The sequence below is a fragment of the Saimiri boliviensis genome, chromosome X, assembly GCF_048565385.1.
Source record: "Saimiri boliviensis isolate mSaiBol1 chromosome X, mSaiBol1.pri, whole genome shotgun sequence".
Taxonomy (NCBI): Eukaryota; Metazoa; Chordata; class Mammalia; order Primates; family Cebidae; genus Saimiri; species Saimiri boliviensis.
The window spans coordinates 46,879,462-47,022,523 of NC_133470.1; the positions used below are offsets into that span (position 1 = coordinate 46,879,462).

Consider the following 143,062-nt stretch of genomic DNA (forward strand, 5'->3'; position numbering starts at 1 on the left):
ATTCCCTAAGCCCATGTTTTTTTCCGTAACCTCAGGATGGTATATAAACTTCCTCAGGTCACTGGGTGATTGGGTCATCACTCTGTGATGCTCCCTGTGTACACATCAATAAAGTTTCTATGTCTTTGCTGCAATTAATCTGCCATTTGTGAGCTGATTTTTTAGCAAACCTTCCAAGGGCGAAGGGGACACTTTCCCTTGGTTCCTACAATTTGACGCTGTGAGCAGGCTCTGCTCTCCTGACCCACAACCAAGTGAATCCAGGTCCTGATGAGCCATCAAAAGGGCTAGGATTTCTTACCTGTCAGGCTCCAGGCTTCCGTTTCTCTGTGGAATCTGGTCAAGTGGAAAGTAATTATTGTTGTTTGTTTCTTTTCCTTCTCCAAAATCTTGATTAATGGGAGGAAAGGATTTGTTCGACTAGTCTTGGTCTAGTGACTCTGGTGTACTTTTCCGTACTTTGTGGTTTGAATATCCATAGTGTTTGATCCCTTTTCTCCCAGAGATAGTCTTTTCCTTTGTTGTCTTTGTGTGTCCCTCTGTTATGAAGAGTGGTATCATTTAAGATTCTCTCTCATCTTGTTTGATGTCCTTGAAACCTTGACTTGTGATCAAGTGGAAGGACTCTCTTGGTCTGTGTCATTCGGGCAGTGTGATTTTTGAGTACCATGGGGTGGCCAGTCTCAAAAAGGCTGCAAAATGGAGACATTTAGTTCCGAATATGTTGAGCTCTCAGGAGAGTTTGTCTTAAGAAGTCCCATTCCTACACAGCTTTTGTCATCTTAACCCTTATTGCCTGGTTAGTGCTGGGAAAGTCCAATCCCAGGCAGGCCTATGCATTGTCACAGATTCAAAGGTTTGTGAGTGGTGCCCTCCCCCACAAATTTTGGGTTGCCAAAGACAAACACCAGCCTCAACAATCTGTGGTAACAAAAGTCCTTTGCTATCTAAACCTATTCCTGGGAGAATTTTTCGGGGAGGGGGTCTTTGGGGTTGCTTCTCTTGTGCCATCTCCAGGAAACATATTTTTTTTTAAACCTGGAACATTACACACAGGCCTTTCCATGAAGAAGCTATTGGATTGAGTCACTATTGGAATAAGTACACCACTGGAAACTCAATGGCCAGAAGGCGAATCTTTTAAATTACATTCCTGAACTTTTTTTTTTTTTTGACCCAGCAATTCCATTACTGGGTATATACCAAAAGGATTATAAATCATTCTACTATAAAGACACATGCACACATATGTTTATTGCGGAACTATTTACAATAGCAAAGACTTGGAACCAACCCAAATGCCCATCAATGATAGACTGGATAAAGAAAATGTGGCACATATATACCATGGAATACTATGCAGCCACAAAAAAGAATGAGTTCATGTCCTTTGCAGGTACATGGATGAAGCTGGAAACCATCATTCTCAGCAAACTAACACGGGAACAGAAAACCAAACAGCATGTTCTCACTCATAAGTGGGAGTTGAACAATGAGAATATATGGACACCAGGAGGGGAACATCACACACTGGGGCTTGTCAGGGTTTGGGGGCAAAGAGAGGGATAGCATTAGGAGAAATACCTAATGAAGATGAAGGGTTGATGTGTGCAGCAAACCACCACGGCACATGTATACCTATGTAACAAACTTGCATGTTCTGCACATGTATCCCAGAACTTAAAAGTATAATTTTTAAAAATTAATAAAAATAAAAAGACTTTTGAGATCTCTCATTCTAAACAATTGATGGGAAGATCAAATTCAAAGGAATACATGCAATAGTTCATGGCCAGCCCTAGAAATTCTCTTGACACAATTAAGAGCAAAAATCTAACCTAAACAAATTTAAAATCTTTGTAAGCTCAAACTGCCTGCTTTGGATTCCCTGCAGGATTAACAATGAATGCACTGCACCTTGTACAGTAGTTCAAATTCCACAGTTTCACAGCTTTGGCCTGGGTTTGATTTCTGCTCAGAAAACCAGTCCCTATTCGTGTAAAAGTTGTGTGACTTTTAATTTTGTGGGTACCCATTTGCGTCTTTGGAGATGGCTAGTGAATCTTTGGTTAAGTCACAGCGTTGGTTAAAGCTTATTGCTTTCACTTGGAAAGGTACCTCTAGGAAAAAAAAAAAGAAAGAAAAACAGAAATGTCAGCTATTTATCCCACCTAAAATCTGTTAACAAGAGATTTTTAAAGTTTTTTTTTTTAAGAGCTCCATAGTCAAAAGTTGACTTAATTAAAACTGATATTTAGGCTGTGTGTGTGTGTGTGTGTGTGTGTGTGTGTGTATACATACTGAAGTACTGAAGTTCAGTACTGTGCAAGGATGAGCAGAGTTTTACAGAGAATAGAAACAAATTGTTTAAGGCTTCTATTGTCTGTAAAAACTTCTCAGTCAACTGAATTCCTGTCTTCTTAAACCTCTGCTAACCATATTTCCTTCCTCTGTCTGCTTCTCCATCTATTCTGTGTGTGTCTCCTTCCCCTTACCACTTTCAATGCTACAGGAGCGTACCTACAAACAATTCTAACTGCCTGGGACTCCTTAAGGAAAACTCAAAAGGCAACATGGTTTCTCTTGTTGGGAGGAAACTTTGATTTTCCTCATGGAACCCCAAGAGTTGTAACTGGACAGATTCAAGTCTGAAGGTCTACTACTCTCTTTTTCACTAAACTCCTTGATAACTTTGGCTATTAGTTACGTACCTGTGTAGATGTGAATGTTATACGTTGTATCTACATATATATATACAGTCATACATATCTTTACATATTATCTATACATAGTACCACGTTAACCTGAATGAGTTCTCATAAATAAGACCAAATATTTTTTCAAGTTTATGTGACTTGAATAAACCTTTTGGTAAATAAAACTAGATTGTTATTGTTGGTTTAATAAAAATAACTATATCTGCTGAGCTAACAACAAATTATACATGTTGTTAACTTTAAGGTTCTTGCTTTTATGATGCTTGCCTAACATATAGTAATATAAAAATGGCTAATAGAAAATTTAACTTGCAATGATGACTAGGTTTTTCTAATGTCTCCTAAAATTGCCTAAACATAGTTATTAAAATTAAATGAATAAAATAGATGTCAATGAGATAAAAGTTTATACATGAACTTTCCACAAGAATGTTTTATAATATGTTTACTTAGGTTTCTCAATGCTTTTTGGTAACCATACCCTTAGAGTTTTGCTAAATTAAATTAAATGATGGGTTAGGGTTCAGACTCCATGGAGACTGTGGAACAAACTGTCCCACCTTCATTTGAGACCAGTCCAGCGAGAAAGTTCCCATAGTTCATAATATCATATAAAAATGTTTTACCACAAAACACTGGCCAGATCTAGGCAAGATTAACTGAGAGTCTGACTGTTCCCGTCACCCTTGCAATATCATGCCACATATTTTCTTTTCTCATCTGAGAAAACCTGCTCCAAAGTAGCATTGTTAACCTTGCTGTTCCTCATGTAGGAGTGGAACTACAGAAAACAGGAGCATTGGTACAACATGAAACCTTGTGAATATGATAAATATAGATGATGGAACATTGGATAAATAAAACCTTATGTATTAAACTATGCTCATTCATGTGCAAACATATGTAAATTTTAATTGAAATACAGCCAGACATCGAAACTTGAAATTAAGAGGGCCTAATAATATACTATGAATATGATGAGAACTGATATCTTTTGGCTATTTGTCCCCTCCAAATCTCATGTTGAAATGTTATCCCCAATGTTGGAGGTGTCCCCTAGCAGGATGGGTTTGGGTCATGGGGGCAGATCCCTCCTGAATGGCTTGGTGCCCTCTGCATGCTAATGAGTTCACAGGAGATCTAGTTATTAAAGAGTCCGAGATCATCCCTCTCTCTTGATGTCTTTCTCCTCACGTGGCACGCCGGTTCCCCTTGCCTTCCACAATGAGTAAAAACTTCCATAGACCTCGCCAGACAGAGATGCTGGTGGCATGCTTTTTGTATAATCTGCAAAACCATGAGCCAAATGAACCTCTTTCCTTTGTAAATTGCCCAGCCCCAGGTATTTCTTTGCAGCAACACAAAATAGACAAAAGCAAAAACTCTGCAATGTATTAGTTTGGATCCCAGCTAACCACTACAGTCGCCCTATGATCTTGGGTCACAAACTTGGGTCATGGTCTCTCGTAGCATTACATTCTTTGTCTTTAACACAGCATAGAGGAAAACTTTCCCAGGAACGAAGCACTGATGTATGTTATAACATAGATGAACCCTGGCACATACTGTATGAGCAAAAGGCACATACTGTATGAGCTTATTTATATGGAATGTCCAGAATGGCAAATCCACATAGTCAGACATAGATTAGTAGCTTCCAAGGACTGAAGGAGGAGAAAATGGGATGGGACTTCATAATGGGTACTGAGTTTCCTTTGGAGGTGATAAAAAAAGGCTCTGGAACTAGACAGGTAGCTGTACAACACTGTCAAGGTGTTAAATTTCACCAAATTGTGCACTTAAAAATAGAAGCCATCATTCTCAGCAAACTAACACAGGAACAGAAAACCAAACACTGCATGTTCTCAAAAGTGGGAGTTGAACAATGAGAACACATGGACACAGGGAGGGGAACAACACACACCGGGGCCTGCCAGAGGGTGGGGGGCAAGGGGAAGAAAAGCTTTAGGACAAATACCTAGTGCATGTGGGGCTTAAAACCTAGATGACTAGTTGATAGGTACAGCAAACCATCATGGCACATATATACCTATGTAACAAACCTGCACATTCTGCACATACATCCCAGAACTTAAAGTAAAAAATTAAAAAAAAATGGTTAAAATGGTGAAATTCATATCAAGTGAATTTATCTCAGAAATCCTGATCTCTCATATTAATTTCACTGTGCATAGGATTGTCCCTCAGAGGACACTGTGCCAAGTTGCAGCCTTCCCAAGTCTTGGCTACCACATTAACACGTGGGGCCCAAGCCCAAGGTCATGAGAGATAGAACTCTTCATTATGACCTAGCGGCTTTCATAGCTGGACAACAAAGCACAAAACGGTGCCTTGAGATTGACTTTTTGGTTGACAGGCAGGCATCCCTGCCCCTCTCCTCTGCCACCTGCCCTGACAGTTGTGTACACACCCCTAGGATCCATCTGCAAGAGAAAATGATTCCCAAGGCCCTTCTGGTAAAAACCACCAGTGACCTCTCCTCAGCACACCCTCTCCTCGAGTATTCCCACAGGGCTTCCCTCTCCCCCTCTCTGCTCCCCTCCACCTACCCCCCAGTGCTGCACGGCCTGAGTCCTTGACACTCAGTCAGGCAGAAGGCATCAGTTTCATGCCAGAAACGGCCGGTCAAGGATGGTTACTGCTGGTCACAGCCAGTTTAGACTGGTCAAAGCTGGTCAAAACCAGACAAGACTGATCAAAGCTGGGCGTAGGCATTCAAAGCCAGTCAAATCTGGTCAATTCTGGTCACAGCCAGTGAAAGCTGGTCATGGCTAGTCAAGACCAGTTAATTGTAGTCATGGCTGATATAATCAGTCACAGTCAATACTGGTCTACACTGGTCAGAACCTGTCATGCCCTGTCACAGCCTGTCAAAGCCAGTCAAGACCAGTTGGTATCAGTCAAGGCTGGCCAAGGGTCAGACTGGGAGTAAGTGTCAGGGTCAGAATCTGGTTTAGGGTTTAGTGTTAGGGTTAGGGTTTAGGGCTAGGTTTAGTGAAGGGCTTGTTATGGGGTTGTATTTAGAGTTAGGGTTGTGGTTATAGTTAGGACTAAGGCTAGGGCTAGTGCTGATTACATGGTAATCAGCAAAAAAAAAAAAATCACAAATAGTTGGTGTTCAGAAAAATAAAATAGCAAATTATAAAGTTAATTATATCCTGGCTTTTGCCTTCTCTTTCAGTCTGTTTTTCGACAAAATTGAGTCATACACACATGGGTTTCCTTAACTTTGCAAGGATGGAGAGAGAATAAATGCCTGATAGATGACAGAGTGCCCATTTCATCATTTATTCATCGGACATTGATTGAATACCCGCTGTGTGTGAATTGATGTGCTAAGTGTTGGCGTTTGTACTTTTTTCTCCCCTTATACTACACACACTCAACAGTTCTGGCCACCAAATGAGGGGATTTTTCACACATTAACAAATTTTCCTGTTATCTGCACATACCGGCTGGATGCCCTACAGTTCAATTCAATTCTCTCACTCACTGGAGTTAGCATAGACCCCACACTTTAAGGGTGCCATCCCACAAGACTGCCTCCCACCCCAGATGCCAATCTTAATCCCCAGGTTTTCACCTGTACTTCTAACTGACTGGATATCATTCAGGGTTCCTGTAACTGTCAGCTTTGATAATTTGCTAGAACTCACAGAACTGAGGGAAACACTTGTTACATCTACCAGTTTATTATATGATGAAGGATACAGATGAACAGCCCTTGAAGAGGTACACAGGGCGAGGTCTGGGAGCGTCCCGGGTGAAGGAGTTTCTAACCCCATGTTGTTGAGGTGTGCCACTCTCCTGGCTCATAGGTGTGTCACCGACCTGGAAGCATTCTGATCTCCATAATTCAGACATCATGGGAGACATCAGGAGGACTATCTCCCAGGCATCACGTGCCTGGTTAACAGGCTGATAAACTTCCTCCCGTGGCTACTCCAGGCCCAACTAGAAGGAGAGAAGAACAAGCCCACCGGTCTGCTGGCTTTTCTGGGCTCCAGGTTATTGTCTCCTGGAATCCAGCGTTCCAGGTCAAAAGGATGCCTCGTTTCCCATGAGAGATCGTTATAAATCAGGCCTGCGAGGGCTGGCAGAGGTCCTCCACATCCTTTTCCGTGACCAGCACAATGGCTGACTTGAATATTCCCTGTGAAGGAAGGGCTAGTCTGTGTTCTATGTTCTATCAGGAGCTCTCTAGGCTTGACAGTGGGGAGTGTCCCTTGAAGGTCAGTGCTGTGCAGGGATAAGCAGAGGAGCCAGGGCTCTGCCTGGCCACCGTTGAGCAAGGGTCACACAGAACAGAGGCCTCTGTTTGGGCTAGGCTTTGCAGAGACGCTGTCAGTGTTCCTGATATGGGAGGAGCCTACTACAGGACCTTCCTTAGGCGGAGGGCAGAATATACATTTACACAAGGAAAACATGTTCTCGTGTGTCTATATTTCCTCATCTAAATATCTGTCTCTACGGGGAGCGCAGGCGGGAGTGTGCATAGCAGTCACCTCTTGCAGGGGTGTGGAGGGTCAGGAGAATACGAGGGAGATATTCCTCATTTTACACCCATTTTTGCCATCTGAATTTTTTTCATCAGGCGCTTGTATTATGGGAGAGAATGACCATGGCATGACTATCAGGCCTAGCAGCCTCTTTCGGTTTCGTCTCTTCCCTGGCCTCTGGCCATGGCCACAGGCTTAGCTGTCTCCCAGCCTTTGGCCATCCTCTCAGTCCTAGGCTCAGCAGCCTCTGCTGTTCCAAACATATTGTTTGCTCCACCCAAGGGCAAAGGCCCATGAGGGGTTCATGAGGCTGCCCTCCACCCGGCATTGACCCTCAGCTGGATTCCACGGGAATGTGAGGCCACTGGGTTTTTGAATTCACATACGAATCTTCTTCAAAATCGCTGCCTTCTTTTCCCCACAGGATCTGGGAATTACGAGAAATGAGTGGAACCAGCCTAGGACAGGAAAGGCATCTTCATGGTGAAACAGGAGGCTGAAGGTGAGTGGGAAGGTCAGTGGAATAGCACATATGACCCTGAGGCTCTGGGTGAAAAGCGTGAGGTTGCCATTGGGTGTGTGTTTCCTGGAGCCACAGTCCCTTAGTCTCTGCACCGTCCAGCTGCTGAAACACTGTGTGTGTTCCTTCTCTGATCCTATGTTCCTTAAACCCATTTACACTCATTGTGGCGTTGTCAAGACAACTATTCAGACGCAAGCAGAGCTCTGTTGCATAAAGGATGCAGGTTCATATGGAAAATTAGATCCATGTCTCCTTCCACCCCCACAGCCACACTCCCCACTCATTTCTGTATTAAACCATTCCAGTCAGAGCAGCCCACTATGTAAATTCCTCCTGCATTCTAATCAGCACTGCCCAAAAAGCGAAGCGGAAGGAGGAAGGACAGCCCTAGGGCATAGGATCACAGAGTAACAGGGCCACGTATGTCCTATGTCCAACCACCCACAACCTCCACACCTCCAGATCATGCAGGCCACATCCCCCCACTGCATCTCAAGGAAGCGCTTGTCCTTCTGAAAAGCTGCAATAGAATATATGCAGCCAAAAGACTCGTTTAAGCATTTACTTCCAATATTTAAAAGGGAAGCTGGAGGGCAGTCGACTGGCTAGGCACAGGTAGCTTTATTACTCCTCACATTTTTCTGTTCTACCACTGCCCCAGTCTCAGAATTTGAAGGTTTCCAGAGGGCCATATCCCAAAGCAGAGGGTGAGCTGCACCCCAGAGAATTGTAGTAGTCATGGTTCTTCAGAGGGACAAAGACAGGACCAACAAGATACGCATATATATATAGATAGAGAGAGAGAGAGAGAGAGAGAGAGAGAGAGAGAGAGAGAAAGCAGGGAGTTTATTAGGGAGAATCGGCTCACACAATTACAGAGATGAAGTCCAATAATAGGCTCTCTGCAATCTGGGGAATAAGAAAAACCGGCAGCATAGCTCAGTCCAAGTCCAAACACTTCAAAACCAGGGAAACTAACACTGAAGTCCCCAGTCTGAGGCTAAAGGCTTGAGATCTCCCGGGAGGCTGCTGGCGCAAGTCCCAGAGTCCAAAAACCATGGATCCTGGAGACTGCTGTCTGAGGAAAGGAGGAAATGACATCCTCCCTCCCAGAGTTGGTGGGGAGAGAGAGAGAGAGAGAGAGAGATAGGACGTCTCCTTCTTCTACTTGATTTGTTCTAACGGCACCAGCAGCTGATTGGATGATAAGCACCCACATTGAGGGGGCTCTTCCCTCCCAGTCCACTGATTCATGTCAGTCGTCTCTGGATACACCCTCACAGGCACACTCAGAGACGACGCATCACCAGGCATTGAGGCATCCCTCAACCCAGTCAAGGTGACACTAATATTAACCATTTCAGGAACTTGGGGTGTGCTCCTGCTTTAGCAAGAAGGAGAGGTGAGTTGACAGTGAGGCTGAGGCTTGGGGTAACAGTCTCTCTCACCTCATGAAAGTGGTGAAACATAACAATAATCTCTAGAACAGCGGTCACTCGTGACACACAAGGATGATACATGGGCAAAGGCTCATTCAGCAAAACTTGCTGAAAGAGTAAATTTTCCATGGAGCCCACCATCCCAACCAAGAACCGAGTGATTATCTGAGATTGCCTCATCCCACAAACAAGAGAACACAGACTCCTCCCACTGATCCTTCCTTGGGAGTGTCTGGGCAATCAGGTTTACTACATGGGAAGCAGCAGCGACAGTACCAGGTCATGTAGGTCACAATTCCAGGAAGATGAGATGAGCTAGTAGTTCCAGAAAGGAATCCCTGGCAATCACCAGTTGAGCTGTTGCCATGCAGACTACAATGTAGTGAGCAGTCCAGGCTTTTCCATAAGGTGCGTTCGCCACCCTTAGTCTGCATAAAGGACTTCGATCAAAAGTTGATGCGTTGCTGGCATGTACCGTGTCTGCGTTCATTTCTCTGACCTTATCCCCATCTTTGTAACTCTAGTATTTCCTTTGGCTGGCCCTACCGGCCTTGTCTGGAAATTTCAGACTCAACGCTATGTTTGAATTTGCTGAACAGAACAGAAGCAATAACAACAGACCAAACTGAAAAGAGGATATTGAAAATTCTTCCAATTCATTCTGTTGCGCTAAAGCGTACATTGCTTTTCAAGCATTTAGCAGCCTCTCTCATGATTTGTAGAAGAAAACATGCAAGAAACAAGCATATGGATATCAGGAGATTTTTATCATGCAATATAAAGGAGTGTGTTACACACATATATGTTAATAGATATACACAAGTGTGTGTCTGTCAAGAAACAGAACTTTACAGCCTCCAGGGGCTTCGTGAGGTCTCTTCACACTGGCTGCTCCTTCTGTCTTCATTTTTATTTTAACCATATTATTAAATATGTATCAGTAATGTAACATATAAATTATATGCACACTTAAAACAGTAACTATAGGGCATACAGTTGTATAAACACTACCTAGTTTAAAGAACAGAATACTTCCTGTAATTTACAAACCACTAGTATGTCCCTTCCTGAACACATCCCATTCAATCAAATCTAAATGTACTCCTTCCTGGCTTTTGTAAAACTCTCTACCTTGCTTTCATTGATACTTTGTACCATCTTAATTTGCTCCCCTAAACACTATAGTTTTGTCTGTTCTTAAACTTTTGAATATACAATTATACTGTTTACTTCTTTTGATTTAAAACTTTTGCTCACTCGAATGAGGGTCATTTATCTTGATGCGAATAGCCATAATTTCTTTATTTTTTATTGCTGTGTATATTTCATTCTATGAATATTCCAGAATATATTAACCACTTCTTATAATGAGGAATATTTGTATTGTTTCAAGCATCAGACTATTTTGAAGCAATGCTATGAACATAGCAAAAAACTTCGTATTAAAGGATCTCCATAGACACTTGAGACTTTAATTCTCAATGTGTCTAATTTTTAAAATGACACTTAGCTTTAGTACTTTATAAATTTTCCTATACATGTATAACCAAAGTAGGAGAGTCTTAACATTTTGACAAAAATATTGAAAGGTCAGAGAACAAGCATAACTTTCCCTATGGTTATTGAGATCGCGTGGTATGGTTTCAATTTGCGTGGTCATTTCCATGGTCCTCCACTAGGTGGAAAGCGAGGACTGCCTGTACTAGGAAAACTCTTTCTACCTTTTTCTTAATCTTTGAAATTCTTTGCCTGCTGCAACACTGTATCATAGTTAGAATCACCTTGTCAATTGCCACACAAAAATGAATGCTTGCTTGGGATTTCGTTTGTGGTCACATCTAATATTTAAAATTATTCAGGGAGAACTGATGCTATTACAACATTAAGTTTCACAGTCAGTGAACATAATATATCTCTCTATGAATTGAAGTTATCATTTATTAGAATCTGTATTAGTTTGCACGGGCTGCTGTAAGAAAGTTCCATACCCTAGGTGGCTTAGACAACAGAAATGTATCCTTTTGCAGTTCTGGAAGCTACGTGTTCAAGATCAAGGTGTCAGCAGGGTGGGTTCCTCCTGAAGGCTGTGAGGGAGAATCTGTCCAGTACCTCTCTCCTAGCTTCTGGTAGTTCCTTGCCTTGTGGCAGCTTAACTCCATTCTTCACGTGTGTGTATGCCTGCCTGTGTCCAAATGTCCCCTTTGGATAACAACACTAGTCCTTGGACTTAGGAGCCCACCCTGGTCTAGTATTACCCAAAGTCATGTGCATATTTCTAGGTATTTGTTACAGCAGCACCCACTTCTCAGTACCAGAATCCATTCATTTGCTATGGCTGCCATAACAAAGTACCACGACCGGTTGTCTTAAACAACCCAAGTATGTTGTCTCACAGTTCTGGGGCTAAACGTCTGAAATCAAGGTGTCAGCAGACTTGGTTCTTTCTAAGGGCCATGAGGGAAGAATCTGTTCGAGACCTCCCTCCTTGGCTTGTAGATGGCTGTCTTCTTCGCATGTCTCTTCTTGGAGCCTTTCCTCCATGTGTGTCTGTCTCTCTGTCCAAATTTCACCTTTTTATGAGGACACTGGTCGTACTGGAGTAGGGTCTGTCTTAATGACCTCATCTTGCTAATTACACCTGCAATGACTCCATCTCCAAATAAGGCCACATTCTGAGGTACTAGGTGTTACAACTTTAACATACGAATGAATGGTGGTGGGGAGGGCCACAATCCAACTTACAACAGGAGTATCTCTTTAAAAAAAAGTCTTAAAAAAAAAAACTTATAGGTTTTTTTCCATTTTAGGCCTTTACTGTGTAAGATTTATCCTATGTGCTTTATCCATTATCAATTTATTGCTTCTCCACTTGGACTGCATCCTTCCATATATTCTGTTTGATAAACAACATGATTCCATTAAGCATTTCTCCTTTCAAGTGAACACGATGAAAGGGACCTTTCTCAGTAGAGGCCCCTGGAGGAACACTGAAGGGGAAAGAGGCATTCCTTCCATTTCCAACGGAGGCAGGGTGAGTGTAGGTGAGACCATCAGGTGGAGCTATGCCACAACCACTGGCCCATAACTCAGGGTCCGTCTGTGACCATGCAGGCTCCATCTGGCAATGATCTGTCCACAGTTGTCTTAACACAGGAACTGGAGCCCCAGAGGCTTCCTACGCACAGGAGCAACAGCACAATGCCTCCCACCACTCCCACACCCCAAGGCCTCTCACCTGTGTGTGTGTGGGCGTGAAGGCCTCTCTCCTGGTCCAGAGCTCTGATTCCATATTCAAGCCCCAGCACATGGCACACTTGTGGCCTAGAATATACACACTGAGCTGTAAGACCTCTGCAAACCTTCTGCACATCCTATGTGCAATAGAGTGTACCTGCTGCCCGGAGGGGTCCCACCCTCTCTGCCCACCCACCTATACCCAAGCCACCCAGTTGCTGATCAGCACCTCCCTGCCAGCACCCCAGGAGGCTGCCTTCTACTTGTCTGGCAGAAGCCTGGACCAGCCTGGCTAACCAGACAACTTCTCTACCATCCGGTGGACTGAACTACAACTTAGGCCATGAGGGATCCTTCCAAGTGTTTCCTTCCTTGGATACTTTCCCCTAGTCCTGTGGTGTCATATCAAGGTTCCATAAATTTCATAGTTACTCTTGATCATAGTTGAATAATTATTTGTATTAAACTTACCCTGTTTAACCTGCTATGTAGTTTCTATCTTTTGATTAGACTCATGCTGATTTCTGATAATATTATTAGTGGTAATATTTTAATTTGCTGATTCTCTATCACTCTTTTGCCTATGCATTGGTTTGTAAATTTTAAATCTTATGTATGTGTGTGTGTGTTTGTATGTGTGTGTGTGTGTGTGTGTATGTATGTGTATGCACATACATATATCATCTAGTAGTGATTCTTTTGTCTAACAACTTACGTATAAGTTATTTTGGGGTTTCTAGTCCATAATCAAATCACCTATAAACAATGACAGATTTGCTTCTTCATTTGTAATCCTTGTGCTTTTATTATTCTTGCCTTACTGAGTAAATTAAGATCTTCAATCGAATCATCAAGGGAAACTATTTCTCAATCTCAAAAAGAAAGCTTCTACTATTTCAAAATTTAGTAGGATACTTATTATAAAGTTATTATTTAAAGATATCCTTTATCCAGTTAAGAAACTTTTTCTCTTCATAGATAACTGAAAAGTTTTATTATGAATGCAGCTTGAGTTTATCGGACACTTTTTCACTACATGTACTGAAATAATTATATCTATGCTTCGGATTAATATATTGAAGGACACTAATTTATTTCTAAATGATAGACCACCTTGGTCTTGATATGTTATTTTGTTCATACATTGCTGAATTTAGTTCGCTAATATTTTCCTGAGGATTTTCCATCTATTTTCATGAGTGTGATTGATCTCTTATTGCCATTTATTTTTGTGTCCATCATCACATTCACTATGAAAATTTTACTACATGATATAAATTGGAAAATGTTCTTCTTTTCATATATTCCTTAGAAGACTTTGTGTAGGATTATAATTTCTTATTTAATGTTTGATGAGCCTTGAGTATTTCATTTTTGGTTTTAATTCTTTGGGGAAATTGTTTTAAATGACCCATTTGTTTCTTTTAATGACTGTCGCTCTATTCTTGATTTTCGTATTGTCTTGAGCCAAGTTTGTCATATTTTCAAGCATTTGTTAATTTATTTAAACTTTCAAAAATATTGCCATAATGTATTACATATTTTCCCATCATCTTTATCCGTGAGACACATTATGCATATACAAAATGTGAATAATATATAATTATGCATATAAAATATGCATATACAGTCCTATATTTCAAACAATGTGTGCTTTTTCTTTCAAATTTAGGTCCACGAGGAAGGAATGTTTTTATGATGGGAGGGAGAGGCCCAGTTTTTTCAAGAATAACTACGAAAAAGACAATTTCCCATGGTCTGCAGTGCTACAATTAGCATTAATCAAGTGTTTCATATATAAATGAGTCTGACTTCACACTTTGTCCTTTCTCAAATGAGGCTTCATTTGCTTAGACGTTGAATTTTATATAAACTTGAGAACTGGTTTATCAATTTCCACACACCAAAGAATAGAGAATTTGTTATGAGATTGTTTTTACTATATAGATAAATTTTAGGAGACTAGGCATCTTTAAAATATAGAGCTATTTAATTGTAGCCTATTAACATGAACTATCTCTCCATTTATTTGTCCCATTTTTTACTCTCTATAACATTCAATTGTTTTCCAGTGATATACGATTTTATTTTTATTCGTATGCAAATGTTTTATTGTTTTAAGTGGCACAAGAAAGGTCTGAGGTCCAGAACCTGGTGGACAGTGGGGTGAGTAGTGGTGAGACAGCTGTGTGAGGGAGAGATTATTGGATAAGGAAATACTGGATCTGCGAATGGAAAGATAAAACCTGTGCAGGTGGACTGATATCAGGCAGATGGCAGACTAGGTAGTCACCCCTTTGTATCCTCTCACAACAAAAATTCGGCACCCATCCATTGGACAAGTCTCTTTGTGGGAACCTTGGGATTCAGGTAGAAGGTGCTACTCCTCAGTGGAGTCCAAGACCTAGGAAGGTCATTTGGCAAGTGCAGACCTGCACCCAGGTGGAAGATCTCATGATTGTGATCCCAACTTCAGATCCAAAAACAATCTTGTTTCCCAAAGAGCTTGGCTACAGCCCCATGTGGCCTTGAGCCTGGTACCAAACCCATCTAACAAGGAGTCCAGAAGAAATCATGCACAGTAGTGCCCTGGCAGACAAACCCATCTTCCCCCAACTTCGATCTTGACAGTGGACCTGAAAGTTACCCTGTAGCTTAATTCTAGCCCTCCTCAGATGTGGTACTAGCTTAGTACGCTGTCACAGGGATCCAGAGAGACACTTTCCCACCTGTGCCACCAGTTTGGCTTACCAGCCTCTGTCCCACAGCAGATTCTGAAGGGGTCCTGTGGGGCTCCAGCCCCTCTCTGCCACAGCCTGGGAGTTATCCTGTTCATGCTGAAAACTGCTGGGAAACTAGCCCATCTGTGCCACTGTGAAAAGCTTACAAGCCTTTACCCCACAGCAAAGCCTGAAGACCCTGAATCTCAGCTATAGCTCACAATCCTAGCTGCAAAGGGATCTGCTGGGAGTCTCACCCACTAGTGCCACTGGGTCAGGCTTGCCAGCATTGGTCCCATGGAAGATTCTAAAGTAGCCCCGAAGCTTGGTTCCAGCCCCTCCCAGCTATAGTTCAGAAGCACTTCTGTCCAACTATAGCACCCCCAGAAGACATACTTGTCTGATTCTCTATGGCAGGCTTGCCACCTTCTGTCTCACGGCAGATCCTCAAATTACCGTGGGTCTCACTCCCAGAATCTCTCATCTCTGGACTAAGAGAAGTTCTGCCCACCTGAAGACCCAAAGGGAGGCTTCTCACACAGTGCCTCTGTAGGCAGATGGCCTGACCTTGGTCCCATTTTGTGGATCTTAAAATGGCCCTATTAATTGGGTCCAGCCTTTCTCATCTGCAGCCTGACAGCAAGCCTGCTCACCCAGGATATCACCAGGAGACACACCTATCCATGACCATGAAGACAGGCCTATAGATCTCAGTTTTGGCTGTGGATCCTGCTACAACCTGTGTCTCAGTTTCAGCCCATCTTAGCCACATTAGGGCATTATGGTTAGTCCAGGGAGCCATTCAGTGATCCAACAGAAACCTCTCAGAGACCTGGAGAAAGCCTCACCAGTCAACACATTTGGAAGTCGGCCCAACATTTGCCAACCCTGAAGCCAACATTTATCCCAGCACCAGCTCCATAGATCAAAGTCTTAGAAACAGTTCAGTCCACTTAAGGGCCAGATAAAACCCACACCCACTATAGCCCCTGGCAGGAGACCTACCAACTGTGATGTCCACTGTGAACCCAGCATTAGCCATGAGACTTGGATTCTACCCAACTCAATGCAATCCTGGAGGCAATTCCATCAGCCCAGAGGCCTAATAGAAGAAGATTTTAAGTTGCCAAAACCAGTCTGTAAAGATTGAAGGAGGAGTTTGAGCCTTCAAATGTGCAGATACTAACACAAGGGCATACGGCAACAAAGAATACGGCAAACTTGACGCCACCAAAGGAAATTTATGAAGTTCCAATAAGCAACCCCAAATTAATAAATATATGCAAATTGTCTGAAAAATAATTCAAAATAATTATCCTAATGAACCTCAATGAGATGTGTGAAAACACAGATAGACAACTAAATGGAATTGGGAAAACAATGCATGAACAAAATGAGAAGTGTAATAAATAAAAACCATAAAAAGAATAATAAAACAAATTCTGGAGCTGAAGCACACAATGACAGGACTGAGAAATGCAATAGAGTTTCAGCAGCAGACTCTATCATACAGAAGAAAGAACTAGTGAACTTTTGAGATCAGAAACGAGTTATTTACTTGTAAGATACAATAGTAGTATAGGCATTGGGTATACATTCCCATTTCAAAAGGGAGAAATTGGTCAAAAGAAAGAGGCAATAGGCCTCACACAAGTCTGAAACCCAGCAGGACGGTCATTAAATCTTACAGCTCCAGAACAATCTCCCTTCACTGTGTCCCACAACTAGGGCACACTGGTATCAGGGGTAGACTCCTGAGACTATGGGCAGCTCCACTCCTATAGCTTTGCAGGATGTAGCCTTCATGGCTGCTCTCACCAGTAGGAGTTGTGTGTCCAAACCCACATTTCCCCTTGACACTACCCTCTGTGGGGGCCCTGCCTTTGCAGCAGGCTTCTACCTTGGCAACCAGGCTTTCTCATAATCCTCTGTAATCTGGGTGGGAGCTGCCAAACTTCCTTCACTGTGGCACTCTGTTCACCTGCAGACTTACCACAACATGGAAGCTACCAAAGCTTATGGCTTAATGCCCTCTGGAGCAGTGGCCTGAGGTGTACCTGCAGCCCTTTGAGTCACAACTCAATCCAGAGAAGCTGGGATGTGGGAAACAGTGTCCTGAGGCTAAGCAATTCAGCAGTTCCCTGTGCCTCGCCCCTGAAACCATTCTTTCTCCTAGGCCTCTGTGCCTGTGATGGGAGGGGTTGTCTCAAAGATTTCTGAAGTGTCTTCGAGACTTTTTTCCCATTGTCTTGGATATTAGCACTTGGGTCCCTTTTAGTCATGCTAATCTCTTTAGCAAATGGTTGCTCCACAGCTGGCTCCGATTCTTTCTCTATCACTGGGCCAGAATGCAAAGTTTCCAAACTTTTATTACATTCTGCTTACCTTTTAAATATGAGTTCCAAGTTTAAGTCCGTTCTCTGTTCTCACATCTGAGCATAGGCTGTTAAAAGCAGCCAGGTCGGCTAGGTACGGTGTCACATGCCTGTAATCCCAGCACTTTTGGAGACTGAGGCAGGTGGATCATGAGGTCAGGAGATTGAGACCATCCTGGCTAACACAGTGAAACCCCATCACTACTAAAAATACAAAAAATTAGCCAGGTGTTGTGTAGTCCCAGCTACTTGGGAAGCTACTTGGGTAGCTGTAGTCCCAACTACTTGGGAAGCTGAGGCAGGAGAATCACTTGAACCCAGGAGGCAGAGGTTGCAGTGAGCGAAGATTGTGCCACTGCACTCCAGCCTGAGCAACAGAGCAAGACTCTCTCTCTCAAAAAAAAAAAAAAGCGGCCAGATCACATCTTGAATTCTTTGCTGCTTAGAAATTTATTCTACCAGATATTCTTCATCACTCTGAAGTTCAAACTTCCACAAATTCCTACAGCATGGACACAGTGTAGCCAAGTTCTTTGCTAGGACATGACAGGGTGACCTTTGCTCCAGTTCCCAATACCTTCCTCATTTCCATCTGAGAGCTCATCAGCCTGGACTTAACTGTCCATATTTCTATCAGCATTTTAGTCACAACCACTTAAGCCTCTAAGAAGTTCCAAACTTTCCCTCATCTTCTTGCCTTCTTCTGAGACCTTCAAATTCTTCCACCCTCTGCCTGTTACCCAAGTCCAAAGCTGCTTCCACATTTTCAAATATCAATGCCCCCACTCCTCAGTTCCAATTTTCTCTTAGTCCTTTTTGCATTGCTATAAGAAAATACCTGAGACTGGGTAATTTATCAAAACAATTGGTTTATCTTGGTTCATGGTTCTGCCGGTGATACAGGAAACATGTTGCTGGCATCTGCTTCTAGTGAGGGTTTCAAGAAACTTCCAATCATGGTGGAAGGTGAAGAAGGACATGTGCCACATGGCAATAGCAGGAGTGGGAGGTGTAGGTGCCACACTTTTAAACAATCAGATCCCATGGGAACCACCAGAGTGAGAACTCAGTCATCATCGGGAGAATGGTGTTAAGCCATTTGTGAGGGATATGCACCCGTGATCCAAACACCTTCCACCAGGCCTCTCCTCCAACACTGGGGATGACATTTCAACATGAGATTTGGTGGGAACAAACATCCAAACCATATCAACAGTCAAGCTAGTTAACTCATCCACCACCTCATGTAGTTACCTGTGTGTGTGTGTGTGTGTGTGTGTGTGTGTGTGTGTGTGTGTGTGGTGAGAACACTTAAGATCTACCCTTTCAGCAGATGTCAAGTATGCAATACATTATCAACTATAGTCACCATTCTGTACATTAGAAATCTAAAAATTATTAATCTTATAACCAAAAGTTTGTACCTGTTGACCAGTATCTCTCCATTTTTTCCACCCCTCCAACGCCTGGCAACTACCATTCTACTCTCTGTTTTCATGAGTTTGACTATTTTAGATTCCCTATATAAGTGAGATCATACTGTATTTCCTTTATCTGTGTGACTTATTTCACTCAGCATAATACCTGCGAGGTTCATTCATGTCTTCTCAGGTTAAAGAATTTACTTATTTTAATGGCTAAATAATATTCCTGTGTGTGGCGTGTGTGTGTGTGTGTGTGTGTGTGTGTACTGTTGACCACCCATATCCATGTGTTTCACTTCCATTTATTCAACCAACTAGGTATTTTAAATATATGAAAAAATTATATAGGCTCTGTGCAAATATTATGCTGCTTTATATGGGAGACTTGAGCATCTATGGGTTTGGGTATTCATAGGTGTTCTTGGAACCAATCCTCCACAGATACCAAGGAACTACTATATATACATGTTTTCATGTCCTGGCTACTGTGAATAAGGCTGCAATAAACAAAAGGGTACAGACATCATTTCAAGATACTGATTTCATTTCATCACATATCCAGAAGTAGGATTGCTGGGTCATCTGGTAGTTCTGTTTTTAATTTTTTGAAACATTCATACTATTTTCCATAATAGCTGTATCAATTTACATTTCCACCAATATTGCACAAGGGTTCACTTTTCTCCATATCCTCAACAACATTTATTATGTATTGTCTTTTCAATAATCATCTTAAGAGGTGAGAGGTGATATCTCATCATGGTTTTGATTTGCATTTCCCTGATTATTAATGATGTTGAGTATTTTTCATGTACCTATTAGCCATGTCCCTGTTTGTATGTCTTCTTTGGGAAAATGTTTATTCAGATACTTTGTTAGTCCATTTTCATGTTGCTGATAAGGATATCCCCAAGACTGGGCAATTTACAAAAGAAAGAGGTTTAATTGACTTACAGTTCTACTTGGCTGGGGAGGCCACATAATTGTAGCAGAAGGTGAAAGGTACGTCTCACATGGTGGTAGATAAGAGGGCTTGTGCAAAAAAACTCCCCTTTTTAAAAACCATCAGATCTCATGACACTTATTCACTATCACGAGAACAACACAGGAGGGACCTGCTCCCATGATTCAATTAACTCCCACCGGGTCCCTCCAACAACACATGGGAATTCAAGATGAGGTTTTGGTGGCGACACAGCTAAACTATATCACTCCACCCCTGACTCCTCCCAAATCTCATGTCCTCACTGTTCAAAACCAATTATGCCTTCCCAACAGTCTCCCAAAATCTTAACTCATTTCAGCATTAACTCAAAAGTCCACAGACCAAAGTCTCATCTGAGACAAGGCAAATCCTTTTTGCCTATGATCCTGTAAAATCAAAAGCAAGTTAGTTACTTCCTAGATACAATGGGGATACGGGCATTGGATAAATACAGCCATTCCAAATGGGAGACATTGGCCAAAACAAAAGGGCTACAGGCCCCATGCAAGTCCAAAACCCAGCAGGGCAGTCAAATCTTAAAGCTCCAAAATTACATTTTTTGACTTCATGTCTTGCATGTGGGTCATGCTGATGCAGATGTGGGTTCCCATGGTCTTGGGCAGCTCCACCCCTGTGGCTTTGCAGGGTACAGCCTGCCTGCCCGCTGCTTTCATGGGCTGGTGTTGAGTGTCTGTGGCTTTTCTAGGCACATGTTGTAAGCTGTCAGTGGATCTACCATTCTGGGGGCTGAAAAATGGTGGCCCTCTTCTCACAGCTCCACTAGGCAGTGCCCCAGTAGGGACTCTGTCTGGGGGCTCCAACCCCACATTTCTCTTCTCCACTGCCATAGTAGAGGTTCTCCATGAGGGCCCTGACCCTGCAGCAAACTTCTGCCTGGGAATCCAGGCGTTACCATACATCTTCTGAAATCTAGGTGGAGGTTCCCAAATAATTACTGACTTCTGTTAACTTGCAGGCTCAACACCACATAGAAGCTGCCAAGGCTTTGGGCTTGCACCCTCTGAAGCCATGTTCCAAGCTCTATGCTGCTCCCTTTCAGCCATTTCTGGAGCAGCTGGGACACAGGGCACCAAGTCCCTAGGTTGCACACAGTCCAAGGACCCTGGGCCCAGCTCACTAAATCACTTTTTCCTCCTAGGCCTCCAAGCATGTGATGGAAGGGGCTGCCATGAAGACCTCTGACATGGCTTGGAGATATTTTCCCCATTGTCTTGGGGATTAATATTCAGCTCCTTGTTATGCAAATTTCTGCAGTGGGCTTGAATTTCTCCTAGAAAATGGGCTTTTCTTTTCTATCACATTGTCAGGGTGCAAATTTTTTGAACTTCATGCTCTGCTTTCCTTATAAAACTGAATGTCTTCAACAGCACCCAAGTCATCTCTTGAATGTTTCACTGCTTAGAAATTTCTTCCACCAGATACCCCAAATCATCTCTCTCAAGTTCAAAGTTCCACAAATCTCTAGGGCTCTTTGCTGAAACATAACAAGCATCACCTTTGCTCCAGTTCCCAACAAGTTCTTCATCTCCACCTGAGACCACCTCAGCTTGGATTTCATTGTCCATATCATTAACAGCATTTTGGTCAAAGCCACTTAGCAAGTATCTAGGGAGTTCCAAACTTTCCCACATTTTCCTGTCTTCTTCTGAGCCCTACAAACTGTTCCAACCTCTTCATGTTACCCAATTCCAAAGTTGCTTCCACATTTTTGGACATCTTTTCAACAGTGCCCCACTATACTGGTACCAATTTACTGTATTATTCCATTTTCATGCTGCTGATAAAGACATACCTGAGACTGGGCAATTTACAAAACAAAAAAGTTTAATCAACTTACAGCTCCACATGGCTGGGGAGGCCTCACAATCATGGCAGAAGGTGAAAGGCATGTCTCACATGGTGGCACACAAGAGAAGAGGGCCTGTGCAGAGAAACTCTCCTCTTTAAAAAGCATTAGATCTCATGAGAAATATTCACTGTAAGGAGAACAGCATTGGAAAGACCTGTCCCAACGATTTAATTACCTCCCACCAGGTCACTCCCACAACACATGGGAACTCAAGATTTGGGTGGGGACACAGCCAAACCAAATCAGGTACTTTGCCCATTTTTATTTGGATTATTTGTTCCATTTTGGTATTGGGTTGTATGAATTCTTTATGTATTTTGTAAATTAACTTATTAGATATGTTATTGACAGATATTTTCTCACATTCTGTAGGCTTTTCATTTTGTTGCTTGGTTCCTTTGCTATGCAGTTTCATTTTGCTTTTGTGGCCTGTGCTTTTGGTGTCACATTCAAAAAGTCATTGTCAAGACCAATGTCAAGGAGCTCTACCCCCATGTTTTCTTTAAAAAGTTTTATGGTTTCAAATCCTACGTTTAAGTCTTTAATTCATTTCAAGTTAATTTTTGTAAGTGGTGTAAAATAGGAGACCAATTTCATTCTTTTACATGTGGATATGCAGTTTTCCCAACACCATTTACTGAAGAGACTGTCCTTTCCCCAATGTATATTCTTGGCACCCTTGTCAAATATTAGTTGATTACATATATGTGGGTTTATTTCCGAGTTCTCAATTCTGTTCCAATTATCTATGTGTCTGTTTTTATGGCAGGACCATACATTTTGAATGCTATAGATTTGAAATAAAGTTTAAAATCAGTATCATACCTCCAGCTTTTTCTTCTTTCTCAAAATTTCTTTGGCTATTTATTTTTTAGATCTATACAAATTTTAGGGTTTTTTAAAAAAATTTTGATTAAAAAATGCCATTGGAATTGTGATAGAGATTGCCTTGAATCTGTATATTGCTTTGGGTAGTATAAATTTTTATTTTAATGTTTTTGTCACATCACTCTTACAAGAGTAATTTCATTTGTAATGAATTTAACAATATTCTTCCAATCCATGAATGCAAGGTGTCTTTCCATTTATTTATGTCTTTTTCAATTTCCGTCATAAATGTTTTATAGTATACAGACATTTTACCTCCTTGGTTATATTTATTCCTAAGTATTTTATTCTTTTCAATGCTATTGGGTCAAAACATGGGCTTGTTTCCTCTATTTCCCTTTTGGATAGTTTTATTGTTACTGTATAGTATTGCCACTGATTTTTGTATGTTGATTTTGTATCTTGCAACTTTACTAAATTATTTTATTATTGCTAAGGGTTTTTGCTGGAGTGTTTAGGGTTTTCTACATATAAGATTATGTACTCTGCAAACAGAGGCAATTTTACTTCTTCCTTCCTGATTCAGATGCTTTTTCTTTTTCTTGCCTACTTCCTCTGGCTAGGACTTCCAGTATTATGTTGAATAGAAATGGTAAGAATAAGCACCCTTGTCTTATTCCTCATCTTAGGGAAAGCTTTCAGCTTTTCACCGTTTAATATGATGTTAGCAGTGGGCATGTTACATATGGCTTTTGTTATGTTGAAGTACATTCCTTCTATATTCAGTTTGTTGAAAGTTCTTATGAAAGAATGTTAAATTTTTTCAAATGCTTTTGCTGCATCTATGAGGTAATCATATGATTTTTATCCTTCATTATGTTAATATGGTGTAACACATTTATTGATTTGTGTATGGTGAATCAACTGTACATCTTGTCATAAATCCAACTTAGTCATTGTGTCTGATCCTTTTAATGTAATGTTGAATTCAGTTTGCTAGCATTTTGTTGAGAGTGTTTGCGTCTATGTTCATCAGGGTATTGGCCTGTAATTTTCTTTTTTGTAATGTCTTTATCTAGCTTTGATATGAGGTTAATGCCAGCCTTTTAAAATGAGTTTGGAAGTGTTCCTTTCTATTCAGTTTTTTTTTTCTTGGAAAAGTTTGAAGGGAATTGACATTAATTAAAAAAAAAAATACATTTGGTAGAATTTACCAGTGGAGCCATCTGTTCCTGAGCTTTTCCTTGTTGGGAGGTTTTTGATTACCAATTTAATCTCCTTACTCATTATTGGTCTGTGCAGATTTTCTCTTTTCTTCATCATTCAGTCTTGGTAGGTGGTATGTTTCTAGGAATTTATCCATTTTTATAGGCTTTCCAATTGGTTGGCATATGATAGTTCTTTCAGATTCTCATGATCCTCCATCAGTTATAATATCTCCTCTTTCATGTATTATTTCATTCATTTGAGTCCTCTATCTTTTTTCCTTAGTTCAACTAAAGGTTTGCCATTTTATAAAATCTTTGGCTTGGCATGGTGGCTCACACCCATAATGCTAACACTTTGGAAGGCCAAGGCAGGAAGATAACTTGAAGCCAGGAGTTCAAGGTCAGCTTGGGCAACATGATGAAAGTCTGACTCAAAAAAGGAAAAAAAAAAAAAATACAGAAACCATTTTAAAAAATAAAAATGTTTTCCAAAAATCAACTCTTAATTTCTTTCATCTTGTCTATTGTTTTTTAGTGCCTACATTATTTATATTTGCTCTAATTAGCATTATTTTATTCCCTTTGCAGATGTTGCAGTTAGTTTGTTCTTTTTTATAGTTCTTTGAGGTATAACATTAATTTATTCATTGGAGATCTGTTTTTCTGACTCTAAGGGTTTATAGCTACAAAATTCCCTCTTAGAACTGCTATTGTTTTATCCCATAAGTTTTTGTTTGTTGTGTTTCTATTTTCAATTGTCTTAAGATATTGTTTGATTTTTCCCTTAGAATTCTTCTTTGGCCCATTGGCTGTTCAAAAGTATTTGTTTAACTTTCATGTATTTGAGATTTTTCCAAATTCCTCCTGTTATCGATTTATAGTTTTATATCATTGTGTTCAGAAAAATTACCTAATATGAGTTTAATCTTCTTGAATTTATTATGAGTTGTTTGGTGGCCTGCTGTATGATGTATTCCAAGAACGTTTCATGTTTGCTTTAGAAAAATGTATATTTTGCTCCTGTTAGATGAAATGTTGTGTATATGTCTCTTGTTCAATCAATCTATAGTGTTATTCAAATCACAGTTTCCTTCTTGATTTTTTGTCTGAATTGCCTAATCATTTTGGAGAGGGCAGTATTAAAGTCCCCTGCTATGATTATATTTCTATTTACTTCTCATTTCAATTATGCCAATATTTGCTTTATAAATTGAGATTCTCAAATGTTAGATGCATAAGTATTTTAAATTTTTATATCATTTGATGAATTGTCCCCTTTATTATTATATAATTATCTTCTTTGTTTCTCATGATACTTTCTGAATAAAAAGGCTATTTTTCTGGCATAATTATAGCCACCTCTGATCTCTTTTAGGTACCAATTACATACAGTATGTGTTTCTATCCCTTTCCAATCAGGCTATGTGTGTCTCTAAAGCTAAATTTAGTGTCTTATACATAGCATATTTTTGTATCCTGTTTTTTATTCATTCAGCCTTCAGTGTCTTTTGATTGAATAACTTAATCCATTGACATTTAAATAGCTATTATATGTAAACAACTTACTATTGACATTTTATTCATTGTTTTCTGACTGTTTTGTAGGTGCTTTGTTACTTTCTTCCTCTCTTCATTTGCGATTTGATGACTTTGTGGTAGTATGCTTTGATTTTTTTCTCTTTATCTTTTTTGGTATCCACTACAGGTTTGTTTTTTTTTTTTTTTTTAATGTGATTACTATCAGGTTTATATTAAATATCTTATAAAATTCCATTTTAAGCTGCTAACATCTTAATTTATATCACATATAAAAACTATTTTTACTTCTCTATCACATTTTAGGTTATTGATGTTACAATGTATATCTTTTCTATATTGTATACCCAATAACAAATGTATTAAAGTGGTAAAATATCAATACCACTAGGCTGTGATGAGATACATGTGCATATGGCAATACATAAGGTAAACAGAAAGCAATGGAAATTAATATACTCAAATATTGTAAATAAAAATAGAGGTCTCTTAACTGTTCATGTAGCCTACAGGAAGACAACACAAAAGAACCAAAAAATTAGAAAAAAAGGAATTAAATAGAAAAAAATAATAACATGGAACACTTAAGCCATAACATATTAATAACTATATTAAACATAGTCAAGTGCACCAAATACAATACAAAGATTGGTAAAGTAGATTTTTTTAAATGCACCTCTGTGTTGTGTACAGCAGACTGATTTCAAGTGTAACAAATTCGGAAGATTGAAAGGAGAAGGAAGAAAATATATGTCATACAAATATTAATCAAAAAAGTAGGTGTGGCTTTACCAATGTCAGACAAAGTAAATTTTAGGGTAAAGAAATGACTGCAATTGGAGGTACAATTGGAGATACCATATGATATGGTTTGGCTCTGTGTCTCCACCCAAATCTCGCCTGGAATTGTAATAATCCCCATGAGTCATGGGACAGACCCAGAGGGAGGTAACTGAATCATGGAGGCAGGTGTTTCCATGCTTTTCTCCTGACAGTGAATAAGTCTTATGAGATCTTACAGTTTTATAAATGGGAGTTCCCCTGCAAACACTTGCTCTTGCCTGCTACCATATAAGATGTGACTGCTCCTCATTTGCCTTCTGCCATAATTGTGAGGCCTCCCCAACCATGTGGAACTGTGAGTCAATTAAACCTCTTTCCCTTATAAATTACTCAGTTTCCGGTCTGTCTTTATTACCAGAATGAGAATAGACTGATACAGTAAATTGGTACTGGAAAGTGGGGTGCTGCTTGTAAAGATATCCAAAAATGTGGAAGCGACTTTGGAAGTCGGTAACAGGCAGAGGTTGGAATAGTTTGGAGGACTCAGAAGAAGATAGGAAAATGTGGGAAAGTTTGGAACTTCCTAGAGACTTGGAGGGCTCAGAAGACAGGAAGATGTGACAAAGTCTGAAACTTCCTAGAGACTTGAATGACTTTGACCAAAATGATGGTAGTGATATGAACAATAAGGTCCAGGCTGCGGTGGTCTCAAGTGGAGATGGGGAACTTATTCGGAACTGGAGTAAAGGTCAGTCTTGCTATGCAAAGAGACTGGCGGCATTTTGCCCCTGCCCTAGAGATCTGTGGAACTTTGAACTTGAAAGAGATGATTTAGGGTATCTGGGGGAAGAAATTTCTAAGCAGCAAAGCATTCAAGAGGAAGCAGAGCTTTTTAGAAAATTTGCAGCCTAACAATGCAAAAGAGAAACCTGTTTTCTGGGGAAGAAATTCAAACCACCTGCAGAGATTAGCATATGTAACGAGGAGCCAAATGCGAATCACCAAGACAACGGGGAAAATGTCTCCAGGGCATGTCAGAGACCCTCGTGGAAGCTCCTCTCATCACAGGGCTGAGGCCTAGAAGGGAAAAATGTTTTCATGAGTCAGGCCCAGGACCTCCCTGCTCTATGCAGCCTCTGAACATGGTGCCCTGCATCCCAGCTGTGTCAGCTCCAGCCATGGCTAAAAGGGGCCAATGTACAGCTCAGACCATTGCTTCAGAGAATGCAAGCCCCAAGCCTTGGCAGCTTACATGTGGTGTTGGGACTGTAGGTGCACAGAAGTCAAGAATTGAGGTTTGGGAACCTCCACCTACATTTCAGAGGATGTATGGAAACACCTGAAGGTCCAGACAGAAGCATGCTGTAGGGGCAGGGACCTCATGGAGAACCTCTGCTAGGGCAGTGTGGAAGGGGTCACAGCCCCCACACATAGTCTCTACTGGGACATAGTCTCTATTGGGGCACTGCCTAGTGGAGCTATGAGAAGAGGGTAGCCCTCCTCCAGACCCCAGAATGGTAGATCCACCAACAGCTTATCCAGGCGTCCCCAAACTTTTTACACAGGGGGCCAGTTCACTGTCCCTCAGACCGTTGGAGGGCCGCCACATACTGTGCTCCTCTCACTAACCACCAATGAAAGAGGTGCCCCTTCCTGAAGTGCAGCGGAGGAGGGGGGGCGACGGATAAATGGCCTCAGGGGGCCGCATGCGGCCCTCAGGCCGTAGTTTGGGAACACCTGGCTTATACCATGCACCTGGAAAAGCCACAGACACTCAATAGCAGCCTGTTAAAGCAGCCAGAAGGGGAGCTATATCCTGAGAAGCCACAGGGGTTCAGCTGCCCAAGGCTGTGGCAGCCCACCTCTTGCATCGGCATGACCTGGATGGGAGACATGGAATCAAAGGAGATCCTTTTGGAACTTTAAGGTTTAATGACTGCCCTATTGGATTTCTAACTTGCATGGGGCCTGTAGCCACTTCATTTTGGTGAATTTCTCCTATTCGGAACAGGTGAATTTACCCAAAGCCTGTATCCCATTTTATCTAAGAAGTATCTATCTTGCTTTTGATTTTACAGGCTCATATGTGGAAGGGACTTGCCTTGTCTCAGATGAAACTTTGGACTGTGGACTTTTGAGTTAATGCTGAAATGCATTAAGACTTTGGAGGGAATGTTGGGAAGGCATGATTGGTTTTGAAATGTGAGGACACGAGATTTGGGAGGGGCCAGGGATTAAATGATATGGTTTGGCTCTCTGTCCCCATTCAAATCTCACCTTGAATTGTAATAATCCCCATGGCATGGGAGGGACCCAGTAGGAGGTAACTGAATCATGGGGATGAGTTTTTTCCATGCTGTTCTCATGATAGTGAATATGTCTCATGAGATCTGATGATTTTATAAAGGGGAGTTCCCCTGCAAACACTTGCTCTTGCTTGCCACCCTGTAAGATGTGACTTTGCTCCTCATTTACCTTCCCGTGATTGTAAGGCCTCCCCAGCCATATGGAACTATGAGTCAATTAAACCTCTTCCCTTTATAAATTACTCAGTCTCAGGTATGTCTTTATTAGCAATGTAAGCAAGGACTAATACACTGTATAACAATAAAAAGATCAATCCACCAGGAAGACATAGTGATCATAAATGTGTATGTGTGAAATAACCGAGTTTAAAAGCATGTAAAGAAAAAAAAGAACTGAAAGGAGATATGGACAAATATGTAGTTATACTTGGGACTTCAGTACTCTACTGTCAAAAATTTATTAAAGTACTAGGTAAAAAATCAAAAATTATACAGAGGAATTGAACAGCACCATTACTATGGTTTGAATGTTTCCCAAAAAAGTTCATATGTTGAAAACTCGATTGCCACTGTGGTGGTGCTAAGAGGTTGGGTGTTTGGGAAGTGATTAGGTCATGAGGGCTCTGCCCTCATAAATGGAATAACACTGTTATTGTGAGAGTGGATGTGTTATTGTGGGTCTCTGGCCCCTTTTTCCTCTGTCTCATGTGCTCACTTGCCATGTGATATCTTCCACGATGGGATGACCCTCACAGATGCTAGCATCATGCTCTTGGACTTCCCAGCTTCCAGAACTGTGAGCCAAATAAGCTTCTGTTTTTTATATATTACTCAGTCTGTGGTATTCTATTATAGCAGCAGAAAATGGACTAAGACATAAAATTGGCACTGAGTAGTGGCTTGTTGCTGTAACATACCTGAAAATATGAAAGTGGCTTTGAAGCTGGGTAATGGATAGTGTGCGACCCGCAGAGACCCTTCCCAAAGCAAATGAGAGCGAGGAGTTGTTAAGCCGAGTCCAGGTTTATTGGGATCTGCGGGCAACCCAGGCGGGAGGGGAGCTGAGCTGCACCCAGCAGCTGCCGGAGAGGGTTTTTATAGGGAGGGGGCCCGCGTAGGTGGGGTGTCGTGGAGTGATTGGTGGAGGTTGGACATGGGCGGAGTGGGAATATCGTGGTGTGCAAGGGTTGGGTTAGCTTTGGCGGGCTAAAGTGAGGAGATGATCGGTAGAGGCTAAACAAAGAAGAGGGAAGAGCCCTGTGGCTAGGTTTTGGCGGGCTGACACGGGAAAGCGATTGGCTAGTCCTGTTGCTGGGCAGACCAACCTCCAGAGGCGGCCTGCTGGATGTGGGCCCCGGATATGGGGATGGGCTACTTTTACCTAAAAGATAGAGGCTGGAAGAATTTGGATAATCAGGCTAATAAAAGCCTGCATTTCAATGAACAGTGCATTAAGGATGATTCTGGTAGGGGTGCAGGGGAAGAGAGCTGTAGGGAAAGTCTGAATCTTCTTGGTGATTACTTAAGTGATTGTGATCAGCATATTGGTAGAAATATGGACAATTAAGGCCATTCTGATGAAGCCTCAGATGGAAATGAGAAATAAGATACTGCACACTGGAGTAATGACCATCCTTATTATAAAGTAGCAAAGACTTTGGTTGAATTGTGTCTATGTCCTAGGACTTTATGAAATGCAAATTTTAAAAGTGATAAACTAGACTATCTGGTAGAAGAGATAGCTAAGGAGCAAAGCATTTGGTTACTTCTGACCACAAACATTGAGATGTGAGGGCAAAGAAATGAGTTAAAGATGGAATTTATAATTAAAAGGAAAGCAGAGTATAAATATTTGGAAAGCTTATATCCTGGCCATGTAGAGTAAAAAAGCATATTTGGGAGAGAATACTAAGGTGTAGCCAAGTAACCATTTGTAAAGAGAATAATATATATAGAAGAAAGGTAGGTGCTATTCATCAAGACAATAGAAGAATGACCACAAAAGCATTTCAGAGATCTTTGAGGCTGCCCCTCCCATCCCAGGCCAAGAGCTCTAAAAGAGCAGATTGATTTCAGGGAATGGGCTTAGGTCACCCTTCTCAGGCTTATTGCCCAGAACCACCTTGAGATTCTGTTCACCACATTCTGTGCAGTCATCCCTGACCACTCCAACTGGGCTCAAGTGGTCCCAGCTATGGCTCAACCTGCCACTCCAGAAGGTACAGGCCATAAATCTTGGTGGCATCTACTTGGGGTTGACTCTACAGACACACAGGAGAATGCAAGAGCTGTGGAGGTATGTCTTCTTTCACCTAGATTTTAAAGGATGCTACAGATCACCTGGAACCCCAGGAAGAAACTTGCTGCATGGTTGGAACTCCTGCAGAGAGGCCGGACTAGTCCAATGACTAGTGGAGCTGTGAAAGCGGGGCCACCACTGAAACCACAGAACTGTAGGGTCACCAGCATGCAACTCCAGCCTGGGAGAGCTCAAGCATGGGCTGAGCCCAGTACAGACCTGACAGGCAGAGCTGCCTAAGGCTTTGGACCCCCTACCCCCAGGTATCTAGAAAGTAAAACATGGAATCAAAGGAGATTATTCTCCAGCTTTAAGGCTCAATGTTGTTTTCCCTGTTGGGTTTTGACCTTATTTGGAACATTATGCCTCTTTTCTTGCCTATTTATCCCTTTTTATTTATTTTTATTTTAAAAAATTTGTGTGGGTACGTAGCAGGTATATAGATTTATGGGCTACATGAGCTATTTTGATACAGGCATGCGATGTGAAATAAGTACATCATGAAGAATGGGGTATTCATCTTCTCAAGCATTTATCCATTGAGTTACAAACAATCCAGTTACACTTTTCAAGTTATTTTAAAATGTACAGTTAAGTTCTTATTGATTATAGTCACCTTGTTGTGCTATCGAATAGTAGGCCTTATTTATTCTTGCCGTTTTTCTGAACTCATTAATCATCCTCATCTTCCTGGCAGCTTCCCACTACCCCTCCAAGCCTGTGGTAACCATACTTCTACTCTCTTATCTCCATGAGTTAAATTGTTTTGATCTTTGGATCCCACAAACAAGTGACAACATGTAATGTTTGTCTTTCTGTTCCTGGCTTATTTTACTCGACATAATGATCTCCACTTCCATACTTTTTCTTGCAAATAATTGAATCTCATTCTTTTTATAGCTTAATAGTATTTCATTGTGAAAAAAATAGTATTTCATTGTATATATGTACCACATTTTCTGTATCCATTCGCCTCTTGATGGACACAGGTTGCTTCCAGATCTTAGCTATTGTAAACAGTGTTGCAACAAACATAGGAGTGCAGATATCTCTTTGATATAATGATTTCCTTTCTTTTGGGTATACACCCAGCAGTAGGATCGCTGAATCATATGGTAGCTCAATTTTTAGTTTCTTGAATAACCTCCAAACTGTTCTTCATAGTGGTTGTACTAATTTATATTCCCACCAACAGTGAACCAACATTCCCTTTTCTTCACATCCTTGACAGCATTTGTATGGCTTGTCTTTTGGACAAAAGCCATTTTAACTGGAGTGAGATGGTATTTCATGGTAGTTTTGATTTACATTTCTCTGACCAATGATGTTGAGCACCTTTTCATATGCCTGTTTACTATTTGTATGCCTTCTTTTGAGGACCATCTATTCAAATCTTTTGCCTATCTTTTGATCAGATAATTAGATTATTTCCTATTGAATTGTTTGAGCTCCTTATATATTCTGCTTACTAATCCCTTGTCAGATGTATAGTTTGCAAATATTTTCTTCCATTCTATGGGTTGTCTCTTCACTTTGTTGATCGTATCCTTTGCTGTGCAGAAGCTTTTTAACTTGATATGATCACATTAGTCTATTTTTGCTTTGTTTTCCTGTGCTTGTGGGGTATGGCTCAAGACATTTTCACTAAGACCATTGTCGTGGAGATTTTTCCTAATGTTTTCTTGTAGTAATTTCAAGGTTTGAGGTCTTAGATTTTAGTCTTTAATCCATTTTTATTTGATTTTTGTATATGGCGGGAGGGGTCTAGTTTCATCCTTGTGCATATGGATATCCAGTTTTCCCAGCCCTGTTAATTGAAGAGGCTATCTCCCACAGTGCATATTTTTGGCATCTTTGTTGAAAATGACTTCACTGTAGGTATGTGGATTTGTCTTCCTTTTTAAATGGAATGTTTATCCTCTGCCTGTCCCACCATTGTAATTTGGAAGTAGATAACTTGTTTTGATTTCACAGGTTCACAGCTGGAGGAATTTGCATCAGAACGAATTGTGCTTTGAGTCTCACCCATATCTGGTTTAGATGAAACTTTGGGTTTTGGACTTTTGAGTTGGTGCTAGAATGAGTTAAGACTTTTTGGACTATTGGAATGAAACAGATGTATTTTGCATGTGAGAAGGACATGAATATTAGGTGCCAGATGTAGAATGCTATGGTTTGAATGCATCCCCCAAGGGTTCATGTGTTTTGGAAACTTGGTTGTCATTGTAGTAATGTTAAGAGGTACGGCCTTTGGTAGGTGACTGAGTTATGAGGGCTCTGCCTTCATGAATGAACTAATGACATTACTGTGGGAATGAATTAGTTATGGGAGTAGTTTAGTTATCACAGTTCAGCTCCATTTTCTTCTCTTTCTGGCATTTTCCCATCCCATGTGTTGTCTTCTGCTGTAAGATGAGCCTCACCTCAAATGCTGGTGCCATAGCTTCCAGAACTGTAACCCAAATAGAGTTTTGTTTTTTTATAAATTACCTATTCAGAAAACTAGGTAATTTATTTTTCTAAGACAATAGTTATTATCTTAGAAAATAGACTAAGACAATAACCAAGGGTGTCTAACTGATATTTTTTAAATATTGATATAAAAGTCTTAATGTAACTACTCATTATATGAAAAGCATAAGTCCTTATGACTGAGATTGTCCAAGAGACACAGAGACAGAATTATAATAATTGGTATCCATGGGGTATATTAACAAATAATTTTCTTAACAGATGCTGATATAGTTTGATAAAACTCTTTAGCAAAGGATTCTTCTTAAAAATTATAAAATGTATGAATGGGGAAAACAATCTTCTCAACAAAGTTTCTGATATTGTACTTAATTGTGAAACAAATAACCAAAAAATGTACTCAATGATAAAATACTGGAGGCAGTTTCAGAAAAGCAAAAGAGTTAACAGAGTCTTTGCGATCTAATAGTGTGAAAGTTCTGATCATTATAATACAGCGTGAAGCAGAAATAAGAGTTATATAACCCCTAGAAAAATGGACATATTAGTTAGATATGATATGATTATATTCCTAGCAAAAGCAGCTTAAACACTATTAAAATAAGTAGATTGGCTAGATAAAAGATAAGCTAATAAAAATGTATTACTTTGCTATGTTATCAGTTGGAAAATACCAAAGAAATTCTTTCAAAGTTTGGATGTGACACTCCACCTTAAGCCAAATTTAGTTAATTCTTTTTCCCTCTGAAATAGGGAAATTATCAAAGAAATGTAAAACTCCACTTCAGCTCTGGAAACCAGTGCAGGGTGTTACCACTGGATAGAGCAAATTTCTTCAGAACAATCCACTTAGGAAAACAAGTGTAAGGAACCCTGCACCAGCGTGGAAGGCTTCTGGGTGAAACTGAGGAAAGGCATGAGAGAATGGGTGGAGCTAAGTGTCGAGTCTACTTCAGCTCTGATATGTACATTAGGGTAAGAAATTGCCACCTCAGGAGCCAGTGCAGCTTCTCATTGCCTTGAAAGCTGGAGCATGAACTCTAATAATTAAAGGAGAGGGCAGCTCTAAGTATCTCTAGGCTGCCCCCTCTACAGTGAGGAAGCAGCTGGGAAGAGTGAAAACACAGTAAACCCATACTTACTCCTCTCATTCTCTGGTATTGAAATATTTAAATAGGGACTCCAATAAATCAAAATCCATCTTAATTCCCCATACTGAACCATATTTTGTAAGGATGAGCAAAAAGAGAAAATGATTGGTAATTTGGCAGGACCAACATGGGAACTAATGGGAAGAAAAGCAAACATTTCTTTGTGAGAGATCTTAACTTGAGAAATAGTTGGAAATTTAAAATAAACTGTTATTTGTTTTTTAACACAAGCTTTGAGGGGCTGTTGCATCTATGAAGAGGGCAGGAAATACTGATTTTAAATAAAAACATAATTACAAAATTTAAAATGCAATGGAAGCAATGAAGAGCAGATAATCTCTTAATCTTAAAATTTCATCTCAAGTACTTCAGAATTCACTTAGAAATCAGAAAAAAAAGAAGAAAGAAATGAGATTAGAAAAACAGTAAGGGACATGGAAAGTACACCGGAGGGAAACAATTATGTGCAGTACTAACTCTGAAAAGGAGAGCAGAACAGAGGGTAAGCAACTGAAAAAAAAAAAATTAAAGGAAAATTTCCCTGAACCAGACATCTGTCTTTAGATTGAAAGCTTTCAGCAATTGTAGAAAAATACACTAAAAATCTCTAAACATACACGTATTCTGATATGAGTATTTTTTTCTTTTGAGACAGGGTCCCACTCTCTTATCCAGGCTGGAGGACAGTGGCAGGATCATAGCTCACTGCAGCTTCAACCTCCTAGGCTCGGGTGATCAGGCGATCCTCCCACCTCAGCCTCTCAAGTAGCAGGGACTACAAGGCACATGCTAGCCACTACACCTGGCTGAGTTTTTAAATTTTTGTAGAGATGAGGTTTTACTATGTTGCCCATGCTGGTCTTCAACTCCCAGGCTCAAGCTTTCTGCCTGCCTCAGCCTCCCAAAGTATTGGGATTACAGGCATGGTGAGATTATGCCACTGTGCCTAGCCTGATATGTTCTTTTAAAAAAATATATAAAGAATAAAGACAAATTTTTAATGCGCGCAAGCAGAAATTACAATATATCTAAAATGAAAAAAAAATCAGATGGCAGCAGATTGCTTCACCAAACTGAATGCCAGAAGACCATGGAACAAGGTCTAAAGAATTTAGAGAGAAAATGATTGTTATCTAATAGCTCTACAGTTAGCCAAACTATTTTTCAGGCGCTAAAGTATTCATTTTATCTTTTTATTGCTTAGTGATTTTTTCAAGTCATAATGTATTTATTCTATTGAGGTAATAACACTTATGAGAGCTACACGCTTAACAAGTTTTAAGTGTACAATACATTATTGTTGACTATAGGCACAAAGTTGTAAAGCAGATCTCTAAAGTTTATTCATTTCATTTCACTGAAACTCTATGCCTATTGGTTAACAACTCCCCATTACCTCCTCCCTATAGCTTTGTATACTTCATGTTAGTGAAATCACGCAGTACTAGTCTGTTTGTAACTGGCTCATTTCACTTAGCATAAGTCTTCAAGGTCAGCCCATGTTGTTGCGTATTACAGAATTTCCTTTTTGCATAAAGTTGAATAGTATTCATATATATATATATGAATAAATATATATAATGTTCTCTATCCATTATTCTGCCAATGGACATTTAGGTTTTTTCCACATCTTAGCTATTATAAATGAATAGTGCTTCAATGAATATGTAAATGATAATAGCTCTTTGAGATCCGAATTTTATTTTTTTATATATATCCAGAAGTGGGATTGCTGGGTCACATGGTAGTATTATTTTTAATTTTTGAGAACTATCCATACTGTTTTTTATAGCGGCTGTATTGGCAAAACCAAACCAAAAATAAACAAGTGGGACTACCTCAAACTAAAGAGCTTCTGCAGAACAAAATAGACAATCAACAGATTAAAAAAGGAAACTATAGAATGGAGAAAATATTTTGCAAACCATATATCTGATAAGGTGTTAATCTCCAAAATATATATGAAATTCATATAACTCAATAACAAAAAATGAATTACACAATTTGAAAAATGAGTTAAGTACTTGAATAGACATTTCTCCAAAGAAGACATACAAATGACCAGTTAGTATATGAAAAATTGCTCTATATCACTAATCATCAGAGAAATGCAAATCAAGACTACAAGATATCATCTCATACCTTTAAGGATGGCTATCATCAAGAAAATGAAAAACAACTAATTGAGATTTATAGAAGACTTATCAACAACAGCAGTATTAACATTCTTTACAAGTGCTCAATGGAACTTTCACCAAGATGAATCATGAAACAAATCTGAATATATATTTTTAAAATTTAATTATGCTGAGTCTGTTCTCTGACCATAATGGACTCAAACTAGAAGCAAGTAACAGAAATACAATAGTAAATCCCCAAACATTTGGAAATTGAAAAACACATCTGTAAATCTGTAAATACTCTGTGGATTATATGGTGGAATATTATATAGTACTGTGTTATTTCACATTTTTTCTCAAGTCTGCTTTCAGTAATGTCATGTTAGTGAGAGTAGCAGTGGCCCATCTAGAGGGGCCACTGCCAAGATGCCAGATGTAGCTGGGAGGGGGGCCTGGGCCTCCTACTCCACAGAGCAGAAAGGGGCTCCATCCTCCCCAGGTGCTGCTGCAGCTGCCCTGCCCCAGCTCCAGACTCAGGTGTCTCTGTGCTCTTTGGGGCTGAGGAAGGCATCCCTGCACAGTTGAGGGAACACTGGCACGCCAGCCTCTGGCTGTCTCAGCCCCTTCTGGTCTTTGGGTGTTGAGGAGCATGGGAAGGAAGCTGATGAGGGGCTAATGGCAGCTCAGTGCTGGCCTGCAGGTGTCCCTTGGCATTAACAGCCTAGATGCCATGAACAGCTGCAGCAGGTGCCAGAAGGCAGACAGGTTCCTGGGCAGAAGGAGGCAGATCCCCATTGAGGACCAGCCTTCAGGCTGGGGAAGGCCTGAAGCCTGGGACGGGGCTGCCAGTCCTGTGAACTGAAGGGGAAGCTCATGGTGCTTTTTCCTGGGCTCATCCATGGCTGCCTATGAACCAGTGAGCACATGCTTCCTCCCCTCTGAAGACCATAAAAAACTCAGACTCAGCTAGAGCAGCAGATGTCAGGAGGACCAGTTGCAGAGAGGAGCTACCCTCTCCAGGGCTTCCTCTCTGCTGAGAGCTGCAGACATCAGGATGACCTGCTTGCAGAAAGAAGCCACCCTCTCCAGGGCCTCCTCTCTGCTGAGAGCTGAGCACTCAACAGGATGGCAGCCATTCATTCCAGGCCTCTTCTCTGCTGACAGCTGCAGTGATGACAGATGATCTGTCTGCAGAGAGGAGCTATCCATTCCAGGACCTCCTCTCTGCTGAGAGATGAACACTCAATGGGACAACCTGCCTACAGAGAGGAGCTACCCACTGTGGGTCTCTTCTGAGCTGTTCTAACACTCAATGAAGCTCCTCTTCATCTTGCCCACCATCCACTTGTTGGCATACCTCATTCTTCCTGGACATAGAGGGTAAGAACTTGGGCAAAGGTGCCACCAGCCACAGAGGTTTCTGGCCAGAAAAGTGACACCCCAAAGATACCATTACATTAGTAACTTGAAATTAGCTGTGATGGGAGTATTTACAACACATAAATTGACAAATACTACAGTCAGGCCTTTTCTTTCTTTCTTTCTTTCTTTTTTCTTCTTTTTTTTTAATAACTAAGCACAACACAGGCTTAGAGTTTAAGCTGCTCCAACAGTGTTTACCTTGGGCTCTTTCATTCACTCACTATTGGGAAAAGCAAACCATTGCCTTTTTAGCTGTTGTTCTCAAATTGGCCTGCTGCGTTTTCCACTGAATATCTACTGGTTATTTTGCTGTTCTCCTGTCTTAGATCAATCAGATTGTATGCCATTACTTTCTCCTTTTACTCACACAGATGCCTGTGTGTTTCTGTGGCTATTGGTGGTTTGTCTCCATCTACTTGGATTTTAAGATCTGTGAGAATAATCTGTCATGATGTTTTGTTATAAACATTGTTGATGGGTTTTTGGTTTTGTTATCTAGCTGCTCTGCCTGTTTTTGTGTGGAGATTAATAGAGACTAGCAAACTATGTTCCTGCCACCACCATCTTCTCGGATTCCCTATCTATTATCTAGATTTCAGTCTTGTTAAATTTACCATATTTGCTACATCGATTTTTCAAGTATTTAAAAGTAAATAGCCACAGACATACTTTGTTTCCTCTGAAATATTTTAGCATGTATGTCTTAAATAAAAAGACATTTTTCTCAACAAAAATCATCATATCACTACCACACCTGAAAAAACTAACAATAATTTTCCAATTTCATCATCTCACACTCAGCCCATACCTAGATTCCTCTTTTGTCCTGACAATAGCTTTTAGAAGTGGGATTTTTTTCAAACCAGTTTCCTTATGTTGCAAGAGTCCTTCAAGTATCTCTTAATCAAGGATGATCTTCATGATAAACTTTTTTTCTTTTATTTTTAGATTATGATATTTTTTCTATGGAATTAAAGAGTAGTACATTTTGTTTTAGAGAGTAGTGCATTTAAGGAAATTGATGTCCAGAAAAGATAAGACCATCAAAAAATTCTCCTGTCTTCCATAACTATTCCACCCTTCAGAGTATATGCCATTGTAATTTGTGTTAAATATTTCAAAAGTAAGTAGAGAAAATAATGTATTAATAAAATTCCTTATACCTATCATTTAGCTTCAACAATCATTGACTAACTACCCTTATAGTTTTCATCAATTCTTCTACACTCCATTTAAGTGACCAATTTAAACATTTTGGATTATATCTTTTCAAATGTCCTAGGCAGATGTCACATGATATTGATGACATTATCCTAGGGAAACACATGAGAATGTACCCAGTGATACCTTGTGCCTGTCACTAGAAATACAGTGGAGAGTAAAAACAAAGTTAAAGGTCATATCTTTTACCAACATTGCACTCAGATAGGATTGTGCCTACCAACTTTCAAAAGACATTGTGGGGACAACCACGAACATTTGCTTCTAGGCCTGGGATGAATTCTTAAAATCTTGTTAATCTTGTTGGATGTTATAACAAGAGTTTAGGATTTCTAAGAAAATACCTTTAAGTTGTGGATATGCATTCTGAGTGTCTGAATGTGAAATATTAGCAGCCCTGGACTTATCTTATAAAGGGCTAAGTCCACCGAGGGTCCATTCCCTCTATTTCCAGGTGACTCTGGCCTTTTCCTCACTTCTCTCTCACTCTCAGAAAATTTTAATTCTGGTTTTTGCCTTCACTGGGCAGTACAACTCAAAGAAGATAGAAAAGTTTTTGGATACTTATCTGGTAGGGTAGATACCATGATCCTGAAGGTGGTTTTCCCAGGGTGAGGCTTATCTATTGCACTCCAAATGTGCTGACCCCTGAGATTTCTCCAAATATGGGACACTTGACTGCATAATTTGCGGTAGTGGGGGACTGCATTCGTGCTTTCCCCTGGTCTTTAAAAAATCCCCCAAAAATGGCCGAGCACGGTGGCTCAAGCCTGTAATCCCAGCACTTTGGGAGGCCGAGGTGGGTGGATCACGAGGTCAAGAGATCGAGACCATCCTGGTCAACATGGTGAAACCCCGTCTCTACTAAAAATACAAAAAATTAGCTGGGCATGGTGGCGCGTGCCTGTAATCCCAGCTACTCAGGAGGCTGAGGCAGGAGAATTGCCTGAGCCCAGGAGGCGGAGGTTGCGGTGAGCCGAGATCGCGCCATTGCACTCCAGCCTGGGTAACAAGAGCGAAACTCCGTCTCAAAAAAAAAAAAAAAAAAAAAAAAAAAAAAAAAAAAAAAAAAAATCCCCCAAAAAAGAAGTATTTCTGAAGATGGTGGAAAAGCTGCAGGATGGTCATGTGTCTCATGGTGCCTGAGTCAGCGTGAGGTTTGGGGACAGGGTACAGAGACAGCCTTTATGATTCAAACTACAGGAAATTATCCAATTTTGTTTTTACTTTACAGCTTAATTATCTGAAGTGTAAAATAAGCCACATAATGGTTCAGAATTCAATTAGCTAGATGAGATAGAAAGCAAATTATTTCTCTAAAATCCTGTCTCCCATTTGCCTTTTCCACAGGCAGGTGGGCAATGACTGTTATTAGATAATTTGAGTTTTTTCCAGAGATATTTTGTATATACTCAAGCGTTAGAAAACAACATAGAGGGGTTTACACTTGCTTCTTGTTTTTGTGCTATATCATGGAGATGCACGTGCCAAGAGTCCATAGCATAGCTGGGGCAAAAGAGTTCTTCCAAGCTCCTTCTCAGTTTCAAATGCTGTGGTCAGCCAAAACCAGGTAAATAGGAATTCTGACACCTTTTCCAAGATTAGGCCTGCTGCCTGGGCAAAAATTAGGTAGAGAGACCACAGGACAGCAATCACAGGAACCACCCTAACCATCTCAGGAAAACAAAACGCCTCAGGGTAGTAGTGTTCAAAGTTATTATTGGCACCGCAGAGGTCATATAATCTAGTTAGTGACTTCAAAAATCCAAAGCCTGAGCTCATAACTCTGGAGACTGTGGGTTCTGTAAGCTTGGCCCTGGGCAGATGTAGCGATGAGGACACCTAGTTCCTCCCTTAGAGGTAATTGTGGATCCTGCCTAAAAAGCAAGCATTTTAAGGCCTCAGTATTATTTATAGATGAAAAGTAGAATTTTCCTTATATTTCCATGCTTTAAAATGTTTCTTCTCTAAGTTACTGATAGTTTCCATACTTAAAAAATCCCATCCTAGAGGCAAAGTCATAAGGTCTGTATCCTGCAGGCAGAACCCTGGCTTACAGAAATAGCTGGGTGCTTGACACCCAGAGGTCATTGGGGGAGCTGGCAGCAGCGTACAGGAATAGTTAGGATATTTTTCCTCAAGTTTGTCTTCCCTGGCTTTGTGCTGATGATCATGGAGTCAGAGAGGCAACATGAGGAATGCTTCTCAATCCAAATAATTGAAACTAGGAAACCTGTGAGAAAACTGAGAGAAGACTGTAGCAAAAGTCCTCCAAAGGGCAGTGTGCTTTCCTTCACTGGAGGGCTTGCAAGCTGCCATCTGACATGCAGGTGGCATTTTTCCTTTTGTCTAATGAAGCCAGTCCCGTAGTCACAGATTGGTCATGTTTTCCCCCCGTACCCACTAGGGAATTTTAATAGGGTGAGGCTACAGAAAGATCTCTGTTGGTTTCTAATTACACGCATAGAAAATTTCAAAAACCCTCTCTTGGTTTATAAGGCCCTGTAGGGTCTCCCTTCACTCTACCTTACATATTACTACTCTCCTCTAGCTCACTGTATATCCTCCTTGTCCTCTGAAACATGTACTTCCCACATCCCTAGCTCAGGGTGTTTGCATTAGCTGTTCCCTATGCCTGGAAAGGTCCCCATACCCTCCCTCCTTGGAAGCTATAGAGTTTGCTCATCTCCCTTATTTGTGGCCTAGGAAGCTCTTTCTGTACTTAAACACCTTCCACTTCTATCTCCCTATGCCTTGTGTTGTTTTATTTACTTTTTACCACACAGTTACCATCTCCTAACATGATGTCAAATATTGCAATCTGTTTCTCTGTTTACTGTTTTAATTCTGTCACCCATAACAGAAGCCCACAAGATTCTGCACATGTTTTGTGACACAGCAGACACTCAATAATGCATATTCAATGAAAGCAGGATAGACACCGTGCCAGCACTCACTCCATCTCCACCTGCTTTTGAGATCTGGCTGTTTCCAACTCAATCTCTCTTTTCCCTCACAGCAGAAAATCTGGATATGAAGATGGAGAAGTTGCTTAACTGAGTTATAGTAACAGTTTTTTAAATGTGAGTTTAGGGACTAAGCTAGCTGGCTTAGCTCAGAGAGAAAGGCCTGGGCTTTGATGACTCTGCATCTTCATCTGTGGAGTCTGGAGGTACCTGTTACATTTGGAGAGGGAGTGGAGAGTTGAGTGCTTTGCTTACTCCATAGCTCTCTTTCTCTTCTCCGGGCCAGTGAAACAAAAGGCCAGTGAAGAGGTAAGAGAGACTTGTGCCCTCTGGGAGTCTAAACAGAAGGAAGTAGATTCATGTAAATGAGGCAAGAAGAACACAATAAAGTCCCATTATATGTCTGAACCCTAAATTCCCCTGCTGTCCCTAAACTCTGGATTCCAGATACTTAGGTTTTTCAATATGCTCCCAAAGCCCACTTGGGTATGCTGCCATATATTTAACTTCAACTTCTACCTCTCATCCTCCTCCCACTTCAATGACAACAAAACACTAACAGAGCACACTCCCACCTCGAGGGCTTAAAAAAACTTTTATTTTAGGTTCAGTGTTACATGTGCAAGTTTATTACACAGGTAAACTCATGTCAAAGGGGTTTGTTGTATGAATTATTTCATCAACCAGGTATTAAGCCCAGAACTGAATAACTATCTTTTCTGCTCCTCTCCTTCCTCTCATCCTCCACTCTCAAGTAGACTCCAATGTCTGTTGTTCCCTCCTTTGTGTTCATGAGTTCTCATTTAGCTCACACTTGTAAGTGAGAACGTGTGTATTTGGTTTTCTGTTCCTGGTTAGTTTGCTAAAAATAATGGCCTCCAGCTCCATCCATGTTTCTGCAAAAGACATGATCTTGTTCTTTTCTATGGCTGCATAGTATTCCACAGTGTATATGTAGCATATCTTCTTTATCCTATCTGTCATTGATGGGCATTTAGGTTGATTCCATGTTTTGTTATCATGAATAATGCTGCAATGAGCATACATTATGTCTTTATGGTAGAATGATTTATATTCCTCTGGGTATATACCCAATAGTGATATTGCTGGGTCAAATGATCTGTTTTTAGCTCCTTGAGGAATAGCCATACTGCTTTCTACAATGGTTGAAATTTACACTCCCACCGATAGTGTATAAATGTTCCCTTTTCTCCACAACCTTGCCAGCATCTGTTATTTTTTGACTTTTAATTAATAGCCATTCTGACTGGTGTGAGATGGTATCTTATTGTGGTTTTGATTTGCATTTCTCACATGATCAGTGATATTGAGCTTTTTTCTCCCCAATATTCTTGCCTACTTTTGGAAGTGTCTGTTCATGTTCTTTGCCCACTTTTTAACAGGGTTGTCTTTCTCTTAGAAATTTAAGTTCCTTACAGGTACTGGATATTATACCTTTGTCAGAAGCAGTTTGCAATTTTTTTTTCCCATTCTGTAGGTTGTCTGTTCAAAATCTCTTAAGATGAATTAGATCTCGCTTGCCAATTTTTGCTTTTGTTGTGTTTGTTTTTGTTGTCTTTCTCATGGAACTTTTGCCCAGTATGGTATTGCCTTGGTTGCTTTCCAGGGTTTTTATGGTTTTGGGGTATGCATTTAAGTCTTTAATACATCTTGAAGTAATTTTTTAAATATAGTGTAATGAAGGTGTCCAGCTTCAGTTTTCTGCATATGGCTAGCCAGTCATCATGGCACTATTTATCAAATAAGGAAACTTTTCCTCATTGCTTGTTTGTGTCAGTTTTGTTAAAGATCAGATGGATGTAGGTGTGTAGCCTTATTTCTGGGCTCTCTATTCTGTTTCATTGGTCTATGTGCCAGTTTTTTTTGTTTGTTTGTTTTTGTTTTTCCAGCACCATGCTGTTTTGGTCACTGTAGCCCTGTAGGATAGTTTGTTTGTTTGATCTAGGGATGGAGTCTAGCTCTGTTACACAGGCTGGAGTGCAGTGGTGCAATCTTGGTTCACTGCAACCTCCACCTCCCTGGTTCAAGCAATTTTAATGCCTCCGCCTCCTGTGTAGCTGGGATTATAGGCAAGCACCACACTCCCACATAATTTTTGAATTTTTAGTAGAGACAGGGTTTTACCCTATTGGCCAGGCTGTTCTCGAACTCCTGACTTCAGGTTATGTGCCCAGCTCAGCTGCCCAAAGTGCTGGGATTATAAGCATGAGCCACAGCACCTGGTCCCCTGTAGTATAGTCTGAAGTTGGGTAACACAATGCTTCCAGCTTTGTTCTTTTTGCTTAAGATTGCCTTGGCTATTCGGGCTTTGTTTCGGTTCTATATGAATTTTAAAATAGTTTTTTCTAGTTCTGTGAAGAATGTCATTGGTAGTTTTATAGGAATACCATTTACTCTATAAATTGCTTTGGGCAGTAAGGCCATTTTAATAATAATGATTCTTCCTACCTATGAGCATGGGAGGCTTTTCCATTTGTTTGTCTCCTCTGATTTCTTTAAGAAGTGTTTTGTAATTCTCACTGTAGAGATCTTTCACCTCCCTTGTTAGCTGTATTTCTATTTTATTCTTTGTATGACTATTATGAATGGGATTGCCTTCCTGATTTGGCTCTCAGCTTGGTTGCTGTTGGTGTATAGTAATGCTAGTTATTTTTGTACGTTGATTTTGTATCCTGAAACTTCGCTGAAGTTGTTTATCAGCTGAAGGAGCTTTTGGGCTGAGACTATAAATTTGTCTAGATATAGGGTCATGTAGTCTGCAAACAAGGATGGTTTGACTTCCTCTCTTCCTTTTTGGATGCCCTTTATTTCTTTCTCTTGCCTGATTGCTCTGGCTAGGACTTCCACTACTATGTTGTATATGAGAGAGTGCATCCTTGTCTTATGCCAGTTTTCAACGGGAGTGCTTCCAGCATTTGCCCATTCAGTATGATGTTGCCTGTGGGTTTGTCATAGATGGATCTTATTATTTTGAAGTATGTCCCTTCAATATCTAGTCTATTGAGAGTTTTTAACATGAAGAGGTGTTGAATTCTACTGAAAGCCTTTTCTGTACCTATTTAGTAATCATGTGGTTTTTGGCTTTGGTTTTGTTTATTGATGAATCACATTTATTGATTCACGTATGTCTGGAACACCTTGCATCCCAGGGATGAAGCCTATTTGATTATGGTGGATGAGCTTTTTGATGTGCTGCTGGATTCTGTTTGAGAGTAATTTGTTGAAGATTTTTGCATTGATGTTAATCAGGATATTGGCCTGAAGTTTTTGTTGTTGTTGTCTCTTTGCCAGGTTTTGATATCAGGATGATGCTGGCCTCATAGAATGAGTTCAGGAGGAGTCACTCCTCTTCAATTTTTGAGTTTCAGTAGAATTGGCACCAGCTTTTCTTTCTACACCTGATACAATTTGGCTGTCAATCTGTTGTGTCCTGGGCTTTATTTGTTGATAGTCAATTTATTACTGATTCAGTTTCAGAGCTCATTATTGGTCTCTTCAGGGAATCAATTTCTTTCTGGCCCAGTCTTGAAAGCGTTTATGTTTCCAGGAATTTATCTGTCTCTTCTAGGTTTTCTAGTTTGTGTGCACAGAGGTGTTTGTAGTAGTTTCTGATGGCTATTTTAATTTCTGTGGGGTCAGTGGTAATATTCCCTTCATCATTTCTAATTGTGTTTATTTGGATCTTCTCTGTTTTCTTCCCTGTTAGTCTTCAAGGACGTTTTATTATGTTTCCCCTGTCTGTAGTGCTCTTCACCCATGATAGTCTAGATATCCTCTCATTGCCGCTAGTAACCTGGCTCTCAGCTCAAACCTCGCCTGCTTATAGAGATCTTAACTTACCTTTCCAAATACAGCATAGTACCTGGCCCTCCGCATCTGATCACTTCCCATTCCCTTTTTCTTGCTTGATTTTTTTTTTCTATATAGCCCTTATCTTCACCTGACTAGATATATTTACATCTTTATTATCATATGTCTCCTACATAATTTAAGGTTTTTGTAAAACCAGGTTTATTCTGCACCATATTCACACTACCATTTGTAAATGCCAGAGCCTTTGAGCACTTATAGGTACATGGGCACACAAAAGAGAAAGGGCTAGATTCAGAGTGACCTTCACTAGGTGAAGAAGAAGAGATGGAAGAAACTTAGGCCTCTCCTGGGTCTGTACAAGACCTTTTATGTGACATCAGAGAAATCCCTTCCCCAAAATTGGAGTTATGGAGGCAGAGTAGGGTGTGGTCCCTAAGGTTTGAGAATGTCACTTTTTTTTATGTTTGTTTGTTTTGTTTTTTATTCCAGTGAATGCAGTACAGCTGAGCCCAGAGGTGGTCTTGAGGAAAAATCAAGGTATCTCACAGCCATGCTCTCCCTCTTTCTGTGCTTCTGCCCTCGCCATACGATGAAAGCTAAGTTCTCTGTAGTAGACAGAGGGATCTTGTTGAAACATAAATTAAGTCACATCTGTTTTACAGTAAAAACCTCTCCCTACCTCCCACCTCACTCACAGTAAACGCAGATGTCCTGTCACTGAGCTGCAACCAAGATGTTTAGCCCCTCTCCATTTATTTCCTTTTTTACCACTTTTCTTGGCTGAGACAACCCAGTCATGTTGCTAGCTTCCTCACTATTCCCAGACATTGGCTAGACACATTCCAAAGCCTTTGAATTTGCCATTAACTGAAACACTTTACTACTGATAGTAATAATTTTCATAAATTATGACATACTTACTTGTATGGTAATGAAGTTAGTATCTCCCCCAACCAGTCTGTCGCTTCCCTAACAGAAAATAACACTCCCCATTTTTTTTCTGTTTTTAACCAACCTAAGCCCAAAGTCTGACATGTAATATAGGAATTGAATAAGTGTTTATGGACTAAAGGAACTGAATCAATTACTAGCAAAATGAACAATTATTATTTTTTAACCCCTACTCTCTGAGAAAAATAGCAAGAGAAAACCAAGGTAAGAAATAGAGGAAAGACATAGGGATCCAGCCAGGCCAAAATCAGGTAGGAACTTAAGTACTGGTAGTAGTATCTAGTTCAACTAACTCTCTCTTTATCCATTCAACCATCCAGTCACCCTAGCAGCCATATATTGACCCAGTATTCCATCCCTTCCTCTCTCTGTCCATCCAATCCCTCCTCTCTTCCATTCCTCCACTCTATGCAACTAACCATTCATCCATACAACTGTCTACCGACTCACTCATTCATCTAATCAACAATTAACCCAACCATCTATCCATTCATTCATCCATGCATTCATTTCATCATCCATCCTTTGTTTACCCACTATCAATACAGTCATCTATACAACTCTTTATCTGTCCATTTATTCGTCCAAAAATTCATGCCATCATCCATCCAACCATTGATTTATTCATCCATACATCCTTTGACTCATTCATTTCTTCATCTATCCAGCTGTATGATCATCCATCCATTCATTCAAGCATGTGTTTATCATCTCTCCGTGTAGTCATCCAGCCATTTACTCATCCAACTATACATCCATAAATACATCCAACATCCCTTTACCACTGATGAGAGGAAAGAAGAATCATCCAAAGATAGAGACAAAAAACATGAGCACCCTAGACTTTTGTTAGAAGACCACGTTTGTATTTGTGTGTGTATTGTGTTATGTGTAAAATAATCATAGAACAAATTGCTCCTTTCTGATAGATACTTAAAGAGTTCCTTTTTTGCCAGCTTGTGGAAGACAGAAATAGCAGGTACACACAGCCTGCTCTGGAACCTGAGGATCCGGTTTTCATACAAATATGTTGCAATTATGCCAGACCCCTTGCTATGTGCCAAGGCCAACAGGATGAATAGATGCAGGTTTGTCCTATAGGGGCCCAATCTGTGTGACAGGAACTCTGGAGGTTGGAACCAGGATTCTTTTAATTAGCTTAGCATCTTCCACTTCATAATTTGGACAACCCCAATTATTCCTGTGAGTTCTCACAGGGCCTCCTTGGTTCCTCTTTCCATAGAGACACAGAGAATCTTTCTGATGCAATGCAAGGGTTAGGAAAGTGAGGCTCAGAGGTAAGAGGCCCTCCCTGCCTTGCGTACTTCCACAGAGAAGCTAATGATAAACCAACAGGTAAAGTAGGAGGACTTGTGGAGTCAACTGAGCCAGCTGTTCTATGGAAACATCCACTCTGAGTTCAGCAAAGCGCTCTTCTTTCACAGCACAATGAAGGGAAGCTGAAGGGAGAAATTGAGGGATGGAATGATGACCCCAAAATCCTTGTGGCTGGCCATCCAAAAAGCGGTTTGAGGAAGAGAACAGAAAGGTGAAGGAGGTCCTGAGTCCTGGAGGCAGCTTTCAAGCAATACCAGCAACTGCAGCATAAGCAGCAGGGGTGGGCAGGAGCTATCTCCATAAGAGGCTGCCTATGGGGAAACAGAGAACAGTTGAGCCCAGCTCTCACCTGGGAAAGCTGTCCCTGGGATCCTCACACATACAAATTCTCTTTATCCCCCTCTACATGAAATCCTTCCTCTCCTCTTCTTCCTCTTTCTGCTCTTTCTGCTCCTTTTCCTCTGCCTCCAAATGTTCCCCTTCTCTACCTCTAATCCTTCTTCATGCTCCTTTCTTCCTTCTCCTTCTATTCTCTCTCTACACTGTCCTTCAACTCCTCACTTTCCTTTTCCTTTCTTTCCCTTCCTCCTATTCTTTTCCTTCCCTCCTCCTTCCCCTCCCCTTTCCTCCTTCTCCTCTCTTCCTTTTCTCTCTTCTTCTCATCCCCTTCTCCTCTCTTCTTTCTCCCTTTTTCTCTCTCTTCTTTATCTAACCCTTCATCTCCCTGCTCCTTCTCCTCAATCTTACATTACATCCAGAATTATGGCAGAGACAAAGAAGCTGAATATTGAGTTCCTCTCACAAACTTATGTCATCTCAGAAGAAGGGTCCAGCAATGAAGAAGTAGGGAGGATGATGAAGGAGGAGGGAGGAAGATAGAAGAAAATGGAGATAGTAGGGGTTTTAAACTCTAAATGGAGGGTTCCTGTGAAGCGAGAGGCAAGCAAGTATGGGGTTGCTATACAGGAGCTGAGGAGCCCATGAAAACCTTTCCAAACATTTTGTCTAGAAGGGGCATTTCCTACAAGGGGCATACACAACTAGTACACAGGCACTGAGATGGAGCCACTGCGGCAGTGAAATTGCAGGGAGGTACTGGCTGAAGGGTATATGTGTTAGAGCAGTGGTCCCTAACCTTTTTGGCACCAGGAACCAATGAAACTGATCTACCTCAGATCATTAGGCATTATTTAGATTCTCATAAGGAATGTGCGACTTACATCCCTTGCATGCACAGTTCACAATAGGGTTCATGCTGCTATGAGAATCTACTGCCACCACTGATCTGACATGAGGCAGAGCTCAGGTGGTAATTCTGGTTCGCCTACTAGTCACTTCCTGCTGTGCAGCCCCGTTCCTAACAGGGCACTGACTGGTATTGGTCTGTGGATCAGGCATTGGAAACCCCTATGTTAGAGTTTAAGGAGACCCACACACCCTAGAATCCAAGGTCCCTGTTCCACAACTCTCTCACCTGTAGGTAGAACACCTTCCACAGAACATACAGGAGTCCCCTTCAGGACCCTAGGAGACCAACTTAGAACAGGCCTCAGGAAGGGCCACATACCTACTTAGGAAGGAAGGAAAATAACTTTATTTAAATGTAGTCAGAAAATGCACCCCAGAGGAAGTTAATAAACTTTAAGATTTAATGTACACTTAGGACTTTTTTCATGCTCATGAAGATTCATGAGTGAATAATCTTTTACCTGCATGTTTGTACACATGTCCATTTATGTCCTCTGGAATAAATTGTTGAAGGGACATGGTTGATTCAATGGTCCTGCATATTTAACCTTTGATACAACTACCAGGAGTTTATGAGAGTGACCCTTTTACCACATCTACACTAGTTAAACATTTTTGCATATAGGTGCCATCATCAGCTCTTTTTTACAGGTGAACAAATGCTCCCAGAGGTTTAGCAACAATCACTACTCAGCTAGTTAATGGCAGAGCCATAATTTTTACCATAGAAATGTTTGTCCCCAGAGCCAGTGACCTTAATTGAAATTTGACTATCATCATTCCTTACTACCCTGAATATCTGGATCTACTATTATTTAAATACTTCATCTTTTTTTTCCATGATCTACCAACCAGGTTTGGGATTAACAGAGCAAAAACAAAACTAAACTAAAAGGCTACATAGGTTTTAGCCTCTGTGCAAGAGTTTTTCTGTACTGATGGTAATTTTCCTTGTTAAAATGACAAAAACAAGAAAACCAAGCCATCTTCCTGATCAATTAGGTGGGGTGTCCTTTTTATAATTTGGCTTAATGAATCAGGTTTTATAGAAGAGGTTCTGCTGCTGTTTTTCCTGTGATGTGGAAAAGTTCCTCAAGGTCCTTCTGTCTTGTCTGGACTCTTTGTCCTGCTGCCTCATCACTAGATCTTTGCCACTGACCCCTGCCACTGTCCTTCATGATATTCCTCCTCAGGAAACTTTGGTTCTAGTCTGGTGACTGCCTCAGCCATTAGCACTCAGACCTCAGTGGAGGAAATCCTGCTGTCTTACCTCTACCTCTTTACTCCAGGCATGGATTTGGGGCTTTCCCTGATTTCTCATTGCACAATGTATTAGTCTGCTTCCAATACTTCTGATAAAGATATATGCTAGACTGGGTAATTTCTATAGAAAAAGAGGTTTAATGGACTCACAGTTCCACGTGGCTTGGGAGGCCTCAAAAATCATCACAGAAGGCGAAAGGCACGTCTTACATGGCAACAGGCAAGAGACAAAATGAGAGCCAAGTGAAAAGGAAACCCCTTATAAAACCATCAGATCTCATGAGACTTATTCACTGCCATGAGAACACTATGGGGGAAACTGCCCCCATAATTTAACTGTCTCCCACCTGGTCCCTCTCACAACATGTGGGAATTATGAGAGCTACAATTCAAGATGACATTTGCGTGGAGACACAGCCAAACCATATCACACGGCAAAAACCAAGCTGTAATATTTAACGAGATTTTATTGAAACTTCTTGAACTGTAGGAGAGAAGTGTAACACAAACACTAGGTCTTACAACCATGCATAGACCTCAGATCCATTCTGAAATCCCTTACTATGCTAGTTTCCTGCCTGGCTCCCGGCCCGCCTCCAAATGGTGAGCAGTAGTTTACCACCCCCACCACCAGAATTTTCTATAAGCATTTCCAGCTCAGAATCATAACCAAACTTACTACCAGCCCAAAAGAGAGTGTTGGAAAACTTCTCCTTTATTTCAGTCTAAGAAGGGGAAGTTCTACAGTGCCCTCATTTTAGGCCTTAGAACTTACCTTCATCAAGAATCTTTTATAGGGAACTATTCTTCTTTTTCAGAGGAAGCCTAATTCAGATACATAGGAGGTGATTTGATAAGACAGTTGCGAATTACTCTGAACATTTATTTTCCTATGCTATGGTTATTACACTCTTACATAACGTGAAACAAAGTTGTGTCACATTTTTCTTTTGGGCCAGGTGATAAGCATATTTTCTTTCATTCATCTTCAGAGAAAATCAGAAGGCACATTAGTATTTACATTTTCTATACCCTTACTTCCCCAAAATAAGAAAAGAATCCTAGCATCTCTCCTGTCTTAGCCATTGGAGTGGAAGCAGTGTAACAGTAGTTATACGTCTGGGCTCTAGAGGGAAACTGCCTGGATACAAATCCTGCTTCCACTATTTGTATGCTAAGTGATTGTCAGCGTGTCACTGAACATCTCTATCAGTGTCTTAATCCATAAAACTGAGTATAATACCTATGCCTAAAGTAATAGGTACCATGTATTGTTGACTAAAAGGAATTATGTGATTAAAATATTTAAGAAAGTGTTTGTTTCATGGTAAATGTTCAGTAATATTAGCTATCTGTGAGTCACTTATTACCATGTCTCAAATCTGTCATATTTCAGATTGTCAGGATTGCAGCAGCATCTCCATACCTCTTAGGATGTATATGACAAGTGGACACTAGTTTATTCAGTCCTTACCCTTGTGATCTGCACAATAACCTCATAGGTAAGAGCTTCTTATATGAATATGTCCAAATGTTGAAGTCTAGGATAAATCTCCAGTATGTAAAAGGCATCCAATGGGTGTTCATGGTGGACAGGCATACAAGATTGAGATCCCCAGTAAATACATCCTCTAAGTTTGAACTATCAAACCAAGGAGGATATTTGCAAAGAGTCTTTAAAACTTCAGAATAAAAGAAGTTATCATAGTTACAGAAAAAAAAATCAGTCATAAGATAAATATTTGGCCAGCCATGGAAACAATCATAGTCAATGCCCATTCCACTCCTATTTGCAAGGCTTTAACTATTACTAAATATTGAATTATTTTATACTGATGCCATTAAACAGGTAAATGACAGGCAAATTTCAGGTTGGCTCTCCCTCATTCTTGGAACCTGTGAACTCACCATTAGACTGTTTTTACTCTGAATTATCTGTTGGAACCAGTAATCAGCCACTCATTAGGCACTTGCATTATCACCCTCCCCACCACCCCACGCGTCAATATGCCTCCTCTCTTGAAGAACTTTCCTTGACTGATTTGATTGGAATTATAACCCAGTGCTCAGTAATGCACCCTGAGGGGATGTTTGCTGTGGTTCTTCCTGGATTTCTCTGCTTCTAAGAAAGAGGTACAGTAAAAAACAAAACAAAACAAAAAAAACCACAACTTTTTTTAAAATGGGTCAATTTAATATTATATAGACAATATATACACATAAACATGTAAGCATGTATACATAAAGTTACAGAAAGACACAAATATGTTATAGCATTGATTTTAAAATTTCAGCTGTGAGACTGTGAGACTCACTAGTTTAAAAGGACAGTAGAACTTAAACTGTGCTTTGTAAATGGAAAAGGGTGAAGTTTACCAGTCCCACATGACCACGGCCATGAGTTTTAGAGAAAACAGGGTAGCAAATTTACATTTCAAAGCAAACACAGAGAGATAATTAAAGTTTTTAAAAGGAGTTTCTGTGTGTTAGAGGAAGACAAAAAATAGATGTCAAGGTAAGAAAATATCTTAGGAATTTACCATAGGATTTTTCCCAACTTTTATTTTAGGTTGTGGGGGGTTGGGAAGCTAAATGTGCATGTTTGTTACATGGGTATATTGCACAAAGAGACCAAATAATTCAGCTTCTGTGTATTGCCCCATCTGGATTTGAGGACTAGAAGTGCTATAGTTATGCCCTAGTGCCATGAAGCCCAACAGCACAACAGAAAAGCATCATGGCAAAAATCACAACTCAATGACTTTTTAATTTGTGTATGATGTATATCAATATCTACATTGGGCATATAAGCAGTTTTCTCAGAACTATAAAACATCAGAGTTGAAATGTTCATTTGTTTTACAGATTAAAACTCTGAGGCCTGGTCAACTGTGCCCCATAAGAATTCATTGACACTGTGTTTTAAATGTGCTAGGGGTTTGAAGAACACAGAGATGATTCACACAAGGTCCATGCCACGAGGAGCTTAACAATATAGAGGCATCACATAAATATACCATTTCAATGCTGACCTACATTGCCTATCAGCTGTGTGCCTGACTACCTTTGTTATTTCCCAAAGATCTGAGAGGTATATATTACAATTCCTCTTACACAGTTGAAATAGGCTGAGATGAGTTAAGTAATGTAGGTAGTTAAATAGAACTTGGATTCACAGCCAGGCCTGTTGGACTCCAAAGGTAGGTTTTTCCATTTCCCTTGGAAATATTGCTTATATTACAATTGTTGAGATGTAGATGTCATTTCTAATGACAGAGCCACCTTCCCCCAACATAGCAGGATACTTGGGAAATCCAGAAATTCACAAAGTGGTACTATCCCTTTAAAGACTAACTTAAGAGTTCCAAAGATCTATAGTGAAACCAACCAGTGGGAAGTCAAACTACCTGACATTTTTATATATCAGAAAGGATTAGGTAGCTTACACTATGACAGCAGCATTAGAGGCCCTCTCTGAGAATAATGGAGGATTTACATAATTTGAAAAGCTTGGGAGCTGGTATTGTCCCTTCTGTCATTGCCCGTTAAATGGAGTCAATGACTAAGAGACAGCAGTTCTTCTAGAACAACTGTTGGCCAGGAAAGGGAGGTGAAAGCCCTGCCTGAGAGCCCTGCCCCACTCACAGATGAGGAGAGCTTTATTTCCAGAGTTATCCTCTGGGAGAAGCGTCAGGAAAATACAGGGAGGCTCCCAGCAATCTTCCCTGGAAGTTGTTTCCTGGTCCAAGTTTATCAACTTAGACCGTGCATATTTTAATAATTTATTGGCAAACAGAGCCAACAGAGGGAAGTAAGTTAAATTGGAAAATGGTATAAGAGAAAATCTGGCTTAAAACAATTGCATGGGACTAGAGACTGGGCAAACTAGAGTGGACAACTCATTCCTATCACTGCTAGTTCTGTGACCTTTAATAAGTAACTTATCCTCTAAGACCCATATGCTTTTATGATTGTTTCTTTCACTAAGATATTTGATCTTTGAGAGGGCCTTGAGTGATTAGTCTTTGCAAATCAAGCTTTCAGGATACTTCCTGAAATCTAATAGACATCAGTGGATGCTTAATTAAATAATTAAATTTTATAACAACCCTGACTGTAATAGTCCTCTTTCTATTTTCCAATTGGAGTAGTACAGTAGATCCTATCTATATAGGTAACAGCATATGACATCTTTGTGTATCAGGCACTGTACAACATCTTGGGGACACCTGCTTTGGCCTAGAATTCTCACACATTTTTCTTCATCAACCTACAAAGACACCAGCAAAATTATCTACATACCTCATGATTTAAGCAGCATTTTTTTATACTTCAGTCCTTCTTGTATTAACTCAAGGGTCTTTGTCATAGGAAGACAGCTCATTTCATTGTATGCATATTTTTATGTATATAAGAGGATTACTTTTCATAAAAATAATTACAATGAAAACAAAAATAGCAAAATTTGGAAAGCTGATATTAACAAGAAATACAGATCTTACATATTATTGTGTCTTACGTGTGCTGTTTCATTTTGGCATTGTCTCCTCAATGTATGCATTGTTATTCCCTTGCATAGATGTGGGAGAGCCAGAATTTGATCCTAGGACTTATTTTATTCTAAAGCTCCAGAGTCCTACAATATGGGAACTTCGCAACTTAATGCTCTAGCAATTCCCGCTATTTACTCTTTCCTTTCTCTCAGTTACAGCTCTTTACAGTTTTTATCCTACCTTTTAACAATTGCAGGTCCTCTCCATTCCTGAGACTTCTCTCCATATTAAGTGATCTAATTCTGTGCATGCTTAACACTGACTCTTGTTTTCATCCCATGTGTGTAATTCTGCACATAGATTTTCTAACTGGTGGAAAAGGCAGTCTACCATAGGCTCCAAGGGTCTTTGCATGTTCAGACGACAATGCCCAACTGTCCCTCAATATAGAGCAATTTCTGTAGCTAGTTATGTAGGCAATTAAATAGGCTAAGGTGACCTAAGCTTAACTATTTGTGTGACTGCTCACTCCCTGGGAGAGGGAACTGACTTGTTTGCTACAAAAGGGACAGAGACGTTGCTCTTTGGTTTACCAGCTGTGCCACAACACACTGTGTGTGCAGTCACCATCTGGGCCTTATGGGACTCGAGGGAAGGGAAATTAGTCCTCTCATACTTATGTTCCTGCTGCCTGCTGGACTGTGAGTAATAAACTGTTTTGTTCTAATTTCTTAAGTCTCATCATCTACTTCAGAACTCATCTGCTTTTGGCAAGCCAACTTGCTTACATGCTTAGTTATCTTCTTTGTCATCTTGCTATTCCCTGCCATTCTCTACAGGGTTAATTTTCTTCCCTGAAACTAACCCTCGTTAACAGCAACAACAACAACAAAAAAAAAACTTTGTTTTTTAAGTATTTTTGAGATGAAGAGATAACTGTTATTTACAACTTCCTGCCATTTAACAAGAATTGTGGCTTTTTGAGGAAGGTTTTTGGTGCAAAGCTGGTAATTTATGGGAAGAATGTCATAAATCTGAGAAAGAAGCCAGATTGTCCTACTTATGAAACAATATGAGGATTGATGGCTAGTGGCAGGAGGTTGGAGGGGCAACTGGAGTTACAGCAGATGGCTGGCAGGTGATCAAATCTTTAAACCCAGACATGGGTGGTGGACACCCAGAAGAAGATATTTATGGAACAGATTTGTCTATTGAAGATTTTTTAAAAATATACTTGTGTAGTGTTTCCCATATCTCAAGCACTGTTCTATGAGCTTTAACTCATTTAGCTATAATCACAATCCATGTGGTAGTTCCTCTCATTATATTCAATGTATAGATGAGGAAACTGAGGCACAGACATTAGTAAAATGAGGGAAACACATTTAATAAGTGATGGGGAGAGAGGAGACACTTGGAGCTGCTTCATGGGGGTATGGAATGTCAAGGCATGCAGGATTCTGATAGGTAGCTGTTGCCTAGAAGAAACATTAGATAAATAAGAGCTATGTTTAGAGGGAAATTTATGGCATTTTTCCGTTGGGCTATGATCGCAAATGCTCGTTTATTTCCCCAAAAAGGCCTACAGTTAGATGAAATCTTACCTTAAAAATAACAAAGACATTATAATTAAAAAATAACAGCAACAAAAATGTCTGTGTGCCACAATAATTCCTTAGGCTCCATTCATGGTTTGCATACTGCATTTTGGACAGCACTAACTCTGAAAAGACCATGGTCTTTGATGTTAAGCAGAGCTGGACTGGAATTTCAAGTCTGCCACCTAATACCATCCAATTTTGTAATTCTACAAAAATGCTCACTCAGGTTAATGGTGAAGATTTAGTGAAGAAAATGCATATGAATCAGCTAGCATATTGCCCAATATGCATTACATGTTTGACATTCTTCCTGTCTTTCTCTCCATTCCAGTTAGACCAGTGAATGCTATCCCCTTATTTTCCATCTCCTTCTAACCTATTTTTCTTTTCTTCCCTTCAGCCATACTGAAATAGTTTGTAGGATTCCTGAATCAGCCACACTCTTTCATCTCTGCAACTCTTCACATGCTGTTCCCTCTTCCCAGAATTTATTTCCTCTCTGCCCCTTCTTTACCTCAATATTTCATTCCTCTTGTAGACTCTGATTTTTGTCTCCACTGAAGAGTTTCTTAATTCTCTCAGCGTGGGGTGACTATCATCTGTGCTCTCATCCGTATGCTTCTCAGAAATGCTTGCTTTCTTAGGAAGGGATCCCCAGCCTAATTATTTTACCTACTACCAACTCTCTTCAAACTCCCTTTCTAGACATGGGAATGGGCGAGAATATTGGAAGCCACAGCTGACTCTGGGAAGGATTAGTGGATTTTGCAGATTATACTACTTGTTGCAGAGGATGACTATTAGGAGAATCTGAGGTGCAATGTTTAACAGCAGTGCTGTATTTGTTCCAAATAGTTCTGCTAATGATCAGTTTGAAGACTCAGGACATAGATGTGGGAGAATGTAACTGAGGACTGCAGTAGCTTGAATGATTAGCCCTCAAAGATAGCCATGTCCCAATCCCCAGAATCTGTGAACATATTTCCTTATATGGCAGCAGGAACTGTACATTATGATTAAGTTAAAGATCTTGAGATTGGGAGGTTATCTGGGTTATCCAGATAGTCCCAGGTTATCCAGGTAGTCCCAGTATAAGCACAAAAGGAAGGCAAGGGGATTAATATTTAGTCAGAGAGAAGACCATGGTAGCAGAAGTCAAAGAAGAGATAAATTTGAAGATGCTACTCTGTTGGTTCTGAATATAAAGGAAGGGCCTATGAGGTAAAAATAATATGGGCTGCCTCTAAAAGACGGAAAAGTCAAGGGATTAGATCTTTCCCTAGAGCCTCCAGAAGGAATGCGGCCTTACCTACACCTTGACTTTTGCCTAGTAAGATCATTTGTGACTCCTGACTTCCAGAAATATAAGAAAATAAGCGTGTTGTCTTAATCCCTCAATTTGTGATGATTTGTTACGACACAATAGGAAACTAATACTGATTTGAGTAGCAGAAATGGGGTGTTGCCGTAATAAATACAACATATGGACGTAGCTTTCATATTAGGGAGTAGCAGAGGATGGAAGAATTTTGAGCACCGTAACAGAAAAAGGGTAGATTGCCATAAGATTTTGAATTGATGCAATGATGGGTTCAGACTTTTGGAGAACTTGGTATGGAGTGAATATATTTTGCATGTAGGACAGATGTGAATCTTTGTGGTAGGCTGAATAATGTCCCTTCCCCAGAAGTGCCCACATCCTAATGCTTGGAATCTGTGAATATGTACTTTACGTGGCAAAAGAGACTTTGGAGGTGTGACTAAGTTAAGGCTCTTGAGATGGATTATCCAGGTAGGCCCAGAGTGATCACACGGGCTCTTATAAGAGGAAAGAATGAGGGTCAGAGAGGGAGATCACAGAAGCAGAGGTCAGAGAAGAGATGGACTTGAAGATGACATGCTGCTGCCTTTACATATAGAGAAGGGGCCATGAGCCAAGAAATGCAGGATGACTCTAGAAAATGAAAAAGGGCATGAGTTCTCCCCTAGAGCCTCCATAAAGAACACATCTTTCCTGATGCATTAATTTTTAGCCCAGTAAGATCACTTTTGACTCATAACCTCCAGAAATGTAAAGTTACAGTAGCAATAAGACAGTAATTCAGGATCAATTGGAGGTAGAATGCAGGGTCTAAGAATTGGAGGTAGAGTCTGAAATAGGTCTCTGAAATATGGTAGGTAATGAAGAAGCTCTATCAGTTTGTCTACTAGAACATAAACAATTGGCTAAGTCCATCTAGAGTCACTTGAATGGGGGGGATGGGGTGCACACGCACACACGCACACACACACACACACACACACACACACACACACACACAGAACACATGACAACTATGGGAAAAAACATAATGTAACTGTTATCCCTATAAGGAGAATATATATTCTAAATCTAAATATACGTTTCAGTACTATACATTGGTATCTATGGAACTCCTGTCTGTGAAAGAGGAGTGGTTTAATAGAACTTAATTTTTGAAAAATTAAACAATCTTTAAAAATTAAAGATTAATGATGGAGTTGAACCATGACACTACATCTGGTGGCACTGAGGAGTTAGTTGTGGGCAAGGGTGGCTAGAACTGTGCCTGTATGAAAGACATTAATGGCAGGAGTAAGAATGTGTGGCATGGTACCAATATGTGGAAGATGGCTAAGGAAAACGTGCCAAGCACTTTCCTCCTCCATAAAGAACCAAAATAGCTAGTAGATAATCACGTGTCAAATAGAACATCTAAGAGAGAACACTGGAATTAAGCAAGGAAGTGACAGGAACTCTCCAAGACATAGAAGGGGAAAGAAGTGAAGCAGCCAGTCAGGCCAGGATTGGCTCAGAGACAGGAGGGATTCCCCATTGCAATGAAAAGGTAAATGAGAGATCCCCAGTAGTTTACTTTCCTACTGCACACATTGGCAGTTTTAGCCACAGAAGAGCCCCTCAGCCCTCACAGGCCCTGAGCCTAGTAGAAGGAGCTGCCTGGAGTCCACGCAACTGCATTGTTCCAGAAAGGGAAATCACACTGGGTCTTACACATGCTCTGAGACCAAAACCACTGCAGCAAAGCGCAGTTTTGAGAGCCCAGCCCCCACCAGACTCCATTCTGCCCCAGGAACCAACAGCTGCTGCATCTCCACATCCCCAGAACCCTGCTGAAATTTACCCAGAGGCCTGCAACTCTGTGATAACAGCTAAACTCAGCAGTGCAACTGGGCCCCACGTACTCTGGCCCACACAGTGTACTACACCCCAGGAATAGGCAGTAAAACACACAATGGAGGCTTCCCAGGACAAAGGAAACCAAAGCGTATGCTTCCCAGATGCTGGAAGCTGCCAGCCATGGGCCACCAACAGTAACCCCACTCCTTCAAGCTGTGGGGCTGCCATGCATTTGTGTACACCCTCAAGAGGCCTGAAGGCCAGCCTTCCCCATCTACAATAAACACCATTTGTGGGTCTGGGGATTGGTTCACCCTACCTACTGCCACCAATGCCCAGGCATGCTGTCTAGGAGCCTGAGGACAGGCTTGCCTCACCCACAACTGTTGGCACTATGCATGCATGCCCTCTAGGGGCCTGAGGATCTGCCTGTCCCCTGTGCATGCCATCTGGGGACCTAAGGATGGATCTGCCCCACCTATGTGCACCATCCAGGGTCCCAATCAATGGCTTGCCTTTTCTGCTGTCACTTCTGCCTCCTCTATGAGCCAAAGAGGGGGGTGGAAGGCAGGCCCACCCTGCTTGGCACCACTGTTGCCTATGCACCTAACACCACTGCTGCAGCTGATGTGTATGTGGGACTCCAAGGAGTCCATGAACCAGCCCACCCAGATTACTGCCACAACCATCCACCTACATGCACCATTCAGGAAACTGGGGACCAGTTCACCTGGCCCAACACAGCCAACACTGGTGCCTGTATGCATTGACTTGGGACCCAAGGACTGGCCCACTCACACTATCACAGCTGGCATCACACATGGTGGTCCAGAAACCAGAAGACCCATCTGCCTGACCTGCCACTGCTGTTGCCAACGCCCAAGTATAGAGCTTGGAGATCTGGGGGCCAGCCCACCTGGGCTTCCCACAACCACTACTGGTAGCCACATGCACTGATCAGGGCCGCAAGTACCAGCACACCCAGCCTACCACCACCACCACTTAAGGACCAACCAGTGGTGTTGGCATACACAGAAAAGCCTTGCTATATCCTTCACCAACAACTGCAGCCTAAACTGTTAAAGAATCCACAGATACCAGTGATATTGATTACAGCTAAAGAATCGTATGGATATTACAGTACTGTGTATACCAAGAATGAAAGCCAAATCACTGTACCAAATCAACACTATAGATACATGTAAAGAAAATATATTCCCTAAAAAAGCAAATTCATAAAGTTGAAAAAAGTGACTCTTACACCAGATATGCAGCTATTAATGTAAGGATACAAGAAACATAAAATTCAATGACATATGACATCTCCGAAGGAACACAATAATTCTCTGATATCAGATCCAGAAGAAAAGGAATCTATAAAGTGCCTGAAAAAGAAATCAAAATAAATGATCTTAAACTCAGTAAGATGCAAGAGAACACAAATAAACAATACAAAGAATTCAGGAAAACAATTCATAATCTCAATGAGAAATCAACAAAGAGATGGATATTATAAAAAATAACCAAACAGAAATCTTGGAACTGAAGAATTTAATGAAAGAAATTAAAAATATAATCAAGAGGTTCAACAATAAACCACACAAGGCAGAAGACTTTCTGAACATAAAAACTGATAATTTGAAATAACCACATCAGACCAAAAAAACAGAAAAGAATTAAAAAGAATTAAGAAAGCCTATAGGATTTTTATGGGACACCATAAAAGAAATAAATATTCGAATGTTTGGAGTTCCAGAAGGAGAAGGAATGAGCAAGGCACAGAAAACCTATTTAATAAAATAATAACTGAAAATGTCCCAATTCTTACAAGAGATATAGACATCCAGATATGAGAAATTCAAAGGACCTAAATAGATTCAACCCAAAAAGGTCTTGAAGACACATTAGAGTCATTAACCCAAAAAGGTTTTCAAGGCACAGTACAGTCAAACTGTCAAAAGTTAAAACAAAGGAGAATTCTAAAAACAGCAAGAGAAAGCATCAAGTCATAGATAAGGAAATTTTCATAAGACTAACAGAAGATATCTCAGCAGAAACTTCACAGGACAGGAGAGAGTGGGCTGATATATTCAAAGTGCTGAAGAAAAAACAAAACAAAAACTCAGCCAAGAAATGAGAAGAAAATAAAGTGTTTCCCAGACAAGCAAAAACTGAAGGAATTCATCCCCAGCAGATTTAACCTACTAACAATTCTTAAAGGAGTCTTGTATCTGGAAGTGAGAAAATGATCTCCATCGTCATGAAAATACAAAAGTATAAAACTCAACGGTACAGCACATACACAAAGGAAACACAGAAAGGAATTAAACATTATCATCACAAAAAAGCCCCACCCACCTGGGCACAGTGGCTCATGCCTGTAATCCCAGCATTTTGAGAGGCAGAGGCAGGAGGATTGCATGAGCCCAGGAGTTTGAGACCAGTCTGGGCAACATAGTGAGAACCTAATCTCTACCAAAAAAAAAAAAAAAAAAAATTAAAAAATTAGCCGAGCATGGTGGTGCATGCCTGCAGTCTCAGCTACTTGGGAGGCTGAGGTAGGAAGATTACACACCCAGTAGTGGGATTGTTTGATCATATGGTAGTTCTATTTTTATTTTTATTTTTTTTGAAAACCCCATTCTGTTTTCCATAATGGCTGTACTAATTTACATTCTCACCAACAATGAGGTTTTCAAAAAAAAAATAAATAAAAATAGAACTACCATATGATCAAACAATCCCACTACTGGGTGTTAATCAAAAGGAAAGGAAGTTAGTATATTATAGGGATACCTGCACCACCATGTTTATTGCAGCTGTACTCATAATAGCCAAGCTATATAATCATATTAAGTGTCCATCAACAGATAAATGAATACATAAAATGTTGTATAGATACACAGTGGCATACAATTGATACAGCTTGGATGTTCTTCTGCTCCAAGTCTCATATTGAAATGTGATCCTCAAACTGGAGGTGGGGCCTAGTGAAAAGTGTTTGGGTCATGTCTTGGTGCCATCTGTATGGTATTGAGTGATTTCTTACTCTATTATTTCATGCAAGAGCTGGTTGTTTAAAAGAACATGGCACCCCTCCATCTCTGTCTTGCTCCTTCTCTCGCTATGAACATGCTGGCTCCCCTTTCCTCCCTTCCCTTCCTGAGGCCTCATGAGAATCCGAGCAGATGATAGTGCCATGCTTCTCGTATAAACTAGAACTGTGAGCCAAGTAAATCTCTTTTCTCCATTAATTACCCAGTGTCAGGTATTCCTTTATAGCAATGCAAAATGGACTAATACAGAAAACTGGTATTGAAGAGTGGAGCATTGCTACAAAAATACCTGAAAACGTGGAAGCAGCTTTGGAACTTTGTAATGGGCAGGTGTCTAAAGAGTTTTGAGGGCTCAGAAGAAGTCAGGAAGATGAGAGAAAGTTTAGAACTTCTTAAAGACTGGTTAAGTGAATATATTAGTCCGTTTTGTGTTGTTACAAATGAATACCTAAGACTGGGCAACCTAAAATGTAAAAAGAGATTTATTTGACTCATGGTTCTGCAGGCTGTACAAGCATGGCACCAGCATCTGCTGAATGTCTGGTGAAGCCTCAGGAAGCTTTTCCTCTGGTGGAAGGTGAAGAAGAGTTGGCATTTCACATGGTGAGAGATGGAGCAAGAGAGATGTCAGGTTCTTTTAAACAATTAGATCTCATGATTACTAATACAATGAGAACTCACTCACTACCACAGGGAAGGCACCAAGCTAATCATGAGGGATCCATCCTTATGACCTAAATACCTCCCACTGGGCCCTACCTCCACCATTGGAGATAACATTTTAAAATGAGTATTGGAAGGAAGAAACATGCAAACTACATCAATGGTTGTGAATTTCTTTTTTGACGGATCTGTTATTGAAGAATCATTGAGTTCCTTTGGAGATGCCATATTTCCTTGCTTTTTTGTGTTTCACGTGTCCTTATGTTGATATCTGCACATAAAGTGTAATAGTAGCTTTTCCCCATTTTATGAATTTGCTTTCATAGGGAAAACATTTTCTTAAATATGTATTTATGGCATCAGCTAGATAGGGCGTGCTGGCTTTGATTCTGGGTGCATGCAGTAGTGAAGTCATTACATGATTTCTTCAGCCGTCAACAGCATCAATGGTTTCTGTGATTCTTTTTTTGGTGGCTTAGGGTTAAGTTATTAGTGGAGGCTGTGGGACTGGGATGCCATGTAGGTCAGTCTTCAGGCCCTAGTGGTGGTAGCAGTGAACTGAGCATGCCTGTCTTTGGGCCCCAGGGCAGTGTACCCTGGCAGTGATGTTAGTGGGTGTAGGCAGGGACATTCTTGGGCTTCCAGGTGGCTTACTTGGATGGCAATAGTGGCAGTTGTAGGCGGGGTGGGTGGGTTGGTTCCTGAGTCCCTGGGCAGGTGGTGTGGGGTAGGTGATGGCAGTGACAGTGGCAGGACAACGCTCTATGTCCTGGTTTGTGCATGTTGATATTGGTTGTGGTTGTGATTGGCTAGATAGGCAAGTCTTCAGACCCAAAGGTGTTATGAGAAAGTATGTTCAGCTTAGTTGTAGTAATTCAATGTGTAGACCCAACTGGGAAGAGTGTTCAGGTGCTGAAGATTGTGGACAGGACTGGGTAATCCCCTGGATGTGTGCTCTGGGTTGGTAGGGCTGGTCCTCACATCCCCTGATGCTATGGACAGGCACCAGCCATAGTAAATAGAGGCTGGGCTATCCCCAGGCCACTAGCAGAATGCTGAGGGGGTAGCAGTGGCCAGGCTGGGGTAGGGCCACCAGCAGGTAGGGAATGTACATGACTGAACTGCCTCAGCCCCTTCTGTGGCATCTGTACCATTCACATCTCAGCTCCAGGAGCAGTGACCTGCTCTTTTCTTGGATCTCAGCCCCAACACTATTGGACCTCACTATGGTGTATAGTCTGTTGGGAACAGGACTCTAAAAATGGCACTTTTCTGTAGCTGCTTAGATCTCAGGGAGTTTGTGGGATCCAGCGGGTGCTCCCTCCACAGAGCAGTGGCATCACACAATCTCCTGGCAACTCCTTATGTTAGTTTCGGGGTCTGCAAAAGAAGCCTTAACAAATTTGAAAAGATTTAAATCCCCACAAATACCTTTTCTGACCACAGGTATAAAACCAGAGATCAGCAACAGAAGGAATTTTGGAAATTCACAATTACATGGAAATTAAACAAAATACTTTGGAACAACCAGTGGGTCAAAGAAGAAATCAAAAAGGATTTTTGGACAAAGAAAATTTATCGTAACATAGCAACATGTATGGGATGTAACAAAAGCAGTTCTAAGAAGGAATGCCTAAATTAAGAAAGAAAAATATTTCAAATAATAAAAACTATATACTTGAAGGAACTATAAAAAGAAGAACAAACTGAGACCAAACTCAAGAGAAGGAAGGACATAAAGATTAGAGCAAAGATAAATGAAAATCAGACTAGAAAGCCAACAGAAAAGATCAACAAAATGAGCTGGGTTTTTTAAAAATATAAACAAACTTGACAAACCTTTCAGCTAGACTTCAGGAAAAAACAGGGAGGTCGCAAATAAATCAAATTATAAACGAAAGAGAATACATATATAACTAATACCACAGAAATACAAAGGATCACAAGGTAATACTATAAAAAATTATATGCTAACAAATTGGTAAATCTAGAAGAAATGAATAAATTTCTAGAAACATACAATCAACCAAGGCTGAATCATGAAGAAACATAAAGTCTTAACAGACCAATAATGAGTAAAGATATTTAACCAATAATTGAAAATCTTCCAACAAAGAAAAGCCCATTATCAGATGGCTTTAAAGGTGAATTCTACCAAGCATCTAAGGAAGAATTAATGCCAATCTTTTTCAAAGTCATCCAAAAAAACTGGAGAGGGAGGAACACTTCCACTCATTTCACAAGGCCAACATTACTCCATACCAAAGCCAGATAGGAGATTATAAGAAAATTATAGGATAATATCCTTGATGAACATAGATGCAAATTTCTCAGCAAAATACCAGCAAAGTGAGTTCAATGGCACATTAAAAGGATTATACAACATGATCAAGCAGGATTTATGCCTGGGATGCCAGGATGTTTCAACTTATGCAAATCGATAAATGGGATACACCACATTAACAGAATGAAGGATAAAATTATATGATCATGTGAATAGATGCAGGAAAAGCACTTGACAATATTCGACATCTTTTTATAATAAAAATTCCCAACCAATTAGGTATAGATGGAAATTTACTCAACATAACAAAGACCATCTATGACAAGCTCACAGCTAACATCATACTCAACAGTGAAAAGCTGAAAGCTCTTTCTCTAAGATCAGGAAGAAGAAAAGGGCATACATTTTTCTCACTTCTATTCAATATAGTATTATAAGTCCTAGTCAGAGAAATTAGGCAAGAAAAAGAAATATAAGGGTTCTAAATCATGAAGAACACAGTAAAATTATCTCTGTTAATAGCTTCAAATATTTCACCAAAAAATCTAATAGAACTAATAAATTCAGTAAAGCTTCAGGATACAAAGTCAACCTACAAAAATTAGTACAGGTAGCATTTTCTCCACTAGCAATAAACATCTGAAAAAGAAATTTTAAAAACGGTATCATTTACGATAGCATCAAAAAGAATAAAATATAGTGAATAATTTAATCAAGGAGGTGAAAGATCTATACGCTGAAAAGAATGATACTGACAAAATAAACTGAAGAATACACAGGTTAATAAAAAGATATCCCAGGTTACTGGATTGGAGAAATTAATATTGTTAAAATGTCCATAGTATTCAAAGTGGTCTACAAATTAAATGCAATCCCTATCAAACTTCCAATGGCATTTTTTACAACAATATAAAAAAAATCCTAAAATTTGTATGAAATCATCAAACTACAAAATACCTCAAATAACTAAAAGAATCTTCAGAAAGAAGAACAAAGGGAAACATATTACATGCCCTAATTTCAAACTGTATTACAGAGCTATAGTAATCAAAACAGTACAGTACTAGCATAAAAACATATATATACACACACACACACACACACATACATACACACACACACACACACACACACTTATGAAACAGGATTTAGAGCCCAGAAACAAAATCACAGATATATGGCCAACTAATTGGTAAGAGCACAAAGAACACAATGGGGAAATGATACTCTTTTCAAAAAAATGATTTTGGAGAAATTACATCTCTACACACAAAAGAATGAAATTGGATCCTTGTCCTACACCATAAACAAAAATTAACTCAAAATGTATCAAAGACTTAAACATAATATCTGAAACCATAAACCTCCTAGAAAAAAATGTAGGGAAAATGCTTCTTTACATTGGTCTTGACAATTATTTTTGGATATGATATCAAAGCATAGGCAACAGAAGAAAAAATAAATAAATTAGACTACATTAAATAAAAAGCTGCTGCACAGAAAAGGAAACAATCAACAAAATGATAAGGCAACCTATGGATTGCAAGAAAATATTTATAATCTATATATTAGATAAGGGGTTAATCTCCAAAATATATAAGAAATTCATACAACTCAATAGCAAAACAATTCACAAATAACCATATTTTAAAATGGGCAAAAATTCCAAAAAGCTATTTTCTTCTAAGAAGACAAATGTCTAACAAGTATAGAAAAAGTTTCTCAAAATCACTAGTTATCAGGGAAGTGCAAATGCAAACTGTAACTGCAGATCACCTCACACTTGTTAGAATTGGCTGTGATAAAAAAATACAAGGAGTTAGGGAGGATTCCCTCTTTTTCTATTATTTGGAATACTTTCAGAAGGAATGGTAACCGCTCCTCTTTGTACCTCTGGTGAAATTCAGCTGTGAACCCGTCTAGATGCAATGCTGCTTCAACATAAGCAAATCAATAAATGTACTCCATCACATAAACAGAACCAAAGACAAAAACCACAAGATTACTTCAATAGATGCAGAGAAGGCCCTCGACAAAAGTCAACAGTACTTTATGCTAAAAACTCTCAATAAAATAGGTATTAATGAAATGTATTTCAATAAGAGCTATTTATGACAAACCCACAACCAATATCATACTGAAAGGGCAAAAACTGGAAGCATTTCCTTGGAAAACTGGCACAAAACAAGGATGCCCTCTTTCACCACTCCTATTCAATATAGTATTGGAAGTTTTGGCCAGGGCAATCAGGCAAGAAAAAGAAATAAAGCATATTCAATTAGGAAAAGAGGAAGTCAAATTGTCTCTATTTGCAGACAACATGATTTTATATCTAGAAGACCCTATCATCTCAGCCCCAAATCTCCTTAAGCTGATAAGCAACTTCAGCAAAGTCTCAGGATGTGCAAAAATCACAAGCATTCCTATACAACAATAACAGATAAACAGAGAGCCACATCATGAGTGAACTCCCATTCACAATTGCTACAAAGAGAATAAAATACCTAGGAATACAACTAATGAGGGAGGTAAAGGACCTCTTCAAGGAGAACTACAACCACTGCTCAAGGAAATAAGAGAGGACACAAACCGATGGAAAAACATTCCATGTACATGGTTAGGAAGAATCAATATTGTGAAAATGACCATATTGCCGAAAGTAATTTATAGATTCAATGCTATCCCCATCAAGCTACCATTGACTTTCTTCACAGAATTGAAAACATACACCTTAAATTTCACATGGAACCAAAAAAGAGCCTGCAGAGTCAAGACAATCCTAAGCAAAAAGAACAAAGCTGGAGGCACCATGCTACCTGACTTCAAACTATACTACAAGACTACAGTAATCAAAACAGCATGGTACTGCTACCAAAACAGAGATACAGACCAAAGGAACAGAACAGAAGCCTCAGACATAATGCCACACATCTACAACCATCTGTTCTTTGACAAACCTGACAAAAACAAGCAATGGGGAAAGGATTCCCTATTTAATAAATGGTGTTGGGGAAACTGGCTAGCCATATGTAGAAAGCTGAAACTGGATCCCTTTCTTACACCTCATACAAAAATTAACTCCAGATTCATTAAAGATTTAAACATAAGACCCAAGACCATAAAAATCCTAGAAGAAAACCTAGGCAATACCATCCAGGACATAGGCATGGGCAAGAACTTCATGACTAAAACACCAAAAGCAATGGCAACAAAAGCTAAAATTGACAAATGGGAACTAATTAAACTAAAGAGCTTCTGCACAGCAAAAGAAACTATGATTTGAGTGAATCAACAACCAACAGAATCGGAAAAAATTTTTGCAATCTACCCATCTGACAACGGGCTAATATCTAGAATCTATAAATAACTTAAATTTACAAGAAAAAAACATCAAAAATTGGGCAAAGGATATGCATAGACACTTCTGAAAAGACATTCATGCAGCAACAAACATGAAAAAAAGCTAATAATCACTGGTCATTAGAGAAATGCAAATTAAAACCACATTGAGATAGCATCTCACACCTGTTAGAATGGTGATCATTAAAAAATCAGGAGACAACAGATGCTGGAGAGGATGTGGAGAAGAAAAAGGAATGCTTTTCCACTGTTGGTGGGAATGTAAATTAGTTCAACCATTGGGGAAGACAGTCTGGTGATTCCTCAAGGATCTAGAAATAGAAATACCATTTGACCCAGGAATCCCATTACTAGGTATATACCCAAAGGATTATAAATCATTCTGTTATAAGGATGCATTCGCAGGTATGTTTACTGTGGCACTGTTCACAATAGCAAAGACTTGGAACAAACCCAAATGCCCATCAATGATAGATTGGATAAAGGAAATGTGGCACATATACACCATGGAATACTATGCAGCCATAAAAAAGGATGAGTTCATGTCCTTGGCAGGGACGTGGATAAAGCTCGAAACCATCATTCTCAGCAAACTGACACAAGAACAGAAAACCAAACATACTCATAAGTTCTTAGTCATAAGTGGGTGTTGGACAATTAGCACACATGGACACAGGGAGGGGAACATCACACACTTGGGCCTGTCAAGGGTTCAGGGGCTAGGGGAGGGATAGCAGGGTGTGGGGGGATAGAGGAGAGATGGCATTAGGAGAAAGACCTAATGTAGATGACAGGATGATGGATGCAGCAAACCACCATGGCACGTGTATACCTATGTAATGAACCTGCACATTCTGCACATGTATGTACCCCAGAACTTAAAGTATAATAAAAATAAATAAGTAAATAAAATAAATAAAAACACAAGAGACAAGTATTAGCATGGATGTGGAGAATACAGAACACTTGTACATTGTCAGTAGGAATGTAAGTTGGTACAGTCATTATGGAAAACAGTACAGAGCTTCCTCAAAATATTAAAAATAAAACTATCATATAATCTAGCAATCCCACTTCTGAGTATATATCCCAAGTGAATAAAATCACTATCTCAAAGATATATATTCAATTGTGTTCACTGCAGCATTATTCACAGTAACCAAGATATGGAAACAACCAAACTGTCCACCAACAGATGAATGAATAAATAAATTGTGGTATATATGTATATACAATTGAATATTATCCATCCTTAGAAGAAAATCCTGCCATTTATGACATCATGAATGAACCTGGAGAACCTTTTCCTAAATGTAATAAGCCAGACACAGAAAGATAAACACTGAATGGTCTAACTTGCATGTGGGATCTCAAAAAGTCGGGCCTATAGAATCTGAGGGTGGAAGGGTGGTTAGTATGGGTAAAGATGTGTGGGAAATGAGGAGATGTTGGCCAAAGGGCACAAAATTGCAATTATAAGATAGCTAAGTTCTGGAGACCTAAAGTACAGCATGGTGATTATAGTTGGTAATAAGGTACTATACACTTGAAATTTTTTAAGAGAGTAGATCTCAAGTTTTCTTACCCTCTCCCCCGCCACCCACACAAAATGGTAACTAGGTGAGGTGATGGATGTTAGCTTGATTCTGGTAATCATTTCACAGTGTATATTTATATCAAAACATCACCTTATATACCTCATAAATACACAATTTTTATTTTTCAATAATATTTCAATAAAGCTGGAAAAATTTTATTAAGAATTAACAGCTCAGAAACATTGAGTCTTCTCAAGCACAAACACCATGGCTCTCCACCATTTATTTACATCTTTAATATCTCTCTACAATCTTTTATAGGTTTCAGTGTATAGGTCTTGCATATCTTTTGTCAGATTCAACTCCAAGTATTTTATATGTTTGATGCTATTATACATTTTTAACATTCAGTTTTCAGTTTACCATTATATAGAAATATACTTCATTTTCATATTGATCTTATATCCTATAGCCTTGCTAAACTCACTTATTATTCATAGCAGTGTTTGCACAGATTCAACCAGTTTCTTTTCTTGCTTCTAATCTTACAGGAAAAAAATTTAGTCTTTCATCATTACAAATGATGTTAGCTGTGTGTTTTTCACAAATGACCATTTTCAGTTTGGGGAAGTTTCCTTTTATCACTAGTTTGCTGAGAGTTTTTAATATGATGGATAATGGATTTTGTCAGATGCTTTTTCTGAATCTATTGGGATGATTATATGGTTTTCCTTTTGTAGTTTGTTAGTATAGTGAATTACACTCATTTATTTTCTTACTGTCAAACTATCTTTGCATTTCCAGGATAAGCTCCATGTGGACATATTATCCATTTTACATACAATTGTATTTGAGTTCTCAAAAGTTTGGTTAGAATATTTCACTAATATCCATGGAAAATACTGGCTTGTAGTTTTGTTTTGTCTTTGTACTGTCTTTGTCTTGTTTTGGTAAAAGAGCGTGCTGATCTCATAGAAACAGTTGAGAAGTATTAGCTACTCAATTTTCTGGGAGTAATTTGTATATACTTGGCATTATTTCTTTCTAAAATATTTTTCAAAATTCACCAGTTAAGTCACTTAGTCCTAGAGATTTCTTTATAAGAAGATTTTTATTTTCAAATAGAATTTGTTAAACAAATATAATCCTAGTCAGGCAATCTATTTCTTTTGGAGTGTGTTTTGGTAGTCTGTATCTTTCAAGTAGCAGGTACATTTTATGTGTGTTGCCAGATATATTAACACAAAGTTGTTTATACCATAGCCTTATTTTTCTTTTAATATCTGTAAAATGATATGTAAGATGTCATCTTATTCCTGGTGTTGGTAATTTGTTTCTTCTCTGTCTTATTTTCCTGATTAGTCTGGTGAGAAAATTTATTGATATTGCCAATCTTCTCAAAGGACCAGCATTTGGTTGCATTGATCTTATCTTTAGCATTTTCTGTTTTCTATGGCATCAATTTCTGCTGTCTTTATTATTTCTTATTTTGAATCTTATTTGTTCTTATTTTTCTAGCTTCTTAACAGTAGATGTTAATTGGTTTTAGTCCTTTTTCTTTTAAAATATAGGAAGCTAGTGATTCTATATATTTTTAAGTATTGATTTAGCAGCATCTTACAAATTTTATGTTTTTTATTTACTTTAAAATACTCTGTAATTTTCTGTTGATTTCTTCTTTGATCTGTAGTTTTTCAGATGTTGTAATACAGTTTCTAACATTTTGAGATTTTCCAAAAAAATTATTTATTTCGAGTTTAATTTTATTATGGTTAAAAAACATATTTTTAATTGCTTAAGTATATTTTAAAGTAATGATACTTGTTTATGGCCCAGAATATATTCAATCATGGTAAATGTTCCATAAGTATTTCATGAGAATGTACCCTCTGCTACTCTTAGGTGCAGTGCTTTATGCTATGTCAAGTTTGCTAAGTTGTCTAAGTCCTCAACTTCTAAATCCTTACCAATGTTTTGCCTACTTGTTGAGAGAAAAGTATTGAGATATCTTACTATATCTGTGGATTAATTTTTCCTTTAGGTATTTTGAAGCTCTGTTCTTCCAGTAAGTATTATTAGCATTTCTAAGTGTTTGTGATGAATTATTACAAAATTTTTATGACTTAAAAGTCATTAATTTGCCTTCATTTATGGAATATATTTTAGATGAATATAGAATTTTTAATTGGTTCATTTTCTTTCAATACTAAATAATTGTTGCTTTATTGTCTTTTTGCTTGCCTTTTTTCTGAAGCAAAATGTATCATTCTAATTTTTGTTCCTATACACATCATAATTTTTGTCCTCTGGCTATTTTCAAGTTTTTCTCTTTGTCATTGGCTTTAAGAATTTAATTATGATACTCTCTGGTATAGTTTTCTTTACACTTCATGTTCTTGGGATTTGTTGGGCTTTTTGGATGTGTGGGTTTATAGTTTTTATAATATATAGAAATATTTATTCCATTATCTCTTTAAATAATTTATTCTGTATCATCTCCCTCTTTTCTTGTGGGAACTTCAATTTTATATACATTTGGCTTCCTACTTCTTTTTCCTGTGTTTCATTTTAAATGCTTTATAGTTGCATAACTTCAGGTTCAGTAACCTTTTCTCTACAATGTCTAATTTGCCATTAATTACCTCCAGTGTATTTTTTATCTCTGACAATGTGATTTACATCTCTAGAAGTTTTTGAACTTTTAGAATAATTTATAATAATTTTAAGTGTCTTTTTTGATAATTCAAACGTTTATATCAGATGTGTGATTTTAATCGATTAATAACTAATTATAACTAATTATGTTATCATTTCCTACTTCTTTGTATGCCTGGCAAACTTTGAATGAATGCCAGGAATTGTAAATTTTACCTTATTGGGTACTAGATGCTAATATTTTTATGCATATTCTTCAGTTTCATTCTGGAATGAAGTTAAAATGCTTGGAAATATTTTTACCCTTTTGGGCCTTTAAATTTTTTAAACAGAAATCAGAGCTGTGTTTAATGCAAGACTAATTATTCTCCACTACTATTGCTAGTCTTTTCTGGATAGTTTATCCATTGCTTTGTGAAATATGAAGTTTTGCTGTGTGAGTGGTAGAAGGAGGTACAATTCATGGTCATGTGTGTGAGTCAGGCAGTGTTCCCTCTAATCTTTGATGAGTCTTTCCTTGGCCTTGGATATTTTCCACACACAGGTGACAGTAAGTACTGCTGAATACTAGAAGGAGACTCCTCACAGATCTCCAGAGTTCTTTTTCTGTGCAGCAATCTCTTCTCTGATACTTTGTTCCGTGAACTTTATTTAGTCTTCCCAATCAGTCCTATCTCCTTAAGTCAGGGCATCTGCTGCACTCCAGCTGGATTTTCCCTCCCTGCCATGGCCTGGAAGATCTCTAAAATCCATACATTGGGCCAATAGCAGGGTTCACCTCGTTCATTTCCTATTCCTCAGAGTCCACTTTCATTCATTGCCTGATTTTGTTTATTGTATTTTTATTTGTGTATCTGTGCTTTCCTTGTATCCTTATAACAGAATGTCAGCTCCATGAAGTTCAGGCCTTTGGTTCAGTGTTGAGAATAACAGCAGCTACCATCTTTCTACTATGTTCTAGCACTTATGCTCACTATCACCCGGGGAGGTGAGTTTTATTAGTTTTACTTGCACTTGAGCAAGCATGCTGTGAATGCTAGAGAGACTTGTCCCCCAGTAATACAAAGCATGTAAGAAGTGACAAAGTTTCTGTTTTACCTGAAGTCACTTAGGGAAGCCCAGGGGGATTTTGTTTTGGTGTATATAGTATCATTAGGCAGATTCATATCAACATGACTGAAGGCTCACTAAGGACAGTCACTATAATTTTTCTCCATTTTTACCTCTGACTCTTAGTCCAGTGATGAGAACACAATAGGAAATCAGGACTTACCTGGTACATCTTTCTGTTTGCGGGGAGTAGGTCCATTTTAAATAAAATTTTATTTCTATGAAATGATATGACACTCTTTTATTGGGTTGAGAATTATCCAGTAGGAAAGAGATTAGGATCTAGAAGTCTAGTAGATGGAACAAGAGCTACCAGGAGTTAATGATGGTCATAACTTGATGGTTGGTACAAGGGTTTTTCTTCTATTATTCTATCCAATTCTTTGTATTTTTGACATTTGCCATTGAAATAAATAAAACTTATGTTATATAATGGGATTCATTCCATAATGATATTTTTCAATAACTCTTCCACACATCATTTTGGATTTATTTTTCTGTAAGTATCAAAACAAAAGTTAAATTAATTCAACAATTAAAGGGAGGTGGATTTCCTGTCATTTTGTGAATGAGGAATTTATCTATGTTGAAATAAAGTTATTTCAAGCACCAGAGTTGTCTGCCTGCCACATTTTTGGAAGCACTTATTTTGAAGGAAAAGGATTTGAAATTTTAGGACTTTTGTTTGAATCACACATGTACACCTATTGCTATGTGACTTTCTACATTCTAAAAATGATAAATCATATATGTTCTTGAGAAAATTAAATGAGATAAAGCATTACAGTACCAAGCATAGTACTAAAATATCAAAACGACTCAATTAGTATTATTATGATGTTCTTGTTTTAAGAGCCAACATTCAAACGTAGCCATTGTCATGACTGGATACAACTCTAGTGTTTAGAAAGCCATTTCACATACACACATCTAACTCAGCATATTATCTCCATTTCCTTAGCACAAAAGTATGTTTTAGACATTTATAGTAGCAAGTATATTAGATAGAATAGGGTGCAAGATGACAAAGAACACAGTGTCTAGTTTCTAGTATGCTGTTTTTTCTGTTTTGGTCAGGAAATATCTGCCATTTTATCCCCTTTGCCCCCAGGTCTGTTATGGTACCCAGTGACAATACCTTAGGAATCATCCAGGCTAATACCTCTTTCTTCCACTTCCCAATTTATGTTTCAATTTTTCATTCCAGTGTATTCTACATATTTCCCACCACAGCCCACACCACCTCGTTATTCATTGTCTTTCTAGACATACTCTGTTCATTTTATGCACGCCATGTATTAGGTACTGTACTCAGAGCTGGGGATACAATGGTGAAGGAAACATATTCTTTGACCTTTAGCAGGTCTGGGACAAATGGGTGATTCAGACAAAGAACTGCATGTTTACAACACAGGAAGACTAGGGTTTTGCTAGAGGAAGTACAGAGTGCCATGGGAGCTTTGAATCTCATGTAATTAATAATCCTATCTGGGTCTGTTTCCTTGAGCAGGAAAAGAGGGGTTGTCCCTTCCTATATGCATGTCTTTAGCAACAAGAGAACCCTTCCCAGAAATGCTCTGTTCCCAAATTCCATTTATAGATAATATTTTATTTTCTGAGCCTGAATGAAACCTTGGTTATATTTGGGATATTAAAAAAGAGCCTTCACCATATTCAGTATAGTGACATTCGAAGTCACTTAGTTGTGCTTTTTCATTCAGCTTTACTTGTGGTAGATGAAAAGAAAATTGATATTGGAAAAGTTTTTCCATATGCTATTAATGCTGTTACCTTCATCCTAACAGCTGAGTTATGCAACTGTGATGGTGTCTCTCTTTACACCAGTATATAAGAGGCTCTACAGAAGCTGGACTGAGTCAAGCAGACATAGATCCAGCTATCATGGGGCTCATAAAATATAACAAACTGTAATGAGTGCTTTCTGATATTGGGAATATAGGAATACAGGATGCTAGGAGCATTAGTGCATGAGTCTATTCGAGTTTATGAGAATTTATACAATTTCTGCGTATTCCATATTGGAAACACAGCCAATATTTTGAACTTTTATTTATTGGGTGTTTCATGCTAATATAAATTATAATATTAGGGTGTAAATCATTGGAAACATTCACAGATCATGCTGTGGCAAGTGGTACTAGCAGTGGAGAAATTGATATTTTAGGAAATGGAATATTCATAGACAGTTTTGTTAAATCTGTTGGAAAGTCCAAATGGTATAACTTTAGGTTTCTGCAGAATTTCTAGAAGAATTCCTGCAGTTAACTGGCAGCAGATTTCTGTCTCAAAAGTGTCCAGAACATGAACCTCTTGCATTAGGAATATAGTTCACTTAGGATGCTGCTCTTTGCAATAAGAGTTCCATTTAGCACTTTCAGGCAAAATAATACCAAGTAGCAAAAATGAGGCTGCCTCTGCCTGTGAGCCTCTTTATAAATATGAACCAACTTTTTCTAAAAACTCATTAACCCCAAATTCCATTTTCAGTTATCATTTCTGAGCCTGCATAATACACTGGTCAATTTGGGATGTTAGAAATTATCCTCCATCATGTTTCACTCAGGAAAAACATCAGATTCCAAAAATGTCACTGAAATTGGCATAGTAAAGACCTCTGAAAAAATTTCTCCTTTATAAAAGCAATGAGAACACCAGTGAAAAGTATCATAATTAGCATTTTCAGAATGTTGGAATAAACCAAAAGCTTGCAGCAATCTGGAGAGTATTTATTCAGGATAAATAACAGAATCTCAATAATAGTACACTTTGTGGTGTTTTAATTTACCCTATTCCCAATATTTCCATATTATATAATTTTAAAGGTGCAGTTTTTCAACAAAAAATTATAAGACATGCAAAGAAACAAAAAAGTATCACCCAAACACAGGATAAAAGGCAGCCAATAGTGACTGCCTCTGAAGCCCAGATGTTGAACTCATTAGACAAAGACTCCAAATAAGCTATTCTAAATATTTTCAAATAAGTAAAGGAAACCATGTCTGTAAAAATGAAAGTATAGGAATGACTTATTACCAAATAGACAGTATTAATAAAGATATGGAAATTATATTTTAAAATAATATAAATTTTAGAGTTGAAAATTACAGTAACTAAAATTTAGAAATTTACTAGAGGAGTACAACAGCAGATATGGGCAGGCAGAAGAACCAGCAAACCTGAGATTATCCTGTCCAAGAAACAGAAAGAAAAGAAAAACAGAATGAGAAAAAAATGACCAAAACCCTCTACATTCCAGCATGTCAACATAAGCTTAATGGAAAAACCATAGCAGAGAAAGACAGGGACAGAAACAATATATATTTTTTAAATTGCCAGAAACTTCCCAAATTTGATGAAAAAAATCAACCTACACATCTATGAAGCTAAGAAACCTCCAAGTAGGATCAATCAAAGACATCTACTAGTCACATCATAATCAAACTGTTGAAAGTCAAAGATGAAAACAGACTCTTGATATTGGAAAGCAGCAAGACAGTAGCAACGCATCATGTACAAAGAATCCTCAATAAAAATACCAGCTGATTTCTTACCATAAACCACAGAGAACAGACTTTTAATATGTCATAACATGTCACTTTTAATGACATATCGAAAGTTCTGAAAGAAAAATACTATCAAACAAGGATCCAATAGTTAGCAAAACTATCCTTGAAAAATAAGGGAGAAATTAAGACACTCTCATATAAAGGAAAATGGGAAGAAATGTTGCTAGCAAACTTAACCTACAAGAAATAACAAATTTATTTAGTACAGTAAAAAAGACAATATAAATATATTTTTATTGTAATTCTCTTTTCTCCTATCTAATTTGAAAGACAACTGCATAAAGCAATAATTATAAATCTGTGTTGATTGGCATACAGTTTGTTAAGATGTAATTTGAATGATAATAACAGACAAAAGAAAGGTGAAGAGAATGGAGCAATATAAGAACCACTTTTTTTGTATACCATTGTAATTTTATTGATATTAACAAACTACAATGCTATAAATTGTTAGGAAATTAATTTTAAAATATAGTAAAACAAATGACAAGTGAATTTAAATGGTAAGTTAGAAAATATCTAACACAAAACAAGCCAGTAATGGAGGAATAAAGGGAAATAAAAACATAAGACATTAAAAAACGGCAAAAAACCAGACATAAATTTTACCTTATCAGAAATTACACGCAATATAAGTGAATTAAGCACTCCAATTACAGACAGAGTTGGCAGAATGACTTAAAACATATTTTCCAATTATATTCCATCTACAAGAGGCACACTTTATTCTGCCAAATTCATAACAAACTTCAGCTGGGATTTTGCAGAGAATGACAAGCTGATTCTAAAATCACTATGGATATTTAAGGGACCTTGAATACCCAAAAGGATCTTAAACATGAAGAACAAGCTTGATATTAAGGATTTAAAGAAAGACTAAAGAGTGTGCTTCTTCAAACTTGTCAAAGACAAAAAGAAGTGGATATTAAAATAATGGAAAAAGAGATACCATTCCACTAGTAACCAAAGGGAACTGGAGTGACTATACTAATAAAAGATAAAACTGACCTTAAAACAAAAATGTTACTAAAGTCAATGAAAAATATGAAATGTTAGTAACAAAAATGTTACGAATGACAACGAAAAAGAAACTAGATCTAACAGACATCTATGAAATACTCGACTCAAAAACAGAAGAATACACATTGTTCTCAAGTGCACAGGGAACATTCTCCAGGAGAGACCATATGTTAGACAACAAAACACGTCCCAGTAACTTTAAAAAGACTGTAATCATATAAAGTATGTTCTCTGGTCACCTGTGAAAAACCCACAGAAAACAAAATGCTTTTGCAAAAAGACTGAAAACCTTCCCCTAAGATGAGGAATGTCACAAGCATGCCTGCTCTTGTGACTCCTATTTTATGTTATACTGGAGGTTCTAACCAGAGAAATTAGGCATGGGGGAAAATGGTATCTATATGTATAGATTATATAATCATAATTATACATGTATGCAGATGACATGACATTTTATAGAAATAATATTTAAAAATTCACACAAAAACTATTAGAACCAATAAAAGAGTTCAGCAGAATTGCCAGATACGAGGTCAGTACACACACAGAAAATGCTTGTTTTTCTATCAAGTAGAAATGAAAAACGGGAAAATAAAAATAAAAACCAATTTCATATATAATAGCCTCACAAAGAATAAAATAATTAAGAATAAATGTAGCATGGGAAGTGCAAGGTTTACCACTGAAAACCACAAAACGTAATTGTAAGATAGTAAATAAAACCTAAATAAATGATGTTCCATGACTGTGGATTGTGAGACAGTATTTTTAGATGGCAGTACTCCCCCAAATTTATCTACAGATTCAACACAACACATACCAAAGTCCAGCTGGAATTTTTGCAGAGACTGACGAGATTATTCTAAAGTCCCTATGGACTTGAATATCCAAGTCCTTGGTATTCAATATTAACGAAACTTGAATACCCAAAAAGATCTTCAAAATGAAGAACAAACTTGAAAAAAACACACTTGTCAATTTCAAATCTTACTCCAAAGGTACAATAATCAAGACTGTAGTTCTGGACTACAGATATAGATCAGTGGAATAAAATTAAAAGTCTAACAAGAAACCCTTACATTTCTGGTCAATTGATTTCTGACAAGGGTGCTAAGAGAGGTTAATGTTAACATTGTCTTTTCAACAAATATTTCTGGAACACCCAAATGCGAAAGAATAAAATTAGACTTCAACTCCACACTATACTTTTAAAAGTCAAATGGATCAAAGACTTAAATATAAGAGCTAAAATTGTAAAACTCTTAGAATAAAACAGGTTCAAATCTTTGTAACTCTGAATTAAACTATGATTTCTTAGATATGACACTAAAAGCACAAGTAACAAAAGAAAAAGATAATTAAATTGAAATTCATCAAAACTGAAAATGTTTCTGCTTTAAAGGATACTATTAAGAAAGTGAAAAGATACCTTACAAAATATGAAAATATCTGCAAGTTCTATATCCAATAATGATCTAGTATCCAGAATATATAAAGATCCCTTACAAGTAAATTATAAAAATAGAAACAAAAATATCCCAATTAAAAATGGGCTAAACATCTGAATAGGCATGTTTTCAACAAAGTTATATGAATGTCAAATAAGCACATGGAAAGATGCTCACTATTTTAATAATTATGCAAATGAAAATCAAAATAACAAAAAGTATCATTTCACATCCACTAAGAAGGCTATAATTTGAAAGTCAGATAGTACCCAATGTTGGTAAGGAGGTGGAGAAATTGGTACCCTCATACATTCCTGGTGGGAATGGAAACTGCTGCAGTCACTTTGGAAAAACAACTTGGCTGTTCCTCAAAAGTTAAACATAGAGTTGCTATATGACCCAGCAATTCCACTCCTAGATTTATACTCAAGAGAACTGAAAACATATGTCCACATGAAAACTTGGACATTAATGGTTTATAGCAGCCTTATTCATGATAGTCAACTGGTGAAACAGCCTAAATGTCCATTAGCTGATGAATGGATAAACAAAATGTGTTATCTCCGTACTCTTGTGGACACTCTGAAGCAACAGATGGATCTTCACTCAAAATTTGGTTCAGATGTTGTGAGTAGTGACACCACACATGTATCAGGAGAATATGGAATGATTTATTATTCACATAATTTAACTTTCTTGGGGAAAGCAGACTGACACTCAAGAAGGTTTGAAAATGATGTGAGAGAGCAGGGATAAAAGACTGGCTTGGAGTTTCTATGCTGATTAGAGGGTGGGGACTGGGTGAGGACTCCAGGGCATGATTTGAACTTCTTGCCATCACCAAAGGGAAGAAGCACAGACTTTTTTTTTTTTTTTTTTTTTTTTTTTGAGACGGAGTTTCGCTCTTGTTACCCAGGCTGGAGTGCAATGGCGCGATCTCGGCTCACCGCAACCTCCGCCTCCTGGGTTCAGGCAATTCTCCTGCCTCAGCCTCCTGAGTAGCTGGGATTACAGGCACGCACCACCATGCCCAGCTAAATTTTTGTATTTTTAGTAGAGACGGGGTTTCACCATGTTGACCAGGATGGTCTCGATCTCTTGACCTCGTGATCCACCCGCCTCGGCCTCCCAAAGTGCTGGGATTACAGGCTTGAGCCACCGCGCCCGGCCAAGCACAGACTTTTTTATCAGCATGCCCAGATGTGGAGCAGGAGGGGAAAAAGAAGTGTGGCTTAAAGGTGTCAGCAGTCAAACATCCAAAAATTGAGTCAGAATAGAAAAGTTAACATAATAGTGGTTATTAAGAGCCAGTAATTAAGCTATTCTCCTTCAGCTCCAGATCTACCCTCTGTTCTCTGCTTTGAGATGCGGGTCCTCGGATTCAGAAAACCGTTTTCCTGTTGATAACAATGGTTCCTTGTTAAGCGCTGTCAATAGGGAGTGTTGGAAAGAGACTGAAAGCTGAAGGAAGACAGGACCTGCTCCTTCCTGACTGCTTCCTGCTGCTGTCAGTAAAACCCAGAGTTCTCAAGCCAGTAATTTAAGGGACAGCATGAACCAAGGCACATGGCACAGGGCCATATTAAGGAAGATACAAGTCACATACTCCCGTGAGTTTTCTTTTTTTTTCCCCCCGTTAATTTTCTAAACTCAGACTTGGGTATATTAAATCTATAAAGGAGGCTTCAGTACACCTAAGCAAATGTAGCGCAAAGAAGCTCAGCTCAAAGACTGTGCTAGCCTGCAAGCGGTGGCTCTTAAATGCCTGCTTGCTATCAGGCAGAAGACCCCGTTAGCAAGTCAAGGAAAAAGAATAAAGATCCCCAAGATGGTAGTCATTATCTAGACATCCTTCTTACTGCATCAATTGTGGACCCTTGCAGAGGCAGATAGATCTTCACCCGAAATTTGGTGTGCAAAAACTACATACCAACCAAGAGCATATTTCATACCAAAAGGGTATGAAAAAGTTTATGCACATGAGGCTTTCTTGAGACAGCAGTGTGACTCCCAAGCACGTCTGAAAATGGCTTGAAAATGCGGGGAAGGAAACTTGTGTTTAGAGGCTAGAGTCAAGGTAAGGGTTCCCATGTATAGTTTGAATTTCCCTCCAGTATCACAGAAGGGAGCACCCAGGCTTCCTTATTAATTTTCCCACATTTCAGGCAGAAGGGGAAAGAGAAGGGTTTATGCTTTAAAGCTGAAACGACAAAAATGGAGTCAGTCTTTATTACCATACAATGGAATATGATTGTGCCATAAAAAGGAATGAAGTACTCCCTTTAATGCATGCTACAGTATAGACGTCCCTTTTAAACAATATGCTAAATAAAAGAAGTCAAACTCAAAGGGACATATAATGTACAATTCCATTTATATAAAATGCCTAGAATAAGCAAATTCATAGACAGAAAGTAGAATAATAGTTGTTAAGGTCTGGGGATTGGAATGGGGAGTGACTCCTAATAGGCATAGAGTTTCTTTTCAGGGAGATAAAAATATTTTGGAATTAAATAATGACGATGTTTGCACAACACTGTGAAAATACTGAAATGCACTGAATTGTACCATTTAGCAGAGTCAATATTTTGGTGTGTGGATTATATCTCAATAAAACAGATTTCTATACAATTATAGTAGGTTAAATTTACATAAAAATATAGCAAAATAAGTTGAGTTTTTGTATACAGTAATCTTCTTGAGAGCAAGGACTCTAATTTAGTTCTGAAACCAGAGTGTATCACACATAGTGGGCATTTGATATACTTTGTGAAGGTGTGAGTGAGGCATAAACTCATTCATTTAACCAGTCTTTACTGAAACACACTATATTCTAGCCACTGTGATAAAACATTGTTAGCTTACAAATTCAATGTCATACTTATTTAAAAATAAGAAAAATAAAAAATAAGTATTTCCTGCCCATGGCAAGAAATTCAGAACATACTAAAATATATTAGGAAGAGAACAAAAAACCTAACGTGCTACTTATCAGAGATGACCACTGTCAACATTTTGTAGTGTACCCTTCACACTTTTCTCTATGTGTGACACACATACATACAAGCACAATCATAAATATCTTTTTAATGTGTACAAATGCCATATACTTTGTAAACTGTTATTTTAGCTTGATAAGTGGTACATATAATTTTATTTCAAATAATATACTTACATCATCATTAAAACTTTTCATTGAAAAATAGCATGTTAAAAAGTGTGCAAATCATAAGAATAAAGTTAAATAAATTCTTATTAGTTGAAGAAACCTGTATAATCATTGCCCATAACAAGAAACAGTACTTTACCATCACTCCTGAACCACCTCCTCATGCCTCTTACCAGTCACTATTCCCTCAAGAGTAGTCACTATCCTGACTTTCAAAACTACAAATTAAATTTCCTTGTTTTAAAAAGTTAAATACATTGAATTTGGCCAAGATAGAGTAACCCCTTTTCTCTTATAACTAAAAAACCCTGGACATAACAAAAAAATAAGGCTGGAAGGCTCAGAATAGTGGAAACAAGATAAACAGCACAGAGAGTTTAGAACTCAAACAACATGGAAGTGAATTCCCTGAGTTTCCTTATTTCCTTAAATATATCTAGTACACAGTGTTGTAGATGCCTGCAAACCAGAACTCCCAACAGACACAAGTAAAGCTCCAAGGAACGACTGTTTCCCCTAGGCAAAGGACCAGAAATGATGGCCTAATAATCAAACTTTCTGGCAACTCATACACTACTCCAGGTAAACACCAATGGAAAAATCATACTTCACCAAACCACCACCTCTGCCTGTGGTTTCAGTGAGACTGAGAAATAAGTTGACCTTCTATTTCATTCCACCTCCATCCCCACAGAATCAGATGGCAGTGTTCTAATTCCCCACTTAGCTGTGTTAACAGGGCCAAAAAGGGGGTTATCTTTTATTATCCACCCAGTGGAAGCAGTCAGTGATGATCTGATTCCCCTAGTGTTAGCAGAACACAGTGAAAACCTTATTTTGTATGTCCCACTGGGAAGAAACAGATGATGCTCTTATTTCCCTCCCCATATAGTATAGTGAGGTAGAGTGGGTAGCCCATCTTCTGTTCCCTATCCAGTAGAAAAAAAAATGGTACTCCAATTCTCCTGTCAGGAAAGAGTCAGCAGGGTCCAGTAGCAAGCTAAGCCTCCATCTTCACCCAACAGCAATGTGACTTAACAAGGTAGTGAAAAGTAGAGCTAGTCATCACTAGGTTTCACAATTTCTCCCTTAGAGTGTCAGAAATTCCTCAGCAGATAGAGGAATTTCTACCCCTACATGCATCAATGAGACTAAATAAGATAGTACAATGCAGGGCCAGTAAGCATTCCTTTTCACTCCATCCCTGATGTCAGTGAGGCCCAGGAAGTAGGTGAATCACCAAACTCATAACTCATTGTATCACTTCATTTAGTCTCATAATGAGACTCATAATGAGACTAAGTTAGATGGTGGGAGATTTTTCCCTTCTCTTCATTCATTCAATCATGTGTTTATATCAGTACAGACTCGTAGGTTTTTATCCATTGCATTATAATCTAATGCTACTTTATTTTGTTGTTCAAATTGTTACAGCTTTTGCCTTTGGGAGCTCTTTCAGTTGGTTCCTACGCTTCTTCAACAAACCCCTATCTATGTAGTCAACTTTTTTGTTTGTTCATTGTTTTGCTTGTATAATAGCATTCCCTTATTTTCTAGTTCCACAAGATGTTCCATGCTCATCATATATATTTCCTGCACCAGTTCTAGAATAATCCATTTATCAATGGAGCCCTGATTCCTTTTATTGGAAAATAGTATTAGAAAACAAGAACTGGGTTCTAGGTGTGCTCCTTTCTACTTTAGTTGTCATTTATTTAAGCCCTCAGCAAACAGAAAAAATATATGTGTGGCTACTAACCCATGTATATAATATATATAAATATTTTATATAAAATTATCTGTATCTATATTAAGCTAAACACAAGTTCATATTGATATCTCCAACTCTAACCCATTGTTCCAGGAATGATTCTAGTCTCCTCCCCTTTCTTATCTGTAAATTTACATTCCTACAGTGAGAAAACCTGGCTTCTACCTGTATACCTGTATAACAGTATTAGGATGATTAACCCATACCCCATATGAGATATGACTTTATCAAATACAGTGGTTATGAGTAGTTACTTTTGCCTTTATTCTTATAGACTCCACTTATTCCCAGAGTTATTTAAGTAAGCATCTTCCCCCTACACTTCCATGAGTTTTTTTTCGAGCGCTTGTAATACATTTACATTACCTTGTCACAGTCTGCATTCCTTTGTGGGACTTTCTGACGTAAGTGATTTTGTTTTAAATTTACATACCTTAAGGCTTATTATTTGTGAAAGTTATATGAGTTTTTATAAATACATGATGTCATGTATCTACCATTGTAGTATTATACAGAATAATTTCACTGCCCTAAAAATCCTCTGTGCTCCATCTATTCATCACTCCCTCTCATCTCCAAACTCCTGGCACCCACTAATCATTTTACTGTCTCTATAGTTTTGCCCTTACCTTAAGTCATGTAATTGGAATCATTCAATATGTAGCCTTTTTAGACTGGCTTCTCTCACTTACCACTTTGTATATAAGGTATTTCTATGTCTTTTAATGATTTGATGTCTCATTCTTCTTATCACTGAATAATATTCTGTTGTACGGATGTACCACAGTTTCTGCACCCCATTTACCTATTGCAGAACATACCAGTTGCTTCCAGTTTTTGGCATTTATGAGCAAAGCTATTATAAACACGCTTGCAGATTTTTATTTGAACATGAGTTTTCATGTTAATTGGTTAAATATCTCAAAGAGTGGTTTCTGGATCTTACAGTAAGACTATGTCTAGCTGTGTAAGAAACTGTCAGTCTTTCAAAGTGTCTGTACCATTTTGCATTCCCACTGCAATGAATGAGACTTCCTTTTTTCTCCACATCCCTGCCAGCATATTATATCATCAGGATTTTTGGTGTGTATGTGTTTTAGCCATTCTAATAAGTATGTAACAGTACTTCACTGTGGTTTCAATTTGCAATTACCTCAAGACAAATTACATTGAGCATATTTTCATGTGCTTATTTACTGACTGCATATCTTCTGGCCTCTGATCTAACCTCTTAAGTGAACTTCATTTGGGAATTCTCTGAAAACCTAAATAAAAAATGTTTTTTTAATGTAAGTCCTCAAACAGTTTTCTTTTTTGGTTGGAGGAACTTCTGAATAAATGTGATAATTAGATTATATTAATTTACAGGGGAAAGACATGCTATTCTGGCTTACATTGACATAATCATGGATATAAACTCAAAGATCCAAGTAATTGTCAGAGGCAAGTGGATACTCTCACGTTAACAGGATGACTCTCCTGCTTTTATCCTACATCTCAGGCCATCAATTCTCTGTCCATTTCTCTAGTCCACTTCCCCTGTGTCTCTCCTTTGGACTCCCACTATAATATGTATAGATTTATATTTCAGAGTCTGTAGTTCCTATTTTGTTCTTTTTCACTTATGTATATGCCTCACACACAATATTGTGAAATTCATAATTGTAATAGATCATGTTTCATTGATCTTTTTATATCCAGCATGCAGAACACTTTTGGATATATGGTGGGCATAACTGAGTCTTTGCTGTCATAAATATTAATATTTTATAGAGACAACAGATAGGAAAAATATCTACTTCTAATAGGAACTTCATATAATGCATGCTATTTTTGTAGGCACCATTTGTGTAGCTTTTGAGCATCAAGTTCCAAGCAAACTCTCAGGCAACTGTGAAGTTTTCTGGGAGAATCCCACTGATAAAGTTTTGTATAATAGCCTACATGGTAACTAGCAAACTTCTCATCAAAAAGCCTGACTTAGACAGAATGTTCAAAAGCATCTTAGTCACTAATGTAATATTTTAGAATTTTCATGATATACACAAATCCATTTTGAAGTTTCTTAACCATTTAATTTATATTTTATCATCCCCCTACCCCTAGAAAATTGTTTCATTTTATTCTAATTTCATTATATTATGTCATCCTTAAACTCATTTTAAAAGAAATGTTATATCACTATTTAAAAGGTGAAACAATTCATTATGTGTCATGGCAAATAATTCATAAACTTAACATAATAAAATATAATAAATGTAAAATTCTAAAAATTAAAAACTGAAATAGAAGTGATCAATATAATTGTTTTCATTTTACCAAGCGCTCTGTAAGTGCTGTGTCATTTAATCTTCGTAATTGCCTTTTTGAACTTTGTGTACCACTCAGTTCATCTTGGTCACTACCACTTGCCTGAGTGAAACTCTGGACAGCACAAACATAGCAGCAAACAAAAAAAGAACAGGCTCTTTTGAAATGATACAGAGATGAGTTTTAATCCTAATATCTAATATCTACTGCTATCCAAATTTATAAAATATAAAAATCTTCACTACTCTTCATTGGGTGGATGAAATAAACATATAAAGCAACAAGCATAGTGCTTAACAAAAAGCAAGCACTCAAAAATACCAGCGATTATTATTGGCATTATTGTTCAATAGATGTACGTAACAACATTAATGGCATTAATGTTCTTAGATTTGAGTTTTAGACAATATTTCCGACATATTTTCTCAGATGTTTGAATACCGATTTTCCTGGAAACAATTCTTAGTCTCAAAGAAGTTACATGGCTCAATTTCTTATGGCTTCTACATTCTAATTTCCCACTTAAATCCCCAGCCTATATACCATTCTGCCACCAGCCAGTTTCCCTGAACTGAACAAGCTCTGTCTCATCTTTGTATCCACTGTCTCCTTCATACACACACACACGCTAGAGAATTCTCTGGTTATTAATCAAGCTTTACATTCTTCACCATCTTAAGTTTTCTTCTGCTTATTATCTGTTGCTACACACTAGAATAAAATATTGATGAGAAAAAGCTATCTGTCTGTTGTGCTCACTGCTGTATTCTCAGAGGCTGAAAGGCCTATAGTAATTAATCAATAAATATTCATTGAATTAATTATCTGACTGTTGTACTAGTCTTGAATACACAGTTGGGTGCATATGGGCCTTCTACTTAAACTCTTGGAAACATGAAGATTGGACAAGTTAATCTTTCTGGGAAGGCCCAGCATCTAGAGAGAAGAATACAACCAAGACTTCAGGCCAGGTAGGAATTCCACCTCTCTCTCTGCTTTTTTTTTTTTTTTTTTTTTTTAACTTTTAAGTTCAGGAGTACATGTGCACATTTGTTATATAGGTAAACTTGCCTCATGGGGGTTTTTTGTACAGACTGTTGTTACCCAGGTATTAAACCTAGTACCCATTTGTTATTTTTCCTGATCTTGTCTCTCCTCCCACCCTCCACTCTCCAATAGGCCCCAGTGGGTGTTGTTCCCTTCTCATGAGTTCTCATTGTTTAGCTTCCACTTATAAGTGAGAAAATGCAGTATTTGGGTTTCTGTTCCTGTGTTAGTTTGCTTAAGGATAATGGCCTCCAGCTTCATCCATGTTTCTGCAAAGGACATAATCTCATTTTTTATGGCTGCATAGTATTCCATCATGTATGTATACCACATTTTCTTTATCCAGTCTACCATTGATTGGCATTTAGATTGATTCCATGTCTTTGCTATTGTGAACAGTGCTGTAGTGAACATACATGTGCATGTGTCTTTATGATAGAATGATTTACATATCCAGTAATGGGATCGTTGGGTCAAATGGTATTTCTGTTTTTACATCTTTGAGAAATCACCCCACTGTCAGTTCTCTTTCTCTTACCAGTTGTATGGCCTTGGACATGCTTCTCAACTTCTCTGAGCTTCAGTTTCCTCCTCTCTTTAGTTATCCTAATGAGATATCTGAAATTGACCAATTATTTTATTTGTTTATTCATTCTGCAAACATTTATTGAATGTCTTCTATCTGCCAGGCACTGTTCTAGCTGGTAGGGATAAGTCAGTAAAAAAAGTCAGACTCATCAGCTCACATTCTAGTGAATTACAATGACAAATAATTTTCTCTTTACAGCCCAGGGTAGAGGAAGTATGGTGGTGGCCATGGTAGAGGAAGTATTGTGTTCTAGTAGCAGGAGTTGCAGGAGTAGTTGATGCTCTTCACTTTTGCTTGTTTCTCATATTAAAATCCTACCAGCCTTTTACCACAGCCTGAGGCCTACTTCCAGAATCATTCATGTTTCTGCATTTGCATGCTCGATGAATCTCTAGATGTGGCATTGGTTCAATAAGGTTTACTATAATTTTCAGGTTTTCCCCAGAATTGAATCTCTTTGACTAACAGTAGTATCTAAAGATAACAAAAATTGTGATAAAATAGACACTACCTATTTTTAATGTATTCATTGATCCTTATTTTCTCCATTAGAATATTATTTATTATTATAAATTTTCATACTCAAAATATCACATTTTGAAAAATTACTTCTGTGCTAAGCACTTTACTAAAAGCTTTTATTACTTTATTTAAACATCACAACAAAAAATATAAAGTCAGAGGAGACAAAAGAAAAAAAGAATAAAAAATAATGAAGCACATCTACAGAATCTAGAAAATAACCCCAAAAAGGCAAACCTAAGACTTACTGGCCTTAAAGAGGAGACAGAGAAAGATATGGGGGTAGAAAGTTTGTTCAAAGGGATAATAACAGTACTTCCCAAACCTAGAGAAAGATATCACTATCCAACTACAATAAGGCTATAGAACACCATGCAGATTTAACCCAAAGAAGACTCCTTCAGGGCATTTAACACTCAAACTCCCAAAGGTCAAAGATTAAGAAAGGATCCTAAAGGCAGAAAGAGAAAAGAAACAAATAACCTACAATGGAGCTCCAATACATCTGGCAGCATACTTCAGTGAAAACCTCACAGGCCAGGAGAGAATGGCATGACATATTTAAAGTGCTAAAGGAAAAATCTTTTATCCTAGAATAGTATGTCCAGCAAAAATATCTGCCAAATGTGAAGGAGAAATAAAGACAGTTCCAGATTAACAAAAGCTGAGGGATTTCATAAATACCAGACCTGTCCTACAAGAAATTCTAAAGGGAATACTTCAGTCAGAAAGAAAAAGACATTAATGAGCAATAAATAATCACCTTAAGGTACAAAACTTACTGGTAATAGTAAGTACACAGAATAAGACAGAATATTGTAACAGTGTGTCTGTGGTATATAAACTAATCTTCAGTAGAAAGATTAAAAGATGAACCAATAAAAATAATATTTTTATGCATCAATAGAAAACTAATATACAGGTATTTAAGTTATTACTATATGAAATCTGTGTGGTTAAAGTGATACACTGTTATCTAAACCACTGCAGATGACGAATAATTTCTGGCTCAGCCATAACCTCACATAGCTCTAAGGTACAAATTAAAGTAAGTATGGCTAAACACACAGCACTGAGAATGTTCAATGTGTAGTGAAGGTTGACTGCAATGCAGCTGTGAGAACAGGCAGCTTAAAGTGTGACAACAACAACGGAGGACACTTCCAAGGAAGACGGTGTCATTCTCAGTGTGAAGAGCTCAGATGCTGGGGCTGCCCCTTCTGTGCCTTCCCTTTAAATAAGGCAGAAATTTCAGTTCCAGGGTTCTTTTGTGGGACCACAATAGACAAGCAAAGCCAGGGGAATGACAGGCAGTGGCTCTGAATTAAACTAAAATAACTTCTTATGGAAAACTCGTGTAGTAGACATTCCTTGAGGCTTTAGAGTCTCCAACACCAGCCAGCTCTATGATTCAATCAGAGTTCCAGGATTCTAGTTTATAAGAGGTGTGCACATACGTGTGTGTGTGTGTGTAACACTTCCCTGATAAATAATTGTGACAAATCATTACAGACGACTGCTACTTCACAGGGTTAAGATATGCCTGCATGACTTTTGGCATGAAGAGAGCTGCAAAGTCCCTGAATGGTCCCTCCAGATCTAGTGCCTAACACAGTGCATGGAACATGGGGACTTTCTATTCTTTTTTTTTTTTTTTCATTCTCAGCCCATGCTGCTTTATTTCTAAAAATACATATATACACGTGCAGAGTTTCCAACACTTTTAACAGTTCCTTTTTACATCAAAGAATTAAATTTCTTCTTCAGAAAGCCCAAAGATGCATAGATTAAAAAGCAAGATGCCTTTTGTAATATTTCAAATAATATTCAGTGAAATTCTTTTTAACATTATACACCAATGGTGTAATGGAGAATATGCAGGACAGCAAACACAGTGAGCAACTCTTATTTGTAAAAGGCAGTAAGTAAAGGAAAGTATGATGTGAATGACAGTCTAAGATAATCTTTCTGTTTATAAGAGATGGGTGGTTTTAAGATAAAGTGCCAAGACTGATACTGTTTAAAGACTGATGATAATGTACTGCCAGAATACCTTTCTTACCCCTGGGTGAAAAATGTTTTTTCATTGATGGAATGACATATCATTACCAAGGGAGAAAAAAAAACTGAAAACTGTAACCCAGCTCCCATTTGTCAATAGCTTCTAATACCAGTGTATTGCTGAATTTCTGGCTTCATAATTGATGTTGGCTTTTCTGATAATTCCTCAGTTTCTGAAATGTCCTCACAATGGGATTACTTTAGAAATTTCCCTACACTTTACAAGTAAAAAGTGATTGATTTAAAAATAAATTAACCAGAGAGATTAATGAATGACTATAACATTACTAATCCAATAATTTAAGTGTTTAGGCAAAAAGTATAAACATGAAGGAATATGAAATTATGCTTCGGAACCCACAAACAATAAATAGCATTTTCAAGCACAGACACGCATGTTCATAGTCACAAGGATTCAGTCCTCCAGATGTGAGTCCTGCTCCTATTTTCTCTACTCTTTCCCCATCAAATTTTTTGTCTCCTCTCCCTCTTTTCCCTTCTTTCTATTGCAAATATGCCCTGTAAAACCTATGAGTGAGAATTTACATTCTTCTGTTTGTTTGTTTTCCAAGGAGATGGTTACAAACAAGAACCAGTTTTATTTGGTCTTTACATCTGCTCTATCAATCAGTTACACTGCATGAAACATACAGGTATTGCAGAGGGTTTACTGAATAAATACACTTCACAATAAAACAGTGATAGCCACTTTCAAACTGGAGGCAGTACACCAGTTGCTTTCCAACAGGTAACCTATATGTGGTTTTTGTGTATCGGGAGCCATGCAAAGTCTTCCAGAAGCTGTTAGGTGTTGCAGGACTAGAAAGAAGATTCATTTGTCCATGGGCCTCTACACAGTGCATAGCAGTTTTCAGCACATAAAGAAGGGTAAATCAACATTACTTAACTTAGTCATATATATGCCTTTTCAAATCTGTCACCCCCAAATATGATTTTATCAACTAAATATTTCACAGGAAAGAAAAAATACCATTTGTCATGAGTCAAGTTCTAAAATAGAGGGATGACATAACAGCAGTATGGAATTTTAAAATTTACATTAGTGGCTTTCAGAGACACGGGGATTTATTTCCAAGACTGTATAAAATGTGGGGATAATGCTGACCAATGTAGGCAATGAATTGTGATGCATGCCTTTTAAATCCCAGCTCTGCACCTCCTAGCTGTGTGAACAGGGACAAGTAATCTATCCTTCTGAACCTAAATTGCCTCATATGTGAAACTGGAAGGAAGACACTTATGTCACAGGGATTTTATGAAACTATCAGTAAGATACATAAAGCACCTAATACATGGTGGACCCTGAAACAGCAATTATTATATATTCTGATATTGTAGTTAAGAGAAACCACCTTCCACCAATATAATTTCATTCTTTTTGTTTGTTTGTTTGTTTTTCTTTTTTTTTTTTTTTTTTTTTTGAGATAGAGTTTCAGTCTTGTTACCCAGGCTGGGGTGCAATGGCACAATCTTGGCTCGCCGCAACCTCTGCCTCCTGGGTTCAAGCAATTCTCCTGCCTCAGCTTCCCGAATAGCTAGAACTACAGGCATACGCAACCATGCCCAGCTAATTTTTTTTGTATTTTTAGTAGAGACGGGGTTTCACCATGTTGACCAGGATGGTCTCGATCTCTTGACCTCGTGATCCACCCGCCTTGGCCTCCCAAAGTGCTGGGATTATAGGTGTGAGCCACCGTGCCCGGCCTATAATTTCTTTATTAAAATTTTAGGAGTTCTGTACAATAAGAAGTTCATCAGATTAAAAAATCAAGGATGTTTCCTTCTGAGATGTAAGCTAGTAGTAAAAGCTATTTGATCAAAGCTAAAGTGAAAACAATCTAAGAGTGTCATGGGTGTTCCCTCGAAGGATGCCTATTGTAGTTTAGGAAAACTACTAACACAATCACTGATTTTCAAACTTGCCTCAAACTATATAACCTGGGAAAAGATGAAAAAAGGGAAAGAGAAACCTCGTATTTTTCCCATCTTGTACTCCCAGAGAATGGCTGGCCCAGAGCCCATGGTCAGAAATACTCTTGTCATGGTGGTAATCTCTCCAGAACTGGCTGAGTTCATTGGTGGTATGAGATGTTTTACCGTGGAACAGGGAATGCAGCCATCTTCCTGATTGCAATTTTGATACCAAACATCACGTGTATGTGCCTTGCTGTCTTCATCTAATGAATCTGTAAAGTTTTAGAACAACTTGGTGACCTTGGAAAGCCTGTTTGGCTTCTGACGAAACTGGCCTGAGCCTGTGGGTACACAGTGTCATCGATAAGCAAACTATCTTCCTCGTGGGCTGGCCTGATGTCTTTGTGGAAAGGAAGGCATCCCTCCAAGACCAGAATTCTCTCATGCATACAGGACACTCCTCCAGATCCAGCCTCATCAAGACCTTGAAGCAGTTTTAAGTATCAATCTTTTTACCCCTTTACAAGGACTTGAAATGAACTCCATTCCTCTGCCTCTGCATAAATTAATGTTGCATTTTCCAGCATTTAGCCAAAGGAGCAGGAGAGCAACTTCTAAGATAAGAAGCTTCTGAAAGTGTTAGGTTATGGAAGAAAAATGTTGCAGAGATGTGTGTGAGAGGAAAGGGGAGGGGAGCAGAGAGAACTGCAGGGACAAATTAAGTAGTGGGGTTCTGCCTATACTGCTGTTTTTGTGGGGTGTTCTCATCAATGAGCCTAGAAGATTCCTTCTCATTCAGCTACTTCCTAGCTGTCAGATACTGGGCAAGTTACATAATGCCTTAGATCTCAATCTTCTCCCTTGTGAAAATGGGATTGACAACACCGCCTTTGAAGAGTTTTCTTTTTTTCTTTTTTTAACTTCTGGGGTACATGTGCAGAACATGCAGGTTTGTTACATAGGTATACATGTGCCATGGTAGTTTGCTGCATCCATCACCCCGTCATCTACATTGGATATTTCTCCTAATGCTATCCCTCCCCATCACTCCACCCCTTGCTATCTCTCCCGTAGCCCCCTCCCCACAACAGGCCCCAGTATGTGATGTTCCCCTCCCTGTGTCCAAGTGTTCTCACTGTTCAACTCCTACTTAGGAATGAGAACATACGGTGTTTGGTTTTCTGTTCTTCCATCAGTTTGCTGAGAATGATGGTTTCCGGCTTCATCCATGTCCCTGCAAAGGACATGAACTCATCCTTTTTATGGCTGCATAGTATTCCACAGTATATATGTGCCATATTTTCTTTATCCAGGCTATCATTGATGGGCATTTGGGTTGAAGGGTTTTCATTAGGGTTAAATGGAAAAGGTACAGGAAGTGCCTAGTGTAGCCTATCCATTGTTCTGTGTCCTATTACACAATGATAAATTCAACTTTATTTTCAACTCTTTCATAACATCCTTGTGCTTTCATTGCATTCAATTATATAATCGTGTTTCTTTCTGAAAGCCAGTGTCTTATGAAAATAAAGTACAATATGTAAATCATAGTGCATGTCCTGCATAGATAAAACCAGAGATCTGAAAACACTATCTCAGGTCATGCTGTATAGTAGGAACTGTGCTACCCTGTGAAGAAGCCACGGAAAATGAATCAGATTTCTGGCCTTCAGGTATATCACAGCTGCACAGCTGTGTTTCTATGGCATCTGGCACCTATGTGGTGTTGAAACAAATGGCAACTACTGGAATAGCTTCAGAATGCAAAGAGAATGTTTTCCCTATAAGTGTCATTTTCGAAAGTTTAATTAATTCAATGATTCTTCAGTAGTACCCTTCTGGTTGTATCAGAGAGTGTGGATGGTGGGTTTACAACGACTAACAAAACATGGCCCTTCCCCTTATAAGTCAACCAATCTAGCACAGGAGACAAACACGTTCATTACATCCACAGGTATTTTCTGAGTGACTCCAGTATATGTTCGCCAGAGATCTGGGCTATGTGGAATAAACCGGTGAGCATGAGAGAAAGATCCCTACCATCAGGAGCCAATACTCTAGCAGGAGCCATTATCAGTTAGGTAGGAGAACAGCAATAAACATCAATAAGTAATTACATAGTCTGTTAGATGCAAAATGCTATAACATAAAGGAAACTTGGACTAAGTAAAAGGGGATCAGGAGTAGCAGTGACAGGGTAGCAAGGAAGAGTGGGCTTAGCAATCCGTCATAAGGTGGCCTGGGTAGGCCTCATCCAGAAGGTGAGAGGTGATCAAGGCCTAGAGGTGAGTGAGGAAGTTATCCTTATAGACATGGGAGAAGAGCATTCCAAAGAGAGGGAATGGCTAGAGCAAAGGCCCTGAGGAGGGAGGGAGCCTGCCTGACAACCCAGAAGCTGCCAAGTCCAAGTCTGCTAGAGATGTGTGACCCATGGGGAGTGATAGGGGCAAAGTCAAAGAAGAAATGGGCCAAATGTTGTAGGGCTTCATAGATTTTGTAAGCATTTAACATTTTACTCTGATCCATAAACACAGGGCTTGGGTTCTGAATTAGAAGTCTCTGCAGGGCGTATATGTGCCACAGTTTCTTTATCCAGGCTATCACTGATGGGCATTTGGGTTGGTTCCAAAAAGGATGAGTTAATGTCCTTTGCAGGGATACAGATGAAGCTGGAAACCATCATTCTCAGCAAACTAAGACAAAAACAGAAAACCAAACACTGTATGTTCTCACTCATAAGCGGGAGTTGAACAATGAGAACACGTGGACACAAGGAGAGGAACATCACACACCAGGGCCTGTTGGGGGGTGGGGAGCTGGGGGAGGGATAGCATTAGGAGAAATATCTAATGTAGATGACAGGTTGATGAGTGCAGCAAACCACTGTGACACGTGGATACCTATGTAACAAACCTGCACATTCTGCATATGTACCCCAGAACTTAAGTATAATAATAAAAAAAAAAGTCTCTGCAGGGTAAAGGGAAAAGGAGGGTAACATCAGGGAGACAGGAGGTAGTGAGCAAAAAAGTGAGAGAAATCAAGGCATGCTGCATCTTTATGAGAGTGGCAGCGCTCACCTGTACATGACGATTCCATGGATCACTGGGGCCACATCCATGACCTGTGCACATCTACACCATTACTCACAAAATCACAAAAGTAGCAGTTCTGTATGCATCCTATCATTTGTCCAGGTAACAAACAAACAAAACAATGAGGGAAGTTATGTTGTATTCCATTCATTCTGTATTTAAGACCTTTCTAGGGAATTAGCTAGTATAGACCCAAAATGAAACCACCTTTGTGTTTGAACAAGAGTGTCCTAGGTACATGAAGGAAGAAAAATTGGGGAACATATGAAGGTTGATGTGAAGGACACAAGTTACGCCACCTTCCCTGGTCCTAGGTCCATTCATATTTCATTTAATATCACTATTAAATAGTTAACAGGTATAATAACAACTATCCTTTGTGATCCATGTAGATTCTATTATCATTCTCATTCAGTCAATATATTTTAAATCCCTACTGGACATCAGATCCCGGGCACTGTGTTGACTCAGAGGAGAACAGACATGTTTCAAGCTGGTTCTCAGTCTTCAAATTTCTCACAAGCTTGCAGATACATCATTACAGAGCTCCTTAATTAAAGCTAATGACAGAATCAAAGTCAAGGAAGCCTGGAAAAACAGACGGGGGTACTTTAATCCCAATATAAATGATGGGCCGGCACAAGGTCAGGAAAGTTTTCTTGGGAGAGGTGAGGTTCTGAGTAGGTAGTCCTATTATCCCCCTTTATACTTGAGAAATATTAAGGTCAAAGATATTAACTTGCCTAAAGCTGGATAGCTAATGAGACAGCGGGATTTAAATTTTAGTTCATATACATTTTAAAACACCATTTTTTTTTTCTCACAGACTACTACCAAAATCATTTCCCCTGGCTCTGCTTTCATTAAGTATTCTGAAAGCTTTTCGGGTATGTTGTAGTACCTCTCTTGACAGCTGGGTCAAGCTGTTAGTACCATCAAGCTCTGAGAAGGTCTTTAACATTCTCCATCCCAGGTAAGAGCAGTTTCTGGAGAGCTCGTCTCTTAGGACTGTACTCCACTTAAAATTCAGTTAGAAATGTCAGCTGGCATGGCTTTCTCACTAAGTAAAGCATCCGACTTCCCTAAGCATGCTTCTGTTGTTCCTGTCAATATCCCATCTGCCTGCCCCTTCCTAACTCTGTAAAAAAGGACAGAAATATATATCCTAGTCTTGTTGGTTTCAGGGTAGATCCTCTCAGCTTTCATATAAGAAGGCAGACCATTCATAAATCAACATCATAGCCTAATGTGATAACAGCATAGAATGTCTTCGTTTCTGTAATCACTTCATTGCATTTTATCTTGCAGGGGAAATGAAAGCTTCAAATCATAAAGTAATGGGAGTGAGAAGTACTCATATGCTCTTTTCACATATTGTCCAAAAGAAGAACATCATGATGGAAAAGACCTTTCACTGGAGTCAGTGAATCTCAGCTACTGAATACCTTACCCAGGAGGTCAACACTGAATATCATCAATGAAGGCCACAACAAACTATAGCTGTGGATAAGAATAATCCTTCTGACAAGATATGGTGATGTTGTGGGTGTGCAGACTAGGGAGACAGGAAGCCCTGAATTCAAACACAAACTCTGCTCTAAGTCCTCATTTTCTCTTCTATAAAATGGACTTATGAACTGTCTCCCTCTCTAAGAGTTAATGGGGTAACAGTTGTAGGACACAGGGCATAACACAGGGCCTCTCACAGGGACTGTACTTAACAAATAGATGTCTTAACTTCATCCCTTTCTTTCTGACTCCAGGGAAAGTTAAATGCCAACATCTTTAAATAGGCGTTACATTTCTACAAGGAAGAATCTTTCCTCTCTCTGTCTTTGGTTGGATTTTGATGGATGGCTATTAATAATTGGAGTAGCCATTTTTAATGGATATCAAAACACCCCCAAGTTTTGTACTTTAAGCAACAATGAATTATTTTGTTCACAATAATTTAGGTAAATTCCAGCTTAGAAGAAGGCAGTGCACAATGACCAAATGATCCTTCCACCAACTGTCCTTCGAATAGGAACAGCAAATTGACCAACTGTCCACACAAATGGGCACCTTTATGAGAGCCAAAAATCAGGTGGGTGATCACAGGACATGGTTTTAACTTCATATCACCAAAAGGGGAAACAAGGAGGGTAGGAAGAAAATCTTGGATTGCTGATGCCACCCATCTCCCATACCCTGGCAGCAGCCACCTGATCCAAAGAGAGAATCTGCATGTGGGGGAGGGAGAGCACAATGATTATGAGACTTTGCATTGGAACTCCATGCTTTCCTGTCACAGTGCAACACAACACGCAGAACTCAGCTGACACCCAGGGAGGGAACATTTAGACCAGTCCTGGCTAGAGGGGTTATCACCTATCCCAGTGGTCAGAACCTGAGTTCTGCCATGCCCTGCTACTACAGGCTAAAGGACTCTGTGGTGCTAAATAAACTTGAAAGGCAGACTATCCCAGACTAACAAAAGCTGAGGGATTTTATCAACACTATATGTGTCCTACAGGAAATGCTAGAGGAAGTTCCTCAATCTGAAAGAAAAGGATGTTAATGATCAAAAAGAAGTCATCCGAAAGTACAAAACTCACTGTTAATTGTAAGTTCACATAAAAACATAGAATATTGTAACACTGTAATTGTGGCATGTCAACTACTCAAGTAAAATGACTAAAAGATGAACATCAAAAATAATAACTACAACTTTTCAAGACATACACGGTACAATATGATATGAGTAGAATCAACGAAAAGTTAAAAATCAGGGGAGTGAAGTTAAAGTGTAGAGTTTTATTAGTTTTCTCTTTTTTAGTTAGTTTATGCAATGAGTGTTAAGTTGTCATCAGTTTAAAATGATGGGTCATATTATTTGCAAGCCTCATAGTAACCTGAAATCAGAATGCACACCACAGATCCAGAAAACATGAAAAGCAAAAAATTAAACCATACCACCAAAGAAAATAACTTTCACTAAAAGAAAGATAGGTAGGAAGGAAGGAAAGGAGGAAGAGAAGACCACGAAACAATCAGAAAACCATAAAATGGTAGAAGGAAGTCCTTACAAATCAGAATTTTAAGAAAACTATACCCAATGATCTCTTGCCTAAAGAAACATACATTACCTATATATACACACATAGACAGTAGTTAATGGGATGGAAAAAGATATTCCATGCCAATGGAAACAAAAAAAACCACAACCAACAAACAAGAGTAGCTATACTTATATCAGATGAAATAATTTCAAGATAGAAACTATAAAAAAAAACAAAGATAATTGTATAATCATAAGTTGCTCAATTCAGCAAGAGGGCATAAAAATTGTAAATATATATGCATCTACCACTGGAGCACCCAGATACATAAAGTGAATAGTATTAGAGCTAAAGAGAGTGAGATACTCCAACACAATAATAGCTGGAAATTTCAAAATACTACTTTCAGTATTGGACAGACTATCTAGACAGAAAATCAAAGAAACATCAGCATTAATCTCCACTACAGATGGAATAAATGTACCTAATAGATATTTACAGAACATTTCATCCAATGGCTGCAGAATGCAAATTCTTCTCCTCAGTGCATGGATCATTCTCAAGGATAAACCATGTGCTAGGTCACAAAACAAGACTTAAAAATTGAAAAAAAAAAAAAAAGAAAAGAAATTATATCAAGTATCTTCTCTGAGCATAATGGAATAAAACTAGAAACAAATAACAAGAGGAATTTTGAAAACTATACAAATGTATGGACATTAAGCAATATGCACCTGAATGACCAGTGGGTCAATGAAAAAAATTAAGAAGAAAATTGAGCCAGGGGCAATGGCTCATGCCTCTAATCCCAGCATTTTGGGAGGCCAAAGTGGTTGGATCACCAGAGGTCAAGAATTCAAGACCAGCCTAACCAACATGATGAAACCCCATCTCTACTAAATATTCAAAATTAGCTAGGTATGGTAGTGCACACCTGTAATCCCAGCAACTTGGGAGGCTGAGGCAGGAGAATCGCTTGAATGTGGGAGGTAGAGGTTGCAGTGAGCCAAGATTGCACCACTGCACTCCAGCCTGAACAAAAAGAGCAAAACTCCACCTCAAAAAAAAAAAAAAAAAAAAAAAAGTTCTTGAAAAAAATGATAATGGAAACACAATATACCAAAACCAATGGAATATAGGAAAATAAGTATTAAGAAGAAAGTTTATAGTTAAAAGTCCCTACTTTAAAAAAAGAAAAACTTCAAATAAACAACCTAACAATACATCTTAAAGAGCTAGAGCAGCAATAGCCAACCAAATCTAAAGTTAATAGAAGAAAAGAAATAATAAAGACCAGAGCAGAAATAAATGAATCGAAAAGAAGAAAACAAAAGATCAATGAACCAAAATGTTGCCTCTTTGAGAAGACAAACAAAATTAACAAAATTTTATTTAAAATAACTAATAAGAGAGAAGACTCAAATCAATAAAATCAGACATGAAAAAGGAAATATTATAACTGATACCATGGAAATTCAAAGGATCATTAGAGGCTACTATGAGCAAATATATGACAATAAATTAGAAAACTTGAAATAAATAGATAATTTCCTAGACACATGCAACCTACAAAGAGTGAACCATGGACAAATCCAACACCTGAACAGACCAATAAGAAGTCACAACTTCAAAGCCATAGTAAAAAGTCTTCCAGCAAAAAAAGCCCAGGATCTGATGGCTTTACTGCTGAATTCTGCTAAATTTTTAAATAACTAGTACTCGAACCATTCCAAAAAATAGAGGAGGAGGAAATATTTTCAAACTTATTCTACAAAGCCAGTATTGCCCTAATACTGAAACTAGCCGAAAGCATATCAAAGAAAGAAAACTAAAGGCCAATATCCTGATGAACATTAATGCAAATCCTCAACAAAATACTAGCAAACTTAATTCAATAACATATTAAAATGATCATTCATCATGTCCAAGTGGGATTTATCCCAGGGATGCAAGGATGGTTCAACATATGCTAATCAATGTGACACCTCATATCAACAGAATAGACAAAAACCATATTATCATTTCAACTGATGGTGAAAATGCATTGATAAAATGAAACATCCCTTAACAAGAAAAAACCCCAAAAACTGGGTACAAAAGGAACATATTTCAACACAATAAAAGCCACATATGACAGACTCACAGCTAGTATCATACTCAATGGGCAAAAATTGAAAGCCTTTCCCCTAAGATCTGGAACAGGACAAGAACGCCCACTTTAATCACTGCTATTCAACACAGCAGTAGAAGGCCTAGCTAGAGAAATCAAACAAGAGAAAGATAGAAAGTGAATCCAAACTGGAAAAGAAGTCAAATTATGATATGATCTTATATTTGGAAAAACCTAAAGATTCCACTAAAAAATTCAGGGAAGTTGCAGGATACAAAACCAACATACAAAAATCAGCAGCACTTTTATATGCCAACATCAAAAAATATGAAAAAGAAATCAAGAATGTAATTTCATTTACAATAGCTACAAATACAATTAAATACCTAGGAACTAGCCTACCAAAGAGGTAAAAGATATCTACAATGAGAACTATAAATCATTGATGAAAGAAACTGAAGAGAACACCAAAAAATTGAAGGATATAATATGTTCATGGATTGGAAGAATCAGTAATGTTAAAATGTTCACAGCACCCAAGGCAATCTACTGATTACATGCAATCTCTATCAAAATACCAATGACATTCTTCACAGAAATGAAAGAAACAATTCTAACATTTATATGGAACCACAACAGACACTGAACAGCCAAAGTTGTCCTGAGCAAAAAGAACGAAAGTGGAGCAATCACATTACCTGACTTCAGATTATACTACAGAGCTGTAGTAACCAAGACAGCAGGTACTGGTGTAAATACAGGCACATAGACCAGCATAACAGACTAGAGAAACCAGAGATAAATTCATACATCTCCAGTAAAATCATATTTACAAAGATGCCAAGAACATACATTGGAGACAAGACAGTCTCTTCAATAAACAGTACTGGGAAAACCGGATATACATATGCAGAAGGATGAAACTAGACCTCTATCTCTCAGCATATACAAAAATCAAATCAAAATAAAGTCCTAAATCTAAGACCTCAAACTATGAAACAACTACAAGAAAAAATTGGAAAACTCTCCAGGACATTAGTCTGGGCAAACATTTCTTGAGTAATAACCCACAAGCATAGGCAACCAAAGCCAAAATGGACCCATGGGATCACATCAAGTTAAAGTTCTTCTGCACAGCAAAAGAAACTACAAAAAAAGTAAGGAGACAATCCACAGAATGGGAGAAAATATTTTCATACTATCCATATGACAATGGATTCATAACCAGAACATATAAAGAGCACAAACTGCACAATAACACAAGAATCTCATAATCCAATTTAAAAATAAGCAAAATAACTGAATAGATATCTCTCAATAGAAGACAGTGCCTGCCATGTGTATACCTATGCAACAATCTTGCATGTTCTTCACATGTACCCCAAAACATAAAACACAATTAAAAAAAAAAAAAAAGACAGTGAAATGGGCTGGGCACAATGGCTCACACCTGTAATCCTAGCACTTTGGAAGGCCAAGGCAGGTAGATCACCTGAGGTCGGGAGTTAGAGAACAGCCTGGGCAACATGGTGAAACCCCGTCTTTACTAAAAAAACACAAAAGCTAGCTGGTGATGTACATCTGTAGTCCCAGCTACTCGGGAGGCTGAGGCAGGAGAATCACTTGAATCTGGGAGGCGGAAGTTGCAATGAGCTGAGTTCGCGCCACTGCATTCCAGCCTGGGCGACAGAGAGGGACTCCGTCTCAGAAAAAAAAAAAAAAAAAAGACAGTGAAATGGCACATAGTTTATGAAAATGTACTCAACATCACTGATCATCAGAGAAATGCAAAGACTACAATGATACATCATCTCACCCCAGTTAAAATGGCTTATATCCAAAAGGCAGGCAATAACAAATGATGGTCAGGATGTGGAGGAAAGGGAAACCTCTTACACTGTTGCTGGGAATGTAAAGTCATACAACCATTATGAAGAACAGTTTGGAGGTTCCTCAAAAGACTAAAGACAGAGTTACCATATGTTCTAGCAATACCACTGCTAGGTATCCAAAGGAAGCAAGTATATAGAAGAGATAGCTGCACTTGCATGTTTCTTCCAGCACTATTAACAATAGCCAAGATTTAGAAGCAACCTAAGTGTCCACCAACAGGTGAATGGAGGGAGAATATATGGTATATTCACACAATGGAGTACTATTCAGCCATAAAAAATGAGATTCCCATCAGTTACAACAGCATGAATGAAAATGGAGGTCATTCTGTCAAGTGAAATGAGCCAGGCACAGACAGACTTTGCATGTTTTCACTTGTTTGCAGGAGCTAAAAATTAACACAATCGAACTCATGGAGATAGAGAATAGAATGACAGTTACCAGAGGCTGAGATGGGTAGTTGGTAGGGGTGAAGTTGTGGGGATGGTTAATGGGCACCAAAACATACTTAGAATAAATAAGATCTACTATTTTATACCAAAACAGAATGACTAAAGTCAACCATAATTTGTTGTACATTTAAAAATAATTAAAATGTATAATTGGATTGTTTATAACACAAAGAACAGATAAATACTTGAGGTTGAGGACACCCCATTTACCTAATATGATTACTATGAGTTGTATGTATGTATAAAAATATATCATGTACTAGATAAATATATAAACCACTTTTTTTTAGAGAGAGAGTCTCATCTGTCACCCCAGCTGGAGTGCAGTGGCTTGATCCTGGCTCACTGCAACCTCTGCCTTCCGGGTTCAAGTGATTCTCCTGCCTCAGTGTCCCAAGTAGCTGGAACTACAGGTGTGTGCCACCACACCCAACTAATTTTTGTATTTTTTAGTAGAGACAGCGTTTTGCCATGTTGACCAGACTGGTCTCAAACTCCTGAACTCCTGACCTCAGGTAATCCACCCACCTAGGCCTCCCAGAGTGCTGGGATCACAGGGATGACCCACCACACCTGGCCCCTAACAAAAATTTAAAATTTTCAAAAAATTTAGCACTTTGGGAGGCCGAGGCAGGCGGATCACGAGGTCAGGAGTTTAAACCAGCCTGACCGACAGGGTGAAACCCCGTTTCTAATAAAAATACAAAAACTAGCCGGGTGTGGTGGTGCACATCTGTAATCCCAGCTACTCAGGAGGCTGAGGCAGGAGAATCACTTGCACCTGGGAGGCAGAGGTTACAGTGAGCCAAGATCGCACCACTGCACTGCAGCCTGTGTGACAGAGCAAGAATCCATCTCAAAAAAATAAATTCCAGCTTGGCTCATCTCGGTTGTTTTGCTGTTCTTGGCTAAGCTTACTTATGCATCTGAGGATAGTTCCCGCTTATGACCTATTTAGTTCTTCTGAGGTCCGAATAGTCTAGGATGGCCTCACCCATATGTTTCACAATGAGATCACTGTCACATGGGGTGAAGGGAATGAATGGGCCATGGATCTTAGATATGACACAAAAGCAGATTCTGAAACACAATCCACAACATAAAAGATTGCTAAATTTGATGTCAACAATGTTAAAAATTGTTCCTCAGAAAACAATAATAGAAGGAAAAGCCACAGACTGGAAAAAAAATCTTTTCAAAGCATATATCTGATAAAGAACGTATATCTATAATATATAGTTATCAAAACTCAACAATAATAAACAACCAAATTAAAATGGGCAAATGATTTGAAAACATGTCAAGTAAGCACAGGAAAATATGCTCAACATCATCAGTAGTTGGGAAAATGCAAATTGAAACCCAAATGAGAAACCCCTACATATCTATTACAAGGTCTACAGTTTTAAAAAGCTGACCATACCAAGTGTTGTGAGAATGTGAAGAAACTGGAACTCTCATTCACTGCCAGTTGAAATGTAAAATGGTACAACCAACTTTGCAAAACGGTGTTTTAGCTACTTAAAAAGCTAAACATACACCTGGTTCAGCCATTCTACTACTATGTATTTACCAAAGAATAAAAAAATACATATATCCATGTACTATCATTTGGATAAGGTTTGTATGTCCACAACCAAAATTCATGTTGCAATTTGATCCTCAATGTGGCAGTGTTGAGAGGTGGGGACTGGTGGGAGGTCTTTGGGTCACGGGGACAGATTTTTCCTCAATGGCTTGGTGCCATTCTCATGGTAGTGAGCTCTTGAAAGGCTGGATTAATTCTCTGAGAATGGATTAGTTTTCACAAGAGTGGACTGTTATAAAGCCAGGATGCCCCTTGGGTCCTCTCTAGTCACATGTGTCTTCTCATTTGACCTTCTCCATCATGTTTTGACCTACACATGTTGAAGAAGCCAAGCAGATGTTCACACCATGCTTCTTGTACTTCCCAGCTGCAGAAATGTGAGCTAAATAAACTTTTTTTTTTTTACTTTTATTTTAGTTCAGGGACAATGTATGCATTTGTTATACAGGTAAACTTATGTCATGGGTGTTCACTGTACAGATGATTTTATCACTCAGGTATTAAGTCTAGTAACAATTATTTTTCCTGATTCTCTTGCTCCTCCCAGCCTCCACCTGCTGATAGGCCCTGGCGTGTTTTGTTCCCCTGTGTGTTCATGTGTTCTCGTCAATTAGTGCTCACTTAAAGGTGAGAACAAAGGGTTATTGGTTTTCTGTTCCTGTGTTAATTTGCTAAGGATAATGTCCTCCAACTCCGTCCATGTTCCTGCGCAGGACATAATCTTGTTCTTTTTTTATGGCTGCATAGTATTCCATGGTGCATATGTACACATTTGCTTTTTCCAATCTACCATTGATGGGCATTTACGTTGACTGCATGTCTTTGCTATTGTGAATAGTCCTGAAATAAACATTTACGTGCATGTGCATTTATGGTGGAATGATTTATATTCCTTTGGATATATACTCAGTAATGGTATTGCTGGATTGAATGGTATTTTAGTTTTTAGGTCTTTGAGGGGCCTCCACACTATCTTCCACAATGTTTGAACTAATTTGCACTCCCACCAACAGTGTAGAAGTGTTCCTTTTTCTCCACAACCTTGCCAGCATCTGCTTTTTTACTTTTTAATAATAGCCATTCTCACTGATGTGAGATTGTATCTCATTGTGGTTTTGATTTACATTTTTCTAATGATCAGTGATTTTCAGCTTTCTTTCATATGACTGTTGGCCACATATATGTCTTCTTTTGCAAAGTGTTTGTCCATATCCTTTGCCTACCTTTTGTTGCTTTTTATTTCTTATACATTTGTTTAATGCTGGCTGTGGGTTTGTCATAGATGTCTCTTATTATATTGAGGTATATTCCTTCAATACCTAGTCTATTGAGAGCTTTTAACATTAAGGGTTATTGAATTTTATCAAAAGACTTTTCTGTGTCTATTTAGTAATCATGTGGATTTTTGTCTTTAGTTCTGTTAATGTGATGAATCACATTTATTGACTTGCATATGTTGAACTAACCTTGCATCCCCGGGATAAAACCTACTTGACCAGGGTGGATAAGCTTTTTGATGTGCTGCTGGATTCCGTTTGCCAGTTTTTTTTTGTTGTTGTTGTTGTTTTGTTTTTGTTTTTGTTTTTTAGAATATTTGCATAAATGTTCATCAAGGATATTGGCCTGAAGTTTTCTTTTTTTATTGTGTCTCTGCCAGGATTTGGTATTAGGATGATGCTGGCTTCATAGAATGAGTTGAGAAAGAGTCCCTCCTTCTCATTTTTTTTTTTTGAATACTTGCAGTAGGGATGGTACCAGCTCTTCTTTGTACATCTAATAGAATTTGCCTGTTAATCTCTCTGGTCTTGGGATTTTTTTGGTTGATAGGCAATTTATTACTACTTCAATTTTAGAGCTCATTTTTGGTCTGTTCAGGGATTCAATTTCTTCCAGGTTCAGTCTTGGGAGGGTGTATGTGTCCAGGAATTTATCCATTTCTTCTAGATGTTTTACTTTATGTGCATAGAGGTGTTCATAATATGCTCCAGTGGTTTCTTGTCTTTCTGTGGGGTCAATGGAAATATCCCTAGTGTCATTTCTGATTGTGTTTATTTGAATCTTCTCTCTTTTCTTCTTTACTAGTCTAGCTAGCCATCTAGTTTATTAATTTAAAAAAAAAAACCCAGCTACTGGATTTGTTGATCTTTTGAATGGTTTTTCATATCTCAATATCCCTCAATTCAGCTCTGATTTTGGTAATTTCTTGTCATCTCCTAGCTTTGGGATTTGTTTGATTTTGGTTCTGTAGTTCTTTTAGTTGTGATGGGAAACTTTCTGATGTGGGCACTTAGTGCTATAAATTTCTCTGTTAACACTGCCTTAGCTGTGTCCCAAAGATTCTGGTATGTTGTTATCTTTGTTCTCACTAGTTTCAAAGAACATCTTTATTGCTGCCTTAATTTCATTATTACCCAGAAGTCATTCAGGAGCAGGTTATTCAATTTCCATGTAATTGTATGGTTTTCAGTGAATTTCTTAGTCTTTGTTTCTAACTTAATTGCACTGTGGTCCAACAGATTGTTTGTTATGATTTCAGTTTGTTTTTTTTTTTAATTTGCTGAAGAGTGTTTTACGTGATTGGGATTTTAGAGTATGCACCGTGTGGTGATGAGAGGAATATATATTATGTTGTTTTCATGTGCAGAATTCTTTAGATATCAGGTCCATTTGATCTAGGGCTGAGTTCAGGGTTCTGAATATCTTTGTTAATTTTCAGTCTTGATGATCTGTATAATATTGTCAGTGTGGTGTTAAATTCTCCCAGTATTATTGCATGGGAGTTTGTCTCTTTGAAGGTCTGTAGTAAACTGCCTTACAAATCTGGGTGCTTCTGTGTTGGGTGCATATATATTTAGGATAGTCAGATATTTTTGTTGAATTGATCACTTTACCATTACATAATGCCTTTCTCTGTCTTTTCTGATTTTGTTGGTTTAAAGTCTGTTTCGACTGAAACCAGGATTGTAATCCTCACTCTTTTCTGTTTTCGATTGCTTTGTAGATTTTTTCCTACACACTTTATTTTGAGCCTATATGTGTCATTACATATGAGATGGGTATCTTGAAGACAGTATACCAATGGGTCTTGGTTCTTTATCTCCCTTGCCACTCTGTGTCTTTTAATTGGAGCATGTAGCCCATTTACATTTAAGGTTAATATTGATATGTATAAATTTGATCCTATCATGATGTTATCTCATTACTTTGCAGACTTGTTTATGTAGTTGCTTTACGGTATCAATGGTCTGTGAACTTCAGTTTTGTTTTTTTTTTGTAGTGGCTAGTAATGGTCTTTCCTTTCCATATTTAGTGTTTTCTTCAGGAGCTCTTGTAAGGCAAGTGCGGTGGTGACAAATGCCCTCAGCATTTGCTTGTCTGAACATGATCTTATTTTTTCTTGACTTAGAAAGCATAGTTTGGCTAGCTATGAAATTCTGGGTTGTAATTTCTTTTCTTTAAGATGATTGAATATTGGCCTCCAATCTCTTCTAGCTTGTAGGGTTTCTGCTGAGAGGTTCACTATTAGTCTGATGGCCTTCTCTTTGTAGGTGACCTGACCTTTCTATTTGTCTTTAACATTTTTTCTTTTATTTTGACCTTGGAGAATCTGCTGATTATGTGTCATGGGGATAGTCTTCTTTTGAAATATCTTACTGGGCTTCTCTGCATTTCCTGAGTTTGAATGTCAACCTCTCTAGCTAGGGGAAGTTCTCATGGATGATATGAAATATGTTTTCCAAGTTGATTCCATTCTTTCAGGGACACAAATCAGTATAGATTTAGTCTATTTACATAATCTTATATATCTCAGAGATTTTGTTCATTCCTTTTCATTCTTTCTTCTCTGTTCTTATTTCATTTTTTAAATGTTGTTATTATTTTTTCAAACAGAGTCTCAGTCAGGCCGGAGTGCAGTGGTGAGATCTTGGCTTACTGTAACGTCTTTCTCCCATATTCAAGCAATTCTCATGCCTCAGCCTCCCAAGCAGCTAGGATTACAGGCATGTACCACCATGCCCAGCTAACTTTTGTATTTTTTGTAGAGACAGGGTTTCACTGTGTTGGCAAGGCTCGTCTCAAACTCCTGGCCTCAAGTAATCTGCCCACCTCAGCCTCCCAAAGTTCTGGGATTAGACATGAGCCACCACACCTGCCCCTGTCTTATTTCAGAAAGCCAGTCATCAAGCTCTGAGATTCTTTCCTTCACTTGGTCTATTCTGCTATTAATACTTGTGATTGCTTTACAGAATTATTGTAGTGTGTCTTTCAGCTCTATCAGGTTGGTTATGTTCTTTTCTATACTGTCTATTTTGTCTGTCAGCTCCTGTTTTGTTTTATCATGATTTTTTGCTTCCTTGAATTGGGTGTCAATGTACTCCAATTGTTCAATGACCTTTGTTTTTATTCATATTTCATATTTTGAATTCTATTTCTGCCATCTCAGCCATCTCAGCCATCTCAGCCATCTCAGCCCAGTTTAGAGATCCTGCTGGAAAAGTGATGTGGTCATTTGGAGGAAAGAATGCTCTGGCTTTTTAAGTTTCCAGGGTTCTTGTGCTGATTCTTTCTCATCTTTGTGCGCTTATCTACCTTCAATCTTTAAGAATGCTGACCTTTGGTGTGTGTGTTTTTTTTTTCTTCTTTTATCCTATTTGATGCCTCTGAGGGTTGATTGTAGTATGAGGCCCATTCAGTGGCTTGGTTTCTGGAAGATTTTATGGAACCAATACACAGCTCCCGATTCCTCAACTGCCTGCTCTAATTCTGGGGGAGTTGAATTGGGTCCTGACTTTGTTCTCTGGCTCCTTTAGGTTTGGAATACACTGCGCTGGGGCACAAGGTACAGCAGCTGTAGCAGAGTTCTAGCAGGTGCCAGGTTACCTGCCTCCCTGCAGGCATTCAATACACTGGCACGCAGAGGTCTGGGTGCTTTCTTTGTACTCTGCAAGCAGGAGTGATTGCTCAGAGTGGGAGATGATCTGCTGTTCTCTATGCAGTGTTAGCACAAGGGTTGGGTACTGGCAGGGGAAGGGCTGCCTGGATCTTTGGTCAGGGGTTGGGGCCGGACTGTACTCCTACACATTGGCCAGGCAAGAAAAGCAAAACTTGCTCATGCAAGCAGGTGCCAGCAAAGTGTGTTTAGAGTTGCTTTGGGCATGGGGGAAGCTGCTGTGTGGGGAAGGAACAGGTGGGTCACTGTGTGGCTGTAGGGGGCTTCCCTGTTGGCGTTGGAGCTCTCCATCCATCAGGCATGGTCCATCACCACAAAAGCTATTGTGTGGGCCTCCACTGCACCCAAGACTGCACTGCAAGCAGGAATGGCCAGGTTGGGGTCCCAGGAGAGGCCAGCAAACCAAGGTGTGCTCAGGTCGGATCAGCCTTGTCTGATGGACAAGACCACCCTGCAGAGTTCAGGTTTGAAAGTTTCCCTAGAGCTAGAGTAGCCTATAACAAGCAAGTCAAGTTTAGAGTAACGGCCATCTCTGGCCATGCTCTGCTACAGACACTTCTGCACCAAACTCTGTGAGCTCCACATAATCTAGTTTGCTGCTCCTACCATTTCTCTAATAGATCTATCTGCTAACTCTAGTGTCTGTGGTGGTTGAAAGGTCTCCTCCTGCTGGGGTTCCAGAGGCCTGTGGTGAAAGTGGGTTGCTCCTTGCCAGTTCAATTCACCCAATTCCCTCAAGCCATGAGGGCCAGGAATGGTTCCCAGTGAGGGGTAGCCCCTTGTAGGGTTTCAAGCTTTCTCCTCCTTCAGCCCAGCTTCTGTGTCTTCCCTCTATTCACTCTCAATGCCTTCCCTCTGAAGATCTCTTAGGAGCACACAAATCATCTGGGTCCCTCAGTGGGAGCCATTCTACCTGGCTTCATCTAATCGGCCATCTTGCCCTCCTCCCCTCTTTTCTTGATACATTACTCAGTCTCAGGTATTCCTTTATAGCAACATGAAACAAATTAAGATACCAAGTAAAAAGTTTTACCTGAAAGTCTATTGAAGCTTTATTTGTGATACCCCTACACTATATATGAAATAACGTAACTGCCCATTAACTGATGAATGGCTCATTGTGGCATAGTCATACAATGGAATATTAAAAAGAAACAAACTATTGATACATGAAATATGGATAAATCTCAGAATATATGACTGAAAGAAGCAAGAAATAAAAACATAGTATATCTGATTCCACTTACATAAAACTCTAGGAAGTGCAAATTAATAAGAAAATAACAGAAGTCAGTTTAATGGTTGTATGGGTGTAAGGAGTGGTGGGCAGGGTGTGAAGAATGAATTACAAAGGGTCAAAAGAGAAAACTTTTAGGAATAATGAATATATTCATTGTCTTGAATGTAGGGATGGTTCTACAAGTCTATGCATATGTCAAAACATCAAATTGCATACTTTTAACACACAAGACTTATTATATGACAACGGCTGTTAAAAATGGCGATGAGGGAAAATTTATGGATAACAAAAGTATTCTTGAACTGGATTGTTGTGATGTTTATGCAACTGGAAACAGTTCCTAATAAATGATCTTAATTTGGGGTGACAATGGGTGATCATTTTCGAATATTAGCTTTAGTGTAGTAAAACAATTTAAAAATTGCTAGATATTCTCCATTTCCTTGGTGATTTGGTAGGCAGAATTTTATGCTGTGACCGGGTATGGTGGGTGATAATAAGTGAGAGGACTGGTCTGATGAGAAGAGATTTTGAAAAAGCTGTATGCAGAATGAAAGAGAGTACTTACTGAGGAAACAAGAAAAGCTTCGCAGGCAGCACACAGGGCCCAGGTGAAGCAAATAGTAAGTACTCCATAAATACCGATTGAAGGAGAAAATAATGTATAAAGTTACTTATACAATTAATATTTATTGAGCACCCAACATGTAACAGGCACTCTGTTAGACACAATGTTTAATTTCAATTACTAATTTCTGCTTCATTCACTTACTATACTGTAATGTTCACTTTTTAAAACCCCAATGGTGGAGATGGATCCAAGATGGCCAATTAGGAGCAGCTCAGGATTGCAGCTCCCAGCGAAAGCACAGAGGGTGAGTGGACGCTGCATTTCCAGATGGATTTTTATTGCCCACAGACCAGGAGATTCCCAGGCGGAGGAGCCCCACAGGTCGCCAGCGCAGCTGTTTTGGTCAGCATGGCTGTTTTGGCTGGGTGCAGTGGTTCTCTGCACAAAATACATGGGTCCAGGTTCTGTTTTAGTTGGCAATTGGAGCTCCTGGGAGACAGAGTCACCCATTAAACTGATTTAAAAAAGGGGACTGAAACAGGGAGCCAGGTCAGGAGATTCCCGGGCAAAAAAGTGCCACGAATCTTAGCATGGCTGTTTCAGCCTGTGCAGTGGGTCACCGCATGGGAAATCACACATATCCTGGCACCTTTTCAACAGGTGACTGGAATACCTGGGAGACAGAGTCACCCGTTCAATAACAACAACAAAAAAGGGCTCTGAGGCAGGGAGCCAGGTAATCAGGCTCAGCTGGTCCCACCCCCACAAAAAAACAGCAATCTGAAATGCTCTGGATAGAGAGTTTCACAGCAAGCACAGCTGAACCCAGGATGATCCAGCTCTGTGGGGGAGGGGAATCCACCATCACCAAGGCAGTCCACCGCTACAGGGGTAGTCCAACATTGCTGAGACAGCCCACCATTGCCGAGGCAGCCTGCCATTACAGAGAAAGTCCGCCATTATAGAGGTGGGCCGCCATTGCTGAGGCAGTTCTAACTATACCCATATAAACAGGACTGCAGGGAAGTTCACACAGCAGCTGGGCAAAGCCCACAGAAGCTCACCAAAGCCTCTGCAGGCAGACAGTGACTAGGCTGCCTCCTTGCTGGGCAGGGAAGCCCTGAAAAAAGACAGCAGCATAACATAAACTCATAAATAAAGCCCTAATTCCCCAGGACTGAGCACCTGGGGAAAAAAAGGTGGGGCGGGGGGGGTTATGAGTTCAGCTGCAGCAGACTTAAACGTACCTGCCCAGCAGCTCTGAATGAACAATGGAGATCACAGCTCAGCACTTGAGCTCCTATGAAGGACAAACTGTCTACTCAAGTAGCTCCCTGATCCCAATATATCCAAAGAGTCACCTCATAAAGGAGAGCTCAGACTGACATCTGTCGGGTTTCCTTCTGGGACAAAGATAGCAGAAAAAGAAACTGATAGCAACCCTTACTGTTCTGCAGCCACTGCAGGTGATCCCCAGGCAAGCAGGGCCTGGAGTGGACCTCAGCAGTCCCACAGCAGAGGGGCCAGACTGTTAGAAGGAAAACTAAGAAATAGAAGGAAATAACTTCATCATCAACAAACTGGACATCCACTCAGAGACTCAATCTGAAAGTCAACAACTACAAAGACGACAGGTGGATAAATCCACAAAGATGGAATAAACCAGCACAAAAAGGATGAAAACACCCGAAACCAGAATGCTTCTCCTCCTACAAGGGATCACAACTCCTCACCAGCAAGGGAAGAAGGCTGGATGGAGAATGAGTGTGATGAATTGACACAATCAGGCTTCAGAAGGTGGGTAATAAGAAACTTCTGTGAGCTAAAAGAACATGTTCTAACCCAATGCAAAGAAACAAAGAACTTTGAAAAAAAGATTTGACGAAATGCTAACGAGAATACACAACTTAGAGAGGAATATAAGTGAATTGATGGAGCTGAAAAACACAACATGAGAACTTCACAAAGCATACACAAGTTTCAACAGCCAAACTGACCAAGCAGAAGAAAGGATATCGAGGTTGAAGATCAACTCAAAGAAATAAAATGAGAAGGCACGATTAGAGAAAAAGTGTAAAAATGAATGAACAAACTCTCCAAAAAACATGGCACTATGTGAAAAGACCTAATCTACATTTGATAGCTGTACCTGAATGTGATGAAGAGAATGAATCCAAGCTGGAAAATACTCTTCAGGATATTATCCAGGAAAACTTCCCCAACCTAGCAAGGCGGGCCAATATTCAAGTCCAGGAAATACAGAGAACACCACAAAGGTATTCCTCAAAAAGAGCAACCCCAAGGCACATAATCGTCAGATTCACCAGGGTTGGAATGAAGGAGAAAATACTAAGAGCAGCCAAAGAGAAAGGTCAGGTTACCCACAAAGGGAAGCCCATCAGACTCACAGCAGATCTCTCAGTAGAAACCCTGCAAGCGAGAAGAGAGTGGGGGCCAATATTCAACATCCTTAAAGAAAAGAACCTTCAACATAGAATTTCATATCCAGCCAAACTAAGCTTCATAAGCGAAGGAAAAATAAAATTCTTTATGAACAAGCAAGTACTCAGAGTTTTCATCACCACCAGGCCTGCTTTACAAGAGCTCCTGATAGAGGCACTAAACATAGAAAGGAACAACCAGTACCAGCCACTCCAAAAACCTACCAAATTGTAAAGAGCATCAACACAATGAAGAAACTGCATCAACTAACAGGCAAAACAGCCAGCTAGCATCAAAATGGCAGGATCAAATTTACACATAACAATATTAATCCTAAATGTAAATGGACCAAATGCCCCAATCAAAAGACACAGACAGGCAAATTGGATAAAAAGCCAAAACCCATCAGTGTGCTGTATCCAGGAAAACCATCTCACATGCAAGGATACACAAAGGCTCAAAATAAAGGGATAGAGGAAGATTTACCAAACAAATGGAGAGCAAAAAAAAAAAAAAAAAAAAGCAGGAGTTGCAATTCTCATCTCTGAGAAAATAGACTTTAAACCAACAAAGACCAAAAGAGACAAACAAGGACATTACAGCTAGTGCCCAACTTACGACCACGATTGGTTCCGACAGACCGGTCGTAACACGATTTGGTCATAAGTTGAGTAGGCTATATGTACAGTACAGTACTGTGAAATGATGTTATAAAAATCAAATTGCTGTACTGAGTCTGGGATAACAGTTGAAATGGTGCACACAGAGATGGTAGTGCTGCCGGAAGCTAGTCCGCACTGTCGTACGCCCAGCTGGGCAATGTTTGCGCTGCCAGACACGGAGCAGTCGTGGCTAGCGACTGTGGTCCTAAAGTCGAATGGTCGTAAGTTGCATAGGTCATAAGTAAGTACCTATACATAATGGTAAAAAGATCGATGCAACAAGAAGAGCTAATGATCCTAAATATATACGCAACCAATACAGGAGCATCCAGATACATAAAGCAAGTTTTTAATGACTTACAAAGAGACTTAGACTCCCACACAGTAATAGTGGGAGACTTTAACACCCCATTGTCAATATTAGACAGATCAACGAGACAGAAAATTAACAAGGATATCCAGGACTTGAACTCAGACCTGGACCAAGCAAACCTAATAAACATTTACAGAACTCTACACTCCAAATCCACAGAATATACATTCTTCTCAGCACCACATCACAACTACTCTAAAACAGACCACATAATTGAAAGTAAATCACTCCTCAGGAAATGCAAAAGAATGGAAATCATAACAACCAGTCTCTCAGACCACAGTGCATTCAAGTTAGAACTCAGAATTGAGAAACTAACTCAGAACGACACAGCTTCATGGAAACTGAACAACTGGCTCTTGAATGTTGACTATATAAACAATGAAATGAAGGCAGAAATAAAGATGTTCTTCAAAACCAACAAGAACGAAGACACAACATACCAGAATCTCTGGGACACATTTAAAGCAGTGTCTAGAGAAAAATATGTAGTAATAAACGCCCACATGAGAAGCAAGGAAAGATCTAAAATCGACACCCTATCTTCAAAATTGAAAGAACTAGAGGAGCAAGATCAAAAAACCTCAAAACCTAGCAGAAGACAAGAAATAACTATGATCAGAGCAGACCTGAAGGAGATAGAGACACAAAAATCCCTTCAAAAAATCAATAAATCCAGGAGCTGGTTTTTCAAAAAGATCAGCAAAATAGACCACTAGCCAGATTAATAAAAAAGAAAAGAGAAAATAATCAAATAGATGCAATAAAAAAAGATAAAGGGGATATCACCACAGATTCCACAGAAATTCAAACCATCATCAGAGATTATTACAAACAACCCTATGCACATAAACTAGTAAACCTGGAAGAAATGGATAAATTCCTGGACACTTGCATCTTCCCAAGCCTAAACCAGGAAGATGCCAAAATCCTGAGTAGACCAATAACAAGGTCTAAAGTTGAGGCAGCAATTAAGAGCCTACCACCCAAAAAAAGCCCAGTTCCAGATGAGTTCACAGCCGAATTCTACCAGACATACAAAGAGGAGCTGGTTCAATTCCTTCTGAAACTATTCCAAACAATCCAAAAAGAGGGAATCCTTCCCAAATCATTTTATGAGACCAACATCATCCTGATACCAAAACCTGGCAGAAACTCAGCAAGAAAAGAAAACTTCAGGCCAATATCCATGATGAACATAGATGAAAAAATCTTCAATAAAATACTGGCAAGCCAATTGCAACAGCACATCAAAAAGCTTATCCACCATGATCAAGTAGGCTTCATCCTGGGGATGCAAGGCTTGTTCAACATATGCAAGTCTATAAACATAATTCACCACATAAACAGAACCAAAGACAAAAACCACATGATTATCTCAACTGAGGCAGAGAAGGCCTTTCACGAAATTCAACAGCCCTTTATGCTAAAAACCCTCAATAAACTAGGTATTGACAGAATGTATCTCAAAATAATAAAAGCTATTTACAACAAACCCACAGCCAATATCATACTGAAAGGGCAAAAAATGGAAGCATTCCCTTTGAAATATGGCACTAGACAAGGATGCCCTCTCTCACCACTCCTATTCAATATAGTATTGGAAGTTCTAGCCAGAGCAATCAGGCAAGAAAAAGAAATAAAGGGTATGCAATTAGGAAAGGAGGAAGTCAAATTGTCTCTATTTTCAGAGGACATGACTGTATATCTAGAAGACCCCATCATCTCAGCCCAAAATCTCCTGAAACTGATAAGCAACTTCAGCAAAGTCTCAGGATACAAAATCAATATGCAAAAATCACAAGCATTCCTATACACAAATAACTCTTGAAGAGAGCCAAATCAAGAACAAACTGCCATTCACAATTGCTACAAAGACAATAAAATACCTAGAAATACAACTAAGAAGGAATGTAAAGGACCTCTTCAAGGAGAACTACAAACTACTGCTCGACGAAATAAGAGAGGACACAAACAGATGGAGAAACATTCCATGTTCATGGTTAGGAAGAATCAATATCGTGAAAATGGCCATATTGCCCAAATTTATAGATTCAATGCTATCCCCATCAAGCTACCAATGACCTTCTTCACAGAACTGGAAAAAACCATCTTAAACTTCATATGGAACCAAAAGAGAGTCCGCATAGCCAAGTCAATTCTAAGCAAAAAGAACAAAGCTGGAGGCATCATACTACCTGACTTCAAACTATACTACAAGGCTACAGTAATCAAACAGCATGGTACTGATACCAAAACAGAGACATAGGCCAATGGAACAGAACATAGCCCTCGAAGGCAACACCACACATCTACAACCATCTGACCTTTGACAAACCTCACAAAAACAAGCAATGGGGAAAGGAGTCCCTGTTTAATAAATGGTGTTGGGAAAACTGGCTAGCCATGTGCAGAAAGCAAAAACTGGACCCCTTCCTGATACCTTACACTAAAATTAACTCCAGATGGATTAAAGACTTAAACATAAGACCTAACACCATAGAAACCATAGGAGAAAATCTAGGCAAGACCATTCAGGACATAGGCATAGGCAAGGACTTCATGACCAAAACACCAAAAGCATTGGCAACAAAAGCCAAAATAGACAAATGGGACCTAATCAAACTCCACAGCTTCTGCACGGCAAAAGAAACAGTCATTATGGTGAATCAGCAACCAACAGAATGGGAAAAAATTTTTGCAATCTACCCAACTGACAAAGGGCTAACATCCAGAATCTACAAAGAACTAAAACAGGGTTACAAGAAAAAAACAAATAAGCCCATTCAAAAGTGAGCAAAGGATACGAACAGACACTTTACAAAAGAAGACGTATATGAGGCCAACAAACATATGAAAAAATGCTTATCATCACTGGTCATTAGAGAAATGCAAATGAAAACTACACTGAGATACCATCTCACACCAGTTAGAATGGTGATCATTAAAAAATCAGGAGACAACAGATGCTGGAGAGGATGTGGAGAAATAGTAACACATTTACACTGTTGGTCAGAGTGTAAATTAGTTCAACCATGTGGAAGACAGTGTGGAGATTCCTCAAGGACCTAGAAATAGAAATTCCATTTGACCCAGCAATCCCATTACTGGGTATATATCCAAAGGATTATGAATCGTTCTATTATAAGGACACATGCAAATGAATGTTCATTGCAGCACTGTTTACAATAGCAAAGACCTGGAACCAACCCAAATGCCCATTGGTGATAGACTGGACAGGGAAAATGTGGCACATATACACCATGGAATACTATGCAGCCATAAAAAAAACGATGAGTTGGTGTCGTTTGTAGGGACATGGATGACCTTGGAAACCATCATTCTCAGCAAACTGACACAAGAACAGAAAATCAAACATCGCATGTTCTCACTCATAGCTGGGTGTTGAACAATGACAACACATGGACACAGGGAGGGGAGCATCACACACTGGGGTCTGTCGGGGAGAAATAGGGGAGGGACAGCAGCGGGTGGGGAGTTGGGCAGAGATAGCATGGGGAGAAATGCCAGATATAGGTGATGGGGAGGAAGGCAGCAAACCACACTGCCATGTGTGTATCTATGCAGCAATCTTGCATGTTCTTCACATGTAACCCAAAACCTAAAAAGCAATTAAATTTAAAAACAAATAAAAATAAAACCCGAATGCTTTTCTACTATTAATTACTGCTAAAGTGAATGTCTCTTTTTAGTTAGGTATCTGCCTTTGAGCACTTTATGTATTAGTTTGTTCAAATATATAATCTCACATGTATGTATTATAATCAAATAACCAGTCTCTCTCCTAGAAATTCATTGTTTTTCATCCTAACAAAATGTCAGTCCTTCACCTGTAACCTTTCATCCATCCCTAACTTATCCCAGATGAATCAGGAAAAAGTGTTGAATTATTGTACATGCTAGCACCTTGACTTCCTGCTACCACTAAACATTTGTTTCCAGTAGGAACACAATGGAATTTACGCTTCTGTGCAGTGGGGATTTGGGGATTCAGGGTTGAGCAGGGTAAACAAGGACCCTGATTTCAGGGAATTCACGGTCTGCTGGGCGAGGTATAAGACAAGTGAATAATCTTCAATTGTGATGAATATGCTATGATGGACAGAATTCAGTAGGCTCTGATGGCACATGACAGGAAACTCTAACCTTGTTTAGGCGGTGCAGTTTCCCAAAGTGAGAGATTAGTAAGTTCAGATGTGAAGGCTGAGTGGCAGTTAGCTGAGTGGAAGCTGGGTGACAAAGTTTTCCAGGGAGAGGAAAAGCATGAGGAAGACCTGTGGGCCAGAGAGAACATTGGGCATTCAAAAAACAGGCTTCTTATCTGGCCCCTGCAGCAGATCACAGAAGATACTGGTTTACTTGGCTTACCACACTTCAAAACTGTGAGGGCCCCATCTGCTCAGTGTGAGTAAGTTAAAGAGCTCTGGCACAGTGTCAGGCCACCTGGGTTCAAATCCCACCACACCCTTTGCCAGCAGCACAACTTTCAGCACATTACTTGAGATGCTTCAGCAAGTGCTTCTGCTTCTATTGTGTAATTAGGAAAATCATATCAACTATCTCATGTCTGAGGATATCTCATAATGGTTCCGTAAGGATTAATTTACACATCAGACAAAAACAGAGCAGTTCAATGAAGAAAGGATAGACTTCTCAACAACTAAATTGCCACATGCAGTTCTAGATGCAAAAAATGGATCCAGACACACACCTTACATCTTTTATCAAAATTAACTCATGTAATTGTTCATATGTAAAACATGAAATTATAAATCTCCTAGAAGATAACATGAAAAAGAATCTAGATGACCTTAGGTTTGGTGATTATATTTTAGATATAATACCAAATGTACAATCTCTGAAAGAAGAAATTGATTTCAGGCTTTATGAAAAATAAAATCTTGGCCGGGCGCGGTGGCTCAAGCCTGTAATCCCAGCACTTTGGCAGGCTGAGGCGGGTAGATCACGAGGTCAAGAGATCGAGACCATCCTGGTCAACAAGGTGAAACCCCGTCTCTACTAAAAATACAAAAAATTGGCTGGGCATGGTGGCGCATGCCTGTAATCCCAGCTACTCAGGAGGCTGAGGTAGGAGAATTGCTTGAACCCAGGAGGCGGAGGTTGCTGTGAGCCGAGATGGCGCCATTGCACTCCAGCCTGGGTAACAAGAGCAAAACTCCGTCTCAAAAAATAAATAAATAAATAAAATCTTGTGCTCTACTAAACATTTTTTTTTTTTTTTTTGAGACGGCGTTTCGCTCTTTTTGCCCAGGCTTGAGTGCAATGGTGCGATCTCGGCTCACCACAACCTCCGCCTCCTGCACTCAGGCAATTCTCCTGCCTCAGCCTCCTGAGTAGCTGGGATTACAGGCACGCGCCACCATGCCCAGCTAGTTTTTTGTATTTTTAGTAGAGACGGGGTTTCACTATGTTGACCAGGATGGTCTCGATCTGTTGACCGTGATCCACCCGCCTCGGCCTCCCAAAGTGCTGGGATTACAGGCTTGAGCCACCGCGCCCAGCTAAACATATTCTTAAGAGAATAAAAAACACACAGAGTAGAAGAAAATCTTTGCAAAATACAAATACAGTTAAGAACTAGTATAAAAAATATACCAAGATATCTTAAAACTCAATAATAAAAAACCAAACAACCCAATTAAAAATGGGGAAAATATAGGTACAGATACCTCACTAAACAAGATATATAGGTAATAAATAAGCATATAAAAAGATGCTCAATGACGTATGTCTTTAGGGAACTGCAAATAGAAACAACAATAAGACAACCACTATAAACTTATCAGAATGGCTAAAATTCAAAACACTGCCAAATTCTGGATATGAAGTGACAGAAACTTTCATTAATTGCTGGTGGTAAGGGAAAGTGGTATAGCTACCTTGAAAAATAGTGTGGCGATTTCTTAGAAAACTATACATGCTCATATCATACAAACCAGCAACTGAACTCCCAAATGACATGAAAATTATTTCCACACAAAAATTTGTGCACAAATATTTGTACTAGTTTTATTCATAATTGCCAAAACTTGGAAGTTTTAGCAATTTTCTGCTGCTTATACATAATACCTAAAATTGTGTAATTTATAAGAAAAGAAATTTATTTTTTATAATTATAGAGTCTGAGAAGTCCAAAGTCAAAGGGCCACATCTGGTGAGGGTCTTCTAGCTGATGTGGACTCTGCAGAGTTCCAAAACAGTGCAGGGCATCACATGGCGAGAAAGCTGAGCAGGCTAGCTCTGCCCTCTCGTTCTCCTGTTATAAAGCCACCAGTCTCACTCCCATAATAACCCATTTATCCATTAATCTGTGAATGGATTAATTCATTCATGAGGGCAGAGCACTCATGACCTAATCACCTCTTAAAGCCTCCCTGACCCCAGTACTGTCACATTGGGAATTAAATTTCAACATAAGTTTTGGAGGTGACCAATATTCAAATCATAGCACAGCCAAAATACTCTTCAAAGGATGAATGAATAAACAAATAGTGGTACATCTATACAATGAAGTTATATTCAATGATAAAAAAAAAACAGGCCACAAAAACATGGAGAAAGCATAAATGCATATTACTATGTTAAAGAAGCCAATCTGAAAGGGTTGTATATGGCATGATTCCAACTACAGCACATGCTATGGAGAGAGCAAAATGTTCAATGATTGAAGTTTCTGGGGAAGAAGAGGGTGAATAGGTAGAACACAGATGATCTTTAGGACAGTGAAACTATTCTGATGATACTGTAAAAATGAATCCATGCAATTCATTTGTCAAAAGCCCTAGAAGTGTAGAACACAAAGAGAAACCTTAATATAATCTATGAAGGTAATAAATCATGTATCAATATTGGCTCATCAACTGTAATAAGTGTACCACACTAATGCAAATGTTAATAATGGATGAGGGGAGTGTGGGGGGAGGTATATGGAAATTCTCTGCACTCTCTGCTCATTTTCTGTAAGCCTAAAACTCTTCTAAAAATCTCTATTAATTTTTTTATTATACTTTAAGTTCTCAGGTACATGTGCAGATTGTGCAGGATTGTTACATAGGTATACACATGCATCCATCCCCGCATCACCTATATCAGTTATTTCTCCTGATGTTATCCCTCTCTAATCCCCCAACCTGCTATAGTGCCCCACCCCCCAACAGGCCTTGGTGTGTGATGTTCCCCTCCCTGTGTCCATGTGTTCTCATTATTCAACTCCCACTTATGAGTGAGAACACACGGTGTTTGGTTTTCTGTTCTTGTATCAGTTTGATGAGAATGATGTTTTCCAGCTTCATCCATGTCCCTGCAAAGGACATGAACTCATCCTCTTTATGGCTGCATAGTACTCCATGGTGTATATGTGCCACATTTTCTTTATCCAGTCTATCATTGATGGGCATTTGGGTTGGTTCCAAGTCTTTGCTATTGTAAACAGTGCTGCAATAAACATATATGTACATGTATCTTTATAACAGAATGATTTATAATGCTAATTTTAAGATTTAAAAATAATTGTCTTCAATACAATATCTATCTTTGAGATATTTGGTGTTGGTCAAATAAACTTGCAAGCATTCCACAAATTATGAGTGCCTGCTATATTCCTGGCACCATTCTGTTTCTAGACTTCTTCATCTAGAAAATGGGAATTATAATGGCAACTATCTCATAAATGACGAGAAACAGTTTAGAAAATTTGAGTTCTTCATGTCCACTGTGTTCTTAGTGTCCACTGTGTTTACTTCAGTTACAGTTCTCCTGATAATAACCTAGTGATTATGTTTATATCTATATTTGCATTAATCTGAGAGGTCATTGCTATACATAACAGAGCCTCTGTCATATATGACCTTGGAATTTGGTATAAAGCCTAGAACCTGGTGTCCAGCAGGTGCTCAATAAATATTTATCGTATGAATGTAAATGATTCCTAATCTGATCATCGCTCAATAAAACATAGCTATTACTTTATGAGCTATTAGTTGGGAAAATTCATGATAAATTAATGAATACAGGCTATTGCTGTCCTCACATTATCTTTACTTAGATAATGTTTTTGTAGTTAATCATTGCTGTTTTTAGGAACTTCTAGTACCAGGACATTCTGGACTTCTTAATGAATAATTTCATAATGTTCACAGGGAAATATGTTACCCTTAGCCCCTAAGCTGACCTCACAGCTTTATTGGACTTTATTTGGTAATACTCTGAAAATGTATCAAATTCAAAATGACTGGTTTTTAATGTAGGTTCTCAAACTGTTTTTTTAATTTTTATTTTATTTTTGATTGACACAGGAAAATTGTATATATTTTGGGGGTATGATGTGATGCTTTGATACACATATGCATTGCGTAAGGATAAAATCAGAGTAATTAGTATATCCATCACCTCAAATACTTGTCATTTCTTTGTGATGAAAACATTTGCCCAAATGCTCTCTTCTCGCTGTTTTGAAGTATACGAGACACTGTTTTTTTACTACAGTTATCCTGTTGTCCGATAGAATACCAGAATTTATTCCATCTAACTGTAACTTTGTATTCATTGGTTTTTTGTTTCCATTTTGTACCTGTTTCACCAGAGAAAGGCCTGAAAGTATGTACCTGACAATTGTTGTCCTTTATAGGGTAAAGATTTATTTCATTTAGGCTTGTACTGACAGAATTAAGGATGTGAACTCAAAGATGAAAGTAGGTATCATGCACAAGTAAACAACCTCACATTAACACAGAAGAGGCAGTTCTCTTGTTTTTGTTTTACTGACTGGGATACTCCTCTATTTCTCTGGTCCACTTCCTCTGTGCCCCTCTGTAGGATTCCCACTGTACACTGCACAGATTTATATTTCAGAGACTATAGTTCCTTTTTAAAGTCCCTTTTCACGGATGTGTTTTACCTCCAAGATCATTAAATCCCTGATTATGAAAGGCTGTGTTTCATTGATCAGTTATGTTCAGAGTACAGATTACTTCTGGAAATATGGTGGGCATGATGGAGTATTTGATGTTTTAATAAATTAATATATTGTAGACTGCAGACAGGAAAAATACTCAATTTTGATATAATGGATACTACTTTTATACCAATGTTTATGTGGCTTTAAAAACACCTGTAGATTTTAAATGTATGCAACTTAATGTGTTAAGAGACAAGTATACACCCATGAAATGATCAAAACGTCATCATTCTCAATGCCATAATCTGATCATTCACCTCTGAAAGATTCCTCCTGCCCCCTTGGCTTTTCTTTCCTTTTCTTGGTAAGAAGATTTAATGAAGATTTGCCCTCTTAGCAAACTTGAGTATAAAATCACAGGCCCTGTATTATATTAGACCTAGAGATCTTATTTATTACACATAACTGAAACTTTGTACCCTTTAACCAACAAACCCCCCATTTCTGCCTTCCCTCAGCCCCTGGCCACTACCATTCTACTTACTATCTGCTTCTATATGTCTGACAATTTTAGATTCCACATACAGTACAATTGAGATCATGAAGTATTTGTCTTTCTGTGATCTGACTTATTTCACTTAGCCTAATGTCCTCCAGGTATATCTATGTTGTCACAAACAGCAGGATTTCCTTCTTTTATAAGGCTAAATAGTATTTCATCATCAACAGACACTGAGGTTATTTCCACATCTGGCCTGTGAATAATGTTGCAATAAACATGGGAATATAGTCATCTCTTCGGAGATCCAGATTTCAATTCCTGTGATTTCTATTCCTATCCAATTTTTTAACACCATGATCCAAAGAGACCATCTTTCCACATTGTGTGATATTGGCATAAGATATATTTTTTTAGCTATTAAGTTCCATTGTTCTATATGTCTATTTCTATGCCTGTACCATACTGTTTTGATTACTGTAGCTTTGTAATACATTATATAATCAGGATACTAGCAGCTCTCTACTTGCTCAGAATTGCTTGGCTATTTAAGGTCTTTTGCAGTTCCAACTGAATTTGAGAACTGTTTATTCCGTACAAAAATGCCACTGAGATTTTGATAGAGATTTCATTGAATTTGTAAATATCTTTGGGAAGTACAGACATTTAATAATATCAATTTAACCAATACATGAACATGAGATGTGTTTCCATTTATTTCTGCTTTTTAAAATTTTTTGTCAATGTTCTGTAGTTTTGAGTGTACAACTCTTTTTACCTCCTTACATTTATTGCTAAGTATTTTATTTGTTATGCAATTGTGAAACAAAGTATTTTTTGAAATTTGCTTTTCAGATAGGTCATTCTTGGTTTATACAAATGCACCCATGGATTTTGGGATCTGTGAGGGTCCTGAAACCAATTTCTCATGAATACTGAGGAATGACTGTATTATGTTGAATAGGAGAGCCAAGAGTGGGCATCTTCTCTTGTTCCTCATCTTAAGAGTAAATCTTTCAGGTTTTCATCACTGAGCATCATGTTAATGTGTGGGTTTTTCCTATATCACCTTTATTATGTTGACATAAGTTCTTTCTACACCTAATTTGTTGAAAATAGCATATACAGATGTTGAATTTTGTCAAATTTTTTTAAATCTATTGAGATGACCATGTAATTTTTATCCTTCATTCTACTCATGTGGTTTATCACATTGATTAATTTGCATATGTGGAAACATTCTTGTATCACATGCATAACTCCTACTTGGTCACGGTATATGATTCTTTTAATACATTTTTTATTTGGCTTGCTAATAACATTTTGAGGCTTTTTGCATCTATATTCATTAGGGATATTAGTCTGTAGTTTTCTTCTGGTGTCTGGCTCTGGCTTTGGTATCAGGGTGATGCTCGCCTCATAGAATAAGGTTGTAAGTATTCCTTATTCTTCTGTTGTTTAAAACACTTTCAGAAAGGTTGGTATTAATATTTTAAATTTTTTAATGTTTACCCAGAACCTAAAGTACAATTCAAAAAAAATTTTTTTTAATGTTTCACAGAATTTATCTGTGAAGCCACATGGTCCTGGATTTTTCTTTGTTGGGATATTTTTTATTATTCTTTTAATGTCATTACTTGTTTTTTGGTATGTTTGGGCTTTCTATTTTTTATTGATGCAGTCTCAGTAGGTTCCATGTTTGTAGGAATTTTTCATTTCTTCTGAGTTATCCAATTTATTAGCATTTAATTGTTCATAATAATTCCTATAACTCTCCCTTCTTTCATTTCTGATTGTATTATTTGAATGTTTCCTTTTTTATTATTAGTCTAGCTATGGGCCTGTCCATTTTATTGATCTTTTCAAAAAAACAACTCTTTGATTTTTAAATTTTTATTAAATTGTTTTTCTGTTCTCTATTTAATTTACTTCTGCTATAACCTTCACTATTACTTCCTTCTGCTATCTTTGACTTTAGTTTGTTCTTCTTTATCAAGTTCCTCCAGGGAGAAAGTTAGCTTGCTGGAGATCTTTCCTCTTTCTTCTTCTTTTAATAAACCATTTATTGTTATAAACTTCCTTCTTAGTACTGACTTGGCTGCATCTTATGTTTTGCTGTGTTGTGTTTTGGTTTTATTTGTCTCAACATATTTACTAATTTCATCTTCAATTTCTTATTTGATCTAATCATTGTTTTAAAGTGTGTTATTTAATTTCCATGTCTTTGTGAATTTTCTTATTTTCTTTTTATTAATGATTTCTCTTTCATTCAGTTGTGATCAGAAAAGATACTTAGACTGATTTTAATCTTCTTAAATGTGTTAAGACTTGATATGAAATTCAACTATGAGATATCTTGGAGAATGTTCCATGTGCACTTGAGAAGAATGATTATTTTTGCTGCTGTTGAGTGGAATGTTCTGTATATGTATGTTGCGTGTATTTTGTCTATAACATTGTTCAGTTCTATATTTCCTTGGTAATCTTCCATCTGGAGGAAAAAGAGGTTCTGCTGTGTACAGTAGGGTGATGACAGTTAACTATAATGAATTCTATATGTAAAATAGCTAGAAGAAAGGATTTTGAATGTTCTCAATATAAAAAATATTCGGTATGATGTATTTGCTAATTATCCTGATTTGATCATTACACAATGTATATACATATATCAAGACATCACATTGCACTCCATAAATGTGTACAATTATTAAATATCAACTAAAAATAAAACTTTAAGAAGGAAATCTTATGTCACTTCTAAAAATACAAAACACATAGTGTTATGTGCTATGGTAAGAATTTTATAATTTGGTGAAATATAAAAATTTAAGTTTAAATATTAAGATTTTGAAATACAAATAAATTTCATTGTTTTTCCTTTTATTAAGAATTCTATAAATGCTATGCTAAGTACTTTTCATAACTGCTTTTTAAATGTTGTACCACTCAATTCATCGTGGTCACTACCACTTGCCTGTTTCTGATTCTGCAAGCACAAAGTCGTGAAAAAAGAACAAGAATTTTGAAATTTGACAGACTGGACATGGGCTTCAATCCTAACACCTGCAATCTATTGTATCCAACCTTATAAAATATAAAAACCCTAACTACTTTTCATTGCAGTGGATGAAATTAACATGGAAAGCAACTAGCACACCACCTAACAAACAGCAGGTACTCAAAAGTATCGGCTGCTATTATTGTTCAATAGATGTGCTGAATAACATTAACATTTTCAGATTTGAGCTTTATACTACATTTTTTACACACTATCTCAGATGTTTGAATCCTTGTGTTCCAGGTAAAAACACTTAGTATCAAAGAAGTTAAGTGGCTCATTTTCTTGCAGATTCTAATTTATCTCTTCAACTCCCAGCCTATATCCCATTCTGACCCCAGACACAGCAAACTCCTCCAGGTCCTCTGAACTTAGCAACTCTCCTCTAACCTCCATAGCCACTCTTTTCCTCCAAACATACACATGCTGTATAATTTTCTATTTGTTAATCGAGCTTTACTTTCTTTACCATTTTACGTTTTCTATATCCCCTTTTCTTTCTCTCTGCACCAGAATGAAATATCGATGAGAGGTTATCCATCTGTTTTACTCACTGCTGTAAGGCCTATAGTAAGTGATCAATAAATAGTTGTTGAATTAATTATCGAACCCTTGAACCAGTCTTGCATACATAGTTTGTCACATATGGGACTCCCATTTTAATTCTGGGAAACATGAAAATTGGACAAGTTAATCTTACTGGGAAGGCTCAGCATCCAGAGAGACCAATACACCCACAACTACTAGAGTCAGACCAGGATGAAATTCTACCTCACTCTCTCTCTTACTATAATAGTTGTATAACCTTGGGCATGCTTCCTTACTTCTCTGGGTCTGTTTCCTTCTCTCATTAATTATCCTCAGGAAATACTTGAAATTATTCAATACTTTCATTCTTCCATTCAGCAAACATTTATTGAATGTCTCTTATCTGACAGGCACCATTTCAGACACTGGGGTATGTTGGTAAATAAGTCACATCTATCAGCTCTCAGTCTAATGAAGGACACAGACAAATAATTGTTTATAGAACAGTGGATTTGCTGCTATGATGGGGGAAAATCAGGGATCTGGTAGCAGCCTTTTGTAGGAGTAGTTGCTGCTCTTCACTTAATCTTTTTTGTTTCAAACAGTGAAGTCCTGCCAATCATCAAGGCCTAAGGCCTGCCTGCTTCTGGAATCATTCCTCCATATTTGTACTTTCACAAGCTCTGTGATTCCATGGATCTTACTTTGGCTTGACAAGGGTATAAGTGTCAACTTCAAATTTTTCCCAGAGGCAAAACTTAATCACTGACAAGAATATTTGACAGGAAAAAGAATGATGATAAAATAGCAACCACTTGGCCAGGCGCGGTGGCTCAAGCCTGTAATCCCAGCACTTTGGGAGGCCAAGGCGGGTGGATCACGAGGTCAAGAGATCGAGACCATCCTGGTCAACATGGTGAAACCCCGTCTCTACTAAAAATACAAAAAATTAGCTGGGCATGGTCGTGTGTGCCTGTAATCCCAGCTACTCAGGAGGCTGAGGCAGGAGAATTGCCTGAACCCAGGAGGCGGAGGTTGCAGTGAGCCGAGATTGCGCCATTGCACTCCAGCCAGGGTAACATGAGCGAAACTCCGTCTCAAAAAAAAAAAAAAAAATAGCAACCACTTATTTTCAAATGGCCTTATGGATTCTGGATTTATTCATTGGGTCACAATCCGTTATTATTATTATTATTATTACTCATTCTCATGTTCAAATGGTCAAATTACAAAAATTACTTTGTGCCATGTACTTTGCTAAATGCTTTCAATACCTTATTTTAAGCCTCACAACATACCTAGACAAAAATTCTATTTTTATGTGCATGTACATATTAAGAAAATAGAATTAAGGAAAGTTTGGAGGGTTTAAAAATCATATAATCAGTAGACATAGGTGATTTAGAGTGCAGACTTGCTTGTAAAACTCATTCTAAACTAAAACAAACCAAGGCTTTTTAGTGAAATGTGACTCAAGGGCTGGAACAGGGAAAGTACAAACAGCCAAGAACATCTTGTTGCACTAGAAAGCAAAGGAAAGTGTTCCAGCTAAGATAGAGATATGAAAAAAACATACAGGAAGTTTCATCGAGCTTTGACTAACCCAATCTGGGCCAATTTGATCATCAAAATAAAATTTGATGGTAATCTATTATTACCCAGTGATTAAATATATACCCATGAGCCCATAATGATATAAGTAAACACATAAATAAGTTAATAAATGAGGAAGATGTGTGTGATGGTTAATATTGAGTGGAACTTGACTGGATTGAAGGATGCAAAGTATTGTTACTGGGTGTGTCCATGAGGGTGTTGCCAAAAGAGATTAACATTTGAGTCAGTGGGCTGGGAGAGGCAGACCCATCCTCAATCTGTGTGAACACCATCTAGTCAGCTGTCAGTATGGCTATAATAAAGCAGGCAGAAGAAGATGGAAGAGCAGACTTGCTGAGTCTTCCAGCCTTCATCTTTCTCCCATGCTGGATGCTTTCTGTCCTGGAACATCGGACTCCAAAATCTTCAGCTTTTGGACTCTTGGACTTACACCAGTCACTTGCCAGGGGCTCTCCAGCCTTTGGTGACAGACTGAAGGCTGCATTGTTGGCTAACCTACCTTTGAGGATTTGGGACTCAGACTGATCCACCACTGGCTTCCTTGATCCTCAACTTGCAGATGGCCTATCGTGGGACTTTACATTGTGATCATGTGAGTCAATTCTCCTTAATAAACTCCCTTTCATGTATCCATATTTCTTATTAGCTCTGTCCCTCTAGAGAACCCTGACTAATACAATGTGAAAACTCTTCGTGACAGTACAATGCCAACTTATTAAATGTTGAAAGGCTCATATCTCTCTCGTGTTCATCGCAGTACTATTAAAAACAGTTAAGATATGGAATCAAACTGTCTGTCAGCAGATGAATGAATCAAGAAAATGTAGGAGATAATGAAATTCTACTCAGCCTTTAAAAAGAAGGAAATCCTGGCCGGGCGCGGTGGCTCAAGCCTGTAATCCCAGCACTTTGGGAGGCCGAGGCGGGTGGATCACGAGGTCGAGAGATCAAGACCATCCTGGTCAACATGGTGAAACCCCGTCTCGACTAAAAATACAAAAAATTAGCTGGGCATGGTGGCACGTGCCTGTAATCCCAGCTACTCAGGAGGCTGAGGCAGGAGAATTGCCTGAACCCAGGAGGCGGAGGTTGCGGTGAGCCGAGATCGCACCATTGCACTCCAGCCTGGGTAACAAGAACGAAACTCCGTCTCAAAAAAAAAAAAAAAAAAAAAAAGAAGGAAATCCTGGCTAAGCATGTGGTGTATGCCAGTAACCCCAGCACTTTGGGAGGTTGAGGCAGGAGGATTGCTTGAGCCCAGGAATTTGAGACCAGCCTGGGCCACATAGAGAGATCCTGTCTCTACAAAAAGATAAAAATTCATATGACATGGTGGCACATGCCTGTGGTCCCAGCTACTCAGGAGGCTGGTTTGGGAGGATCCCTTGGGGCCTGCAGGTCAAGAATGCAGTGAGCCATGATTACATCATTGCACTCCATCCTGTCATTTGTGACAACCTGGATGACATTATGTTAATGGAAGTAACCCAGGCAGGGAAATACAAAGACCACATGATCTTATTTATGTGTGGAATCTAAAAAGGTTGAACTCACGGAAGGAGAGAGTAGAATCCAAGCTACCAGGAAATTGAAAGGAGGTGGTTGGTGAGCAGTTCATCAAGGATGCAAAATTTCAGTTAGATAGGACTAAGTTCAAGAGACCCATTGTACATTATGGTGACTATGGTTAATAACACTGTATTGCATTCTTGAACATCACTGAGAGTAGGCTTTGTGTTCTCCTCACAAGAAATGAAAAGTATGAGAGGTAATGTACATGATAATGAGCTTGATTTAGCCATTCCACAATATATACATATTTCAAAACATCATGTTATACATGATCCATATGTACATTTTTTGTCAATTAAATTAATAAATATATTTTAAAGTAGGAAATGAAGGAGTTATTACAGAAAGGTATCACTTTTCAGCCATCATGCATTAGTGGACTCAGGCAGAATTATAAATGGATGACAAAATGGGATATGCCTATAATCTCCAAGTATCTCATCAGAGAACCCTTAATTTTTAAAGAAAATATGGTAACTTTATTTCACATAACCTGCTGAATAAAACCTTAATCAAGTGATTAAATTTGACATCACCAGTTATGGAATAAATAAGTATTCTCTGCCAACAGATATAATGCACTGAAAAGAAAATACCATAATTTTGTGGTACTCCAGACAAAAATATATAAACTGAATCTAATCATGAGGACAGAAAACCAGGGAAACCCAAATTAAAGGACACTCTAGCAAATACCCATACTTTCAAAAGCTGTTATGGTCATGAGGGACAAAATATGACTTGTTCAAAACTAAAGACCATAGTGAGTTATAATTATAAAAAATAAAAATAAAAAAAGACTAAAGTGAAGTAACTACATAAAATTCATGATACTAGAGGGATCGTAGGTCAGAAAATTAGATAACTCTGTAAAGACAGTATTGGGACAACTGGTCACTTTTGAATAAAATTTGTACAAGATAGATAATAGCACTGTTTCAATGTTAATAAAGATAACATTTTGATAATTATACTGTTTATACAAGACAATGTCGTTATTCTTGGGAAGCAGCAGTGAAGTATTTAGGAGTAAAAGAACATGTCTCTAGCTCACACTCAAATAGTTTAGAGTATATATGAAAATGTGACTGTTTATGCATCTGTGTATTGAGAGAGAGAGTCAGCGAATGTAAAAATATGTAATAAAATGTTAACAGTGGAGGCATTAGGGAGAAGTACAAGTAGAGATTCTTTGTCTCATTCTTGCCACTTTTTTGTAAGTTTGAAATTCTCTCAGAAAAAAAATACCTCCCCCAGGAAAAGCAATGTGAGCTCTGGATACCAACTAGGATACATTCGTGGCTACTTCATTCATCAGCTATGTGATAGCAGAAAAGTTATGATAATTTCTGAATTCAAAGTTTTTGACCTTTAAGAAAGGATAAACATTGAGCTTACCTACCTCCTAGGGCCATGGTAAGGAGTAAACGATGTGATGCACATAATATGTTTTCAGCAATATATTGGACAGAGCGAATACACAAAAGGTAACTCTCATTGATGTTTTTTAGTCTCTGTTTTTAAGAGGACAACATCTGATTAGACAGTTCTGGTTCCAAGGATTCAGGCCTACCCATGTCTCTGAGGTGCCTACCAGAGGTAAGATGCTAAGGTTTTTGAGAGTCATATAATTACTCAATAAAGGATACCTTTCATCCTTATTAAAATTATTGGCCCAAACATTTCTGATCTTAGTATCTGGCCTCTTACCCTTCCACTTAGCTGCCTATGTGTGTTCCTGGAGCCAAACATCCTCATATTAACATCTAGTATGTACTAAGGTCCCTAGGCTTCCATACGTGCCTATATGTTGAATGGGAATTTAATTATTTTCAGCCTTCCTTCTACTAGCCTATAAAATATCTGCCATTCATTTAGAGGCTACAATATGTCATGCACAACAACCCTGGGGAGCAGGTTTTAAATCTCTCTCTCTTTTCAAAGTGAATACACTGGCTCAGAGAGGTGGAGAGACTTTGCCAGAGTCACACAGCCAGTAAGGGGTGGTACATGGAATGCCTCACTGCAATACCCATGGCCTTGCTGCATAAGTGAGCTGTATTCGGCTCTGACACTGTACACTGTTATTAGGCATTATGTTCTCAACCAGACTCTAATCTCAGTGAAGGTAGAGAACACCATTTAGCTCTCATGTATACCCTGGTACCTTCTTCACTCCTAAGCACACAGTAGGTACCCAAGGAATATCTGTTGTCTCTTTAATGTGGAAACAGAAGTTGCTTTTAAACATTTCTAAAAGCCTCTATAACCAAGTTAAATAAGGTTGCTCTTTAAGTGTACTCTAAAAGCTCTGGGCAGAGATGTGATTCTGTAAAAACTGCTACAAACTAAACAAGGTAGATTCGAGTTGTTTACGTAGGTGGCAAAGCTACAAAGAGCAGCAAAGTAGAGATTCTAAACAATGAGCAGGATGGTGGAAACCTCTACTGAGGAGCTAGACAGTTGTGATTAGAGAGGGGACATAATGATTTCTCCAGTTTTATCAATATTTGATTTCACTGTTTTGGGTTGTGGTTACACAGGTTTTCCCTTTATAATTATTCATTATGTATCTTTGTATATCTGTTTTATGTACTTTAAGCTGAAACCAAGGAAAAGGAATAAGAGTGGTCCCAGGTCAAAGAAACACCAAGATTTGAATAAAGGTATTAATATGGCTACATGAAGAATGTATCAGTCAGGAGGGGGTTTGTCAGTCATCCATGAAAGGAAACACTGGTAATGCCCATATAGGCATTGTGTGGGAAAAACAAGGGTCTACACGATTTCTGGTCCCACTGTCAAAGCATTACCTAGTATGAGATGGAAATATTGGATGATGTTAGCCTCACACCATTAACAGACAAAATATATCTATGCAAGATGTGAGCTCTTTCCCCATCTTAATTACCTTAAATTAATTACCTTAATCAGTTTCTCTTCATTTTGTAACATTTGTGTACCAGAAATCAGCTCTTTTTCAGGTTCACACACACACACACACACACACACACACACACACACACACACCCGATCATACCAGGGCACTGAGGTGTTTCAGTGGACATTGTGATTGACTCCCCAGCATTCATTCTGTCTCTCGTTTATCTAAGCCAGTCATGGCAATTCCAATATTCTTGACATCCACTGGTTTTGAAACAGTCATGTGACCTAATTCAGTCCCATATGTTGGAGTTGATCATGGGGATATGTTCTAGGAAGTACTATGCCATGGGTTTCATCTCTTTGAAAAGGTACATTGGAAGAGATATTCCTTTATATCTGTAAACATTACCATGCCAAATCAGAGGCCTAAAAGTGCTTTAGCCATCTTGAGACCAGTATGTTAAGGATACTGAGAGGGACAGAGAAGAGAGGAAAAAAATCTGAACCCTTTAAGGCATCCTTGAGCAGAGTTCCCATGAATGGGATCCGCCTACTTTTGACTTCCAGTCTGTTTTGGAAATAGACCAAATATTTAATGAAGAATAACTAACTGCCGGGCACTACTGTGGGCCCTAAGGATACTACAGCAAACAAAGCAGACAACTGTGTCTCACTCATGGAACTCAGTTTTCCATGTAATTATACAAACAGTAAAGGAAACACATAATTACATCCCACTGTATGTCAGAAGATGATAATGGTATAGAAAAAAATTAGAGGAAGTTAAGAAAGATCTGGAAGGCTGAGCAGTTGGCTAGGGCTGAGAAGTTGGAGAGGATAGGGCTCTCTCACAATGTGATACTGAGCAAAATCTAATAAAGTTGATGGAACAAGCTATTAAATATGTGGAGGAAGAATATCTCAGGCAGAGAGAACAGCCAGTAAAAAGTCTCTAGTTGGAAGTATGACTATTATAGCTAGGGTTGATGGAGTGGGATCTAGTGGGGAAGTTGCTGGATTTCAGAGAAGTAACAGAATATCAGATCACGTAGGAACTTGCAGCCCATGCAAATGCTTTTTTTCTTTTTCTCTCGATGAGATAGAGAACAATGACAGGAGTGGCATGATCTGACACAGTTTTCAAAAGGATACTTCTGGCTGCTGGGATGAGACTAATCATTAGAAACAAAGGTACAGGGAGATAAACCAGTAAAAATGTTATTGCCATAATCCAGGCAAGAAATTGTAGTGGCTTACAATGAAGTGGTATGGTGGGGGGGGGGGCAAAATTGCTCACATTCTCAATATATTTAGAGTGCAGGCCCAACAGTATTTCTAGATGAATTTAATGCCAAGATTGGCACCACAGTTTCTAAGCAAGCACCTAAAAACATAATGTTAACCGAGATGAGGAAAAATGAAAGTAGATGAAATCAGGGGAATGAAATAAGAAATCTGAATTTTACACAGTTAAAATCAAAATGTTCTTACACCTATATTCCCAGCGCTTTTGGGAGGCTGAGGTGGGCAGATTACGAGGTCAGGAGATCGAGACCATCCTGGCTAACATGGTGAAACCCCATCTCTACTAAAAATATTAAAAATTGGCTGGGCGTGGTGGCATGTGCCTGTGCTCCCAGCTACTTGGGAGGCTGAGGCAGGAGAATCGCTTAAACCTGGGAGGCAGAGGTTGCAGCGAGCCAAGATTGTACCACTGTACTCAAGCCTGGGTGACAGAGAGACACTCTGTCTCAGGAAAAAAAAAAATCAGAGTATTTATTTAACATGCATGTGGACTTGTCAAGTGGGCAACTGGAAATAGACTGTGGAGTTTAGGTCAGCTATCTAAACCGGACAGAGATGAGAGTGTAGATCACATATGAAACCACAACACTGGATAAGATCACCAAGGTAATGAGTGTAGGCAGCGAAGATAAGGGGACTAAGGATTGACTTCTGAGGCACTTCAGCATCAAGAGATCACAATGAAAGGAGGAGAATCAGCCAAGGAGATTCAGGAGTTACAGCTCATGAGGTCACAGAAAAACCAAGAGAATATTATAATGAAATTCAGGAAAGAAAGCCCTTCTGGGTAGAGGGAGTAATCAACTCTATACAAAAAAAAAAAAAAAAATTCTTTTTTAGATGGATGATTCCCTCTTGTTGCCCAGGCTGGTGAACAATGCCACATCTCAGCTCACTGCAACCTCTGCCTCCTGGGTTCAAGTCATTCTCCTGCCTCAGCCTCCTGAGTAGCTGGGATTACAGGCCTGTACCACTACACCTGGCTACTTTTTGTATTTTTAATAGAGGCAGGGTTTTGCCATATTGGTCAGGCTGGTCTCGAACTCCTGACCTCAGGTGTTCCACCTGCCTTGACTTCCCAAAGTGCTGAGATTACAGATGCAAGCCAAGGAGATTACAGATGTGTGGGCCCAGCCTAACTCTATCCAAAATCATAAATACGTCAATGAAGGAGAGGACCGTGAAATAGCCATTCAATTTACAAATATTGGTGTCATGGTCACCTCGACAAGAACAGTTTCTGTTTAATGGAAGGTGCATAGGCTTGGCTAAAGTATGATTAAGACAGAATAGGAGGAAAGCAATTGGACACAGTGACCATAGACGACACTCTGTGGAAAGCTTGCAATTAGGGAACAGATAAATGGCACTAAGCAAGTAAAAGGAGTGAAGTAAACAGGTTTTTGGTGTTTGCATTTTTTTAAGATGGGAAAAATAACACCAGTGTGTATGCTGACAGGAATAACATAGTAGAAAAAGTCATGTCATCCGGATGTTACAAATGCTGTAAGATTATGAACTTGCTTTTTGATTTAGCCAGTCTAAGTAAGATTTTTCTGTTGTGTGTAAGCAAAAAAACTGTCATGAACTTAGTGAGCGATTGGCTTGATATGTCTGACTTTTCTGTCTTATGCCACTTGTGGAGGTATAATTTAAATATTGCTCTCTTTCACATGCTTTGAATGATAAATTATATGGTCACAATAATTGGATAGGAAGACTGGTTCTACAACCATAGATTCCAATCCTGGGCCTGCCACTTATAAGATGTCATCTAGGATAAATTACTTAGCTACTATATGTCATATGAAATGTCTTCTTATAAACATAGGGATAATAACGGTACTTATGAATCAAATGAAGTAAATCATTTAAAGAACTTATAGAACTTGCTATATGGTAAAATTTCATAAATATTAAAAGTCTGCCTGCCACATGATAAAAATTCCCTTTTAGAGTAAAGAATGTAAACTGCCTGATTAACTGTTTTCCCTATTCACACATATAACATTAAAATTAATTAATAAACATGCAACTAACAAAGCAAAATTATTCACAGCCCTACTTTATAGGTATGAAAACAGAGAAATAGATCATTTAACTAAGATACAAAGGGAATTAAAATATAATGGTTAATTTACAAACTGTGTCCAGATGCATGGTGTTATGGTTAACTTTATGTGTCAATATGACTGGGCTACAGGATGCCCAGATATTTGAGCAAACATGATCCTGGGTGTGTCTGTGAGAGTAACAAGTTGATTTCATCCTTGCAAGGTCTGCAGCACAGAATACAGTTGATCCATGGCAGACTTACGGAAACTGTGAAATGACAAATGTGTGCAGTTTTAAGCCACTAGGTGTGTGCTAATTTTTTGTGCAGCAATAGAAAACTAATATACAAGTATTTAAGTTATTACTATATGGAATCTGTTGTGGTTAAAGTGATGCACTGTGTTATTTAAACCACTGCAGAGGATGAATAATATTTTTTTGCTCAGCCATAACCTATGTAGCTCTAAGATGCAAATTAAAGTAGGTACAGCTAAACACACAGTACTAAGAATGTTAAATGTTGTGTAGTGAAGATTGATTGCAATATAGCTGCGAGAACAGGCAGCTTGAAGTGTGACAGCAACGAGTGGGGATACTTCCAGGTAAAACGGTGTCATTCTCAGTGTGAAGGGCTCAGATGATGGGGCTGCCCCTTCTGTCCCTGCCTTTTAAATGAGGCAGAGATTTCAGTTCCAGGATTCTCCTGTGGGGCCACAACGGAGAAGCAAAGCCAGGGTAATGGCAAGCAATGACTTTGAACTAAACTAAAATAACTTATTATGGAAAACGCCTGTGATAGACATTCCTTGAGGCTTTAGAGTCTCCAACAGCAGCTAGCTCTGTGATTCAGAGTTGATTCTAATTTATAAGAGGTATATGTATGTGTGTGCATGTGTGTGTGAAAGAGTGTAAAACACTTCCCTTATAAATAACTGTGACAAATCTTTTTTTGTTTTGTTTTTTTTCGAGACGGAGTTTCACTCTTGTTACCCAGGCTGGAGTGCAATGGCGCGATCTCGGCTCACCGCAACCTCTGCCTCCTGGGTTCAGGCAATTCTCCTGCCTCAGCCTCCTGAGTAGCTGGGATTACAGGCACGCGCCACCATGTCCAGCTAATTTTTTGTATTTTTAGTCGAGACGGGGTTTCACCATGTTGACCAGGATGGTCTCGATCTCTTGACCTCGTGATCCACCCGCCTCAGCCTCCCAAAGTGCTGGGATTACAGGGTTGAGCCACCGCGCCCGGCCTTGTGACAAATCTTTACACAGCAAAGCCAGGGTAATGGCAAGCAGTGACTTTGAATTAAACTAAAATAACTTATTATGGAAAACGCCTGTGATAGACATTCCTTGAGGCTTTAGAGTCTCCAACAGCAGCTAGCTCTGTGATTCAGAGTTGATTCTAATTTATAAGAGGTATATCTGTGTGTGTGTGCACATGTGTGTAAGAGAGTGTAAAACACTTCCCTTATAAATAACATGTGACCACTGGCAATGCAGTTAAGATATGCTTGCATGATTTTCTGCATAAAGACAGCTGCAAAGTTCCTGAATGTTCCTAACTAAACCAGAGCCTACCACATTTCATGAAACATGGGGACTTTCTGACTTTTAACCCAGCTCCCATTTGTCAATAGCCTCTAGTACCAGTGTATTACTGAATTCCTGGCTTTATAACTGATGTTGGCCTTTCTAATAATCTCTCAGTTTCTGAAATGTCCTCACAGCAGGATTAATTTAGAAATTCCCCTAGGATTTACAAGTAAAATGTGATTGTTTAAAAATAAACTAACTGCAGAGATTAATAAATGAATATAATATTGCTAATCCAGTTATTTAAGTGTTTAAGTGAGAGGCATAAACATGCAGGAATATGAAATCAAGCCTTTTAACCCACAAACAATGGCATTTTCAAGCACAGAAATGCATCACAAGGATTCAATCCTCCAGATGTAAGTCCTGCTCCTATTTCCTCTACTCTTTCTCCATGAAATTTCTTCTCTCCTTTTCCTCTTTTCCCCTCTTTCACTGCAAATATAGCCTGTGCAGATCATAATTGAGAATTTACATTCTTTTTTGGTTTTGTTTTCCTAGGAGATGGTTACAAACAAGGACCAGTTTTCACTTGGTCTTTACATCTGCTCTATCAGTCAGTTACACTACATGAAACATAGAGACATTGCAGAGGGTTTACTGAATAAATACATTCCATACTGAAACATTATAACAAAAACACCCACTTTCAAACTGTACACCGGTTGCTTTCCATATAGATACCCTAAGTGTGGGTGTGAAGTCACCCACACACAAAGTCAATGACACTGTGTACCCACAGGCTCAGACCAGTTTCGTGAGAGGCAAAACAGGCTTTCCAAGGTCACCAAGCTGTTCTAAAACTTCACCGATTCACTAGATGAAGACAACAAGGCATATACACATGATGTTTGGTATCAAAATTGCGATCAGGAAGATGACTGCATTCCCTGTTCTATGGTAAAACATCTCATACCACCAACGAACTTGGTTGTGTTATCAGGAGCCAAACAAAGTCTTCTAGAAGCTGATAGGTGTCGCAGAACTACAGAGCAGATTCATTTGTCCACGGGCCTCTATGCAGTGCATAGCACAGTTTTCAGCACACAAAAAGCGGTAAATCAACATCACTTGACTTATTCATATATATACATTTTCAAAGCTGCCACCCCCAAATATATTTTGTAAACTAAACTAAATATTTTGCAGGAAAGGAAAAATACCATTTGTCATGCGTCAAGCTCTAAAATAGATAGATGATATTACAGCAGTAAGGAATTTTTATATTTACATTAGTGGCTTTCAGAGACACAGGGATTTCTTTCCAACACTATATAAAATGTAGGGATAATGCTGACCAATGCAGGCAATGGATTGTGATGCCTGCCTTTTAAATCCCAGTTCTGCACCCCCTAGCTGTGTGAACAGGGACAAGTAATCTATCCTTCTAAATTCCCTCATCTTGAAACTGAAAGAAAGATTATGTCACCAGGATTTTATGAAAACTATCAGTAAGATACGTAAAGCAGCTAATACGTGGTGGGCCCTGAAACAGCAATTATTATATATTCTGATATTACAGTAAAGCAAAACCGTTTTCCCCCAAAATAATTTCTTAATTAGAATTTTGTGAATTCCACACAATAAGAAGTTCATCTGACACAAAAATCAAGGATGCTTCCTTCTGAGATGTAGGCTGGTAATAAAGCTATTTGATCAAAGCTAAATCGAAAGAAAATAAGAATGTGATGGGTATTCCCTTACAGAACATACTACTGTAGCGTAGGAAAACTGGCAACAGAACTACTGATTTTCAAACTTGCCTCGAAATAATATGGAAAAAGGCGGAAAAGAGGAAAAGAGAAACCTTGTATTTTTCCCATCTTGTACTCCCAAAGAATGGCTGGCCCAGAGCCCATGGTCAGAAACACTCTATCGTGGTGTTAATCTCTCCAGAACTGGCTGAGTTCGTTGGTGGTATGAGATGATTTACCATAGAACAGGGAATGCAGCCATCTTCCTGATCACAATTTTGATACCAAACATCACATGTATATGCCTTGTTGTCTTCATCTAATGAATCGGTGAAGTTTTAGAACAGCTTGGTGACCTTGGAAAGCCTGTTTTGCTTCTGACGAAACTGGCCTGAGCCTGTGGGTACACAGTGTCATTGATAAGTAAACTATCTTCCCTCGTTGGCTGGCCTGATATCTTTGTGGAGGGGAAGGCATCCTTCCAAGACCGGAATTCTCTCAGACAGGGACTAGCTGTGCATAAAAGACCCTCCTCCAGATCCAGCCTTATCAAGATCTTGAAGCAGTTGCAAATATCAATCATTGTATCCCTTCACAAGGACTTGAAACAAACTCCATTCCTCTGCCTCTGCAGAAATTAATGTTGAATTTTCCAGCATTTGGCTGAAAGAGCAGGAGAGCAACTTCCAGGATGAGGAGCTTCTGAAAGTGTTAGGAGATGGGAGGTGAATTTTGCAGAGATGTGTGTGTGACAGAAGGGGAGGGGAGCA

At 38.8% G+C, this 143,062-nt stretch overlaps 1 long non-coding RNA gene and 1 other non-coding gene across 2 annotated transcripts; both read left to right on the plus strand.

Moving 5' to 3' along the window:
* Positions 1-7,583: 7,583 nt before the first annotated feature.
* On the plus strand, positions 7,584-98,075 carry LOC141582805 (uncharacterized). Its single transcript, XR_012515708.1, has 4 exons — positions 7,584-7,739; positions 46,443-46,490; positions 52,150-52,255; positions 98,051-98,075. It is a non-coding gene; the product is annotated as an uncharacterized LOC141582805 (long non-coding RNA).
* On the plus strand, positions 39,714-39,877 carry LOC120366724 (U1 spliceosomal RNA). The gene has a single exon (XR_005581297.1). It is a non-coding gene; the product is annotated as a U1 spliceosomal RNA (small nuclear RNA).
* Positions 98,076-143,062: the final 44,987 nt, after the last annotated feature.